The following is a 141,456-nucleotide window of genomic DNA, read 5'->3' on the forward strand; positions in this document are numbered from 1 at the left end:
CGCAGTATACAGACCCCCAGACCAAAATTCATTCTATGATTTATTGGAGAAGCATGTGATCGGCTTGGGGAGCTCGGAGGTCATTCTGATAGGAGATTGTAACACCAATGTCCTTCGGAAAGACACCCCGACTTTCAAATCCTTCAGCAGCTTCTGTAATCTGCATAACTTTACCCAGCTGATCCAGCAATTTACAAGGGTAAGCACCACTTCTAGAACCATCATAGACCTAATCCTGACATCGGACAAATCTAGAATCAAAAACAGTGGTGTCATCGAGTGCAGTCTAAGTGATCACAACATGATCTTCTGCACTCGAAAAATTCATAGACCTGCAGCCCATTGCCATACCACAATAAACTGCAGAACCATGAAGCATTACTCCCCAGAAGCTCTAACAACAGCGCTGGAGGAAACGGATTGGTCTGAAACTTTAAACTCCGCCTCTGTCGAGGGGACCTGGTCTTCCTTTAAATCTGCATTTCTGTCCGTAATCGATAAGATAGCACCCATAACTGCTGTTCGGGTCAGAGCCCGTACAGAACCTTGGATGAAGGGGGAAATATTGAATGCCATCAAGCTCAGAAACAAATGTTACTCTGAGTACAGAAAAACCAACAACGAGGAACTACTTGAAAAAAGCAGAAAACTACGCAATGAGGTTAACAAAATGATAAAAAATGCCAAAAAGAATTTCTTAAATGAGAACATTGAGGCAAACAAAAGCAACCCACAAAAACTGTGGGAGGCCCTAAAACAATTAGGCTGCAGCAACAGACTCCAAACAAAAACCAGTAATATCTGCATTAACTCAAGTGGTTCGCTCCAGACCGACAGGTTGGTGGTAGCAAATTGTTTTAACAGCTTTTTCACCACTATTGCCACCCTGTTGGTCAGCAAACTCCCCCCGCATTCAGGTCTGTACGGTTCTGACCACATCCAAACTCACTATGAGAAGCTCGGTGCCAAAAAGGACACTTTCTCTTTCACACCTGTAAATACCGTTGATGTGCTAAAACAACTAATTGCCCTTCAACCTAACAAGGCCACAGGCCTTGACAACATACCCACCCGGTTCCTCAGAGACGCAGCTGTCTCTATCGCCCCCGTGGTAACCCATCTGATAAATTTATCCATCAATCAGTGCCACGTCCCACAGGAATTCAAGACGGCGCGGGTTATCCCTCTGTATAAAAAAGGAAACAAATTAGAACCTGGCAACTACCGCCCTGTTTCCATCCTTTGTTCCATCTCAAAGGTTATGGAGAGAATAATCCAGGAGCAAATCAACCGCTACCTCGCCGAGCATAGCCTGCTCTTTGAATTCCAATCAGGCTTCAGAACATCCCACTCCACTGACACGTGCCTCATATATCTGACCGACTACATTAAGCGTGAAGTAGACTCGGGCAAGTATTGCGGCATGGTCATGCTGGACCTCCAGAAGGCCTTTGACACGGTCAACCATTCAATCCTATTGAACAAACTAGGGGCGATTGGTTTTGATAGCACATCAACAAACTGGATGAAATCGTACCTTGAGGGACGAGAACAAATGGTAGACATAAACGGAACCTTGTCCTCGTCCCTCCCGGTAAGCTGCGGGGTTCCTCAAGGCAGCATTCTGGGGCCGTTACTGTTCCTCCTATACATTAACGACATGAATGCTGCCTGTAACTGCAAATTGTTCCTGTTTGCTGATGACTCAGCACTCCTGATTTCGGGAGAGGACAAAGTGCAGGTTGAGGAGGCTCTCAGCTCTGAGCTCACCAGAATCCGTACTTGGCTTACCGATAACAAACTGTCACTACATCTTGGTAAAACCGAATCGATTCTTTTTGGGTCTAAACACTCTCTGCGTGAGATAAATGTTAATGATTTCAAGGTCACAGTCGATAATACAGTCATCTCCAGCAAAGAAGAGATTACCTATTTGGGCTGTGTTCTTGACAAATACCTGTCTGGCGATAGTATGGCAACTAAGGTGATCAAAAAAGTCAATCAGAGAACAAGATTTTTGGGCAGAATGTCTGCTTTTGTCAACAAAAGTGCTCTCCGGACGCTTGCTCAAGCCCTCGTTCAGCCCCTCTTTGACTATGCTAGCACGTCCTGGTATTCAAACATCAAAATGTCCCTGAAAACCAGGCTCCAAACCTCCCAAAATAAACTGATTCGGCTACTCCTCAATCTGGGGCCCATGACCCACCTTCTTCCTGGACATTTTGCTAGCCTAAAATGGCTCAGGGTAGAAGATAGGGTTAAACAACTCAAAATGGGATTGGCATTTAAAATAGTCAATGCAGCTCTGCCCTCAGTCCCCTCAATCCCTGCATACCTGACGGAACACCTCCACAGATTTAGTGACACCCACAGCCACAACACTAGAGGGAGCTCAAACAACAACCTGATTACCCCCTCCTATAGGACTAACATGGGTAAATCATCTTTCTACAATACGGCCACCCAAGGGTGGAACGGATTGACTCCCGCCCTCAAAACATGCACCTCTTTGGCCTCCTTCAAAAAGGCCCTAAAAATACACCTTTCAGGGGGACACAAACGGAGATAGCCATCACGACTCTCTCCGGGTCAAACCCCCCCTCCTTTTTTTTTGTCCACCTATGTTGCACGTATTAATTGCTTTAGTAATTTATTGTAATTTATGTAAGTTATTTATTGTCATCTCGCATCAGTGGTGTAATTTATTTTAGATTAATTGTTAGTTTGCACTGGCGGTGTAATAACATTTTATTTTTGTCTTTCTAATGTTACGTTGCATCAATTGCGTAATTTAATATTGGATTTATTTTTATTTGTATTGTTATTTGTATTGTTTTTTGTGGATGATTTATGTACGAAGGACTTTCAACGGAAACAAGCCCGCAAGGGCTTTTTTGAAATGCTCCTCTTAGACAGGATGTTTGACGTTATTTGTACTGTAATACATGCTACTGTTTGACTGTACTTGTACTGTAATACATGCTACTGTGTGACTGTACTTGTACTGTAATACATGCTACTGTGTGACTGTACTTGTACTCTAACATTCTATCTAATAAATATATTCATCATCATCAGACGGCAGAGATGAAGATGAAGATGACTTTATTTTGCGTCCAAATCCAATTTTGGGTGCCGTGCGACAGATGTGACAGCTGTGTGAGGAGGTTCGCGATTCGTCTGAGGAACATATATTCATTTGTGAATATTTTCTTAATCTGCACCAGCAGAAAAAGCTTGATAAATATTTTTAATGAGACCCTCTAGAGCGGTTCCACTGATGTCGATGCTGCTGAGAGAGACGCCGAGGACAGAGGAAGGGAATGTTGTCTCATTTCATCATTATGTGTCTTATTTTCTTCTGACCTCCAGTCTGTTAGGCTTAGAAATGGCTTTCCAGAATTTGACTATCACAGAGAATCTTACGCTTCTTGTTTTTCTAAGGAGCGTATATGCTGAGCAAAGATAATTACGTCTGTGTGAGTAGTACACACACTTGTCTCGGCACACTCCAGCATTCCTGTGAGGATTCTTGCTGCTCGTGTGTCTTTGTGTGACGGGCGAGAGGACTGAAGGATGGAGATAAGAGCTTTGGCCTCAGCTGGCTTTTGTTCCTAATCCTGGAAGGCGTGGCCGCCAATTCTGTGTAATTCTCTGATTTCCCAGCCTGTTCTGAGTCCACGCCATCCCAGCGCTGCCCCCGTGAGGACACCAGTCTCTGCACTGCATGATAATGAAGGGGAGACATGCTTCAATGAGGGGGCTGCAGGAGCCTTTGGAGACTATTTTGGGCTAGTGTGTGTGTGTGTGTGTGTGTGTGTGTGTGTGTGCGTGTTTGCTTTTGCATCTTTGGGAAATTGGGAGGCTTGTTCTGCTAAACTTGTGGGAATAGCTTTAATCTGTTACATAACAGATGGGAAAGTGTCAGACATTAGTCGCAAATTTGCTAGAAGTTGAGTGTATTTTAGCCGCATACCAGCTGTGGTTTGAAACTCTCTGGTAATCTGAATCAGTTTGAGAAAACTCCCCACTGAGACAGAAGCTTACAACATCTAAATGAGAGACTCGAGCAACGGGACGCTTTATTTTGCCTCCGTTTGTCACTGTAAAAATATAGTTTGGCATCCCTCATTTTTGAGAAATTGTAAAAAAAAAAAAAAAAAAGTATTTCTCAAAGATGTGATCTTTGTAAAAGATTTGGAACATCAGATATCAGCTGTGCTGGATACACTTAATGTATCATGGCAATGTCTTGTCAATCAAAATGGGTTGCAGCAGCTGAAGTAGAGAAAAACACTGAGGCATAACAGTGACACACACACACACACACACACACACAGAGCAGTGTGACAGACCGCACACCAGAATAAGAATGAGAGGAATAAGAAAATACATTGACACTGTTTAAAATGACAAAAAACAAAAGAACAACACACCATGTGTCTCGAGTAGGACAAAGACAACACAATCCGTGAAGCGGTGGACGGGACCCTTCTGAAGCCTCTGCTCTGCTGAAACCTGCACCGCCACAACCATGTACTTTAAATTCATGAGCGAGGGGGGGGGGGGGGGGGGGAGGACGATGGACGTCCTCAAAGTCAGATTCATTTGAATGTATGAATAATTTAATGCACCAAAAGATTTGGAGTCCCTTAAATTGAAAAGAAAAGAAGAAGCCTTGCTCTTCAGACATTTATTATTCATATGTAGCGGGCTTGGAACAAGGGCGAGACATTGATGTCCATTCAGGGTAAAGGAACACGGACAAATACTTGTAAATGCCATATCTGCTGCTTCCTCTACTCCTGACAACTGCTGTCTGTGTTGTATTGTGACCGTTCACTGATCCAACACTGAATGCACGTTATTACGTCAGCCCGGCGTGCGTCCTGGAGCTGCTCGCTTCAGCGTCGGCACTATGATCCAGCTCCTGTGGAAGCAGCATGAGCGATGCGGTGGGTGTTCTCTGGAGTGAAAAGCCAATAGCAGGTTGAAGAGACGAGCTGAAGACCGATTGGCTCAGCCCTTTGTCCAAACGCTGCTTCCACTTGACTGGAAGGCCATGAAGGGTGTCCCTCCAATGAGGCATCTGCTGACGCTCCCACAAGGAGGGAGCAAAAGTCATTCCCTTCGCATAATGAATTATTAAATTGTGTGTGTGTGTTGTTTCCTGGTTTGTTCCACCATAAATAGGCAAAAGGAGCTCCATCCTCCTCCAACCACAGAGCTCATCCTCCCTCTCTGCCTCAGGCCCAAAAGAATGATTGACACCAAATTTCCACCTCATTATTCTCAACAAAATGTCATTAAATCATTAAATCAAGCATTATCAGTGTACAAAGACTGGATGACATATTTTAACCATCAACAAGGCTTTTAATACTTTCGTGGTTCTTTCATTATTCAAATTATTTTAGGATATTTTCCTTTTTTTTTTTTCTCGGTGCTCCTGAGCTCTTGAACCTTTTTGGAGTCCGGTTCCGTGTCACTTTGAAAACGTATCGTAGCGCTAACTGTCCCGCGTAGAGATACTGAATGCTTCTCCTAATCCAACCCGATGACACCTAAAACGAAAGTGTTGAGATGAATTCCATGGTGGTTGAGCTATTTTGTCTAGAAACATCAACCAATCAACAGCAAACAAACTTCTCAAGAGAAAAGACAATAGTTAACATTTAATGGGTACCGAGAACTGGTGATGCATTAGAATCCACAAGGCCTCATCTGCAGCCACATCTAAAGAGAGACAATTGGTTCATTTCACTGTGATTCCTAAATTTAAAGGGACTCGAGATCAGTAAATGAGCTTTTTCTGCTGCATAAGAAGAAGTGAAAAAAAATCCCTGTTAAACCTTAGCAGATTAGACTGTATTTTCATCTAACACATCTAACACGGAGGCTTTTTTTGTGCTGTCTCAGTTGTGATGTCTCCCGGCGGAGGTAACACCACTGGATGAGGGTGCAGCATGTGAGATGGAATTTGTCCATCGTCGCCTGGAAGGATTCTCCCAGATGGAGCTGTATTTTAGAGGTGATGCTCAAACCACCAGCCCATCTGGCCAAAGTCTGTCAAATCACACTAAGGAAATGGCAGCAGTGCAGTGCGATCTGTCATATGCAAGCGCCGTCTGCTTAAACACTGAATGGAAATGAGAAGAATGTTGTGTTTTGTGTTTAAGCTTGCATGTGTGTTTATGCAGGTGTGTGTCCATTATTGTGAGAAAATATCCACAGGAGACTTGCCTTGTCTGCCAGCTGCAGAATATTGTACCGTTTCTGGGGTAAAGTTCCAATATCCTGTGTCAGAGAGGTAATCGCTCACTGTACCATCGGCCTTCTTTGTGTGTGTTGCAACTGACGCTGCTATATAACCCAGCACCAAGTCTGTATCCATGCAGTGCAATGGACTAAAATACATTTTAATTTATTTTCTCCTTTCAACATGTGCACTCTTGTTAAAATAAAAATTGAGTTCAAACAAAAAAATTGCAATGAGTCACAAGATGCAACAGCACTAATAACAACAACAATAGTAATTCCAGGCATGTCTACATCAAAAGCATTTTTCTATTTTTAATCAGGTTGATATTTCAGCGCTTTGCACCACCTCCATCCCGAAGGTGTTTGGGTGAGTGAAGGCTCCCAACTGAGATATTGAAAGTATGATAATGTCACTGAATTGGTTATAATTTTCTCTCTCCATATTCCCTTCTTGTGGCTGTGTTCGCGTCTTCGCCGCCAACTTGTTTATTAGAAATGACATCATGCTGTTAATCTCCTGAATAGTACCGTAGAAGAACGTCTTAATCTATGAGGAAAGTGTGCCACCTTATGGACAATGTAGGAATAACAGGGGCCATAAAAAGAGCCAATACAGAATAAAATACAATAGAATAGAATAGAATAAAATAGTTTTTTATTGCCATTACAACAAGTTAACGAAATTGCAAAGCCCTCAGTGCAAAGTACCAGAATAAAGACTATTATTAAAATATTAGTAATACACACTTTCGTTTTTAAAATACACATAATGCTAACATGCTTGCATTGTAATATGTTTTATCTAATGTTTTGTTCTGTTTTTTTTTTTGTACCTTGAGTCAGTAATAAAGTTTGAATTGAATTAAATTGAATTGAATGCTATTTATTGCATCTACTCCTCAAGGCCCATCAGATAGATCATGAAAACATGGTTTCCTGCTGAATTTGTAAAAGTAGACAAGCAGCGTTATCGTTATTTACATGCGTAGTAATTACGTTGTAAGATTATGCATTTATTTTGATAACAGCCGTATAACCGGAAGTACGGCAACGAATGCGAGCTTGACAGACAGAAAAACAAGAAACTCGATAACGATAAAGAGTGAAAAAGAGACAAATAAACAAAGATTATAGCATCAGTCAGTCGGGGAACAAGGTTTGTATCTGCATGTTTATGTATTTGAGCAAATTGAAATCTTTATGACAAAGATTTTAATCAGATGCAAACGAAAAGGTTCGTCATGTTTGCGCTATTTACGGTACCGGTTGAAAGACGGTAATCGTAACTTTCGTTCTCGTAGCTCTTACATTGGTTGATAGCACGGACGGCTTCGGTAAAACTATTTAACCATTAGTTGTGTTATTTCTAATTCGACTGGATTCTACAGAATTATTAAAATGTCTCTGTCCATTGTGGATTTTTATCTTTCACAATGACTGTATTACAATTCTCTTTTTTTTATTTAATCATTTTTTTTGTGCGAGCCAAGCAGGTACCAAATTGTACCTGTTTACACTTTTCCACAGCTAAATGTGAATACTTCTAATATATGCAATTACGAAGACGCGCAATTAAAATCAGCAACTTTAATGTTGTAAATGTTATGTGTGCTTTTTAATTGGACCATTGTGTTTGCAATAAAGATTTTGATTGATTGATTGATTGATTGATAGCACTTATTTTTAGCCGTCTAATTTCAAAAAATATATATAGGAGGGATCCCAATTATTGTATTAAGGTGACAGATGAGGCGATAGTGGGACAGGTGAGACGTGACGTCACCGACTGTTAATTGCTCCGTTGGGTGTGTTTTTACACCCCGAAGTAAAAACCAACAGCCTGACTTTCCAGAAAGCAGTTCTGACTCGCGTTTGTACACCAGATGTCGCTGTTTCACTCCAAATAATCAGAAAGGACTCTGCTGATCATTCCCATTAGGGGCCGTCAGAGGAGCGGCTCGCCCCACCTTCCTAATATTAAACTGTTAACCACGTGGATCGTGTTTCTGCTTGTGGTACCACCTTATTAATTTTTCTCTCTTCCCATCTCCTTTTTTTTTTTTTTAAGATGGACCGAAGCACAAATTCCCCTAGCAACAGTCTGATTGACATAGAAAACGTTCCGCATCCCGGTAGAGCGGATGCGGCGCCTGTCCAGCGGGCCAGACAGCGGGTGGTTCTTGGCACGCTGTCAGAAAATGAACAGCACAGTCAGTCTGCCAGCCAGGTGAGTAAGTCGGGTGCAGCAGGGAGAGTCCGAGGGTCCGATCGCCTCTCACCGAACGGGAACTTCTCAATCATGTCTCATTTCTCTTCACAGGGAAGCCAGTTTTCCAAACACAGCTCGATCTCAGATAGATCCCAGCCCACCTTCTTTGGCTGTCCCTCCAATTCCAGCTATAATGTGTCCGCCGGAGAGTCTTGCGAGGTCGTTCTCGCCGCCTCTGGTCAAGAACTGAGCTCGGGCAGCTCTTGCTTAGATTCTGAAAAGGATGCCTTTGATAACAAGAATTTTAAACTCTTGTTGGAACTCGATTCAGGTGCGATCGGCAGGAACAAAATCCTTTATCGCTATAAAGGACTTGCTCTTTTTTTTTTTTTTTTGCTCTTTACTAAGACGGTATTCCCTCTTGCAGTTTCATTCCAGGACACTTCTATGCAGTCTGACGATGATTCTATGGCATCAGAAGACGTCCTGCGTGCTTCTGAGTACACAGAGGAAATCTACCAGCACCTGAGGGAGCGAGAGGTGTGAAATTATCTGAGCTATGAGAGATCAAATATGAACATATTTAGAGCGTGTGATGTTTTTGGTTTTTAATGCCCAGATGAGGTTCCGGCCAAGGCCAGCCTTCCTGAGACACCACCCAGAGATCACAGACGACATGCGGGCCGTCCTGGTGGACTGGCTGGCGGAGGTTGGCCAGGAATACAAGCTTCACTCTGAAACGCTGCACCTTGCTGTCAACTATTTGGACCGCTTTCTCTCCCGCACGAAATGTGTGGAGCGGAACAAGCTCCAGCTGGTCGGCACAGCAGCGTTACTGACTGCTGCGTAAGTAGGTTTTGTGTTTTCAAAGATTTCATATCACCGACCCCCCCCACCCCCACCCCCCCTCTCTGAAATCCTGATGTCAGCTGATCCGTCAACTTGCAGAAAACACGGGGAAATCTCCCCTCCCGAGCTGAGTGACTTTGTGTACGTCACAGACGGCACCTACACTAAAGAGCAGCTGTTGCGCATGGAACACATCTTCCTGAAGGTGCTGGCCTTCGAGCTGCTGGCCCCCACCTCGGACCAGTTCCTTCACCTTTTCACGTCCATCCACAAGGTCTGCGCCATCACCAAGAACCTCGCCCTGGTGAGCAAAACCAACAACTCCAGTGTGCGGCTTTATAGCCACGTTTTCCTTGTTCCTCGGTCTTTGTTGATGTAGCGATGTGTTTTTGTCCGCTCTTAGTATATTGCAGAGTTAAGCCTGCTGGAAATTGATCCCTTACTAAAATACGCCCCATCTATAATAGCAGCTGGAGCTTACTGTCTCGCAAACTGCATTCTAAACCAAGCTCTCTGGGTAAGTTTATTCAGATCATTGCATTGAGTGCTTAGAATCTCTTTGACATAAAAAGAAAAGAAACTAATATTTGTATTTTTATTTTCATGTTTTAGCCTGATCCTTTACATGCCTTTACTGGTTATACTATGGATGATATTATGTCCTGCTACACTGACCTCCATCACCTATACGTCAGCGCAGAGACTTGGCCACAACAGACCATCAGGGAGAAGTATAAGAGCTCAAAGTAAACACTAGTTAGTAGTTTATTAAATATATTCCTTTGAATTGATTGAAACGGCATGGCTGACAGCTTATGCAAACATCAGGCCTCTTTTATTTGTAGGCTGGTTGGCTTGTCAATAATTGTACTAGGGTACAATTGTACTTGTCCAATTTGATATCTTTGACTGTATTTGTCTGTTGCAGGTACTGTCATGTGTCATTGATCACGCCACCTGCTGTTCTGACGTCCTTATGAATCATAGCGCCACCCATCTTTTCGTGTTTCTGTTCAAAGATAATTAAATTATATTAATCGAGGACAACAGAACAAATGAACTGAGTTGTCCAACAAATTTTAAAATACACCGATACCCTCTAGAATACTTTATTCGATTTAGCTTCCTTCTAGTTTGTGTTAATGCTATCTACCAATAAATTGTTTTAAACATACGTCATGCCTGAAAACTTTCTACACTTAGTAATGTTTAATTGAATGTTTTAATAACTGTTAAATAAATTATTATTTGTAATCTTGAATTCAGTTATCTTAAATCTCAAATTATGATTATAAACATCAGCATTTAATACTTTAAATATATTTTTAGAGTAATTATAAAATTGGTTCAAGCTTTATTTTTTTCATATTTTATGTGTGTAATGAACAAGTAACGCCGCATTTAAGTTAAAAGGAATTTGAAATAAAATAAATTCAGTTTCATGTCCTATTCCTTCTAAATAAAGTTACGCTTTCTTTGAATGAATCATTTTTAACTGAAGCCCTTTTGATTTTATTTTGAAAATATTTGCCGGAAGTCTATTTTATTTTTTTTAACTCAGGTGGTTTGACGCTCGCGCTCGCTGCTGCCGGTCCGCCAGGTGACCTTAAATCAAAGAAGTGAACAGTATTTACAGGAAAGCGCGACAGAGCCGCCCTGACGGAATTTACGACTCCCTGAAAACAATAATACACTTTTATGTCGTCAGTGTTTTTGCCTTTTTACTGGATATTGAAGTATTTCTGTTGAGGTAAGTCAGAAGTGGAGTTTTTATAAGTATTGGTGACCGATAAGGTAACAGGTTGTTGCTGATCGTTACATTTTACACAAGAATGAGTCAACTGCTGTTTGACAATAAAAGCTTTCCATTCCATTCCTGTTCTGAAGTTAATAAAGAGCGTCTGTGAAATTCACACGCAGGCTTGTTGTTCAGGTAAAACCTGATGTGTTTACTCATGCTAATGGAATCCAGTGCGTGACTGAGATTATTCTCACTCCCATACCTGAGATTAAGTGGATTAATGAAACGTCAGCAGGTACAGACGAGTAATAGAGTTCGATGCGCCACAGAATTGACAAATTAGATTTTTGTTAATTATACAGTTAGAAATCAAAACCATTCAGTATTTAAATAATAATGAGGGCTCTAATCCCAAAATCCAAAACATACACCACTGCTGACCCAAAAGCCCCCAAAACCATCTAGATCAGACCTGGGCATTGTACGGCCCCAGGGCCACATACGGCCCTTTGGTTGACTGACTGATGTGACTGAAAATGTTCACTAATATGAGTCACAAATGGTAAAACGTTCACATTTATTTTACCATTGTTTTGAGAAATTTAATTGAATAAATGACATTTTTCCGGCCCTCCAGAATATTTTCTGTTTCTCCTGTGGCCCCATGGAAAACATAACTGCCCACCCCGGTTAGGGTAAAAAGCACTTGAGACGCGAACCATTAATGTAAATGGCAGTTTATGTGTGTGTTTAATGATGGAGAATAAGGATTTAAGATACAACATTGAAGATTAAATAAGTAAGAGACTGCATTTTGAGGTATATTTGGGAAAAGCATAATGATACTTTTTGTATTTAAAGCTCTACTGCTGAAGTAAGACGATGAAGGCCGGTCCTTCGTTTTAACACGACGTCTCAGCGACCGTTGTTTTGGTGGAGATACTCGCTGTCGTCTTGGTGATGTAGTCCAATCTGTCTCTTTGTTCCTGACATCCTATAATTATGGTGTTGATTTTAAATTAAACAGTCTAACTAACACACATGTAGTTCGCTATTAACGCAACGTGCGTGTGTGTGTGTGTTGTCCTCACTAGTGTCTCCGTCCCTGCTGGTCATTATGGCTGGTCCAGCAGAATTGCTGCTCATCAAGGACCAATACGAGTTGGCGTTTCACTCTCTGAGCCGTGGGCTGGCTGCTGAGGAGGCTGGGGAACGAGCCGAGGCGCTAGAGTGCTACAAGAAAGGTCGACAGCACCTAACCCAAGGAATAGAAGTCCCCACTGGGGGGGAGAGGCACGAGGGAGCGGCCTGGGACACGGCCAGGCAGCTTCAGCACAGGATGATGGACACTTTGACCACTGTCAGCTCCCACCTCGCTGATCTGCGGACCTCTCGGGTCACGACAAGATCCCAGAGGAGCTCCGTGTTGAAGAATCTCCCTCGGAATCTTTACCCAGACCTAGCACCCAACCAGCAGCCCCCCCAGAGCTCCCTCCACCACCTGTACCCCACCGTACCCGCCGCCACCCCACACACAGCTCCAACACTGCACAAAACCCCCCCTCCCAGGCCCCCTTCCCCTGCTGGAGTGCACACTAACAGGCTGGCAGCAGCAGGAACCGGAGCCATGGCTCGGCCAGGCAGCAAGCCTCCTCCGTACACCCCACTGGCAACAGCCGACCACCACAGTCTGGCTTACGGTCCCGCCGGAAGCGGCTTCGGGTCAGGAAAGCAGGCCGAAGCAGACGGCAAGGAGCTGATTTTCATTCCTGCCGGGGTGCAAATGTTCTTCGTGGCACCGAATGGGCAGGTCAGCTCGCTGTCCTCTACGGGATTCCTACGCGTCATGACAATCGATGGTCAGAGCTCAGGTTCCGGTGCATTTCTGCATGTAAGTAAACAATAAGTGTCTTATTGCATTTGGATATGACGCACTGTTAGATGTGTTATTCAAGGTGATTCCCTCAAGCGGTGACCCAAACTCAAAAGTGTGAAGTTATGAGAATATTGGACTATTTTAAATGTGAAATCTAAATTTTAAATGATGCATGTAGAACTAAACACATTTAAATGATAAAACATTCCTCTCTAATTCACTTTCTTACTCTTCATATACTCAGAAATATATTTCAATAACTTTATCTGTGTCTCCGTGATAATAGAAGAGATAAGATAAAGATCATTTATTGATCCTTTGCAGACAATTATGTTATTAACTTTTATCACAGCTCTATTACTATTAACTCCCTTCCAAAAACAAACAAACAACAACACTCTGACCTTCTGTGTGCTGATTTTTGCATCGAGTCGATAAACATTGAACATGAATAATATGTTCTGTCATCTCTACAAAGCATCCTTTATGCCCGGCTGCAGATTGCAGTGCAAAGCGTGCCTCTTTGTGTTGCAGCCAGACAATGGTCCCTTTACCAGATGACTCGGTGCTTCTGTTGTGCTGCTGCTCTGCATCCTGCACCCTCGCAGGGTCGCTCTGCCGGGCGTAATGTTGTGTAGATCGGTGAGATGAGTCCTGATGGGGGAAAACTGGGGACACTGTACATGCTGTATGATGCTGTCCCTTATAAATAAAGATCCTTTAGAAAATAGTATTGGATGTGGGATGATTTTCAGGTCACAAAACGAACAAAACCAGGGCAATTAACTGAATATTATATCCTAACCGGTTCTTAAAACTTCACACTGACTTCATCTTTATTGTATTGTTTCTTTAGCATATGTGCAAAAATATCCTCAGCCCCTGTTCAAATAATGTTAAACTGTATTCATCCAGAACAAATGCATGGGAACACAATGAGACAGTTAATAGGTCTCAATCAGGTCAGCTTCTAGCAGAAGGAATGCGGCCTGTCGTTTGGGAAGATCTTGAAGCTGAAGGAAGATTTAATGAGGCATATTTGTGCTGCAAACCTTGTCAGGCAGTGTACAAAAAAAAGGAAATATCAAATCACTTTGCATTCATCTTAATTTGGGTAATTGTTTGGAATAATCATGCCATTGACTTGAAGACCTAACGCCCAGCTCAACAAATAATGTGATGTTTTTGTTGGTTTTTGTCAAAGATCTAAGGTTAAATCTAAGAATGTCAGACATGAAAGTGTTCCTTTGTAATATATTTAAACTGTTATGCTTTGAAGGTGTGTGACTGGCTATACCCGCTGACCAGAGACACTCCAGTGCTACTAGCGAACTCCGGGATCTATATGTTCCCTGACTCTTTGGCAGAAACTCCGGGGTCGTACGTGGGCATAGTTCTGTCCTCTGAACTGCCTGCTGCTGATCAGGAGTTGTTTCAGGACCTCTTAATGCAGCTCGTTGAACTCAGGATCCAGGCGAGTATTTGCTGTTTGGATATGTTTTACAGAGAATTTGTATGTTTTTTGAGAAAAATAGTGTTTGGGGTGTGGATCAAAAGATAGTTTTCATGTTTTCTCGCCTTCTTGTAGCACCCAGTGTGTCGTTCCTGTCTCTCACACATACTCATTCAGGTCTTTGCTGCCTTACGTTTCGTCTAAACAACAATCCCCTTGGTGTTGTGAATGCACCAGTATGTGTCACTTTGCTCTCTTGACACTTCACTAGGAACAGCTTCAAGGAATGAACGCTACTTGTTCAGATGTTAAGATATTTCAACAATCTTGCTGTGTTTCTGAATAAGTAAATACATAGTTTCCCTGACAGGGTCCAGAAGAGACTGGTTCAGAGGTCGTCAACCTGAGCGAGAAAATCCCCCTAGTGGCCCCAAAAGATCAGACAGGGGTGCCGGGAAAACCACCAGTTCCTGGATGGAGTGAGAGAATGTCACAAGGGATTTTGTCAGGTATGTTTGTGAGCGTGATTTATAACAAAGAAAATCTAGAAAAGCACTCCGAGAGCGCAGACCTCAGCCAAGCAGCTCATTCCCCCCCAACTGGATTTACACCATCCACATGTTAATCTGGATCATCATCAAAAGGTTCTAAATTGTTCTTGGTATCTTTATACATCAACCATGGAAAGTAAAAGTGAATCAGAGTTTATGTGTATTTTTAACAGATTTTTGAATCCATAAATGGAGTATTCAATGTTAAAATTAATCTTTTTTTCTTGACCTTATTCTGGATCCGATCCAGATGAAGTTCGGTGGTGAGGTAGAGACCCCCACCCTACATGATTGTGTCAAATTCCATAAACATCGGTTAATAATCAACTGAGATATTGAGGAACACATTTTGAACTCCATTGACTGCAAAGTTAATGAACATTTCAAACTGACCCAGAATCTGGGAATTCTTCTGGATCATCACCAAAATGTATCCACCTGTTCCTGGTAAAATTCCCAACATTTCCTGAACATTTCATCAAGGTCTGTCTGTAACATTTTGAGTTATCTTGCTAACAGACAGACAAACAACGCCAGCAAAAACATGGCGGCGGATGTAATAAAATACTGCTCCTTGGTGTTGTGTGTGTGTAGATCTATTTAAAATCGCCACTAGATGACGATGTTTACATTATATATACAGTATCAGTCTAACCTCCACTCCATTCGCGAAAGTGGATATTTTGGTCGGCCAAATGTGTGTTCATCACCCAGCATTCGTTTGTCTTTAGGAGCATCAAAGCTTGGTGTCAAGCTTGTGAAAGGAGCAGAGGCCACTAGTAGGGCCATCCATAGAGGAGGAGCCAAGATTCGAGACAACGTGACGCCTGAAGACACCCCAACGGAGGTCAGCCCACATGTCCACAGAAGTCTGTATGTGGTCCAGAAGGCCACTGGAGGTGCAGTGCGGGTCAGCAAATTCTTAGGTAAGGAACTATAAGAAGGATAAAAAAATCGTATTATAATAATTCTCACAAAAGAATACAAAGGCCAGAATTATTTCATTATGCTTTAGCAACAATTATAATAAAATGTGTCAATCTTCTATTATATTGGTAAATAATAACAAATGACACAGGAAGAAACATAATTTTCTTTTAGCAGATTCTAATAATCTCTGTAAATGAGTGAGTGTGCATGTTTTGACATGTTAATCTGTGGTGTATATTTTGCAGTTGATGGCGTGAGTATGGTGATGGGACACGTGGCAGAGAAAGCAGCACCTCATGTGAAGAAGCACGGCGCGAAGCTGGTCCCAGAGTCTTTGAAGAAGGGCAACGATGGACAACCATCCAACCTGGAAGGAGCCAAGCTTGTGGCTGCCAGCAGCTTCCAAGGTTTTTACCTGTGTGGTTTATATTTAGATCAAACATTAAGGTATAATACTTCAGTTCTAAAAAAAACAACTAATTCACCGACATCCCAACCAGGTTTCTCTACGGTTTGGACTAGTTTGGAGACCGGAGCGAAGCTGGTTGGTAAAAGTGTTTCTGCAGAGACTGTCACAAATGTGAAGTACAAGTAAGTTTTGACATTTCTGCTCCTTTATATCTGTTAATAAATGTTTTTAGATCTTATTCCCAGCATGATCTTCTTTTCTATCTCTCAATCTCTGGTTGCTGGAATTGTCCTGCATCAGAAACCAGGCTGACAGTCGCTCTACTTGTTGCTTCCTTCTTGGTACGTTGGGAAACTGATCTGATTTTCACCTATTTCATTTCAGATTTAGGCGATTAGAGAATCTAATAAAAATGTCAAGAAACATATGACTGCATGCTGGAATAAAGGCAAAGACCTGGGCTGACCCAGCTCAACCCTTTCACATGCGCTCATTCATTAACCCAGATCAAGTCAGAAAATAACCCTCAATAAGATCCTGTAAAAAAATGTATCACTACAGCTAACACATCTGGACAGGTTAAGTAAAAGCTTTGGGTATTTCTTTTGACTTGGTGTCTTTAAAACTTCTGTTTTATGTGTGTCTTTCTGGCCTTTGGTACAGGTATGCTAACATCAGCGCAGTCATTAATTTGCATTGGGTGGTGATGCTCTTGCCTGTTTTCCTGGTTTGTTACTAATAAAACTGCTGCAAATATAAATAAAATATGACTTCTTTTTTTAAACCTGCCATATTGAAAGGAATTTAAAGAACGTCAATATTACATGTCACATTACTCCAGTGCCTCATTTATTCTCTCTCATTAAACCACTCTTCCCTAACTCCTCCACGTTATTCGTGGTGAAGGTATGGCGATGATGCCGGTGAAGCTACAGGCACTGCGCTCAATTCAGCGGTCAATATCGGTGTGACTGCATACAACATTGACAATCTGGGTCTCAAAGCGCTCATGAAGACTGCGGGTAAAGAGACAGCGAAAGCCATGGTCCAAACCCCTAAAGGAGAGCCAGGAGGAACTGAGGGGAAGGAGGCACAGAAACAGTCACAGCAACAGGAAGATCAGCAAAACAAAAATGGGAAGAACATACATGCAGAAGAGAAGAAAGAAAAGAAAAAATAGGAAATTAATTCTGTTCTTGTGTCTGGAGGATGCCTCAAATAAAAAAAATCTTGGAATTATCCTATAAAGCAGTAGAAAAAGTGCAATTTTGCGTTCATTATCTCTTGAAATATATTTTTTTAGGTCAGAGTTGGTTACTTTGTTTTCAGTTGTATGATTCACTTATTTGTGTGGTTGTTGTTATGGGTTATATTTATAGATTTGTTTGGCAACATTCCTGTTATTACTGTATAAAAAGATAATTCATCACCTACCTGCTGAAATCTCTTTGAAAGTGGCAAAATAGAAGTTATGAGTGATGACTAGAGATTGATTGTTATTTCCTACTTTATTGTGAAAGGTATTCTTAAAGAGGGATCACAAACACGCACAACGTTTAGCTCTGCTTCATTGATTGCATGTTTTGTATTTTCAATTATAATTGAATAATGAGAATAATATAAAATAAATCAAACAGACACTCATTGGGCATTTATGTTGGAAGTAAAATTAAGAGGTTGATATACAAAATGGGTTTAAAATATATATATAATATATATATATAAATATATTTTACAAGTCATTCATTATTTTTCTGTGTACCACAGCCTTGTTGATCTTTATCGCTTTGACATCACTTCACCAAAAAATAAAGTTAATTTATTACGTTTTCCTTTCGTAGTTTAGTTTAAAAGGAGCACACAGTTTATTGTAGTTCTTAATCTACATTTCTGTTGTTTCCATTAGTTTCAGAAAAATGTTCCCTTGTGTTTTAGTTTCACTGATTTTCATTGTTTATTTTAGTCTCATTTAATTTAAATAAAGTTCTTATTATACTTTCCAAAAGCCATAATTATTTTTTCATTAATTTCCAAGAATACAGAACTTTTATTTTCCTAAAACCAAAAGTTGCGTTTCGCTTCGTCGAGGGAAAACCCGGAAGCAGCGATCTCCATGACAACCGGGGGACAAACATTTCTCTGTACGTGACGTCCGCGCGTCAGAAACATGACGGGAGAAAACGACCACAACAACCTGGACGGACTGCAGGCGGAACTCGAGCAGGAGAGAGAGACGAAGTAAGTTATCTTAAAATGACCGGAGCTCTGTTACGAGGATGACGTCACGTTAGAAATGTTACTCTTCATCACAGAGAAACGCTTGAAGAGTCTGTGTCTGATCTGCGGAGGACGACGCGCGAACTGCAGGACAGACTGCACAGTGTTGATGGCGAAGGTGAGCTGCCACTGATTCAGCTAGTGTTTGTGATGCTAACGCAGCTAGCATGTCATGTAGCGCTGTCAGTCGAACGCGTTTCCTGTTTGTTCCGGCGCGCCAGGAAATGAATGGAAGACGAGGTTCGAAGCGCAGACAGAGCTGAACAAACAGCTGGACAGACAGATGTCGCTCATTCGCGAGAGACTGGACGGCCTGCGGGGAAAGCCGATGGGTACGTTTTGAAATGAGTTCCTATTTGATTGATGGTGTCCTCTATTTTAATTACTTTTCATTTAACATTGTTTTATTATTTTATGGTTCTTGCTTTTAAACTGGGTACCTCGTCTCATCAATGTCCCTTGTTGCTTTTAAAAATCTGTTTTGCACTGTTTTGCTTATTGATTATGTATTTTTTTGTTTGTATGGTTCTTGTTTATTTATTTTTTTTGTCTGTAGAAGGGCTTTGTGAATTTTATTTCTAGAAAAGTGCTATATAAATAAAGCATATTATTATTATTATTATTTAATTTTATTATATTTAAACCGATGATGTCAGCTGTCAGCCACCACTATGTTGCAATTACTTAAAAAAATAAAAAAATATCATGAGTCTGAATGGAAACTCCTGCTGATGGGACAAACATGCTAACCCAGTATAGCTCTCAGATTTTCAACCCGGTGATCAGTGAACGTGGTTTGAAAAGCAACGTATGTCTGCGTCCCAGCAAAAGTAGGAATAAAAAATACTTTAATTATATTTCAGGAGAGACTTAATGCTCTCTGTTATTAAGCAGAAGATATTTCCATTTATGAGTATCATCAGCTGCCCAAAATAAGTTGGAAAATAAGGGCAAAATGGATGTAGGAAAAAAAAATAAAAAAAATAAGAGAGAGAATAACTTACTGGGCTGGAACCTAGCGTTCGATGGCACTATTCCATATAGGCTCTGTATAAGAGGCACTTTATCATGTTCTTTCTGATTGTAATGTGCATTTGAATGACTGATGTTTGGCAGGCAAGTTTCTGATGTGAGAGTGAAATGAGTTGAATATAAGAAGCAGCCACTCTGATATATTCCTATCAAGTCTTAACGTGGCCACACAATCTTTTGTTTTTTTGGCAGATCGACTGGCCTCCATACGTTCATATGATGACATGGCAGTGGTGAGTGGAATCATTCCGTTCCTGTTGATCTTGAACCTTTTATTATTATCTGGTCAGTTCTTTTTAATTTTTTATTTTGACCAGCAGAGGGAGCCAGAGACACAGACTTCACAGAGAGGGCAGGCAGGACAGAGAGGGTAATAATACCAGCTGCTCCCCATGGTCCAGTTCATGCAGGCTGAACAAAGCAGAATTTAATCACTGAGCTGTAATCACAGGATTACAAACCTCGGAGGAGTAATGCACACTGATTACAATGTTTTAACGCGTGTTTCTGTCTGTGGGCCTCGAGGCAGAGCTAACAGATGCTCATTAGAGCGTTGAAGGAGTGACAGAAAGATCGAGGAATTGTTATTTCTAGATAAACTATAAAGTTGACTCTGTGATAGATTCTGAGAAGAATAGGAATTATTATATTATATATTATATTATAATAATATAATAATATAATATTATAATTATTATATTATAAAAGTAGTGCAGCGAGTAAATATTTTGACAACAATATTCTGAGCCTTTCTTCAGATATATTCTGTAGCATCAATGCTAGCAACAGCCTAATAATTCACTTGAGAATTTATTTTTTCTATCAAATGCTTAGATTTTAAAGACCAGCAAATATTATTTGGGGTGAAGGAAAACATCTGTGTTTTACAGTTACAAGTTACAACAACTGAAACACAGAAGGATCGATGCACAAATTCTTGCAAATCATTCTGAAAAATTTGTATGACGCATGTATGATGCTTTTGGTGTGAAAGCAACCGCTCTGCTTTTGCGGCAGGAAACACTGAGACAACGCCTGAAGCTCCTGACTGAGGAGAAGACCAACCTCCAGAGTCAGCTGATGGACTGTCATCTCAGAATCGAGCAGGAGGGAAAGGTTTGGATTTACAGAGGGCCGAAAAAACTATATTTATTACGCAGTAGTTTGTACACAGGGTCACAATATATGCACGCCTACATTATTCATTTCTCAGACATGCAGCTTTCAGTTTAGTGGAAAACACTTCAGATACAAATCACCTCTTTCCATAGGGTTGAATAACCCTAACCCTAACCCATAAAAAAACACTGATGTAAAACCTTTGTCTTGTGTTTCTGTCACTAGGCTATACTGAAATATTATTTAAATGGCCGTTTAACATGCAGGGTATATGCTGCGAGTAATCCATGATGTAATCTGTTGCTCTTTAACACTGATGACCTCCTGAAATACATTTTTAATACGAACAAGCGGCAGATGAGCAGATTGGTGCAGACAGCTAAATAAGTGATACTATTGGTTTGTTTCGTGTGTTAGGCATTTCTTAAAACCAATGACGAGAGGCGGGCCTACCTTTCGGAAATTGCAAAGGTAAGTGTTCCACTCAAAATGACCTGTTAAGCTGAACTGCAGACGGCAGACCAAATGTGATCTGTAGCTCATCTCTCGGGTATAGTTATGATTTCTCTTTCATTTTCTTCTGCTCCTTTTGTCATAAAATAGGTGAGTATCTGATCTGCCCAAAAAACTTAGTCAAGTACATTCTGCCTTGTGCTACAAATGAAATAAATAAATAGAAAATAATAATAATAATAAATAAAAAAAATAGTTGGAGGGAAAGTCGAGCAGATCTCCCACATTTTAGAAGCAAATCATGCAAAGTTGCATGTGAGGTGGAATCAGACTTGTTAATGCTTACAGTGAACATAAAATCTCATATTTGAGTACAAGTCTTGAGATGAAGGCATTGTCTCTTTTTATCTCTTTAATTTCTCACCGCCGCAGGTTTCCTCAACCCTTGAAAGCCACAGGCGACAGCACTCCATCCAACCACAGAGGGCGCCAGAGAGCAAACAGAGACGGTGAGAGACAGATGGTGGACATATCAATACCTATATGTTAATTCACAAATGTCAGTAAAGTTTAATCAAATTTTCACGAGTAAATAGCATGTTGGAATTTCCGTGTAAATTCATTTGTCGCTAATGTAGCTATAGTTGAGTAATCACACTGGATAAATTAATTAATTTAATGAATAGGGGGGGAAATTATCTTAGTTAATTATTGGTGCTGGGTTAGAAAATCCAAATCGAGTGCAATTTCTGCTTTGTGAAGCACTTTACCAAAAAACACTGTGTGACGGCTAAACTAAGAGAATTGTTATTTTGACTGCGCACAGAGGGAAGCAGGCCAGCAGGAAGGCAGAGGCTGACACTCAGAAAGGCAAAGAGAGAGGAGACGATGAAGGAGGAGTGCATGTGAAGGGAGCAGACGGGGGTGTAGGAGCAGCAGAAGGACGGCATGAGAAGAGATCTGAAAAGGGGAAAGTACTGCCTGAAACACAGCCTCTAACCTTCTCCAAGAAACCAAGAAAACAAAGATGCTGATGACATTATTTTCATTACAATCTTCAGTATTAAAAAGATTTGTACTTCACCTTTTTTTGGATGAATATTGGATTTTCTCACTGTTGCAAGGCCGTCCACAAAAACGTGTCAGAAGCCTGCTGACTTTGACATTTCTGGTGTCAAAGCAGTTTCTTTTTGTGGTACCTCCTACGGCGTTCTGGTTCATTACGTAAGCAGCGCCACATCCACCCCCTGTCCTTATGTGGATCGGCTGCCGCCCTCGTTCCACCCACTGACCGCCTTCACAAATGTATAGGCAAAAGAAATCTGCATCACGTTACGTTCTGTAATGAACGGGGACATTGCCAGAAGTGTAGAATGAAATCCACTGTTGTCAGGCAAGGAATTATTAAATCAAAAAACAATACTCAGAACACAGGGCATGTGCTTCTAGAAAGAAAGCATCACTGTCTCGTCCCTCCAGCTTCTCTTCTTAATTGTTTCTTTGACTTCATTTTAATTTTAGACAGTACAAGCAAATAATAATTCATGAAGGGTTACTACTACCTGTCTAGAAGCTCTTACACCTTGTGCTGTCTCGGCGCAGCATTCTATTGATGAAGGACCTGTGGCCAGCTCAATATTAGATCATGATTCTGAGGAAACCTCCTTGAGTTTGATGTAAAATTATTAACACTTTCAGACACAAATCTTGGTCTCTGTCGGCTCTGACAGCAACGCTTGACCCAAAAACTGGGATTACTTCAGTATGATGATGATGATGAAGAACCCTTAACGGTGAATAATAAATGTGAGGACATTTATGATTTTGATTATACAATTATATCTTGAATATTCTCATTAAGTTGCTAAATGTTCATTCAGCAAATCCAAGAGAGTTTACTTGATGAATGTATTCAAGTTTATTTTCCTTTTACATTAGACAGACCTCTGACATGTCTGATAGGCTTACCAAAACAATCTTAAATGTATGTCATTTTCCTCTTTCTCCTCTTTCATTCTTCCTGTTTCATGCACAAGCTCGTTTCAGGCTGGCTCGCTGGGCGCCGCCTGTATTTAGACACCTAGACATATTCTGCTGACAAGTGAACCAAACACGGTGACAGATCAATTCCCGATCTGTCAAAACACCACAGACCGCTCTGATCTCACACAGCTCACAACGCTGTACACAATGCAGAGTATATATAAAGTGTGATTGTGTTACAGGGTTGCTTCCACTTCTGCACTTAGATCCATGGAAATTAGCTAAATATTCATACATTAAATTGACATAGTTGAGATTTGACATTGTGACAGATGCCAGCGCTTACAGCCGCACGCCATGTGTGCTGTAAATAGTAAAGACGTTACTGTAGCATGAAGATACAGCAAATACCGACAGATCGGAGCGGGCAGCCTCAAAACAGTGCTGCTGCTGCTGTAAAATATAAAATATAGAGATATTAATCTTGATGAAAACATTATTGAACAATATTATAATAATTATTTTTCCTAGAATTAAGGTCACATTCTGTATTTGGAAATAATAAAACTTTATTCAAGCTATTAAACTATTGTGAATTTTAATTATTCTGCTATTCAACAAAAATAGTTAAATAAAATAATATATTAACAACAAAACACGAGACAATGAATAATAATATAATATATAATTTATATAATATAATATAATAACCAACTCTCATAATTTGTCAGCTTTGTTCAATTTCTTCACCTGCAAATTCATTAGCTTTACGAGCCAGCCTGTTTGATCTCCAAAATAAAAGAAAAGAAAAAAATCTTTTTCCTACCTAAACCAATTTCCTACAAAATATTTAAGAATATTTTGGATGCATATTTGCCCCCAGTTAAATCTAACTGCACCCCCTGAAGCCTATAGCGTGCATTTAGATTTTAGATCATGACAGAAAATTCTCCAGAGATTCTTTGAGATATTATTTTATTACGAATCACAAATAAGCATCGATGTGACGTTGATTTAAAGAAAACGCTCTTAAATCTCCACTAAAGAGAGGAAGCGCATCTCGGCACACACTTATTCTGCGGGGGGGGGGGGGAGAATCACGACATGGAGTGGCGTGGAGGAGGTGGAGTGTGAAAGAGTGGGAGGGGAAGCAGCTGCTACCTACAGTCCATTTTCAGTGCAACCTCTGCTTCTTGTGCACGACACGCGCGCAAACGACCACTGGTGTTCGCGGAGCGCATCGGCCGGACAACAAAAGGGGGCAGGCGGGGGGCAGGCGGGGGGGCTCACCATCCCGCCAGCAGCTCCATGAACGCATCTTTGTTTTATTTAACTTACTGCATAATAAATGATCATCAGCCAGTCTGGAGGTGAACGTCACAGAAGCGCTGATTGCTCGCGTGGGTAAGTCTGTCAATCACCTGATTGATTGATTGATCGAGTTCTGCAGCGTCTTTAAACACTTGTTGTGTTTAATGCTTGACCAGAAGAAGACGAATGTATTTTCCTCTGTGTCGACCATTGTTTGGGCGGAATTCTGTTTATTTTTTTGGGGGTTGGGGGGGGGGGGGGGGGGGCAGTGGATTTGTAACAGCCGCGCTCTTTCAAACCATTTGCGCGTCCAGATCAGGCGCGCTCTGGCGGACCGCGTCACGCTGCCCCCTCCCCGGATTAACACCACTTAATCTGTCATTAAGGGGTTATTTTGAGACGGACGCGGTGCTCCGTCCGTCCGCCCGCTGCGTCTCTTCTCTGAACCCGCTCCGGTGTAAACTTCTGCCCGAACCTCCTCCCTGTTGCGCCTCTCCCAGAAAGCACCGCCGTGCTCGTGAGCTTCGCCAGCGACACGGAGATGGAGCATTTCGACGAGCGGGACAAAGGTCAGCGACAGAGCCGCTCCGGCGCGAGGATGAACGGCGTGCCGAGCCCCACGCACAGCGCGCACTGCAGCCTGTACCGGACCCGGACCCTGAAGACGCTGGCCTCCGAGAAGAGAGCCAAGAAGGTCCGCTTCTACCGCAACGGGGACCGCTACTTCAACGGGATCGTGTACGCCGTGTCCGCGGACAGGTTCCGGACCTTCGACGCCCTGCTGGCGGACCTGACGCGCTCGCTGTCCGATAACGTCAAGCTGCCGCAGGGCGTCCGGACGATCTACAGCCTGGACGGCTCCAGGAAGGTCACGTCCATCGAGCAGCTGACGGAGGGCAAGTCTCATGAAGCACTCTCTGCACTGGATGAGGTGGTTGAGTTTAAATGTTGGCATGCAGGGCTGTTCCTCTCATCCACCTGAGCTGCAGGTGCAAAACTCAGTTTGCGAAAAAAACCCATTTATATTTATACTTGTTTGATCTTCAAACGCTCAACAGCTCTGTGGGTTTCTGTGACAAGTTAAAACTTTCTGCCGTTTAGTTGTGAAAACTGAGAGTCGCAAACTATCTGAGTAAGTTTTAATGGTTTTTATGCTATTTATCAGTCCCCCCCAAACTGGTTTTGTCTATTTTGAGTCATTTCTAAACCTCCTCTCTTTAACCCCGAACAGACGACAGCTACGTCTGCAGCTCCACTGAAGCGTACAAAAAGTTGGATTACGCAAAAAACGTGAACCCAAACTGGTCGGTGAACGTCAAGGCCTCGGTGACCTCCCCCCGCGGCCCTCTCTCCCTGGCCAGCGCCAAGGCCGGGGCCCCCGAGAGCCGCGAAATCAAGGAGTTCATCCGCCCGAAGCTTGTGACGGTGGTGAGGAGCGGAGTGAAGCCTCGCAAAGCTGTGAGGATCCTGCTCAACAAAAAGACGGCCCATTCCTACGAGCAAGTCCTGACCGACATCACCGATGCCATTAAGCTTGACTCCGGAGTGGTGAAGAAGATCTACACACTGGGAGGAAAACTGGTGAGAACGTGTGTGTGTGTGTGTGCAACCGATTTGTGGCTCAATGGCTTGGCAAGAAAAAACAGTTGGCCTGCATTTAAGGTAAGACTGCGCTCTCTTTTTATACCATGTGCTTTCGGTGAATGAAGCGTCCCCCCCCCCATTCACGTCGGGGGCCGTGACGCGTGCGCTGAGCGGGGCTGGGAGAAGGTGAGGGTGAATGGAGGCTCATGGGTTCTCACCCACGCGCTGCCGCGATGGATGCCAAAGCCTGGACTCTGAACACGGAAATAGACCTGAGTCACGCCCCCCCCCCCCCTTCTTGATCATCTTCCCACCCATTTGAGTTTCTCTCTCAATGGCGGAGGGAGACGCGATAAAAAAGGATCACGTTTCGTACCCAAACGCGTATGAAGATATTGTCCATGGTGGCGTGCCATAGAATAACTGCATCTGTTCCAGCTCATCACAGCTTCATATTGTTTGATATGCTTTCCCTTTCCGGGTTGCTGCTTAACTCCAAGTTCCTGCGTGGCAGAGCTACCTTTCGCCTGTATTTTGAAGGGGATTCCATTTGACATCGAGGTTGTCCTGCCCTTTTATAGTGGACAGAAATAACGTCTCCTGAAGGACCAATTCATGACTCATTCCCACGAATGTGCTCTTTTCCCTACGAGCTTCTCGGGTCTAATTGCCGTGTAGTATCGCTGTTCTCCAGATGAAATATCTCATGTTCATACTAACATGTTTCGTCATCCACCATGAATGAACCTGACTTGCTGTTAGAACGGAGCATCGGACGACAAAATCCTCACGATCAGGTTCCCTCTGAAAAACCTCCTGTTGGGGATTAAACTGACGACCGTCGGTTTTGCTTACCTTTGAAGAGTGCAAGTAAATGATGTAAGACTAGTATGATTATGCTATTTTTAGACACGGTATTGATTGGGCCCGTAGGCATGGTAACGCATTCACATCCAAATTGGCCTCGTGTGGGAGAGCTTGCAATAGTTTGTATTACGAGACCACAAAATATTTTTAAAAAAAGCACAATTCTGCAGCAAGATTAATGATGAAGAAATGGATTGTACAAATAATTAGTGAAATGGATCAGTGCTCCTTTTGGATTTCCTCATTTGCGTGGGAGGAAATCCTGCTAACGACCTTTGAATGGGTGAAAGGTCTCAGCAACGAGCTTGTAGCAGATTTAAACCCCAATGAAATGTGGTTAATCCATTTAACGTCATCCACACCGACAGACATGCACACGCAGACGCACAGACTCCCATGCAAGCTTCTGTAAAAGAAGTAATAATAATAAAGTAGTAGTAGTGAACACACAGTGTGTTAATGGTACATTATTGTGTAGTCAGGTATGCTGAAGTCGATTACCCGAGTGTGATGTGGGATAAAGTTACTTCATCAAGCCGTGTTTGTGTGTGTGCGTGCGTGTGTGCGTGTGCGTGCGCGTGCAGTCACATGTTTCTGGAGCTGCTGCCGTCAGCCGAGTCGTGACTGCCAGTGAGTCCACAGCTGAAGTAGGTTTCTGGGCCTGCCAGCCGGTAACGGCGAGCCCCTACGGACCCGGAGAATCCTGAGAGAGGGAGGGAGAGAGAGAGAGAGAGCATCTGACGAGTGCGGCTCAGTTTCCTTGCCTTCATTAACCTCCATAATGAAGCCGCAGACCTCGTGGCAGGATGTGAGAACGTTCTCTCCTCCTCCTCCTCCTCTTCCTAATGTCATTGTTTTCAAAACAAAAAGTTTGTATACATTATAAAAGTGGTGCGGCTTAAATGTGCCAAGATCAATCATTGATTGTGTTACTGGCATGTGAAGTTAGAAGAGGAGTTCTGCTCTTTTCAGCTGCAGTCTGCAGCCAGTTGTTGTGTGTGTGTTGATCTCAATATGATTCGATTTGTGTGTGGACTTTGACTCCAACATAGTGCTGTTATTTTTCAAAGACACTTAAACAACTATTACATGTTGTCTGAACACAAGCAGTCAGATGGGAACTTTGCAGAGAAGTTTGAAGATGTTTGCATTTAAAGTAAGGCTCGGCGTTTCATCAAGGCAGAGCAGATCATAATGAAATGGGGATACGCAAAGTTGATAAGCATCTGTTCTGTGCCACGTACTCGCTTTGAACTCTGGGACATCGCTCTGTGTGATCGCTCTGGATATTGTGTTTCAGTCTGTAACATAAGTGAGAAAGACTAGCCGGAGTTCCTCTCCCGCTGCGATCTTCATTCACTCTGTCTCAGGTCTCGCTGCATCCGATAGCTGGTCCTGTTCATTTAACACCCGGAGATGCCTCAACCTCATATTTCACAGCAAAGTCTGCACTCTCATCAGTTTTCTGGGAGTTATCTGACCTGCCGTGATGTCATACAGTCGGAGCGGCCCGATCCAAGAAGATGGACGAGCCGTAAGTGGCTTAGGACGTTGACATGGCTGGACTATTAATACATCTAGGCTCTCACACACACACACACACACACACACACAGAGACAATAGGTGGGACCCCAGCTGCCAGCCTTGAGAATTACATTACTCAGACACAGACGTTTCTTTAAACGGAGTCATCTTCGTTTCTTAATGCAGCCATTAAGAGCAGGGAGTGATGCTGTGTCATCAACTCTTCGGTTGGTTGCGTTGTGTTCCATTAATATTGATGAGTTTTGTGTATTCAGTGTGGTTCTAGGTTTGGTTCCCACAGTGACCGTGCACTTTAACAATCCAGCCCTGTAACGTATGGTGTCACGGAGCTTTCTTTCATGCCCGTTCAGCGGTGGGTGTTTAATCCCATCCAGAGACTGTGGATGTCGCTTGTTCTCCGTCTGCAGTGCAGCTCTCAGCGCTCGAACCGCAGTGTTGGCCTGTTCTTCTCCTCCCTGGCAAAGCTGAATCGCTTTGAGTAACTATTTATCTCCCTCCTGCGTTCCTCCCTCGTCTCCTTCTTCTCTCTGTGTCTCCCATCCCTTTTCATGTCTTCATGTCTGTGCTCTGTCTATCAGCATATATTCCCTCCTCTTACATAATATGTTATTATAATTTCTTTAAACAGACTTGAACAATCGCGTCACTCAGCTGTCGACACTCCCTCTGATTCTTTTTCCCTTGCTGTCAACATGCCATTGTTTCATGGCTGCTAATTAGCGTGCTCTGCATGCACCCCCACATCCAAGAGCTGTAACATATGGTGTGCCCCCCCCCCCCCCCCACCCTCCCTTCTCTCTGTGTGTTGATTCCACCTGCACTATTACTTATTTCTCTATTGTTTGTCTTTCACTGGTTAATTTCTTATTTCTCATCATTGATCTGCATAATTCTGTCCTACGGCCGTGCTACGCTTCACATCGTTTTTATTGGTTTTATATTCTACATATTGGTTACTGGAAAATGCAGGGATTGTGCTCTGAGCATTTAGCCGCTTACATTTGGAAGACTGCGTGGATGATGTCATTTTTTGTTCTGCATAGGAGGATTGTAGGTTAAGTCCATCTGCTCCTACTGATCTGCTGAGTCACAACTACTCAACACACACACACACACAAACAGCATTGTGTGTGTGTGTGTGTAGACCAGTTCTCAACAGAAATCTTTTCATTAATTGGTTTTTTTGGTTTAGTTTGAGTTATTTAGGATGTTTTGTTTTAGACTGGTGGTCTGTCTGTCTGACAGAGGATGAGTGATTTTCCATCTGCAGACAGGATGTGTTGCTGTATCTGAATCAATGACAGTTTCCAGCAGTGACGGTGCAGAACTTCATCACACACATGCACAACGCTGACTGACTCATGCACTTCTTCATTCAATCGCTCTCTATTCTGTCTCGACTAAATCTGCCTTCCCAAGACTTTTGTACTTGGTGCTTTTAGTTGGGGAAACCTTTGGGCCGTCAGATGAGTAATCATCACTTATTGAGAGATTCGCAAGTTGACTAAAGAAAGTAACATCGGATTTGGAGTGTGGTTAGGGAGGTCAGGTTACCCACAGAATGACCTGGGGGAGAGGGTTGAAGCTGAAGTCGTAGTCGTTTTGGGAGCAGTGCTGCATATAATCTTGTTTCTAATAGTTTCATGACTAGAAAATGAAAAAAATGACTCTCTGTGGGAACGTGATTGACGCTCAGTGAGAAGCGCAGCTCCAGCAGAAATGCTGCCACCCCGTGTGGCGAGCTGAAGCTGTTATGTAAGTTGTTATGCAACGGAGCAGCCAAGCCAGTCTGCTGCACTGGTTTGAGGGGAATGCGGTGCTTAACAGAGGTGCCGACTCAGCACCATGTGCACTTTCTTAGCCTCCCGTATTAACTGCCCTCTTTACCGGCCCGTCAGTCATTTCCCACCCCCCGTCAGTCCTCCGATGAGCGGGCAGGGTTTACAGGGGGGGGGGGTGTGTGACTTCCCTTGGGAGGCATATGGTCTAATCCTCAGCTCGTGCCTCTTTCAGATCGACTCCCGTCTCTCTCCTCTGCCCAGCCGGCGTGGCTCATTGCCCGTCTCCTCGCTCTCCTGCTACTCAGAGGATATTATTAAAATTTCCACAATGAAGGAGGGAATTTGAGACTGAATGTTTTCATAAGGATATTTTATCTGCTATATATTCCTGACAGGGCTTGTGACTCTAAAGGACCCCGGTACCAGCTGTTAGCATAACTTATTTAAATAATGTGATTGGGTCAGATGGGTCAGTGGGACGTTAAGCAGCATTTGTGCATGGTTTTCTTTTTCATTAAATGCTCATATAATTATCACAATAGTGAAAACGTTATAATCACATGCCGGGCATACGGCGCCTCACTCAGCTGCAAACATAGGTGTCCTGTCTTGCTATCGTTTTTAATTTATTATAAGAACAGTAAATAATAGATTTCCCAACAGCATTAAATGCCCTGGTTTTTGCCTGGTTGAATGTCAAACCTATATTGATCATAGTTCATCATGCATCAGTGAATTCATGCCTGTGGCAGGTCAAACACAGGCTATCTGTTTCGAGTCCTCCGTTCCCTTTCGGCCCCTCGGATCAGAGGATCTGCATGTTTGCAACAGATGCTTTGTCATTTCCTGCCGCCGTGCCTTTATTTTTTTGTTCCTCTGTTTCTGTCAGTCCTCCTGCCTTTCAGCATCCACCCGTCTGTCTCTTCGTTGTCTCTGAACACGCAGACGGCTGCGGTCGGTTCAGCACCAGGGACAGCGCCGTCGGCCTAATCCCTGGCAGACTGGAGCTACATTTAGTCACTCCGAAATGTGGCTCGTCTGTGGGCAGCATAATGCTGACCTGCAAACACCCTCTGTGTAGCCAATTAGAGTAGTGCTTATTCTCCAATCCTAGGTTTTTTTATAGTATTGTATCTGGACCTTTTTATTATTGGTGTTTTTTTTAAATTTCTAACTCATCAGTTGTTTGATCTAAAAGTGTGAGAAAAGAAAGACATATGCCATTCCTCAATCCTCACGAGTTCTTAAAGCCAGGAGTGTTCTCCTCAAAACCTCTGTTCTACATAGCATGATGTAAACAGAGATGAGCAAAAACATCCGTACTTCTAAGAGGTTGGAACCTGTTCTTCCTGATAAATGATCCAAATAAATTGTCCAAATTGTTTATCAATTATCTGCAGAGCTCCTCATCATTCAACCAGCTGTTAGCTTGACTAATAATCTCTTGTTTATTTTCGAGGTAGGCGCGCATACGCTTGTTCTCAAACACTTACAGCTCGGAAACACCCTCTTTAAAAGTGAGGAGTTGGCAGATGAGTTCTCGAGTAGACCTGAAATCTGACAGGGAGACAGGAATAGCTGATCTAAATGAGCAGAGTGAGCAGAGTTGTCAGCAATCATTTGTTCCCAGCGGCTGATTTCGCAGGAGGAGTTGGTGAGAATCAGGCAGAAAGAAACGAAGATTTGAGAGCACTGGGATGCTCGGGAAGCATTTGCAGCTTATTTGTGTTCGTGTTTGTTTGTATTAAAAAAAAAAAGTAGGATTATATATGTGTCTGATAAAAATGGCGATGTGCCAGAGCACCCAGACTAAGCCTCTTTACTGCAGCTCCAAGCCTCTATTTTGAAAACCGGCAGATACAAATGCACGTTTCTTATGGTTGTCTTCCTCAAACCAATTCTTCTTGTGATTCGAGCTTTCTGTGTTTCACAGGTCAATTATTTGAGCTCTTATGTTGACAAAATGTTCAGGTTATGTTTTTTTTTCTTCATACCCAACATTAGCAAATCTGACATCCATCTTTTGTCTCTCTTTGCTGCTGTTGAATTGTTGCCATGTGGATTGGATTGTGGTTGTTAAACAGCGCCACCATGTGGCGCCAGTGATACAGGATTGCAGCAGTGTGTCTCACCCATCCCAGCTCATTTCTCCATGCGACCTGTAATTTACTTTTTAACAGAAAATAAACAGGCAGGAAATGGTGGTTTGGTGGTTGTACACTAGGGGGCGTAGTGGGAGCATAAATGAGTTTTCGGACCATGTTCACAGTGAGTTATTTGTTGTTAGACATTTTCAGAATGAAATGATGATCTAATTTATACAAGGTCAAACGTCATTGTTGATGGAGTACCTGTGTATCTATGTAATAAATGCCCCTCTCCCCCTTTTACAGCAAGGCTAGGTTAGGATTTGTGATGCACAGTAAGTAAATCTGTCAAAGTGCAGTCTGTATTTCATAATACTTGAATATATAATCAGTTATGGAAATTTAAAGATGATTCATCAGAACCAGGTCTTAAAGGCCAACCCCTTAGTTCATAAGAGAGGCTGGTTTCTCTGTCCTGGTTTTAACCCGCTTGTCTGACGGTGCCGCTTCAGGGCGCCAGAGACACTGGATGAGCTGGGGTTGTTGAGTTCAGAGGAGCTCAGAGCAGTCAGGAATAGATTTCCGGTTTCTGATTCTTACAGACAGAAGCTTAAACTCTTGCTCGAAGAATTCTACAATCATCTGAACATTCCTGTCTTTTTTTTTTTTTTTTATTATTTTCTTTCTTTTTTTTACCTCTTCCAGCTTCTTCCCCTCATCGCCATTCCGTCGGCCATGAGGCGTGTCTGTTTTTTTTTTTTGTCATCATCTTTTCTTAAAAGGGTTATTTTGGTTTTAACTGGGCCGTGAGCCACTTCCTGTTTGCATATGGATTCAATTGAATGGCTCAGTTGCCCTGCGATGGACTGGCGGCTTGTCCAGGGTGTGCCCCGCCTCTTGCCCATTGACTGCTGAGATAGCCTCCAGCTTGGCCCGCGACCCGATAACGGACAAAGCGGTTGGAAAATGTATGAATGAATGAATGAATGAATGGCTCCGTTCTGCAGAACCCACAGTAGATTAAATATGAATGATAGACGTCATATATGAATCATTTCACTCGGGGCGCACCGTGCAGTTAGTAGCACACACCAGCCATGCACCAATGCCTAAAGGGCATTATCACCATGGCAACCATACTTTTTAACACACCTCTCCGTAATACCATGCGCGTTTGCTCCACATTAGGATAACCTCCTCTTGAAGACGCCTTCAGAGGCTGCCTGGCTTCTCATCATCATCATTGCCGATCTCATTACAATTCTGCGAGTGTTCTCTTCTCCCCATTTACTCAACGTTTCTGCTGCGCTACAGCGTCGATCTCAGGATGAGCAGCTTCAAAGAGGCTCCAGCGGCATCAGACATGATCAGACTGGGAACGCACGTCCAGCTGCTCCCGGCCCACAGAAATCCCTGCATAAAACGGGTTATTTCTAGATCTCAAATAATTGCGCTCCTTTTAATTATTTGCTGAATCGATTAGTCTCGTACAAAAAAAAGCAGTGGCAATTTTACTCTGATTAATCTATTAACCACTTCAGTGAGAAAGTGAATATTATTACTAAATCTGTCAAAGTCTTTGGTACTTGGACAGTAGCAGCTGATAGGTATTTATCTGCAAAGCTAAGATGTTAAATTTAGTAAAAAAAAGGTCTTGATCCACCATTGGGATTCATCATTATATAAATACATGATGCATCATTGAGGTGACATAATGGAAGTGTTTTCTGAAAGCAAAAGATCTTTGTTTTTTGCTCCATGAGGAATTTGTTTTGACATATTCTAGCATGGAAACTATTTTGTGATTGCTTGGGTGTTGTGTGAGCATCATTGGTGGAGGCACGTTACGCTCTGAGCATCTTCAAGTCTAATTAATGTGTGAAAAGCTTCATCTTTAAAATGACTGGACATAATGAGAAATGCCCATCACTGTTCCCAGAGGAGAGAACCTCAGCAGGTAGCTATGAGATACAGTCTTAAATGCGTTGTTGTACTCAGTGGACACGCATACCATGAGTGTGCGGCAGAAAGTTGAAGTCATGTGATGATGCGTTGAATTTAAAATACAATTAAATATGTACCGTGATGGCCAAAGACACCGACTGCACTGACACACCGGAGTGGCACAAAGTGTTTACAGCACCTAGTAAACCTAACCTAGTTCTAGTTAGGAAGTGGAAGCGCTTGTCACTGAAATAATCACCAACACACTATCAGGGGAGCTCAGGGAACAAAGCAATATGCGGTGCTGTGAAGCGAGAATATCAATTGCTCAAACACAGGCCCACAAACACACAAACACACACACACACACACAAAGATAAGGCAGGCCTTGATTTGAAATGTTAAATGAAAGCTATCGCTGCTCCACAGAGAATCTGTGTCTGAGATTAAACGTGTTTTTTTCGTCTCCCCGTCGGCTCATTTTGAGTCTGTAGGGGGCAAAGTAGAAAACTCCCTTCTCCACACACACACACACACACACACACACACACACACACACACAGTGACTTTCATTAGCTGTGATCAACTGTGACTTTCTTTTCGGGTGGCTAATAGGAATCTAAATGAGTTCTTGGATGTTAATTACCAGGACAATGGAATAATAGCATCTCTGTGTTTGTATGTTAGCTCCAGGCGGTGCGAGACATGCGTGCAGTCTAAATGATAATCGCCCTTAAATGGGTTTTTGGGGGCGATTCGTCATAGTGGATGAATGAACTATTACTTTCTGTATATCCCTTTCTGAATATGCCACTCATTGTATAGGAGAATCTGTTATACTGATTGCGGGGGGGATTGAAATGCGACGGTTGGCTTGTAGTGTGTGATTAAAGTTGCTTGAATGAATCCTGCAGAGTTTATATTACATATGGAATTAAATCATGTAGACAATAATGAGTGGCTGCTTTAGAGCCATTTGTCAATAAAAACCTAATTTTTCTCCTAGGAGAGTAAGAAACAACAACATATGTCCTGTGAAGTAATGCTGAACATGGAATTGAGATACCACAGAACCTTCTTACATTAAACGAGAGTTATCTCTTCCTCTTTGATCAGACTGGGGGGGGGGGGGAATCCATTAAACTCTACTTTCAACTTGCCGTTTCCTCACAGCCTCGCTCTCTCCCCCAAGTTTTTCCTTGTCCCTCTGTCCCCTCATAAATGCACCATCTTAGTTTGCTGCTTTGCTTAGTTTAATATTTACTCATTACCATTCATAAGATGCAAGTGTTCAGAAAGGAGACCCCCTGCCTGCTGCCCTGGATGTTTGGTCCACGTGCTTGAATACATCAGCAAATTAGTGAGTCAGCAAGGCCTCTTTTATAGTAGCGGGTGGACTGATTAACTGGAGAAACAACACAGCGCTGCAGCTCAGGGACGTGTCAGCCAGATTCCGCCTCGTTCACAGACGAGCAGGAAGCAGGCCCTCCTTGTGCCCCCCCATTCCTCTCCTGGGACTCATTGCATGTGCTTTTTCACCGGAGCACGTGCGTTGTGTAGAGGAACATGTGGGTGTCTCATATTATGTTGTGTAATAATAAGCAGAAATAGCCTAGAAGTATAAGGAATGTTATATGTTTCCATGTACAGTTGTTTAAGAATTGAGAATATCTCCTTTCCCTTGATCAATAGTTGAGTTGGCCTTGAACAAAGCGTTCACCCGGTGGCTCTCGGCAGCTCCCATTTGTGTCTATTGACTTGGATTCTGTAAAGAATGAAGGACGCGTAAACCTAATTACTGAACTCATCTATTTGTCTTTGCTTCCAGGTGTCATGTCTGCAGGACTTCTTTGGCGATGAGGACATTTTCGTGGCATGTGGACCGGAGAAATTCCGCTACCAAGATGACTTGATGCTGGATGAGAGTGGTGAGACATCTCTTTTGTGTCTTTTTTGTTGTTGACTGTTTTCAAAGGTTGAGCCATCCTGTACAGCCACACTGTGACACGGAGCAGGGCTGAACTCAGATTCTGTATTTCTAAAAGGCAAAGATCTTACATTGCCATACAGTTTAGCGTAGTGACTAGCAAATCTGACTATTCAGAGGTTGCCTAAGCACACTGAAAAGAGAAAAAAATGTCATTATGCTCCTCTTTACTTTGTAATTTACATCGTGAGAAAATAGAAACATCATTATTGCGACAAATGAGGTAATTTAACTGTCATCTAACTTTTTTTTTGTGGAGCTGCAACTTGATTCCCCAGAAATTCATAAATTGAGCTCAGATGAATGCTCATTTTGTTCAATCTGCATTTAAATAGAAGCAGAAGATGGTATTCCTGAAATTGTCTTGGACTGAGAAAATAGAAAACAAAATGAATTACTTACAAATGAAAGAAATGAATCATGAAATAACCAGAGAGCACAAACCTCTGCAGCTCATTTTATCTGTTGTCTTTGCACCAAAAACCAACAGTTCCATCATCATGCGACTCTCATATTATGACTCGCTGGCCGCAGAGATATGCTGCTAGAATTCGTAATCAACTTGGCATCAACATTAACTTTATAGTCATTCAGGAAAAACAATATTCCACTAATGTGAGGCATGTCTGTAACATTTACAGTTCAGCCGAATCTGGACCCAAACTGAATCGGCACACGCTAACCCGAACCACTTAGCCTGCACTTTTATTTTGTATAATCTCACAGTTAGGATGACAGATCTAGAATTGACTTGGATCCAGATTACACACTGATGTGTGGTCGACCTTACCTTGTACCAACAAAGTCCCCTTCTTAGCATCCTCGTCCGGATACGGTTCTCTCTCTTTAATGTCTAAATGAAATCAAACTTAATTACCGGTAAACTAAATAATGAAATGACCAGCTCTTCTCCAGTGGACCGTTATTTAGCTGCCTGCGACTGTGTTCTTCTGTTTATTTTAATTTAGGCATTATCCATACTCTCCTCCTTGACTTGTAAGGAATCCATTCCCGTTCTCTTCTTCTTCCCTCTGTGTGACACATTGCCCTGGATCACTTGACAGGAGACTGCGTGGGCTGTCCAGTTCATTACAATTCATCCCCTCTCCTCTCTTCTTTTTCCTCATGGGAGGAGAAGTCTGCTGCACTCCAGCCATCATCTGACTTATTGTGCTGCTCTTCTTCCTTTTCTTCTGGGCCTGTCTCTCCATCACGGCCTGCTGGGGATTGGCTCTCTCCTCACTTCACCCATCTGTCTTTCTCTGCCTGTCTCTCCTTTCAGCTTCACTGTTCGGCTGCTGCTGCCATTTAGTGCTCGTCTGTATTCTCACCCTCTCGTTTCTCCTTCTGTCTCCCTATTTGGATGAGTGTGCCACGGCTTTTGTTCAGATCCACTTCATTTGTTTCATCCTTTCAACCATTAAATAATATGATTCCACCTGAGTCGCCAGCCTCCCCCTCTCATCCCTGCCTTCTCTTTTGCCCAGTTCTCTCCTCTCGTTTGTAAAACATAATGGACAGATGCCTCTTTTTTTTTGGCAGCCTTCTCGTATAAAAAAAACCAAACTGTTTTTCGAAGGTATTGGCTCCTGATGAGAATCTCCATGACACTTAATAAATCTCTTATGCTCTGTAAGTTAAATTCATAATTCCTGTCAACCAGCACTTGTTTATGCATAACTATAAGAACAGATCAGGTTACATGCTGGTAAAGAGCTGCAGCTCAGGCTTGCTTTGAATGTAGTCTTTTTTACCCTCGCCGAAAGGGAGGTGAGGGAATTGCAACTGGGTCTGTTTGTTTGTCTGTCCGCACGCATAACTCAAAAACTAGTAACCCAATCGACTTGAAATTTTTACACAAGCAAGGTTCTGTCCGTGGCTCAGTCCTCCCCGAGAATGGTGTTGATCCGGATCTGGAGCCAGATTCTGCAATGTTTTAAAGGATTCTTTAACATTGCGAGATAGGGCACTTTTTGACATTTTTCTTAATTTCTTCAAAACATATGGCGGTATGGATCTGAAAAAAATCACACAAGTACTCCTTAAAGGTCTATGACCATGACTAATTTCAGCGAGATCCGGATCTGAGAGCTAATTTTCGTTCTAAAATCGGCATTTTTCAGGAGTCCATCCTGACCTCAATTTTGGAGCTAGAGACTTCAAATTTGGTGTGCACACTCATAGTTCATTCTAGTTTCATATATGTTACAGTTGTAGTTGTATCTTGTCCCATTCCGGAGAAGCAAGCTAGAGCAGGTTTGGCTCCTCTGATCCGGAAGCCCTGTTTACTCTCTCACAAGAGGCGAGGGTCTGCAATCTCTGATTATTCATTCTAGTTTCATATGTGCATTGGCAAACCTTGTACCCAGTTGCTATTTTTTATTTTTTTTTTACATCCGTGAAGATTCTAATCAGCCAAGGCAATTTCATGTGTGATCTTGGAGGCGCTGTTGACTGCAGATTGGTCAGAGATCATTTCCATTACTACTCTTCATCACTGAGAGACAGGACAAATGTAAAGACAAACCAGATCTGTCATTTTTAAACAGTCTTGCAGCTGAAAGCACTGAATGCAGTTCTTCTTGCTGTTAATATAATCATTGGAGTTTATTATGGCGGCACGAAAAACCATGCTGTGGTCGAAGGGGGAGGTGAGGAGCTTTCTTCAGTGCCTGTGTCGCGTTGAAAATGAGTAAGAGCAGTGTTCCTATACTGAGGACTAACGACACACAACTGAGCGGAGACGCAGACGAGGGACAAGACGAGGCGTCCACTCGGGTTGTAATCCCACAAAATCCAGGGGGTTGTGTAGAGGTGTGGGTGTTACTGAGGCTGTTGAACAGAAAATAACTTTTTATTTCTCAATTTTCCTCTCCAGCTGAGCCGGTCACTGCTGTCTTCATTACGTAGATCATAAGGGACTAACCTCGGTAAATGTATCTTTACTTTGAGATCGAATAAACTTTCCTAATCTGCGAGGCTGCAGGGGTGACTGATATATAAAACACACACACAAAAACACGCAATGACGCCACAAGCACTCTTTCCTCTGCCGTTATTATTCAAAGCTCATGTCTGAATCGTTGAGGACCCTCGAAGTGGAGCTAAGGAATGCCCCCCCCCACCCCATAATCCTTTGTAATATATTGCATGCTATCTGCTTTAAATTAAGCATCCAGGAGCTCCTTACTAACTCACAAATTGAGAAAACATTGCATTATTTCATCTCTGTTGCTCTGTATTTTTGCTTCAAGCCATGCATTTCTCATTAAACCTCCGACCCAAATACAAAATGAGCCCTGCAGCTGAAATCCTTCATAGAGAGAGAGAGGAAGAGGGAGAGATGCAGACAACTCCGCCTCCTGTCTGCATCGCTATAATTATCTCTTCTGCTTTAGCGCTGGCACACTGTCATGATGTTAACACTCTGCATTGAACATTAATCACCAGGCCACGATGATTGACACAGACACAAAGGGATAGATGTTCACCCATACTGTCGTATAGACACACACACACACGCAGATGAGGACACACACCAGCCTGACTGGGTGTAATTTCTACTTCTCCCCCCTGGTCTAAATATGTAACGAGCTATAATGGGGCTGAGGTAATGAACAGGAGAGGAGCAAAGTTTTGGAGGCGAAGGAGGCAGGCCGGATGTGCGAGTATCATCACATGGCTCATTTAACAAGACTGTGTGTCTATAAAATATCCGACCTCCGTGAGTCATCGCTGTCACTCCCTTAACACTGCAGTAATTGCATGTGGAAAGCAAAGCCCAGTGAAATTAAGAACTCATTTTTGTGGGCGACCTAAAGGCAAAACCAATCACCGCTGCGTTAATGCGTTAGTGATTTGGTGTAAAGGTCATAATCAATCTAAAATCTCTTACAGTAGCGCAATGGAACGCTGTGTACTTTGAACGTCAGTGCGACAAGCTTTATGGATTTAAATGCTCATTGTTGTAATGTTAAAGGTGTATTATATGTACAGTAAACGTCACAGAACACAATGCTGTCACAGGATCTCACTGAAGTCCTACATGTAGACTAACATGTCCAGGATTGTGAATGAATACATTTATGTAAAGGAATTTGTGTTGTCCAAATCGTACCTGAACGTCTCTGACCATCATTTTGCTTGCAGAGTGTCGCTTGGTGAAGTCTGTAAACTACGGGAGGATGTGTGGCTCTCTGAGCCAAGGCTCCGCCAGGACAGTCGTCCAATCGGGATGCAGCAAGTCCCCTGCTTCTGGTAAGAAAGATAAATAAGTCTATTTTTATTTTTCCCCTTGGTGTAAATTTTGCTAAGCAAAACAATGCTGGAAAAACAAAGACTGATATGATTAGATGGCAGTGACTTGATTTAACACTAACTGTGTAATAAATATTAAATTAACATTCAATTATTTGGAGGAAAAAAAGATGAGAGTATGATGTAGCTTAAAAATGTTTAAACATTAATCAAATCTCTTTATTCCTGTTCACTAAAAGATGAGGTGGAGCTCTCTGCCTGGTGGAGGTGCAAATCAGTCACCCAACCTCGGTACGGAAGTGAAAAGCTAAAACCATTTCGTAGCTGAAGTTTCCCTCAAAATAGTTGCTGCTTATTTGGTCTTGAAGTTTTGTCTGATAAAATGATTTGAGTTTGTCGGGTGAAAGGATGCAAACTTAATTTTCTTTGACAGAAATATTTCAATGCTGAGACTTTTAAACAAAAACACAGCTGATTCAATATGATTTAAACTAAAAGACTAAATTAAAAATAGCTTACAGCTTAAATTACATTCTTTCTTGTGTGTCGGGTGGCTTTCTCACGCCTGATGGATGCAGTCGGGTGATGGGTGCTTCCTAAGACTTGCTTTTTTCTTGTTTTTGTTTCTTGCAGCTGATTACTTAAGCAGCATTTCGACAAAAAAAAATGATATGAATCAACACTTCAATGGCAGCCACTGCAGTGTGTGTGTGTGTGTTTTCAGGGAGGAAGGGGGAGAGCTGTGTCTTTCCGCATGCAGAATATGAATTGAAATGAGAATGATTTCACAAGGGGGTGGAGAAAAAAGCAAACGGGGATGAAAGTGGTAAAAAAAAATTAGACGCTGTAAAAGAGGAAGGTTGGTGACTCAATCTTGCAGCCATTATTCACCTGACAAATTAACGAAAGATGGCGTGTACTTCACTGTCTGTGCCCTGGAATGACCTTTTTATGACGGTCTCACTACAACACTCCCCTTGCATCAACAGCAAACATACAAAGCACAAAATAGAAAAACTGGCTCCCAATAGCTCTAACAACTGGATGGGGGTGGGGTGACGGGTATGTGTGAAACATCTCATTTCACAATCACACTCTTGACCTTTCATCAGTAAATTACATTAGGGATATTGGTTTATTATCTCCTTTATCTGAGAGACCAGACACAACGGGCTGCCGGATGGGACTGTGGGTGATGCAACCCACAGAAAGAAGCTGTTCCACTGTGCTGTTTCACTCGCTCACACACACACATAGTGGTGCAAAATGAAAACCAGCAGTTGTTAATGCGATGTGTGTTATGATGTGACATGGAGGGAGAGAACAGCACAACTGATATGAACAGAGACAGACATGGATGCTGAGGGATGAAAACTCTGGGAAAAGGTTGAGAGTGAGTCATACTCCATCTGATCTGAGCATTGGCTGAAGCATGTCTGGAATGAAGGTGCGTGTGTGTACACGTGCATGTGTGTACACGTGTGTGTGTGTGTGTGTGTGTGTGAGGGAGAACTGAGACGGGGTGGGCGTCGAGGGGACTCGTCTTGGTTTCCATAGAAACGTAGCACAGTAAGAGCAGCTACATACACAACAGACTGTGACGACCATATATGGCAGTGGCTTCCTGTGAATTGGGCTGTGGTAGTGGGGAAACGTACGCTTGGTCCTAGAATCCTGATTCAGTCCCATTGCTTTCCACTTCTTCTTCGGAACGCTGTCCTTCAGCACCAGCATCAGCGTGTTGCTGACATTCTGTCGGCTGTTTTATCCCAATTTGAATAAAACATTCGCTCGTAGCGGAAAAGTTCAGAGCGATTCAAAAATAATTGATTGACCTGCTGATTGACCTTGACTGAGAGTCTGCTGCTTTGTTAGTCGGATGCTCAAAGTCGAGGTGGCTTTTTTAAGTTGACTGGGAAAAGAACTGCATGTCCTTCGTCCCTTGAGGACAGTTTGCTCATGCATTATGCTAACAGTCAACAACAGCTGAGGCTCTGTGCTGTGCTGTGCTTTCACTGATGATAATACATTAAAGGATAGTGATCAGATATATTATGATAAAGAAACAATAGATTAGTGTGAGGAAAATGCATGATACAGCAATGCAAGAAGGATGAGTGCACCTTCACACTTAGGTGACTTACAGAACAATACATCTGCAATATACACAGTGTAATCTGAAAAGCTGTCTCTAATAGTTTTATACAAGATAATGATGTCAGGATTTAAGACCATTAACTCTGCCGAATAATGCATTCAAATGAACATTGATGTATTATTTAAAACGGTGTGATCATTTATTTAATTACAGCTGCACTCAAAAACCTTTTTATCCGAGACCCTGTCAATGAAATTAAAAGTATGAATGCTAGACAGACATTTTCTAGATGTCTAGAAACTGCAGCTACAGTGATTTCATTGCTTCTCATCCGTACTTGGCAAGATGAACCAAGGAGCAACCTTTAAGTCCCGTATTTATTTTCCATGCAGTAAATGCAGACATTATGCAAATGCAGACTTTGTCACCCCTGATGAGCTGAAGTGTGTGTTGCGGACAGATGAACAGCCGTACACAAACGCACCATGAAGACCAACAGAGGGTCTGCAAGTAAATCAACTATTGTGGGCTGTATTCAGTGTTTCTAAATCAACCCGTGACAATTACGGTAGAACAATTGAACAACTGCTTATCCAAGTATATTTTCGTTTTTGCAGATTCAAGGTAATCTTACTTTGAGAGAAATCCAAACCCACTCTGGCAGTTGTTCCTCTCTGTGTGTGTAGCTACGGTCGTTGTGAGTCAGCCATTTCTTACACAAACCCAAATGAGTGCCCGTTCACAAACGGACCGAAATAAAGTGAGAAAGTGCCCTCGGACGTAGTTTCTCTCCCTTGCTCACCATCTGTCTCTCTGCTCGCCTCTTGATTCCGCATGTCAGCCATATTTAACAAAGAACTGCAGATGGCGTCGGCGAGCGTCACTCCTCATGTTCTCACCTTTCTCTCGCTGTCGTGAGCTTGGAGACGTGACACTTATGAACTGTGACGAAGTCTGCAAACTTCATCAATTAAAAAAAGAAAAAATCTATTCATGAAGGGAACAATTGTTCTTGAAGAGTGAAGAGTAGGGATGTAAGAAATTACAGAGGCTGTAGGAAAAGCATTTTCAACAAGATAATGACAGTCCTGCAGGCAGCATTGTGTTTCTGAAACAGCATCTGGATTGCCACAAGGAAGCGAACGAGATTGACCCCACACACACACACACACACACACACACACGCACGCATTTAAATGGAAAATAGCTGTTGTGTAATTGTCTCTACAAACAGATTCAACATGAAATCCCAGCTAGCTCTTTGGAGACTGCTGAAAGCGAGAGAAATGCAACCCTGGGGCTGATGTCAAAAACCGCAACAGTTTTTTCAACGCTATGATTATTTTATAAATGAAAGTATGTATAAAAGATGAAAAACACCACTTTTAATTTGCAAGATATACAATCAAATCTGTTTAAAAAGACCACTCAAGGGACTTTATGGATTAAAATGAATGTTAATGTGGAGTAAAATAGGGCTGTCAGTGGGTGGATCTCTTATAGCTGTGACCACTTAACCAGCTTTGACTAAATAATATTGATTATATATCAGAGATGAAATTAAAAACATACTAATCTCCATTAGTTTCTGTTCTGACTGCTGATTGGTCCCCCACACTGCCCTGAAGTTCGGTCCTGAATATTTCTTATAGATGCTTTTTTTTTACTTTGACATTGAGAAAGCTTTAATTGACTCATATTAGGCCTCTTGTTGTCTAATGTTAGCAGCACGTGTCCGTGTTACATTCCCCACTGTTATATTCTGCATGCCAGCATGCAGCCTATACTGGTATCATCTGGCTCATCTTACAGAGGCAGACACATGAGGAGCTCGCCCATGTTCATTTCTGGCACAGCTTCCTCATGGAGTTTTATGCAACCATAAAACAGTATAGTCGTTAAAAAAAAAAAAAAACCTAAACCACCATCTTTCCTTCAATGGAGCTCGACGTGCGTCAAAGCGAGATGAATGCGTGCAGGAAGATTTGGGCGTCTGACCATAAACTCTGTGATTATCAGACACAAGTCTCTATCCCTTTACGCCGCTTCATTCTTCCATCCATCCATCATGCTTGCAGGGTTGGAGATTACCCATGCAGTATATTTCACGTATTTCAGTGTGAATCTGCAGTAACAAGAGAAACCTACAGCCTAATGCTCACCAGTGTGTAACCTGGAAGAGTGATTACCCCCCCCCCCCCACTGCTCACCCAGCCCTCTCGCTCTCTCTTTCTCTCCCCTCTTCCCTTTGTGCGCGTCAGAGTGTGCGCACACAGCCTCTCCGTGCAGTTTAACGCCTTTCGTCTCCCATTCATTTCACTTTACTATCACACCGGAGCGCGTGCAGAGGTGTCGTCTTCACCCCCCTTTGGATTATCACTGTGTTTGCCATAATGCTGGAAGTGGAAGGTAGGATTTAAAAATGACATCTTTATTCTAAGCAGTATTTTGTTATTATTAATTTCTTTATTTCCGACCCCTTCATCTTTATTCCCATTGATTCGTACGAAACATTTCCCCTTCGGTCTCCTCCGCTGCGACGGCTCCGAAGCGAGCTGTTGGATTTTTAGAACGTGAAATCATCGATGGATGTTTTCAAACGTTCACGTTCACACCTCGTCGTTGTGTAACCGGGAAGGAGCGTCTGTCCCCGTGCGTAACGCTGATGCTGAATTTCATCAATGGAAAAATGTCCAGGAATCGCATCAAATGAAACAATCGCTCATCCCTGCGCGTCGTCTTGTCGAGGCGCGCTGACAGTCGGTAATATTTCACTCTCCTTTGTGGTGAATGATCCAGAAAAGGGTTTGAGCTCAGCAGGGGGATTAAATACCGCCCCTGTCTCTGAGTGTAAACTGGATCGTTTAAATATAGATATCTAAAAACTCCAGAAGGGTAACTCATTCATTCATTTATTTTACCCTTATCGCATTTACATTAAATACAGACATGTATTTTCAAAGTACCCTCCCTGACCATCGAGGCTGTTTCATAGCGAGACCAGAAGGTCAGGAGTCGATTTGAGTTGAGGAGGTGTTCACTTGCCGTTGGACAATAGCTCATGTTTTCAACTAAATCGAGGACAGACTCGTATTTCATGCAGGGCTACTGATGTCTTTTTATTTATTTTTTTATCTGACATTTTCTTGACCACACGCAGGATTCAGCCACGGCGTTAATTAATCCAGCGTCCTTGTTTAATGAGGCAACGCAGAGAGTGTCTGTGCTGTGTAGCAGCTGGAAAAGTAGACCAAGCTGGAGGTCACGAGTGCATGAAGAGCTGCAACGGGGACAGGATGGTATTCCATGTTGACTTCTGGCCATGCAGCCGGGAACGCGCCGTGTTTATGTGATGCTCACTATGTTTAGATGCTCAGATGTGTCCAGCTTCATTCAGGGACATTAGGAGAAACACGATTCTTATTGTAACTGATAAAATGCCAGAGAGTGGAATTCAGTTCCTTCAGCGTGTGTCTTTCTCGCCCTCTTCTCCTCCTGCTCAGCCTCGTTCTTGTAGAGGCTGAGGGCGGAAGTGTGGGTTGTTGTTACACACAGAAATGTGACTCTTTTAGAAAACACGCCGAGATTTACGGCATCATCTAATTCAATATTTATATTTATAGCCTCTCCTTTTTCCATTTACACTTTTTTTTTTTCATCTTTCCTTCCTCCAGTGAACGGAATGCCGGCCAGTCAGCTCTCCACTCCTCATTCGGGAAAGTCTCCCAGCCCCTCTCCGCCCAGCCCGGACAGCCTCAGCCGACGCCGAGTAAGACAACAAACACGCACACACACACACACAAGCACTCAGCTGTACTGACACTAAATCCTTAACACATTCTCTATGTTCTCAGGAAAAGGACAAAGCTGTGACTGAGCATAGGTCAACTACATCTTAGAGTTGCTAAAATGTGACGAGTCTCCCGCATCCCAACATCTTTAGTGTCTCAGAATTGACGGCGCTCTGACCTATGACCTCACGCAATGCTACTCAGAGATTCCAAGAATCGCAAGCTCATGTTAGATCTCAGATCCAGTGTTGATCGTTTTATTTGGCAATTCCTCCTTTCCTGTCATCCCCCCCCCGCCCCCATTAGGCGACCCTTAGTCCTTGCTTTATCTGTCATTGGTGGGTCAACGCTGAATGATGCCCTCACTGCCTGCTTTAGTCAGTATTCTGTGTTATATCTGATCTAAAGAAGATTTTAAGAATGAGCGGCCTGCTACAATTTCAGGTCTGTACTCGGAAACAAATATTTTTAATCCTTTGCTAGCTACAACTAATCCAAATATATATATATATAATTAAGAAATCCGTCCTTATGGCTCAACTAGTCATTTTGTACTTCATGTACTCTTGTGAAAAGAATTTAGAGGCATATTTTATACTAGCAAATCAGATTTTTTTCAGACAGTTTTTTTCTTTTAATTATTTTTGTCATTGGTGTGGGTTCTTTAAAAGTAAAACTATGAAAACTTGTAAAGTAAGTATGATAATCTGATTTATTTAGCTGATGGCTTTAAGAGCATCTGAGATGTGAGCAAACTATGTGCAAGGCTGGTTATTGCTTGGCAGAAAATGCTGCTGTGCAAAAGAGGGAGCATGCAACTCAATCAGAAACCCTTCAAGTCCACATGAAGAAGTTCATCCTTAGGGCAAATGGGCGTGCACGTGTGTTTGCATCAAGATTAAAGTGCTCGTTAATCCAGCTCTTGACATTAATTATGTTGAGTTTATAATATTAGCCGCAATCCTCATCAGGACCCGCTTTCTCACAGGAGCTCTGAGCCTGCTGCTGATTTAGCTCCTGTTCCCCCATAAGCAAAGGCTGACAGCTGCTCAGTTTACATCACCCACATCCACAGTCAGTAGGTTATGCAACCCTGTCATACATTCACACTGGCGTGTGTTTGTGTCAAAGAGGCAGCGCGTGTGTACCTATCTTCTACCTGACAGCAGGATTGTAGCGATGATTCATTTGTGGTTATTTCACTATTTAACGTGCAGGTGTGATGCTTTTGTTGTAAGAAAAAGACAAGAATTTTGATTGGAATCAATAATGGAACACAATGAAAGCAGTTTGGGCAGAATTTCAGTGTATGCTTGTCTGTATGGGCAACTCTATATGGTAATATTAGCACAGCATAAAGGGTTAATTTCCTGCGCTCGGTAGCTTCAGTCTCCTGCTACATTTGTTGTGCCGGGTGGAATCGATGGATGGCGGAGGGTCTTGCCCATGGGCTCAGCGCTCATCAGTGATGAGGTTGTATTGATGTGATATAAAGGACAGCGGGTGCAACGGAGCAGATCAGGTTGTAGCTGCTGAGACGAGAACAAGGTGCGCGTCCGTTTTTACAATCCTCTGTGAAATAGAAGTGGGTTCACCGTCACCGTGGGTTAATCCCACTTCTACAGGAATTTATAAGTTAAGTATGCATTTCCGAACGACGCTGATTATCTTGGTCTTTCTACTGGCTGACTGTATACGCTGAGCCTGCGGTGGATTGGTTGGAATGAATAAAGGACACCTTGCAGTCCTTCTATCTCTCTTCTCCACTCTGCAGCTTTCTGTATCAGCTGTTAGTAATTCCCTCTCTGTCATTTCCCCTTTCTCTCATCTCCCTCCTCATTTTTGTATTCATTCACCCTGCCAACTCCACTTCTACATCTCACTTCCCCATATGAAAGAGTATTAAGTACAGAGTAAATTATATTCCATAATTTCCCTCTTTGATGATTCTAGGATCCTTGGAGACGTTACTGACTATATTTGAACACTATTATTTGGAAGGTTGCTGGATTCATTCCTGAGCCCCCCGCTAAATGTGCAATTGTCCTTGGACAAGATACCGAACCCCTCGATTCTCATCTATCCACCTCAAAAGCATAACTAATTTCAACCATAACATCATAAAGAAATTGCTCTTCTCCTTAACATGAAACCTGAATTTTAATATCTGCGTCCTCAAACGGACCCTTGCAGCTAAAAAATAAAAAATAAATAAAAGCAAAATCCCTTTCCATGGCAGCCGCAGAGCCTCGCTTGACCCACTACGAGAGCTGCATTTAAAAAGTTCACCTCTTTGGACCTTGTATTTAAGCACTTACAAGCACTTTGCTGCCTGATGTAGGTTGCTCTCGCGGCCGAGCAGGATATTTAGACAGGAGAGCGCCGCAGCTTTTTCCTTTCCCTTTCACGCATGCACCCGCTGCAAGGACACGGAATCAATTACACAGTCATGCACGCCTCAGAAAAAACACTTTCATACATGAAATTTGTGCACTAGCAGCAGACGAGTTGGCTTGATGCTTGTATGCATGCATATATGCATTCGGTGCGCACTAGCGTGACCCATTTTTACATGTTAGCTTTAAAAAACCGGTCCCTATTCTCGAGGTCATCCATCCTTCTTTCATTCTTTGTGCTTCTGTGAGCTGGTGAGGTCGCAGCTTTTTGTATCGGTGTCTGAAAATCACAGACGGATAAATAAAACCTTCTAAAAAGACGATATGCAGGGAGCAGTTACTGACAGATTTAAGGCAAGCAGCTTCCATACAGTCAAAGGAAAGGGCTGACTGCCAGCGGTAGTATCATCTCCATCCTCTCACACTGAGTCACCCGTGCCCATAATCAATTGAATTGCATGCTCCACCTCTTATGATGAAGTCCATGTCTTGTGTTGGGTGATTCATAATTAAATTGCATGTGTGTGTGTGGGAGAGAAAGAGAGAGAGAGGATGCAGTCCGAAAGAGATGCATGTTTTTTTTTTTTATATGTTCTCATTTAATTACCTGGGCGTCGTGTTATTTAAGATTGTATTGTGTTATTTGTCTATTTGATCATTTTTCTGATTTCATGTTGTGTGTTTTTTTAGCAGCTTTTGTTCTAATGCCTGCTAAAAAGGCCGAGGAAAGTGTTGCATGATTAAAGCTTAAATCTTATCCCTCCAAATTCAAAAATGTAAAACCCCGGCTCATTCACATTTACCTAATCTATCCAAAGTCTGTAATGTCACATTTTGCAGTGGACTTCTGGGTATTTTTTTATTTTTTTTAACTGCCATTTACAAACATGTAAGACGTGTACAATAATAGCAATAGACAAAATTGTCTGAGTTCTCTGATAGCAGGCAAATTCTCCGTCGGCATTCATTGTGATTTTGTCATGTGAGTCTCCCATCGCTTCTGGGTTTTTGTTTCGATTTTTCTTTCCTTAATGTATTCATTTCCGTTTGTTAATGTCATCATTAAAGTCATTGTCATTTCAATTTGTGTCTTCTCGTGCTCATTTGTGTCTCGCTCACATCGTGTTCGCTGCATCCAAAAACAAACATTTGCATTAGACGATGGCTGATTGTGATGATGATTGTCTTCATTTGCATGAGGACATTACAGCGTTTCCCTCTGCCTGTTAAACTTCTGCATCCTGAAGAGCAGCGAGGAGATTGTACTACGAAAGCGGTCCCAGAGGGACGTTTGTTTCCCACTGCTTCCATTCGGGATGGCCGTTCTTTTTTTATGGGCGAGACATTCCAACTCTTCCTCCCACTGCTGTTTTGAGATTTTCCCTGAGGCATTTAATCATGTTTCAATGATTTCACTCTGATTTGCAGTCCGAACACAACGTGATGAATAAACAGCCCAGTGTGCGAAGGCACTGAAGCCCCAGATTGTGTTGATATCCTCACAATAGATGATGTTTTCTGTCTGTCTAGACGCCGTAACAGACGCAACATATCATCTCCTGTACTTTGTGTTCTTCTGAGAGGCTGAGTCGGGGACGCGGCACAAAATAAAGTGCTTTGTTTCTATTGAATCTTATTGGATTTTTCCGCCGAAGCACACTCCAATTAATCTTCTGCTTCCGCTTGATATTTCATGGTAGTCAAAGTGACAAGAAATACCGCTTGAGTGGCAGAGAGCAAAAAAAAAAAAAAGGTTTTGGGATGTGTTTCGTGATGAAATTCAAGCGGATGCGTCGAGGACATGGCGGGCATTGCACCTGTGCTGCTTCTGTGTTTATCATGCTGAATAGTGACAGACTTCATATCCACCTCTCGGCATTAGACATGACGCATCATGTTTCTGGTCAATCAGACGTCCTGTTTATTCACTGAGTGCAGCGTCCAGCCACTGAGAGATGCCCTTGGCAGCTTTGAAGCGCAGCGGCTGCCGTCATGATGTAAAAGGTTTGCTGTGTGTGTGTGTTTATTTTAGTGGCGTGAGTCATAGCCAGAGCGAGATAGTAGAGAGGCTAGAGATGTCAAGCCAGGAATAATGTATGTTGTACGTGTTGTGCAGCAGAGACAAAGCTGGATGTTCTTGAACTAATAATACAGTTCCTGCCAAATCTAACGGCAGACCCGTCTCCATGCATCTTTTCCTCGCTCTCATCATTTCTCCTTTTCCGTTCCCCAGCCAGTTTCTCGCCCTCGTCTGCCACTCCATCTGCCCAGTAGGTTTTCACGCAGGAAAAGAGACCCAATGTTCACAGAGGGTTGAACCACTACTCAGCACTGAGACAGGAAACGGCCATATATATATAGGCGTCTATGTCCACAGTGGAAGCCTCGTGAACCGTCTCCTCTATGAGCAGTTTCCACAGCAACAGCATTTTGTTTCCCTCTGTGGCGGCGAGATAGGAGTTCAGTGTGGGAAAGCGGGGCTGGATGGGAGATAAGGGCACAAAGGAGGTAAATGGGATGAGCGAATGAAAGGGCAGGGGGAGGATGTGTTTGTTGATAAAGAGCAGGAGGGTCATCAGCTTTCCGGGCATGAAGTGGGTTCTCTTGTTCCGGGATGAGCTCCAGCGTTGCATAATTACATAAATCAGAACGGGGGTGACTCGCAGCCGCAGTTACTCAGGTGGCTTCCAGGTCAGGAGAGATGAGTGAAAGAGCTGCCAGCCATTTGAGGAAAGCTATAATACAGATCCACTTGTGTGTAAAGCTGTCAGATCGCTGTCATCATCATTCCTCCTCCTCAGGGTGCATCTCATCTGGACACCAAAGAAACATTCAGGCCAAGATGAAATGAATCGCAAGAGAAAGAAAATGCTTTTATTTCTGTAGAGCATAGCGCCCGCCCCTCTCTGTTCGAACACGCAGGATGATTGTGCACACACGTTTGGCCAACATCTGTTCCAAGCAAAAAAAAAAATATGTTGAGCAAATATGAAACTGCACTGTTTAAATCCCAACTCGGCAAAATCTGAAACACGTTGACATGATTTCAGAGGCTTTAGCAAGTTTTGTGAGCCTTTAAAAGGATTGAATGACATGATGTGAAATCTCGCTCAGCTCTTCGCCCTGATGCAGAAGCTCACTGGGGTGTTGTTCAAATAGCCGTACCCCCCCTCCCCCCCCCCCTAGTCTTGAAACCTTATCTCATCTCCTGATGTGTGAGTTCTGCTGTGCTGTGTGACTTTAACATGTCGTTAAAAATATCCCACCTGCACTGAAATGAGGGATGAAAGAGAAGTGCATCAGAGGTCAGACTAACCTTCTCCTCTGCTCTTCGGGTGCTACATCACAAAACAAGTTGTCGATCAAGATCACGTCATGATTCCCACAGCGGTTCAGACCCAGTTAACCCTCAGACTGCACCGGTTTAAGCGGTTACTCATTCGCACGGGCCATTGTGCTTTTCTTCAGCGACATTGTGATCGCATCAAGAAGTGTTTCACTGCTGTGTCCTCAGGCCCGACTGTGAGAAGAGATGATGATGATGATGATGAAGGGAGACTAAGGAGAGGGAGAAAAGGCAGATATTGAACACTTAATAAATGCTTGTCCTGCAAATAAAGAGCCCAAACAGCCCGGCTGGTTCTGTTGATGATAAATTAAGCGAAATGAAATTGCCCAGTGCAGTAAAAGGATTTATAACTCGGAAGATAAGAGCGGTGAGATTGAGTGGAGTGGAGGGCACAATCTCATTTACAGTCCTGACTAGACCCTTGCTCCCCATCCTCATTGCTCCCATGACAACCAGACAGGAGGCTGTAGGAGGTGGAGGGCATAATGAGTTTTGTTTTCTTCAGATGAATGCAAATGCCACGCTCCTCTGCCATTATTCTCTCCTAATTCCCAACCAGATGAAAGGCACCGTTCATCGTCATTGTTGTCGCCGAAGCCTGCTTTTCTTTTGCTCAATTACAAGCAGTGATGAGGAGTAAGAGGAAAGTGCAATTAAATGGAAATTACTATAAATTCTGTGACTCAGATGGACGGATTCAGCTGAGTAAGTGCAGATGTATAATCTGCCCACACACTAAATGAGTCAAATTTGAGAATATCCTTTTTTATTTTTGGACATTCTGGTTTGTCTGGGCCGGAGATTGTCACAGACGTTTTATCCTGCTCTACTGGATACAGGGTGGATCGCTAATTGTCTTCCCTTCCTGCTCTCGCTGCCCTCTCCGCCCCTCTTTGCAGGGGTCGCAGGGTTCTTCCACCTGTCTGTCTTCCGACAGAGTTTCCAGCTCATCCGAAGATGGGAACGGACTTGTTAATGAAGGTGAGGAGAATTCGCATTACGTGGACATCCCATCTGCTCGCCGGTGGGCAACGGCGATGTGTCTGCAAGTAGCCTGCCTGTCTGAATCATGCTCCTGACATTTGGTGCATCGCTGTCTCACATCTCTGTCCGCGTCCTGGTTTGGATCTGTACGTCCTCTCCTTCTCATCACTTTTTTCCTCACTCTGCCTCTCTCTGGTCTTTCCTCACCCCAAGCCTCACTCCAAACAATGACGCACGAATGTGCTGCATTTTCTTTTACTACAAGAACCTTCTTAAATGTCATGAAATTAACTCAGATTTACATGATTGCATACAAATCTCCCAGCATCATGTGCTTTATGAAGGCTCATAAGGCTCACTGTTCTCACCTGTGTGTTTACAGCGAACGCTTTTAGCCAGCAGAATGTAGAAAAGAACCTAACGGAATTTTAACATGGTTTCCGTTGTTAAGCCAGTGGTTCTAAAACCTTTGCGTTCTCCACTGCAGCCGAGGTTCTTGTGGATGAGGTTCCGGCTGTGCCATCCTACATATCGGATCGCTACAAGGTGGGGCGCATGTTAGGCGACGGGAACTTTGCGGTGGTCCGAGAATGTGTTGAACACTCCACGGGACGGGAGTACGCGCTGAAGATCATCAACAAAGGCAAATGCAGAGGCAAGGTGAGTGACGAACTGCAAAGTTTGAAGGACGGGTCAGAACCAGACAGAGAACTACTCAAATGTATGAAACACGCGGTTCTTTTGAAGATAATTCTGAAAAGCCTGTATCAAGTGTAATCTGTTAGATCATTCTCTGTCTAAAAGTGACCTTTAGGTAACGTGTTCATGTAGAATGCAGATGGAAACATTCGGTTTGTGTATCATAATTCATTCACTCCAGGATTTATGAAAGAGGAGACAGAGTGATTTATTGTGAGGCTGTTTCTCTAAATGCATGTCAGTTAACGCCTCACCTTTTGCTGCCGCAGCTATTTCACCCAAAAGGCTTTTCAGTCTGGTGAGGATCAACGCTTTATTCATCGAAGTTAATTGGTCTCACTTGACTAAAATCCATTTCACTTGTTACTTCAGGAGCACATGATCCAGAATGAGGTGGCCATCCTCCGCAGGGTCAAACATCCAAACGTCGTCCTGCTCATTGAGGAAGTGGACACTTACAATGAGCTCTATTTGGTGATGGAGCTGGTGAAGGTGTGTAGCATTCAGCCGCAGAAACGCATGGCGGCTTCCAACCATTCATGCAGTGTGGAATTGAGAAAATTGGTCTGTGGCCTCGAGCGCTCGTGTGTTCACATTCTTTGTTCCTCCCTGCTTTCTGAGTGGAGAAATATTTGTGCATAATTCAGGAGCCAGTAATGTGATCCATCTGTTCCTGTTGCAGGGTAGCGTACTACAGAATATAGATGAGAGGCAATCTGTTGATGGAACGTGTGTACGTGCGACTGTGTCCAAATGAGGAGGAACGAGTGGAGTCTGTGCATGAATGAGGTGGAAATAGACACTTCGAGAGTGACGCCGCTGAGAGGAGGAGAGAGAGACAGATGGTCCCATTAAAATGGGAGGCAAAATCCAGCATCCACGACCCCATGTCCTCTTTGGCAGGTGCTGTTTCTGTAAGGCTTTCAATTAAGGCAAAACTGGCAACACTCGGGCCATTCACCCAATATCAGTGGCCCTTTAACTGAATGGGAGACGTCTCCCAGCAGCCAGTTTCCAAAATCAAAGTCCATGCTTTTGGATTGAGCTGTTAAAAGGCTGTGTTCCATGTTCTACAGAGAGAGAGAGAGAAGGAAAGGGGCAGAAGTAGGAGGACAAAATAAATAGGAAATATTTAAGACGGGGATTTGGTTTTCCAGCCAAGGTGAGGAAAGAGGACACAGTTTACACCTCCAGCTGCTGAGCAAACAAAAATCAACAGCTAAATCAACTTTCTTGCCAAAATGTCTTCTCCACAGAAAAGATGAGTGTCTGTGAAAGCTTGAATGTCAATCTGTCAAAGGTCTCTGGTGTGTGTGTGTGTGTGTGTGTGTGTGTGTGTGTGTGTTTGTATGTGTAAAATGCCAAGCACACTTCCGCTGCTCAACCCGCCCGTCCATCTGGATTTGTCTGCAGGGGGGAGATCTGTTTGATGCCATCACCTCTGCCAACCGATACACAGAGCGAGACGCCAGCGGCATGCTCTACAATTTGGCCAACGCCATCAAATACCTGCACAGCCTCAACATCGTGCACAGAGACATCAAGCCTGAAAACCTGCTGGTGAGTTTTAGGGAGTGGAGCCATGCCAGATAACTCGCCTCTCTCTTTTTCAATGAACGGTGACCTCCTATCCATCGCTCTGGGGCCGGGCTCTCGCTAACAGGAGAGATGACGCATCCCTTCTGCCCTCACACCTCCATCACACTCTTTCTCCAGCCTGCTTCATTTCTTCATTCTCCCTTGTGTCGATTTCCCTTTTTGTCTTCCCCTCCTCGTCCCTCAGTGGCTACACATTCATCTCCTCCGGTTGCCCCATTTCTGCCACCCTGAGTTGCTCATTATAAGTGATGGCTGAGCCAGACTCAGACTCTCCGCTAGCTCTCGCCACATTCACCCTAGTTATAGCTCCTCCTCTCCCGTGTCCTCGTTGCTCCGTCCCTGTTACAGAAGCTCTGCTGAGTTTGAGTGGGCTGCTAAAAGAGACTGACCTTGGTTTTGGTTTTTAATTTTTGATGGTTCTTGTTATTTGACCATATTTGATCTTTCTTTGTAGCAGACTCTACAAACTGATGGGCTGTTTTTCTTCACGCAAAAGGTTGTGTGCTTTCAGTAATGTGTCTAATGAACCTGAAATGTGAAAATTGAACACTCTAATTAACCACGGAGAGGTTTTGGCATGACAAAATAAAAAAACGACTAGAAGGCAGAGCACTCTGCTGCCCATTGTTCCCCGGATGAATGTCTCTTTACACAGGAACGCTGAGAATGAAATAAACCAAATCCAGATAATTAAAAAGATGCTTAACAAACAGAGGGGCTATTATGAGACACAGTCTAGAATCTAGATCACACTAGTGTTTACATGCTATTACCTGTGTTTAGGTGTACGAGCATGCAGACGGCAGCAAGAGCCTGAAACTTGGAGATTTTGGTTTGGCGACTGTGGTGGACGGACCCCTCTACACCGTCTGCGGGACCCCGACATATGTGGCACCTGAAATAATCGCAGAAACGGGGTAAGAGCTTTAGCAGGGACGGTGCGTGGCGTTCGCGGAGGAGCGCCAGACACCGTCATAATGGTGTTAGTCTGGATTAAAAAAAAATTATATTCTTCACAGCATTCACACGATTCCATTTCTTTGTATTTGTGCAGGTACGGTCTGAAGGTGGACATCTGGGCAGCCGGGGTCATCACTTACATACTGCTGTGTGGTTTCCCTCCCTTCAGAGGGTAGGACAACGGCAACAAAATCTCCCCCATCACTGGTTCCTTGCAGAGTGAACCTTTTAAATGAATGAAGTTTAAATATAGTTAAAATGAGTTATTTGTAGTCACTTATAATAACACATCTTTCTCCTGTGTACACTGTTAATCAGAGTTATGTTTTTGTTTTCGCAGGAGCAGCGATGATCAAGAAGTACTTTTTGACCAGATACTAATGGGACAGCTGGAATTCCCTTTGCCGTACTGGGACAATGTGTCGGAGACGGCCAAGGTGCCTTTATCATCGGTTTATACGAAGAAAAGCCTCGAGAATTAAAAACTGACCAGTGCCTGCTTGCTTCTGCAGGAGCTGATTCAATCCATGCTGGAGGTGGAGGTGGATCAGAGATACACTGCCCTCCAGGTGCTGGAGCACCAGTGGGTCACTGTAAGGATTGCATTGAGTGAACTGAACCCTCACACCTCATGGATGGAGCCCCCCCTATAGGCTCTGATTATTTATCCATCTCCGCCCCTATGTTTCAGGATGAAGGTCTATCTGAGAACGATCATCAGCTGTCAGTAGCAGGGAAGATAAAGAAGCACTTCAACACGAATCCAAAGGTCAACGACACCACAGCCGGCGTGTCGGTCATTGCTGTAAGTCATGACCTCTTCGTTTGCATCAGACCGATTGTGCTCTTGTCTCTGTTTCAAATGAACCGGTGTTTAGTTTGTTGTGCTGGTTTCTCTTTGTGCTCAGCTGGATGACAGCTTTTCTATGCAGCGATCTGGGTCGTTGGATATCTACCAGCACCCGGCCATGTACTGGATAAGGTACGCCTGGTTTCCATAGAGACGCAACCGGGTAGATGGTTGTGAACCTGTGAGAAACCATAACAATAAAGTATCTCTGAAATGGACATCCCCCCCTCCTCCGTGTGTGCAGCCCAGATTTGTGGTCTCACCGTTTGCCTTCCTGTGTTTTCTTTTCATCTCTTGCTTGCAGTAAAAACATTTTCCACGCTTGTATGTGCATTGTTGTTGTCTGTCTTTTGCAAAAGCTGTGTTTTTATATTGATGTCTCAGTGGACCTCTGAGTATGTAAATAAGGAAGTGTAAATTCCATTTAAAATGACCCATTAGGCCCTGGTGACTTATCCAGGGTGTACCCGCCCTCTGCCCATAGCCAGCTGGGATAGCCTCCAGTGTAAACTTTGTTTTTCTTGCATTATTCCCTTTTGCGATTGTCCAATTAAAGATTATATAATAAGTTAATGAACAAGGCTCTCCTGGTCCTCCACACTGGATCATCCACTATGCTGCTGGATCCATAATCACAATGTTCTCCTCTTCCTCTCATGCCCAGGCCACCCCTCTTGATAAAGAGAGGCAGGTTCTCAGACGAGGATGCCACTCGGATGTGAAGCCACTGCTTTTTCAGATGATGCCGACATTGACAACAAAAACTCTACGGGCGGAGCCTACCAGTTGCCTCCCTGGCTTGTCCATAGCCCCTCCCCCTCTGACCCCCGACCCTTCCCTGAACCCTGGCCTCCCGTCTGATCCTGATGACATCTCTATCAGGTCAGCGAGCACTTCCTTCTCCCCCAACACTCTTCTAGACAGAAGGTAGAGGAGGAAGAGGAAGCAAAGAAGGAAAATCCTTGTCCGGCTCTTCCCCCTATTCGGGGGAAGGAGGAGGAAAAGGGGAAATCACCACAGTCTCGTATCAAAGGCCGGGATTGAACTGACAAAAACTGTGGTGTGGGGAACTTTTTTTTAGATTTTCTGGTTCCATCCTTCTAAATTTTGGAGGAAAGACTGAGGAAACAAAGGGCAGGGAGGTTGGGAGAAAGCCCATCAAGAAACGGATCAGGAGGACGAGAGAGAAACCGTTCCCAGGTGAAGGACTTTAAATGTATTTATTGTTTGACGTTCTCTCACCTGAGCACGTTTCATAGCTCAAGGAGCCGGAACGGGCAACAGCACTGTTTTCCTTTCAGCGATGATCTGAGCTCAGTGTGGACGGTTGAGCAACTCTGAAAGGCAATATTAGAATATGGACCAAACGTTCATGTTTTATTGAACCTTATTCATTGATTCTTTATTCAATGCATTTTTGATATGTATCTCCCTTTTTCATAAACGATATCCGTTTGTTGACTTGTACAAAAGAGCTTGTCGGGATGGAAAAGTAGCTACAAGTGAAGTTCAAAGATTGTGAATTAGTTTTCTGTGGACTTGACAAATGGCATAATTGTGTCAAAAGGAGGAAGGAACTACATCATGTAGAGAATTTTTTTTTTTTTTATATTTACAAATGTGTTTGAAATGGTGTTTATCGATCAAAGATTGCTTTCGTGCTCTGATTCTGTGCGCCACACAGCACTGGCGTTGCCTTCCTGTCACGACGGATTGCTGTGCCACAGTTTTGATTTTACACAGACTGAAAATGGTGCATTCGATTCCAATTTTTCCAAATGTTTATTTTTATTCTTTATTCATGAAATGTCAACACACACAATTCAACAGCAATTGTGTAGCAAACTGAACATCTGAACGGTTTTCCTCAATGCACACATTTCCATCGTCGCTCTAGATATGTTGATATTCTGTGATACTCGTGTACACATCGGAAGCCTCGACTCCATTTCCCCCAAATCAAATCGGTGAGTTCCAGCACTAAAGGCAGGCATAATGGCTGCGGGTCCGGACTACCACTTATTTGCTTTTGGGGAATGTTTATGAGGGAAGCTTATTTGCACACACTACTGCAGATTAGGTGCAGTCAAACAGGCCTGAGAGGATGAACAGTATTGATACTAGAGAACCAGCAGTACTCTTGGATACCAGTACAGCTAAAAGGGTTGAAGAGGATTTATTTCAGCTCTGTGCAACCTCATTCATGGCTTCATTTTTTTCACATGGAAGCACGGCAGACATACAGTAGCCTATTCTTCGAATAAAAGCGGTTTCGTGTCGAATTATCGTTTTTATGTTATGTAAATAACATAACTATTTATTTTGATAATTCACAATACAGTATATTTCTTTACTTGTAGTAAGTCTAGTACAGCTGTATGAAAACTGTCATATATGTGTATCAGTCAGTCAGCAGAGACAAAAAAAAAAAGAAATAATCTTGACCATGTCAGGCTGGAATGAGCCAATTTGAAGAAGATTATTTTGACCTGATGAAACCTGGATGAATCTACAGGGACAAACCTCGTGAAGATGAGACCTTGGTCTTTGTCTCTTTTCAGAGACTGGGAGTGATGTAATTTATTTGCAAAAGCAACTGGCAAAGACATTTCCAGTAAGTGATGTGAGTGTAAAGAGAAGAGATGCAGGGGAGTGAAAGAAATGCAGCGATTTCACTTCGTTTTTGATTTTTTATTGATCTCCCTGCAGTTATTACTCTTGTCTATAAAAGGTTCCTGTATTTAATCTCGTTGTCACACATGGACAGTAATGTGCTGCCATATTGACCAGATCAGTATGAATTTGTTGTGCTGTAGGAATCCAAACTCTGCAACACATGGACACACGTGGTTTACCAAAGTGCTCTCACAGCTGCACTACAGGATTACAATCTGTTGCAATACCAATACTTGTACCTCCGTTCGACAATGGTCTATTAATGATAATAGTAATAATTAAAATGTTTGAAAACAAGTGGCCTATGTCTTTTGTTGTCATATAACTTTATTATTTAAAGGATTATTTCATATTTTGAAGACTTCCCTCTATAGAATTCAGTACTATTCCGCTGAGTAGCTACTTATTTACCACATGTTGTTTCATCTTTAATTTTTCTGATCAAATATGTGGACTTCATCCTACTAAGGCAAGTGTGAAATGAAATGGATTTTTGGCTTTACCTCAGTTACATAAAACAATGCAAGGTGCAAGGAACCCCAGATGATTGCGATTCCATCGCCTTAAACCTCTCAACCACGAAAACTAGCTCTAGCGCCACCCTGTGGCGGTTTGTATTTTGTAGTTGATGTGATCGACAGCTATTTTCATTCGTTGTACAAGTAAAATCACATCTCGATGTTGGTTCTTTTAACCAAATAGATGCAGCTTCTCTTTTTGTTTGTTGATTTCCCTCATGCTTATTATGGATCTGTACAAAAAGTACAGCTTCCGGAGGTTATTTTTATTTTATTTATGAACGAGAAGTTTTAACTGTAAAGGTCACTGCCCTTTTGACGTTTATTCAGCCATAATATATATACTGTATATATATATATATAGTATTAACATGCTATATATACGGTAGTATGTGTGAAACCGGTCCGTGGCAGGAACATAAATGGCAAAAAAGTGACAGACTGTGAAAAAGACAGAATAATTGTATCTGAAATTCTCTTTTTGTCTTTCCAATTGTTTTAATTTCTACTTGTTGATCATGAACACAATATACATTTGCAGGGAACTGTTTTCTTTAGTTCAGGGTCCCTGCCTGCCAAACACATACAGAAACCACCTGTTATTATCATGACATTTACAGTTTATCCAGTCGGATAAGAAGCACTTCACCATTACACCACTAGAGGCCGCTGAAACATACTGAAATAAGGCGGCGAAGAAGAAACCCCTCGGTAATCGCCGGTGCTGAAATGCGGCGAGAGCACCGACAGGCTTCGGGGGGTGAATGGCTGGTATGTTGGCAAGAAATCCGAGTCTTTGTTATCAAATTATGACGCGTTTACGATTTAACGTAATCGCGAAGTATATTAATTAATAAATAAACGTGTACTAATGTGCAAGGTAATAGCCGCTTTAGCTAAGCAATCCAGCTAGCATGAGCTGACCGTAACAGGAGAGTAGCCGCCTAGCTAGCAGCACCGACTCTTGCGTTAGCGCCGCAATCATGAGCCAAGATGACAATTCAGCGTCAAACAAGGACAGAGAATCAACCCTCCTGCTCACGAAAGACGGACAAAGGTACTACGTGAGTAAGAGCGGCGTCGTCGACAGTAGAAACGTGACGACGCCGCATGACTCCGAGAACAACGTCCCCTCCTACGACATGGACGATCCGGACGAGGAGAGCGATGTTCTGGACACTTCGGATCCCAGGGACAGCGCCGCCAGTCCGGAGGAGCTCAACGACGAGGAGACCTCGGAGGGCGACAACGCTCCCAAACAGTGCACGTACGAGGGGTGCATGGAGACCTCGGCGCAGGTGGCCAAGCAGAGGAAACCGTGGATGTGCAAGAAACACCGCAACAAGATGTACAAAGACAAGTATAAGAAGAAGAAGAGCGACCAGGCCATGTCGAGTGGAAAAATAGAAGTAAGCTCTCCGCTTCATTGTGCGAGTTTTATTTCACAATAATCTCAGAAGTATTGTTTGTGTGGCTATTCCAGTCTCAAAATTAAGGAAAAACTGCTGGATGGATCTTGATCTAATTTATTTAGATCCCATTACATTTTGAGAGCCAAAATTTCTAATTTACTTGTAATTGAGGCTTTTCTTGTAAAGTATATATTCAATTCACTCACCAAAAAGTACAGTCATTAAGGGGGTCTGATATGAACTACAATGCAAAATGTCTTCTGGATCTGATCCAGAATGAGGTCAAGAAAAAATATGAAATGTTAACATTATAAACTCCATTTCTGGATTAAAAAATGAAAAAATACACATCAACTCTTATTCAATTTTCATGGTTGGTGTATAAAGATACCAAGAACAATCTAGAACCTTTTGGTGCTGATCCAGATCACCATGTGGACGGTGTAAATCTAATTTGGAGGGGAATGAGCTGCTTGGCGGAAGTCTGCGCTCTGAGTGCTTTTCGAGTTAGTAAATGTTTTACATCAGAAAAGTGTAGCAGATAAGAACTCTTTCATTTTGAACTAGGTTACATAAAAAAATGTTGTTTTACAAATATGGAAAGTGATAGAATATAGTATTGAATTGCAGATGTGACAAGATTTCAAATGTATGAAATTGTGGAAAAAAAAAAAGATATATAATTTTACTGCACCACAATTTAGGATAAAACGCAATCTACATTTTGACACACAGGTGTACACAAGGGTGCTAAAAAAGAGAGACAGGGGACAGGACTGTGGCACTTCATTGGCCAATCAGAACTCAGCTCAGGCCCTTGCCCCTCAGGTCAGTGCTAAAAGGAGGAAGCTAATGCTAAAGAGAACATTCCGTCTACAGTGAAATGTTGTGCTCTGGGGCTGCTTTGCTTTGCCCACCATGATGATGATGAGGATGAATATATTTATTAGATAGAATGTCAAGAGTACAGGTACAGTCAAACGGTAGCATGTATTACAGTACAAGTACAGTCAAACCTGCTGTCTAAGAGGAGCAGTTCAAAAAAGCCCTTGCAGTCTCGTTTCCATTGAAAGTCATTAGTACATAAATCACTGACATGTAACAATACCAATAAAACTAAAAACCATTGGAATCCTGCAGCCTTTAGAGGCTGAGAGGGATTCGATCAAGTATCAGGAAATCCTGAAAGAAAAACTTGCTGTCAGGAAGCTGAAGCTGAAGCTCGGGCAAAAGAAAAATGATTCCAAGCAGACCTTAAAGTCCACTTCAAGGGAAGCCCTGGAATATTGTAGACTAGCTCGCTGCCCATAGAAAATCCACGGTGGGATTAAAGAAGGCAGGGACATGTCCCACTGGGAGGAGGCCTTGGGGAAGACCTAGCACACGCTGGAAGAGCTGGAGGAGGTGTGTGGTGATGGGGAAATCTGGAAATCCTTGTTGGACCGCCCCCCCCAAATTTCCCCCCCCCCCAAATTTCCCCCCATTAGTTGCAGGTATTCATGTCTTTGTGTTCTCCTCAGGAAAACACAGAGGAGCGGCCTGTGTCTGTGAACAAACAGCGTCTGGGTACCGTCGGGGATCGACCAGCCAGACCTTCCCTGATCGAGCAGGTCCTCAATCAGAAACGACTGGTGAGTCGCCGCTGGTCAGACGGAGCGATTGTGCTGATAGACGACAAGATCAACCAACCAGAACACTTTATGTCCCCTGCCATTTTAATATTCTCCAAAATAGTCTGTGACTTTTGCTCCTCTTATTAATGCAGAATAAGAGGAGCGGTCGCTCCATATTTGTTGATGAATCTGAACGTGTGTCTTCCAGTCGCTGCTCAGGAGTCCGGAGGTGATGAGCTTCCTGCAGCAGCAGCAGCAGCTCCTGGCCACGCAGGGCCACAGCCAATCACAGCAGCGCTTCCAGGGCTGCTGACGCCGCCATCAGGAAACGCTTGGCGCCTCGGTGATGAATGGATTTGGACCGTACTCTGGAGACAGAAATACTCCGACATGCTAATCGAGAGTCTTGGTGGAATCAAAAGTAATTGCTGTTAGATGTTTCTGTTCGTGTTAACCGTTTGTGATTTTAATTTATGCGGTGGAGCAATAACTAGAATCAGTCAGATGCAAACCTCAACAGTCCCCATCAACTATATGAAAGCCTAGATCTGATCCAAAATGTAACGCGGCCTAAAACGACCTATTATTGGAAGTGTGTTCCTTAGTTTCTGCGTAAACCAACACGTCTGCTACTGGTTCTGCAGGAGCCGGACCAGAATAATCCTGAGCTCACCTTGATCCTCCGTTTTCCCATTTCTGCAAGCAAGAACGTTCTTTGTGATTCTTTCCATCCGTTGCTCCTTATGACAATCGCGTCTGTGATTCGCGTTGCAGTCTCTTCTCAGTCGGCACGGAGCCTTCAGACCTCGTTCAACGGGTTTTATAGCTTTTCTTTTATTAATCTGACGCAAACAGTCAAATCTAATTGGCCCTTAGGTTTGTGTCAAAGTGTTAGGACATCATTTAGTGTGTTTTTGTTGAATTGTACAGTATATATATCCCCTGCTGTGAATTAAAAATGCTAATAATATTTCTCAGTGTTTACAGTTTTGTACTAAGTTCAATGTAACGAGAAAGAGACTAGCGCCTAAAGAAAAAACGACTTTAATAGAAAAAATAAGCAACCAGTACACAGTCAAACAGACGTACAGTAAAGTACTTTCTACCATAGTAACATTTACAGCACGTGTCTGAGTACCTATAAATATGTCCCATTATTCTTGTCTTGAGTGCAGTTACTGACCCGAGGATAAATACTTCATTATGGTCTCGTTGAAATGAAGAGACACATTTACTATACTAGCTGCAAATGATCCATAAAAGGCAGATGTGTGTTCCACGATGTGAAACGTTCGGGCAGGCACCAAAGGGCAGTGAATCCGGACGGAGCAGAACATACGGAATTTATGGATGTCGAGAAATGATGGCGCAACCCGAAAAGTGTGCGTGTCTGTGCTAAGACACTGAGGAAATGGGGTTGTGTGGGGAGCCCATCTGTGTGAGGACCTTGTCCAGCCACTGCAGGGGCCCATGCAGGTGTACCTCGATCCAGCAGGGGGTGCTGGTCACATCTTGCCGGTGGTATTCAGCTCCCCATCCCTGAGGAGAAGACAAGCAACGCTCACATTTGCTATGCTAAATATTTAAATGAGTGGCTGGCAAGTGTGATTGCACCAGGTGTGCAGAAGGATCTGACAACAGGATATCGTCTTCAAAATAAAAGCATGTTAAGTTACATTGAGAAGCTTTGAGCACACAATCCAGCCTTTTACATTCCATCACAACACGGTGCATTTGCCCACAATGTGCTAGTACCTTAACGAAGCTCATGCGGATGGTGCACATCTTAGTGAGCTCATAGACGACCTCGAAGCCGTGGTTAACCGACTGGGCGAGGAGCTGGGCGAACATCTGGTTGTTGAAGATCTTGAGGCTGCAGCCGCTGGGGATCTTGCACACGGTGGTGGCGTGGAAGCCGTGCTGGAAGTTACAGTTCCGACTCTGGACGAAGATGCTGCTGTCACTCAGGCACTCGGCGTACACCTCACCGCCGACGTAGTACAGGTGCAGACCTGAGAAGCAAGGAGAAGAAGTCGATTGGATTTAATCGATTAAGAGCAAGAAAGGGGCATTCTGTTTTCTGATGGGGGAGTGGGAGGATGTTTTCTTCTCAAGTTCTACCAGAGGAAGCCCACAGAAGAGTGCCGTTGGTGCCCGTGGAGCTGGGGATCAACTTCACTAAAATCACCCAAATCATTTGAACGGAATATTTCTAAATGACCTTCACAGGACGTTGAGCCGACCTTTGCCGATGTGCCTGCGCGTGTGTTCGATGGTGGAGTTGCGGTTGACGTTGGACAGCAGGCCCAGGCAGAAGCGGTTCTTGTTGTTGGACGGATCTGTGAAGCCATCCACCAAAACGCTGCGAGACGACGCGTGGAACGTCTCCCCGACCCGGTTGTTGAGCTCGTAGTAAGCTACGGAACACCAGTACTCCGGTTCCTCGTAACACACGGGCCGTAAATCTAAACGGGCGGCCATCGTGGATTAAATCATTTTAGGGACAGATGACGCTGCATGTTAATTGATCATTCATTTGCTTTCTTTTTAATCCCCATTTGCACAGACTGACCTCTGTGTGACGATGAAAATGTGAGTTTGATGGTTTCCGCGGAGTTGCCAGGCTTAACGTCCTCTGGCAGGTTGCTCTCCATCATACTGTATGGGGGAGGGGGGGTCTCGGCTGGAAGCGTGCGTCACAGACCACAGGATGAGTATTTACACTGAGAATGGCGTTTGAGATGCCATCACACAATATTTAAAAGTGCAAAATATGCTCGGCCCCCTACCTGTGATGAGAAATGGACTTCCGGGCTCGGCTGAACTGTTGGGGGAGTCGGGGTAACTCTGCGAGGCGGGCGACTGGCCGAGAGAGGAAGCAGAAGAGAAGGAGGAGGAACAGGGCAGCGGAGGGAACGAGTCTGGGTAGGTGGCGTTCTGGGGCATCAGAGGCTCATTGTGCAGGGAAGCATTCCTGAACTTTGCCAACAAGCTGTGCTGAGGGTTGAACTCGCTGTGGCGTGGGACCAGAACCGGCGGCAGCACTGAGGAGAGAAAGGAAGGAGGCCGAGAGGGCGCAGACGCAGACACAAGGCCAGACGCCGTTACACGAGATCGTGTCTTGGAAACACTGCATTAGATTACTGTCAAACAACTGGGAAAAAGAATCACGGTTATGATATTCAAATGAAAAACGAGCTCATTTTAGACACGGTTCTCTGATCGTGTGTACCTGGAGTCTCCACACGTCGGTAATGGTAAGGGTTGACGCAGATGTCCTTCTGCTTGGAGCCAAAGGCAAACTCGCAGCACTCCAGGGCCTTCAGCTCATGGTGGGACTGCAGGTCGGGCCAGCGCCACACCCTGCAGTAGATGACGTGGGGGAGGCCCTTCCTGTGGGACACCTGCAACCTTCCGTCGAGCGAGCGAGGAATCGTCACACACTTACCTGAAGCATTCAAAACAGAGGACGTTAAAGTACAGCTTGCTTTGTGTTATTGGAAGATTTAAGTGCAACACATTTCTTTATGTGGTGACTAAACAAAAAAAAAAAAAAAAAAAGAAGAAATCCTGTGCAGCACAATGAGAAATATTCTCCCTGCCAGTGATGCACTTTTAAAATGCAAATGGGAAGGATGCAAACTGGACAGAGAACTGCTACTTGAGTGTTGTTATTTTCCACTGGATCGATAAACAATAAATAATGTCAAATGTCAAAAATATATATATTTTAACATAAATTACAAGCACCACCTTTTTTACAATTCCCAAATGTTTGTAACCGTGATACTCACTGGGCTGCCCGGGGCAGCTGAGGGCCCTCTCCAGCTCCTCCATCGCTCCTTTCTTCTTCTTCAGCTTCTTCACTAACGAGTCCACAGCCTTCTCCGCCCACTTCTCCTCCTCGTCGCCTTGCTTCCAGCCGAGCAGGCGCTTCACCGCCGGACTAGTGAAGGAGAACAGTGACGTAATGGAGGCAGAGGAGTTCATTGTGAGATGGGGAAACGGATGGCGAGATGAGCCGACAGCTGCTGTAAAAAGGGGATTTAAAGTTCCCTCGAGGACAAGACTGCGGAGGCAAATAATGAGATTCCAGGGCAGAGGTAAGGATAATAGCGGTAGAGCAACGGGTCTGTGCAAACAGAGGCTGTATTTTGGTTTCCAATGAGTTGAGCTCTCTTCCGTCTCTGTGCTGGCACAAAAAGTCTCCAGCAGGGAAGGTTATTCCTCACACAGTCAGAAATCCAGGGTCAAGTTTCAATCATCTGGCAAGAGAAGTGACAGAGAGATATCAACTGTTAGTTGGAGAAAACGGTAAGTTACACAAGGAAAAAAAAAAAAAAAGACCTCATGATTTCAGAGTGGAAGTAAATGCATCCACAGTTATCAGCCTGATCCGGAACAAATTCAAAGACTCACAACCAAATGACGTTCTGGGAATCAGAAGTGAAATGCCAATGAGTGGGACAAGCGAGTCAAAGTTAATCTGCCCTCACATAAACCGGACACGGTTATTATTCTCCCGAAAGAAAAGAACCGCGTATTAAACTGTTTTCAGAGAGAGCAGCCCAAGATGACCAGTCTCATTTCTAGATTCCCCAACAATGCGGAATGTCCTTTCTGGCCTCCGTCTCTACGAACATGCCACCGACGCCCAGGAGCCATTCTGTCTGGCCAGAACACATCACAGGACAGGAGGGGGGAGAGGGAGGGAGACAGACAAAGAGAGAGGGAGAGCGGTCGCCCTCTTTCTATCCATTTTAAATATGAATACAACTACTCTACCCCAATATTTAGGCATACAGTATATATATATATTTAAACTGATGTGATTATAGGTATGATCTTGGAACTCGTCAGCATCTTTAGGATAAATCACTCAAGCTTTCCTCAAATATGCATCCAGTGAAGTATGTCTGAGTCACGGTATTACAGTCATCCACTCGTTTTTATCTCTTGTTGCGCAACGCCTGCGCTCCGTGACCCACATTGAAAATAAGACATGGACCAGTGTTGGTAAATACACAGAGATAAAAGACATTTTAGATTTCTGATGTTTTACTATTGTTTGAATGTACTTGTGCTGCTCTAATAGATATATTCATCATCATCTACCCGAGCTTGTAGCATATAAATAAGGTGTCGCAAAAAAAACAAAACAGGTAAGGATGGGCAGAGTGCGCCACAGACAGACAGACGGACAGACGGTGGCGCGCACAATGACAGCAGCAGCAACGCAGCAGCGCAGCGCGCTATCAGTCTGCTGCGGCTACTTTATGGAGCCTGGCTGGCGTCGGCCAGTCTGCAGGCGCAGATAGGCTAATTACCTAATGCTTTATCGCCAGGGCAGCCATTCCCAAGAACGTAAACACGCCCGCTTCCTTTTACTATACGAGGCGCGTTACCGCGCAGAAGAATCCAGGCTCTGCCCTAATCCCGGAAAAGCGCACCTGGACAGCAGCCCATAATAGTCCATGCCATCATCTCGATTAGAGTCAGCCTTGATAAGTTTGGTTCAACCAACTCAACAAAGAGAACTGTACACTAATCTTTTGATATTATGTTATGCTTTAAAAAAAAAAAGAGATCGATACCCATATTGATGACTGATTTTTATTATTGTACTAAAATCCTCTCCAATCAATTGATGATGATAAAAGCACAGTTATTCCACAGACAGAACTTTGTGAGAACAAGCCAAGCCGAATATTTAATTATAACAAACTAAAACAAAATAAGAAATTCAAAATCTCAATAAAAAAAAATTCTGGAAATGCACAGTATTTATTTCCAATCATAAATATTTCTCCTCACCTCTGTTGTGACAACTAGCGCATCACAGCCGACTTCCTTGTCTCCAGCCGCGAAGGCCGACTCACCGTGGCAGCGAAGGTGCGCGTCTGTTTGTGGGTGGACTGAGTTTTAATTTGTGTTGACATTGAAAGGTTAAGGCAACCGCAACATTAATTACATCCAGCACCATATTTCAAAATAAAAGCATCGTTGAGCGCAGAGCTGGTTAATGTGGCAAAGGGAAAGGGAAGTTTGGGGTCCTTTGAGTGAGAGCATTGGTGGATCATGCAGGCTTTATCAGCAGGTGTCCAGAAAAGACAACTAATTGGATTCATATGCTCATGTCTTAAAATATGTCATCTAGAAAAAATATTAAATATTGCATATGAGTTTAAATGTGAGATGGTACCGAAAAAAACATCATTAAACAAACTAAGTAAAGTTATAACGTTATGCTTATTCTACCACCAATTAGTTACATCCTGTATATTTATATTTATTTTAAAATTTACATTTTCTATGTCAATAATTGCTTATTTACATACATTATATATTCTAATACCTATAACCGAATAACAATTCACAAACAATCGTATCTAAATGTTATTTTACAGAAGGATATTGTTTTATTATCTAAACTACGCGCAGCTGAATATAATTCGTAAGTCTCGTGTCTTAGAACAGCTTTTGCAGTTCGTTACCATAAAGTTAATAACGATGTATTTCAGCGCAGCTTTTATTGTGACGGTGCCGTTGCGCCGTGTTCCGGTATCTTCCCGGCAGTCTGCGGTTCCATTGATGCAGGTTTGAGGAGCCGGAGTCTCCGCTCCTGCTGCCGCGCCGCAGCCTCGCCGGCGTCAGCCTGGCTGGAACCGCAGCGCCTGCGTCGGAGATCCCTCCGCCTTCCTCTGCCTGGAACTTTCCCAGGATTTCAGATTCGGGTTTTGCATCCATGCGGGCGCGCGCGCGCGCGTCAATGTGCGCGCATCTCACCTGAGCGCAGTCCGGCCTTCCGAACGGAGACACACACCTGTCCCTTATTTCCACAGATCGTTTTTTTTGTTTTATTTTTGACGACTTTTTACGCGTGTATAATTTATGGTGTTTATGAAAATGGCAGGTTCCGGTGCGATTCTTATGGAAATGAGGTTTTTCCCATCTCTGATCTGTTTGTGTTCCAGCTTGTGTTTGCCGATGAGGCGTAAACTGGATTGTAGGCGTCAGTCAACCGACGGTAAATATTTAAATCTATTTAGGGTCAGTGATTAATTATCTTTAATAGACGTGCAAAGCCACGTAACTATAGCAACATACTTCAAAAGTGTATGTTATTAAAAATCAAAAACCCACAACTATTAACTACACACACCTGTAAGCAGGATAAAGTCACATGGAAGGATTCAGTGATGTAAAAATCTAACTTGGAGCTTTGCCCTTCATCGCCAGTTGTCGGGTCTGCCTCACCGCGGATGGACACGATCCTTTATTGGGAGTGCGGTGACTGGTCCGGTTAATGACGCAAGCCCAGCTGGCGACAGTGAGTCTACAAGTTTGACATTTTCAGTTTACAGCAACTGCTGTGGAAAGTAACAATACACCCACCACGAGAAGAAGCCACTCGAGGGACTCCTCTTAACCCTCATGCCCCCCCCCCCCCCCCACACACACACAACAACAACCAGGTGGATGATTAAATAGACCACGAATAGTTGCATGGGATCCATATGAGCGTTGTCAGGTAAAACAGAAGCACCAGCCAAATAAAGACTTTTTTTCCCTCTTATTATCTACCTGAACAAAATACACGTAGTAAAAAAAGTAAAATACTTCCTTGGAGGGAAAGCGCTCATCCTCCCTTTCACTGCAGAGTGGGCTCCTTCCACATAGTGTGGACTGACTCACGACCAGGAACAAACAGGATGCGCTCCCGGGGGCCCCGGCATCAGCCCAGACCTTCGGACTTCAGCTTGATAAAACCAAGGAGCACCAAATTCCTGAGAGCAAGTCCCTACCTTCAATAATCAGTTCACACTGCTGAACTCAGTTTGTGGAGGATTTTAGCAAGTAGAAATGAACTAAACAAAATGCAGCAGATCCTCCTAACGTCTAGAGATCAGCTTCCTGAGGTAGAGCCTTTGCCTCGATAAGAGAGCGTAAAACAAGATGGCATTAGATGAATCCCCCACCCGCTGTGGGATGTTTGTTCTATTCCGCATTAAAAAAATATCCACCACTATACAAAAGATGACATAACAGTGTCCAGGCTTTAAATGTGGAATGCGCGAAAACTGAATAAGAGGAGCATCCTACTGAGATGAAGAACTCCCGTTCCCATCCCACAGTCAAACATTAGTTCTTCTCCATGTCGGCACCGTTTAGGTTTTTGTGAGTCGAGAGAGATGTCCACAATACTTTCATTTTAATAATCCCAAATCACCTCTATAAACAGACACAGAGGGTGTGTGTGGGATATGACACACAAGAACATTATACGGCCATCAAGCCGGGAGTATGTCCGGAGTTCTGGACCAGTCAGCGATCAGCCAATGAAAACCTGTGGCTGGATGAGTGAGCAGATGTCAGCATGAAACCCAGACAGCTCTGAATGACGAGTGGACCCCCCCCCCCCACAGGATGTCATCCAGACGAAATCAACATATAAGGGGGCGTGTTTCCTACTCCACAGTAATTACATCAAGATAGTCATTAAAACGTTACAAGTAAAAAATAAAATGCAGGAAATGTTCATGACACAAATTAGACAATCTAATTGTTGAACACAGTGGTGTGTTTTTAAAATCAAGTGAATCAGTCGATTCACACAGAGCAGGTCCGACTCTTCTGTCGAGCTTTTTGTAACATTACGATGTTTGTGAATGCAAGTTGGTGAAAATGGGAAAATATATTTAAATAAAATATATAAAATCCATCAGACACTTGTTTTCTTTGTCTTGAGATTCTAATGCATGTTTTCCAGGTTTGAGCCCTTCAAGTGATTAACGCCGTCTTTGTTTTCCGTTTTATTCCTAGTCCTGTTTAGTACTTTATATTTATAGAATGCGTGTTTTTTTTCTATTTTCAATAGTAAATATTTGGAATTTTAGCTTGAAAAATGGAAATCGATCAATTATATTTACCCAACTGAACTTCTGATAAATGACCCACTTTAATTACCGGTGCCAAACTGTTGTCGCTTTATTTAGCAGTTCAATAGTGATGATAAAATCATAAATCAGACATTTAATAATTCATTTTCTGTTCTTTTTTTCATTTGTCCAATCAGGTCAAGGCCATTTTCTCTGAAAAATACAATCCCTCCATTCTGAAAATGTCATCCAGTAACATTCCATCCATCCAATAACAACAAACACATCCTCAGATCCTCTGCGTGTCACTTGAACTTCCTCTCTTACAGTTGTTTGGCCACAAAACAAGCAACGGATCAGTCATACAGATGCTCTGTAAGCCTCGATGTAACGGCAGCAGTCCAAAGCCAAAAATCACAATCATAAAAAGAAGGCGGGGCCACAGCGCGGTCACGATGGTGTCATCGCTTCACGTCCAGAGCGTCTGGAGGGAAAGGATGCGACAGACTTGACTCTTTGTTGTTGTTTACAGCGAATGGTGGACATGTTTCGAATCCCACCTCATCCAAATATATGGGAGCCCTAGAACAGGGCTTCTCTGATTGGCTAGTCAGTCTTAATTGGTGACTGCAGCTTCCAGGCGCCAGTGATGTAACGCAGGCGGATGAAAACCAGGTCTCTTCCCATCTGTAACCAGCTCCAGAACGGGACCAGCTTGGATCCTGGCGGAGGAAACAGAGTCTCGATTCATTCATTCTCAAATGATTGCCTTTCTAGAAATAATAATGGACACGCGCCTTCGCTGACATTAACTCGACACATGCCGTGATCAGGAAGGACATCTCAAGGCAGTATTAAATAAGGTTGACAACAGGTTTATGTTTTCTAGATGAAAACAGCAGCCATGCGGCCAATTTGTGACAAACTGAACGAGAAAAAGATAAAAATTGGAATACAAACCACAAGAAAGAGAAAGGATCGTTACATCCCAGTCAGGCACAGACGGATATTTATAGAGCAGCAGACCGGTGGTACAATGGGACAACACATGCCCACATATTCCATGAAAAACCTACCTTCTATTTCAGTCCAGTTCACAGCCACCTCTGCTATGGGGATGTTAAAGCACTGAGCGATATACAGGAGCTCCACATCGAACGCCCTGAGAGAGGAACGATTGAAATGCACAACAGATGTTAAAATTCATGTGGATAAAACAAACAAAAAACCCAGCGGTCTAGTCGCTCTGGCTGCTCATGTCACATCAGTGCCGACCGAAATAGGCTCATTGATCCGGGGATTTGAATTAGACAAGCTCTGAGCGTTTGCTTTAGGCTTCCGGTCAGACCTTATTGACCGATTTAAACAAGAGTCTGTCGATGAGAAAATCCTCCCGACCCCGACAAAACCCTGCCCAACAAACGAATCGGTATAACATAACTGTCATTTTGATCTCGGGGGGGGGGGGCTGCTATGTATAGAAAAGTTTGTGAAAAAATATTAAACGGTTTTCCCCTCTGAAGATGAAACATGATGGACAGACGGGCTTCAATGTCTCCTACTCGGTAGGTTGAGATATTAAGAGGATCCAAAACTGCATGCTTCACCTCGTATGATTAAAGTAAAACAAGAGGAGTTCAAACTCACAAGGTCGTCTGTGGAAAGGAACTAAGCCCGACGCCGCACTGACCGGCTACGGTAGCCTCAAAGGATCAATGCAGATCGGCACGTCCACGTCATGTAGTCCAAAATATATCAAGATAAAAATGGAAATCTTTGTTTTTGAACGCCAATTTATGCTTTTAAAATAAATAACAGGGATCACTGCAAAAAAAAAAAAAAAAAGAAAAAAGAAATGAACAGGGATCACTGCAAAAAAAAAAAAAAAAAAAAAAGAATCCTGCCAGAAAAGGGTGCACTATTCCCAAAGTGATCATTGACCACAGTCTCAGGTAATATACAGCAAAGCACTATTTCCATAGATCCAGCAGGAACAAACAAACTCGCTAACGGTGCGAGGCCTTACCATCGCTCCACATGGAGAGAGGAGAACGTCTTCAGCGCAGCCTCACGGGTGAAGAGCTTGAAGCCGCACTGGGTGTCGCTGATCCCTCTCACACAGAAGAACCACACCAGGAAGTGAAAGCCATACATCAGGAATGAGCGGAACACAGATCGCTGCAGCAGATGTAACACCAGTCATTTAATGGCAGGAGGACTTAGTCTGCTATAATATGGTCCCTCACGGATACAACAATAACACAAATACCTTGGCGACTGATTGTTTCTCCAGGTGAGCTCGGGAACCACAGGCAATGGCCATGTTCTCCTAAATGTACGGAGAAGCATCTTCAGGATCGGACTACCCGTTAAGAGCAGGAATATGTGAGGTAAGGGAACGGAAGAGGAACTCCACCACACCGGCTTAGGGTTGAGGTCATCAAGCGCCACCTCCAATTTCTCAATGTCAGGAAACTTTGTGGCTCCGTCAGCATCTGCCATTAGAATGAGTTTCCCTCTGGAGCTCATAGTTCCCTTTTCACAAGAAGGAAATCACAAAATCAAGTCCCGGCTGCTGTTCCTCTGCTCAGCAGAGACTCCCTGTAGATTGACATCTGCAGCATCACCATTCGCACAGCTCCTCCTTTCCCTCGGTTCTTCACCAGCGTCAGGACCCGGAGTTTGTCTGCACCATACCGCCCGGTGTGGCGCATAGCAACCTGGTAGGACACCACAATACAGACGTTACTATCGCTCTGAAGAGCTAAGCGCGCTGAGGAGGACATTTCCTGGAATGATTTAAAAACATCACCTCTGTGGTTTCGTCCGTGCTGCCGTCATCAACCACAATGACCTCATAGGTGAAGAAGGGGTGTCGCCTCTGCAGTGAACAATTTGCACACTCACTTGTTAAAGTTTGGTGCTTCCACCTAGTGGCCGTTCTGAGAATAACCGATCCCTTCTCATTGAAAGATAAGAGGTCAAATTGTGTCCATTTAAACAAACAACTAAGTTAATTGAATTTTTTTTTTAACGATATTTCCCATTTGGGGAAGAACACTCACTTGTCTGTTTTCTAAGTATTCCATAGCTTCATCCAACATCACAGGCACTGTAACGACACAGCCAGAACATAGCAGCATCTAGAAACCACCGCAGGTACGTAGATGCAACCAGAGACAACAATATTATCACATTTAAAGTGCATTATCCTCGATGTAAGTGAATGGTTTACTAACTAGACAATGGATAATGCACATTTCATTGTTCAACACAAGACTCATCTGTACCTTTATTAAATTGCATTGGAAATAAGCATATATTCGATCATTAAAAACAAACTTCTGCAGCTGCATTCAAACAAAGCTGAACGGGAAAAAAAAGCATCAATAAATGCTCAAGTTCTTGACAGAAATAGGAGTGTCAGACCCCCCCCCCCCCCCCCAACTCACTCCGGAGCTCCTCGTTGTAGGCCGGGATCACCACAGAGAGCTGCCTGGAATGAGGATCATGCAGGCTTGGGAACGGCTCCTTCTCTCCCGAGGCGGTGATGAAGTATTTCTCCTTCTCGTGGCGCATCAGGCTCAGCTTTCCGGCGGTGAGATGTGCCATCAGGAGGACCTAAAAGGGAAACAATAGAACTCATTATTATTGGTGTAATAAGAAGAGTTCTTATTACAGAGCCCCCCCCCCCCCCCCCATTGAAGTCATTCCTCAGGATTAACCAAACCACAAATAGCATAGCACCACCAGAAGGAACCAGATAAATGTAAATGTTAGGTACTTTATTGAAGTTATTTATTACATGGAAAACATAAACACACCCTGGCCAGATGTTCATATTAACGCTGCAGATTTAAAATGTGAAAACAAGCAATAACATAATCTCTCAACACAACACCAATTATTGTAAATACTTGCCACAATGAGAACTAGAGCTGCCAATGCGACCAAAGCTGGAACTGTATCGCAGAGATGCTCCATCGCCTCCAAGTCGCAATGCAGCCACTGACAAACTACTAGCCAAAGTGGCTAGCGAAAGATAGCTCCTCTTTGCTTTGACTATGTCTTCTCACCGGTTCTCAGGCTTACCAGGATGTACAACGTGTGCAAGATTTTACGACTGTCAAAGAGATTGAAACACCAAAATGGAATTATTTCCATAAACTTCCAATCACAAATGAACACAATGGCAACGCGGAAGCGACAGCTTTTAAACGACACATCATCAGTTTGAGACAAGAGAACACCAAAGATCTCTCGCGCGCCCTCTTGTAACTCAGACCGCCATCTATCGGACAGGAGGGGGGACAACAACAACAACAACTCCTCAATAAATAACACTATTTACAAAAGTGGGTTCACTGTTTGTTATCAGCTTTAATTGTAGACAATTAACTAAACTTGTAGAGATAACATATAATAATGATAATAATAATAATAATAATAATAATAATAATTGTCACATGATTGTCGAATTGCTCTATTAAGCTTTTTTCACAGTAACTTGACATGCAGATCTCTGTGTTGACCAAGGTCAACGGGACTTGTAGAAAAAGCATGAAATGTTTCACCTCTCATCAAAGTGTTTTCTTATGTTCTGAATGGCTGAAGGGAAGTTCAAGATATTTATTTAGTGTTTAAATCATACTTTCCGAGGCTGTAGGAAGGTAAATTTTACGCGGACTGCGTGCGAATTCTTGCTATTTCAGGCGGTTAAAGAAAGTCGCAGCGATTGGCCCTATCGGCTACCCGTAGCACATCAAATTCACGTGGTTTACCAAAACAACATGGCGGCTGGTTTCAAGTAAGACGAGCGATTCTTAGCTGTTGCACTAAAAATGTTAAAGAATGTGTATTTTAATTTTAATTTTAGCGACGAGTCAGTTTTATTAAACAAGTTGAATTAGCGCTAATAATTTACTGATTTAAAAGAAAACGACTCCCATCTGGAAACACTGACATTTAGCATTCATTGAGAATGTGCGCCCTTGTTGTATGTCGATATACGTACAATATTTACAGCACCGCATGAATAATCAACCATCACAAGCGAATGGGTTACACGCATCGCCCCCTGCTAGCCTTTGTGCAGAAATGCATTTATATTTCTCATTCTCATTAAGCTGAAAACCGCATTTCTCTTCTCCTCCAGGATTGCTGAGCCTCTGGAATACCACAGGAGATTCCTGGTAACAAAAAGCGTGCCCGCATTCAACCCGTAGATGAGTGAAGCTTTGTTCTGCTGAGTGACTTATGAATGGTTTTCTTATTTATCGTGTTTTCAGAAAGAAAACTGTCGACCTGATGGACGGGAGCTGTTAGAATTCAGAACCACAACACTGAACATCGGTGAGACACACAGCGCTGTTTCTTCTTCTTCACGTTGTCTGTGATGCATCACTGGTCTCAGGGCTGATCTATAATACATCCCCTGCTCAGGGTCCATATCGACGGCGTGCGGTTCAGCCGTGGTGAAGCTCGGAAACACGACGGTCATCTGTGGAATCAAAGGGGTAAAATAACGACGGGCCCATGAAACACGTCCTGAACGCCACGCAGAGATCTACAGATGCTTGTTTTCTTCATCGCAGGAGCTCGCAAACCCTACAGTGGAGGCGCCAGGGAAGGGTTACATCGGTACGTACAGAAGCAAAGGAAAGCAGGTGGCACTAATGTCCCCCCTCATTTCATTATTGCATATTATTCTGATCTGTCCCTCTTGTTTGTTCTGTTATTCTAATTTACTCAGATAATACCCATTTAAGTGCTGGTGATGCTTTGCCATTCAGTAACTATTGTGTGTGTGTTGTATGCTTTTTATATGGCGATACCACACAGCTGCTAAATAACCGCTGACTTTACGTCCTCGTGTAGTGCCGAATGTGGACCTGCCGCCTCTGTGCTCCTCTCGGTTTCGGCCGGGTCCACCAGGAGAACAGGCCCAGGCTGCCAGCCAGTTCATCGCTGATGTTATTGAAAGGTGCAAGATTTTAAACTGCATTTAGTTTTCACTTCACTGCGCATACAGGCGTGTTAAACCTTCTGAATGCCTCGCCTAAGTTTGTTTGGGGGTGTTGCAGCGCTGAAATAATCCGGACGGAGGACCTGTGCGTCGAGAGAGGAAAGGTAAATGCTAGATTAGGAAGGTACACGGGTGTTCTGGGATTGTGTTGCGTTGTTGTCGTCATTGGTTCTGATTCTGCTTCCTGTTGTTGCAGCTCTGCTGGGTGCTCTACTGTGACTTGATGTGTCTGGACTATGATGGGAATGTGTTGGATGCCTGTGTCCTTGCCCTGCTGGCTGCTCTGAAGGACAGTATGTACAGGAAAAGACACAATTAAAAAGCAAGCGTTTCTATCGATTAAAAAAACTATGTTTTTAACATTTTTTAACAACCAGCCGTGTTTTATTGAATTAATATATATATATATATTGACTTTGTATTTTATGAAGTGCTTCTTTAGGCGCTCAATGCAGCTCTTTTCCCTGCAGCACAGCTTCCAGAGGTCACCATCAGCACAGAGACGTGCGCACCAGTGGTGAACGCAGAGAAGAGACACAGGGTGCATATTCGCAAACATCCAGTCGCCGTTTCTTTTTGTGTCTTTGATGAGTAAGTGAAGGATTTTCCGTTTGTGTGGCCATGACATCGGCACCCTGCACTTTCAAGGATGACGGGAATCCTTTGGTCTCTGTGCAGCTCCATAATGGTGGTCGACCCCACAGTGGAGGAGGAGAGTCTGTCAACCGCTCGGCTAACGGTGGTGACGGATGAGGAAGAGCGGCTCTGCGCTGTCCACAAACCAGGTCAGACAGACCGTCAGTATTCTGTGCAATTTAAACTGTGTGGCTCTTTAATGGATACAATAGAAATTATATTTAGAAACCCCCCAATGTCAAAACTGCAGGGCGGATCTACCACTTGTCACCTTCTTCTGCATTGCAGGGATATTTTATCACTTGAATAAAAATAACAAATTATCATTTTGTTTAAGTTTAAATGATTTAGGAACCTGAGTACTCATTAAAAACCTTTACAGCCTTTTTTCTCCTGATGGGTTCACTTCATTCTGGGTTATTGACAGTTCTAGAAAAATCACAACTTATACCTTTAAACAGCTTAATGAAAATGATCTTTGAGTGTTTGTGGCCCTTTTGTTTTTTTGTAGAATAAAAACGTTTTGCCACGGCTGAAACTTGACTGAAATTCTACTTGCATTGCTCTGAAGTTTAACGAGAAGTTTTAGAGTTCAGTTCAACTCACCGCTAAGCAAAGGAGCTCACGCAGGATGAGGAAATCCAAACAAATGGTAGAGTTATGAAAAAAAGCAGAATGAAAACATTGATGCCTGCGATATTTCCTCTCCGATCCAGGAGGGACGCCGCTATCCGGAGAGAAGCTGCAGGAGTGCATCAGCAAAGCAACGGTGAGACAGCGAGAGATCCAGGCCCTCATCGACCGTGTCATGTCGAGTGTAAAACCCTCACAATAAAGAGCCTCACACATGCATTTTTATCTAAAAGCTGTATTTTCCAATGTCAATATATATTCTTTTTTTTTAATAACAATAAAACTGCTGACAGACTGCTTAAAAAAATTCTCTGTGTCCAGAAATGTCTCACAAGAATACACTCGATGCCTTTTTCAAAATGTGCTGTACAAAAGCAGATACGCCATCTTGCATTTAGATTTTGAGTCCCTCGGTTGAGCCCTGTGCTGAGACGGCAGACAGACGAAGCACTTCCAACAGACGGAGAGGTAGAGAGCTGCCCCCCAGGCACTGTGCCGAGATCAAATTTGCATCTTCACAATGTGGAGGTTATGGTGTCGATCAACATAGCTGGGATCCGTGCTTAAAGGGCAGATACTAACTACCAGGGTCAACCAAAGCAGAGGCAGGCTCTTTTGGAATTCTCTGAGAATGTGCATTCACGATCCTCTTGATTCACGGGGGGGGGGGGGGGGGGGGCACACCCATAGCGAAAAGTTTTCCTGAAGACGAGTCTTTTCTTATTTCATATTTGAAAAAATATGATTTAGATTCTTTGAGTGCAGGGCTCCCTGTTCTAAAAACCCCTTCCTCTATGAACACAGTTTTGGTTCTCCAAAACCTCTGACAACCATTATATACAAATCAGCCGAAGACAGACACGCAGAAAATACAAAAGTTTTTTCCTATGTCTGCAGTGTCCACAGTGAGGCAGACAAAGAACACAGTATGGATCATTCATAGTTTTTTTTTTTGTGTGGTGGGGGGGAAGAGTTCTTGGGCTGATTTTCCTCTCATGACTTAGGGAGGGGCTGTGGCAGGCTCCTCTTCCTCTTACTTCTTGGTTGGCTGGCGGTATGTTGCTGTGGCGCCCCCCCCTGAGGAGCTGCCGCTCCCATAGCCATTTGCTGCTGCTGCTGCATTTGGCGCTGCAAGAATTGCAACTGTCCAGCAGGGGAGGAAGGTGGAAAAATGAAATGCGTCAGAGTAGAGTTGAGCGTGTTAAAACAAGCAACAAAATGTGTGTGTGTGTGTGTGTGTGTGTGTGTGTGTGCGTGTGTGTGTGTGTCAGTTGAGTTATTGTGTGGAAGCACCTTTACCATAGTTAGAAACTGGCACAAGTGTTAAGCGGGCTCTCCCACTGAAACTGGCATCAAATCATACGGCGTGGTAAACGTCTATGGTATGTGTTAATGAAGCTGAACGGAAGAATGGTATGACAAACAAGAGGTGGGGGGGGGGGGGGGGTGTCAGAAGGGTGGTTAATGGGGTTGCAGAGGGAGGGGAAGAGGAGATACAGATCTGGGGCAGGGCGGCGTGACACAGGATGCAGCCAAGCAGCACCAGTGGAGACCCCGATAAGACATGCAGCTCAGCAACCCTGCGTTCTGCCTTTCTACTGAGAATGAGTCAGCAACTTCAACTTGGGGGGGGGGGGGGGGGGTAAAAAATCTTCCAACACCTCAGGATTCGTGCTTACGGTGTAGCAGCCTGCGATTTCTACCCTGTCAGGACACAACCAGCAACATTTAAGCAGGAAGCAGCCGTTATGAGAGCATGCCTCCCGGTTCAACCCGCTGTTAGTCGCTCCGGTGTGTTGGGTCGCTGGGAGTACTGGTACTGCTGCGGTGTTCGTCAGACAACAGATTAACCAAACATACAGCACATGATGGTGTGAATGGTGCGGCTGTATAACAGATCAAATCAGAGCAGCCGGTTACACAGTCGAACTACGGCTATTTATTCTCATTTTAACAGATCTACTATAAATAAAATATTAATTTAAAGAAACAGTAAAAAATGTGCTATAAAACGTATTTCTTTCATGGTTTGCATGCTAAATGCTTTTAAATGATGAGCGGTTCACGGTCCTTCGAGCCATAAAATGTTTTTTGTGACATAAAGTAAACAATTGTTTACAACGGGCTTTATTTGACCAATTAAACTCTACTCAGGAATGATGCGTGTGTGTGTGTCATTTAAATTATGTCTTAAATAATTCCCTGACAGCCTGAAGTTTAGCACAACACACACCTGCCTACCAATGCGAACATGTGTATACAGATGTTAAAGTTGCAGCATTACTTGGATCTGAGGCTGGTGCTGCTGCTGAAACCTTGGAGAAGGCAGCGGGGGCCCAGACCCGTCCAGCCCACAGCCCAACTGGGACAGCACTAAGGGGGTGGGGGGAGGGAGAGATGGAGCCCCAGAAGATGTAACGGCAAGTGGGAGAGAAGCAGAACAGCGATGGAGTGAAGTGTGAAGAGAGAAAATGCGCAAAGGTGGAGGAGAGGATGGAGGAAGTTGTGATTTCAGCGATGCAAAATCCCGCACAAAGAAAGAGAAAGACGAGATGAGAAAAAGAGGAAATAACGGAGAAAGCGCCAAAAGGTTCAGGGAAATATGCACGGGCATTTTAAAGTGGATTATGAGAGAATGAATGGAGTGGAAAGGTTTGAGGGATAAAAGGACATGTTTAGAAACAGGATAGCGAGACAGCACAGAAGGGAAAAGGGATGGGGGCAAAAAACAGAAACACAAGAGGAACAATAAAAAAAAAAGAATGTCGCAGAGAAGAAGGGGAAGTTGAGTCTCTGCTGTCAGTTGTTAATGCTCCACTGAGAGAAACAAAGGCTCACTGCAGTAAAAGCATCACATTAAATACAGACAGTGTGCCTAATGTTCAGAAATTACAACAATGACTACGACAGCAAATCTTAGTGCTAGTTAGTGACATGTGTTTGTTTCTCAGAGGCTAATGGACAGACTGAAAGAAAAGATTCAGAGGAACTTTTATGGGCTTTGTGTGTATTTGTGTATCTGTGTGTGTGTGTGTGTGTGTGTGTGTGTGTGTGGGGGGGGGGGGTTCACACCTGCTGCCTGCGGAGACATGAAGCCCCCGACTCCCAGGTTGATGACGGCGGTTTGCTGGTTTCCTAAACTGTGATCCGACCCCTGGTCTCCCTGCAAAGAGGGCCGAAGGTCACACAAGACACTGTGGTCACATGACATGCCAGACACACCTGGCCAATGAGATTTCACCGTTCATTAGTGACAGGTTTGAGCAGCAACATGTGCAGTGTCAAAAGCACTTATCAAAAGAAAACAGAACATCTAAAAAAAGCAATCTTCAGGCTCTTGCAAACATGATTAAAACAAAAAATCTAATTAAAAACAAGCTTTAAATTTCCCCCCACTTTACTCCTGCCTCTATATGAAGAAGCATAGAACATCTTTACTGGATTTGATTTGTATGTCAGGATTTTACAAAGATGGTTTTATCCAGGCCTCAGAAGCCCCCTACTGGGGAAAACTAAAACTGCAGATGTGGATAAAGCAGCAAACACCACACAGTTACAACGAGCACAATAATAGGAGAATGGAAAATAAATTCCATAAGTTTAAATCAGTCTGAAAATGGGGTGAAAACCCGACTCCGATGCTGTCGGTTCTCTGGGTTCAGTCGTTAAGAGGTGGTTTGGAGCGGTTGCAGCGTTGTCTTGAAAATGTCAGAATCACCTCAGCACAGCTGCAGTCTGGGATTTCCTCTCATTGCACCTCACAAACTAGCTCACACATGCAGCAATTCCTCAGGTGAAAGTCATATTTGTCCAGTTGGATCAAACGTTCTTGGCCGCAAACTGTACGGCTGACTGGCTTCGGTTCTCTTACTGTGGTTCTTATCGCATCAATCATCCTCCCGAACCAAACTGAGTCGCTCGCATTGTTGACAAATACCCAGTAGTTGCGATTGCATTGATTTGATTCATTGATTTTTGACTGTGTGTCTCACCGTCTCCCCCTGCTGTTGAGGGCTGGAAGTGGCTGACTGACTCTGCTGTGGGGAGAACTGAGACAGCTGCTGCTGCTGCAGAGAGTTAAAGATGAGAGGACCGGTGGGGATCTGGAGATGTAGAACACCAAACAACGGGATGGGGGTGGTAACAGATCGGGAAACGAGGATTACGTTAATGGATAGAGGAAAGGCATAGGGAAAGGAATGATGCACAAAAGGGAAACGGGAGAGTTAACAGCATGATCCAACAACAAGACCACTACACTATCTGGATGTCAGCTGGAGAACAGCCTGTTACTGTGTCAGTGCATGCTACTGTCAGTATAACAGGTAGAGTCATACCTGCAGGAGGTTCAGTGGTCTCAGCCCAGCGCTGTTGTTCAGCCCAAAAGGACTCCCTGCAACACAAACCAGAGACATGCACAGATTGTTCCTCACTATATTATAGAATACATCATTATCACGCTGCTGCTGCTCACTGTAAATGTCCCATGTTTCCCTTTACCGGTACTTTTAGAACATTCTGTTCATTTAATTGGAATTAATTTGACTCAACCAGCCAGTCATGGAAGGCGGAGCTTGCTGAACAGCTTCTTCCAAAGCCTCGTCCAGCTTTTCCCTTTATGTAGTAGCAATTTATGCTCCTTATTATCTGCATTTAAACTCACCAGTCGGTGCTGCTGACTGCACGGTGGGCATCAGCCCTCCAGACGGAAGGATTCCACTCAGGTTAAGGCCTGGACCCAGCATTGGATTGGAGCCGCTCATCAGGGTCTGAGGGCTACTACACAAGCAGCACAGTATCGTCTATGAATAGGGACATTGATCGGTGACGGCACAGCATCGGATACGATCCATTCTCTTACCAGCCAGAGCTGACCACGTTGATGAAATTGAACCCTGCAGGGTTAGCCATGACCTGCGACGAGGTGGTACCGGTGCTGATGGACGTACCCATGGTGGGCAAGGGAATGGTCATGACAGGCAGGGGCTGGCTTAGCGCCAGCTGCTGCTGGGCAAAGGCCGTGTGGAGGGCGGGTTGCGACTGGCTCTGAGCCACCGGAGGGTCCGTCGGGGTCGGGGTCACTGAGAGGGGAGCAGAGAGGGCGTCGGCGGGGTGTGGGGTCAAGCATGGCGTGTTGGTAGGGGTGGATGGCTTGGGAGTCCCCGATCCTGAAATAGGAAATCATAAAAAAAATAATAAAAAAAAAGTGAAGATGATGTTTTGTAAGGCAGAAATTAAAGTGACAAACTTATACACGTGTTATATTTATTCAATGTTGTATTTGTGAAGTATTTATTGTCTAATCTTAAATAACAGCGTTAAATACGAGGCTCTATTCAGGTAAAAACTTCACCCCCCATTTCTGATCTGCATAGCAGCTGGATTTAGTCATAATACTACTGGGAGATGCGTGTTCTGATTTCATATTCCACGGGCTCCACAGCGTTCAGATAAGTCCCTGTAGTTATTTTTTCTGTGTGTTCGTCCGTATTAGTATTTAAGAACTGGAACATTTCACATTGCTTGGGAAATGGAACATTTTACATCAGCTCTCCTCGGCTTGAGAGGAGCTGATGTAAACTGTTCCATTGCATCTCACTCTCAAGTGCGTCTGACAAAAGCTCCGCCGTTTCTCAGAGCCAGCTGCACTCACTCTGTGTGCAGCCCAGGGGGGAGAGAGAGGCAGGCGACAGCAGGCCCAACTGACCCAGCTCCACGGAGTGCTTCCTGTTCAGAGACTGGCTTTTGGCTGGCGGGGGTGTGGGGCACTTAAGTAGACCACTGGTGGTTTGTGAACTATATGGATTACCTGATGAGAAAAAGACATGTGGAGATATTTACTGCGCCTCAGCCAGGACAACTGGATATGCGTGGCTCCACTCTGGCTAGTGGGTGAAGGCTGTATAACAGAAGCCCCACGACTCCGGTCTGAAAAGTGATGTCAATGCTGTAACTCACATCTGCAGTATTTATAACGGTCAGCAGGGGGCCATTTTAATGGTTTCAAAATGAAGCAGATTGAGTTCAGGGTCTCGGCTACTAAAATATCGTTACAAAAGTAAGGTATATTACGTGGGTACTTTAGTAATGACATGTTGCTATCAAGCCGTCTCCTCAGGTTCTCAGTCAGAGCCAGTAAACCCGCCCACCCCCCATGCTCCCCCCACCCCCCCCTCTTCAGATCCATCCATCCATCCAGTAGACGGGACGACCTCATCTACAGCCACTTTATCTGACTTTCAGGTCACGGGTGTTGCTGGAGCCTATCCCAGCTGACTACGGGCGAGAGGCGGGGTACACCCCGGACATGTCGCCAGTGCATCACGGGGGCCACCGAGAGACAGACAACCACTCACACACACACTCACAGATGATTTGGGGTGACCCATTCACCTAAATGGCATGCATGTGGAGGTTGGAGAAAACCCACGCGGACACGGGGCGAACATACAAACTCTGCATCAGACGGGCGACAGCGCTACCCACTGTGCCACCTTTCTCCAGGGCGCTTCTTATATTTCACATAACAATACCAAGGACGACTAAAATGGAAATAAGGCTTCAAATCCATAGACCACAATCCTTATCGGTGACATCAGGCTGCGTCCATTTCTGTTACATTGTTCATGTTGGAGGCATTTCACTTAAAATAGAACTTTATAACTCTAGACTAAAGACGTTTATGGGCGTGACCTCTTACTTCAGTCCTTCTCTTGTCCCTGATGTTAGTATCACGCAGTCGTTTTATTGCTAACCATGAAAGGAAAAGCAAACCTCCGACACTTCAGCGCCGTTAGACTTAACCAAACTACGACGTTTGATGCAGCCCAGAAGTTTTTGCTCGTTGCCATTTAAGGTTTGATCACAATCTTTCTCCACCAACCTGTCTTGCCTACTTTGGGTCATGATTGCCTTACAATTTCCAGAATTCCTTTCAAAGAGTAAAAATTTTATAATTTCATGTTCAAAATATTTGGTGGTGTAAAAATGCACCATAAATGGCAACCTGGGGAGTAAAATAAAAAAATCAACTATTCTCTTTTCTCTCTGTGTAAGTGTTCTGCCCTGAATGCTTCTCATGATCTTCATCGGGTGTACCTGAGGAGCTGCTTGTTCCTGAAGGCAGTTTGATGGGAGGGGGTCGGTGCTTCACCCCTTTTCCCAAAACAGACGTCTGGACTTGTGGAGAAATACCGTCACCCTGCAGATGACATTTCAAAGACGTTTTTTAGCCAAGCAATTGTCTGACAGAGGCGATCCTAAACTTGGAATGTTCTTCAATACTCAACACTTAAAATGGCATATCAGATAAGAATCTAAAAATACACCGAAGTCAGGTGAATTCGTTCTAACAAAGTTTAGACGTCGATGAAAACATTTTCTTGACATGATTCTACAGCCTCGTGAGGCAGGATTGACCTCTTCTTTGCCTGGCGAGGGAGGGCCCTGTCCCACGCTGCCTGAGTTATGGGACATCTTGACCTGACACTTCACATCTCTCTCATACACTCCTCTGAACTGAGTGAGAAACCTATGAAACACATATAAAACAAATCTTAATCCGGGCTCCACACCCTACAAGCTTCTTATCGTAAGTAGACGGCAGCAACCCACCGGCCTGCATCGATCTTTGAGCCTATGAGGAAGCTGTGAACGAGACGAGAGAGACGAAGATCAGCGACTCTCGGGTCGGCGCATCAGACTGGGATGCTGAGCTGGTAAAACAAAAAGGTCTTACGGGGGATGAATGAGCTTTAGGTCTGTGCTGTCCTCCTCTGCTTTTTGTTCTTTGGCACGGTAGATCTTTCCATACACCAGCGGGTCTCCAAGCGACTGGAAGATGGACACCTTGGTCTTCTGGGCCTGGCCCCCCACCTCACACTCAAACGTGTAGTCATCTACAACTTCCTGGGTAAACAAAGTGGACAACGATGACATGAAAGAGGTTGAGTCGACTGGGTTTAGGTCAGCAAAAAAAAATCAACAGATTACCATTTAATGTTTTGTCTTTGCCCTATGTTATTTATTTTTTTCATCCTAGAGTAATTGAACTGAAGCCCACTCGGAAGTACGTGTTTGAGGAGTGGGTTTGTGTCCCTCCAGCCAATAAGGGTGCAGAGGGTGTGAGGCTACAAAACATAGCAACCATTGCATCATCTGATGTCTGCCCTCCGCTAGGCCTGTCGTGGATGTAAGAAGAGCTGCAGGCTTGTGCACTTTGTAGGAATTTATCAAAAATCCATTGAAGCTGCACCTTCCTGCAGTGCTGTGTGGGATTAGTTATTTGTGCTTTGGCATGCATCTGCTGTGAAATCATAAAATAACTTGTTTCTAACGCCGCTCCCACTCTACATTCATTCTTTGGCTCACTCCTCCATCAGCTCTAAGAAACAGCAGGCTGATCCAAAACTAAATAATTAGTGTGTCTGTGCTGTGCTCCTTGACCCCTGGCTTCACCCTTCAATCCAGTGTCATGACAATCTGGCCGGTTTTACTGAAATCCTACTGTTAAACAGGAAAACCGACATGAAACAAAACCTCCTTGGCAAAAATAAGGATTCCATGCATTTATGTATTTTTGATGAGGCAGGGAGGGGATAACTTTAATTTGTGGATAAATTGCCTTGAACACTAAATCATTATTTCTCATGTTTTATTGATTTAAATTGAGTGTCTGATGACTTCAGTGTTTTAAAATCCTGCGTTCAGAATAAGGCAACAAAACTGTGGCAGTAAAGTATAAATAGAATGATGTTTATTGAGTACATTATAGACAAAGAAACACTGACCTAAGATTCTTTGAACAGTTTTGACTTAGTCAAAAAAAAAAAAAAAAAAAACTTTTCGAGGAGGGAGAGAAAAGAGAGGACGAGAAACTGTAACCACACAGCGAACAGTCATCCGAACTGTAGTCACAAATGTTGACACTCGGATTAGCCTGGTCTTTTGACCTCGCCTGTGCATAGCATCAACTGTTTTATGGCCCGGCAAGCAGAAAATCTTACTTTCCATCTCAGTGAGTTTCATAAGGGATGAAGAATGTTGGAAATGTGTGAAAAAGAACCCAGCGGCATTAACAGATGGAGAATCTGTGATGTGGTAAATGTGCAGTCAAGGATGTTCTTTTTTGCAGAATTGGAAAGACGTGTAAGATTAAAAAATGTTTCACATTTAATGCAGCTCCATGCCTCATCAAAAATGAATCTGTTTAAGGTTCTCTCTCCACTTGGGAGATCCGTTTTCCATGTTCCAAAGCCAAGAGGCTGCAATGGTGATTTTGCACAATGCAGAAGTCGCACTTTACATCATAATGGACACGTATGTCCCTTGGGCTATTACCAACAGCAAACGGCCATTGTTGGACATGTATCCAGAAAGCGTACGTAGACCTGCAACACTTACCTCAGGAGGCCAGATTACAGTAGTGGGCTGAGAATCCTCCAACTGCAGTGATCGCTCAACCACAGCATACCTTTCCACCTAGAGTAACAAGCAAACAAATCCATCTGGTGTGCTGAACCCTTTATTAGCACATCCAGACTATGAATTGAGTGGGTTTGGAGTGCTGTTGGCTCAAATGTGCAAATGATGTGTTGCAGAGAGGCCTTGTGCTACTTACATCAATTTCCTTTGGTACAGTTAGTTGGCAGTTGTTTTGCCGCCACATGTCAACGCACTGTAAGCGATGGCAGCGGAGAAAACAGGACAGAAGCAGAAAAAAGAAAGAAAGAGAAGGAGTGGATTATGACCATGATAACGATGACGTTTTTTTCTCAACAGTAAATAAACAAATCTCAGAGAAATTAAAACAGATTTGAATACAACTCCACATGATGTTGGGAAGCAATATTTCCTCAAGACTATGATTTGATTTGTGATTTGAGTTCTGATGGAGAGACAGATGGGAGAATGAATGTAAAAAGTGTATGCACACCTTAATATTGTGTACATATCGACTACCGGTACTCACGTTTCCAATTTTTGAGATCTTTAGATCTATGACAGGAGCAGGTTTCCTCTCCTTCCTCCTCTGCAGGTAGTCGTAGAGTCGTAGTTGCGGCGGCATGGGCAGGTGTGTCAGCTCCTGCTGCCTGTTCATGGCAGCCCGGGAGTGCCGCTTGAAACACCTATAGGGCAAACAAACAAAAGTGTTCCACTTGATTATGAAAAGCGTTTCTTTTAACAGAACTTCAAACTCTGTATCCTCCATTCACAAATGAGGATATTTTTTTTCACGTACCGTTTCATGGCGCGAGTGTTCATTTTCTGTTTGTTGTATAGAAGACGGTTGGCTGTGCAGGTGACAGAAATGGAGGGGTCCAGGCACAGTGGTTCAGCTGTGGCCATAATTAACTGACTCTCCAGCTGCAGTTTGTCATCCTAGAGCAGAAAAACAGATGCGCATGAAAACACCTGTGAAATGTGCCAAAAGCTGAAAGGACTCAGAGAGGATAACCTGATGTTATGGTGAAATAAACTATCATGAGCTAATTAGCCAAATGTCTTTCTGTAATGTGAATTAACACAAAACAATATAATTAGAATTTTCAAGCTGTATTTAATAAGAATATGTGTAACTCATTGGGACATAAAAGGCAAATCAAGCCAGTGATGAACTGTAGGAGGCAGGATCTCTTCTCTTTGGAACTGAGAGAGAACATATGATGCCTCACCTGTGTCCACTTATGGTGGTCACTGGTCATGGCATGTACATCACAGGTCAGAGTCTGCAGGGAATAAAGATTACAGCTTCAGGTCAAAAATCACGTTTTGTCAAAGAGTATTTAACAGCTTGTTTTAGCCAGTATGAACGAGGTTTCCACAAATTCTACTGGTTTACCTGCATGGTTGGCCGCAACAGGATGTGTCGGCTCTGATAGGTGGGCATCTTGGTATTACAAGACTGCCTGTAGTCTCTCACCTCGACTATTACACAGCCACAGTGGAAGATGTTCACCTGAGACAGATTACACACGTCAACCAACATGAGACAGAAAGGGAGACGACAAAGCAAAAAGTGCTTTTTAAAGAGATTTATAATGATTTACTGAACTGAATGTATAATCTCACATTCAGACTGTTTGGTTTTAAAGGAAACATCTTATACCCTTTTTCCACAAGTTAACACAGTTCCCAGACACTTAGATGAAATATCTGTGAGAGTCTGGTCAAAATAGGAAACAGATGCTGCAGGACAGCGTCCCTCGTTTCTGTCTCAAACAGCCCTGTCAGAAACGCCTCTGAAACTGAAACTAAGTTCATAGCGGAAGACGCACGTTACCATGGTAACCGGTGAGGCGACTTTTTTTTAGCACATGCAAAGTACATGCAAAGTATATGCACACACCTGCGATTTCTCCAACAGATCCACCAGAACAGGAGGCAACTCCTCTGCATCCAGGTACTCCAGCAGCTCCCCTTCTTCATATGGCAGTCGGATGGTTTCCGAATCTAGAAAGTAATGCCAGTTTGAATGTTACTATTGAGAAAACTGTGGTACAGAGGCCAGAAAAACATACTTGGATGGTACTTGCTTCGTTGTCTTCTCTTACCAGATCCATTCTTGCCCCTGAGCATTAACGAGTAGCCTTCATTCCCAGGGTACAAATTGACCACAAGACATGATATGGACTCCTGAGACAGCAGCTTCTCCAGCAGATTCACATTTCTCCTCAAATTCTTCAAAAGGTCAACAAACATAAACAGACATCATAGACAAATCCGCCATACTATCAATATAAAATACAAAATAACCACACCAATTCTATGTGAGAAAAGAATGCTATCATTTTCTGAAAACACTTACCGGTACTATGAGTTATAAATGCAACATAGAGGTCTAATAAACTCATATCAACTGATTAGAAAGATTGAACATATTTAATGCAGTATCATAATTACAGTGATAACTGAGAGCCAAGTTTCAAACACAAACCTTTGACTCCGGCTCTTTCTCACATTCCTCCATGTAAAGCTCATAGAGCTTCTGATACAAACTCTTCCTGCCACCGGATGAAACTCTTCTTTTGGCTGGTCGTTGTCGAGCACTTTCAACAATGTACTGAAAAACAGATCATACACTGTATAAATGAAGGATGGCGACGATAGTGTCCGGATTAAGTGGATGCATGTAATAGATGCATGTGAATAGTGGAGAGTACATGCTATTACTCTATTCCTACAAACACACACATAAAACACAAGTAATACATAATCATAATAATAATAATAAAACAATGAATAATTGTTTCTACCTCAGCTCGATCCAATGCATATTCCAAAACGTGTTGCTTTGGGGTTTAAAAGTAAAGCAAACCAGATCAGACACAAAGAATACTCAGAAAAACAACAACAACAAGCTGCACAAGTCCTGAAGGCGTATTCTGCTTGGATGCTTTATCTATTGTACAACTTAGACAAAAGCACACAACACTTTCCATGTCCGCTGATTGTGCAGATAAATGACCCTAAAGAGATGAAGCTTACCATTGTGGTCCACCGCCAGCAGCGAGGAGAGGGGCTGTAGAGACGATGCTGTCCTTTCTGCCAGACAGTCACCTCCCTAGCGACCATTCACACCCTGCGCACCAGCCCAGTGGACGAGTTGCACGCAGCAGGAAAGACAGAGAGACACTCGATGTTGACAGGATAATAAGGCAGTTATACAGACCGATCAATCAGCTGCCACACACAGACACCGAGCGACAGTTGCATTTGAGTTGCTGCACAATCGACTCATATTCCAAAGCCCCGTAAAAGTAAATACATATATAATGTGTCACAGAGCCGATAAAAGCGGTCGCTCATGTTCGTAAACTCTGGTTCACTGTGAGACCAGTCAAGACAGTGGCTGAATAGCAACAAGCTTGTTGATGCCTGGCCGCTGAGGTTAGCACGGTTAGCATTAGCATGCTAGCCAGTTCCTGCTGGGCAAGCTTAAGTTACAAGCTACCCTGACGATATTACGTCGTTCGAAACGCAAAGCAACAATTGGACATTAATCTGAAAGAACAGGGCGGTCTTGCCTTTTATATTGCATAGCGGCCGACTGTAGCTCCAATTCAGCAATACGAAATGAAATTGAAATACCAGTGGCTTCATTGAAAAAAAGTCGGAGTAGCAGCCATTTTCTTCCAGTGTGTCAACAACAGCTGAACTTCCGGGTTCGGCGTCGGTGGGCGGAGCCATAAGTGTCTACTATTGATGCCGAAGACAACTTTCCTAATAGTCATTAAAATGTTAGCAAATAAAATAAAACTTCAAACAACAAAGTCACGATTCTAAAAATATTTTTTGGTGAATAAAAAAGTTTGTGCTTCTTTTATAAAAAATAGAATTCCATTTTTATCTTGAAAACAAAGTTTAACTTCAGTCGATCAAGTTGACCTCTCCGATGTCAAATTGATTCTTTAGTGAAATTTACCAGACAAGAATCTTGGTCTCAGGAAGACAAAATTCTGGGGCAGATCAAGATCGGTTTTCACTTAGCAAATCCATCTGGACTGGACTTGAGATTCATTTAAATGGATTTCATATGTCTGTGAAAGGTAAGAAGTTTCACCTTTTCCACAGTGGAAAATCAGCATTTTATCAATAACACTCGACGAACTGATGATAAACACGTGTCCAAATTCTATGAGCAAGTTTCCAAGGTCAGTGAATATCAAGGCATTGAGTAACTTTGTGTGAATCAGATGTATGATGTAAAGCAACATCATCATATGCCCAGAGTGCAACACAGTTGATTCACGATGATGGTTTTAGTGGACCTCTTGTTCCTCTGAATCCTTTCCAGTTTTCTTTAAAGTCAGTTAGAAGTTCAAAATAGTTTCATTATCTTTTTATTTTTTTGAAAAAGTTTGTATTTACTATATATTGTTATTAAGCATATTATTATAATAATCTCTCTGCCACAAAGCAGTTAATGCCCCAACTCAGGGAAAGTTGTAATGTTGTATTGTTTGCTTTCCGATGAATAAAATCAATGATTTCAGAAATTTTGGTAACCCAGAAGGATGATGCTAGGGTAGAAATGAAGAAACTTCAAAAATGCCATCTTCATTATAGGGCTTGTCCTGTATGTAATCTATTCTGTTGCATTGAATTCCCTTAATTGTACAGTAGGGGGAAGAGCAGGATAACAGATTCATTAGGCTCAATGCCACTGGTCAACACTCCTTCAAGCTTCTCTGGATTTATAAAGTAGAGGTGAGACCATTTCATGCATGCAACATGTAACGAGTATTTACAGCAGGGTTTGACATTATTGGAATCCTGACATCATCATTGTCACATTCATCCTGACCCACCAAGCCTTGAGATGTGTGACCACTGACAGATGGTGATTGATCATAAACAGCTTTTTGAAAGTAAAAAATAAAGTCATTTCATGCCTCGCTGACTTTGTGTTTAATGGAGAACAGAATGATGTTTATTTATTAGACCATCAGGTTTAAACATAATCAATGACAACAATTTTTTTAAAAACTTGTCAAAAAAAGAGCCAATCACGCTGCATTGTGTGCAGCTGATGTTGGAGTATGCTGACACGATATGTAACTCTACATTAATATGATGTGTGCCGATATAAGCAAATTTAATTATTTAATTAAGACCATTTAAATAATGTTACTGGCGCAGAAGCCCTGAACAGAAAGCAATCAAATAAAACAGGCTTTTACAAAGGCAATAAGATATGAATGGTGAAAAAATAGTTGCAGGCCGATTTACTGAAATATTTGACTTTTTCTTTTATCACATCAGGGCCCAGTGCGGTGCGAGATACTTCAGAAACAGCTACGGCTCAGCCTCCTCTACGCTGATGATGTCACGTATACCTGCAAATGGCCACCTGGTCCCAAAGATCAACGCCTTTTCTTTCTCGACAATGCACGATTGCATGTCGATTTAATGTGGCGAGCGAAGTGGTGTGAAAGTATTTGAACTCAGCTTTGCAGGTGCTCTGTTGTGCTTAACATACCGGTATTTTATAAATATTGGCACATCTAGAAATGCAGTGTATTTAAGCATGTGGGTTCTGCTGAAAAGTTCCATAAATGAACTGCAGCCGTTATTTGTTTAAGCATCAGTCTGGTTGTCCAGCTTGAGAACGGCTCTTTCAACGCCGACGTCTCAGCTGTATAAGCAGCTTCTTTATGAAGCACCAGGTGGGGCTCAGCAGTTTAGACCAGTTCTCACCTGCACACACACGCAGGCACGCACACACACACTGTGTAGGCAGTATTCTTGTTCTTTTTAACTAATTGTATAATAAAGACACATGATCATGTGGTTTGGTCTTAAATTGTTTTATCAAAGCTTTGGGCTTCAGACATCCAAGCAGAAGGGTTGGCTGAGTGAAGCCAAGAAGGGTGAATACATCGCGTTTATATAGGTACACAGTTCAGAACAGGAAACAGGTGTTTTACAAGTTATACAAGGGACAATGTGAGGGGGGTCATAAATTCCAAGTACCAATGCAGGGGAAGTCATAATTTCTAAGTATCAATACGAAGATGCAGTTCATGAACTCGTGAACTTATACCACAAAGACAACTGCATACGAGGGTTTTTCGTTAAAACATACATCCTGTCTAACACCTTTGTTTTTTCGTCTTATCACACCTCTGCAGACGGTTATTTAGCGAGTGGAAAGGAACATTGTTTTTCTCATCTTATCACACCTCTGCAGACATCTTTGCAGACAGTTATTTTCCTACTACCTTCTCTGTAGGTCAAAGTGACTTAGCATTGTTTAATCGCTACTTAATGATTATTTGATCGCTCTTACAATTAACGTTATGTAATTATCATTATACTTAGGAATTACTTTACTGCCAATACAACACACACACACACACACACACACACACACACACACACACACACACACACACACACAGAGTTCTGGACAAAAGCAACACAAGATTTCCCCATTCAGCCAAGCATTCAGTTTAAATCAACATATGCTGCCAATTAAATGTCCAGATTGTCTCACTACTGCAACCTCCTCCAAATCCCAGAGCATTCTTCATTAAGTGACTAATTAACAAGGAATGAGACGTCTCTGGTTTTAACTCAAGTTGGCCACAGTAGCGCCAGCGCCCAACTTTTGTTAATGCTCATGTTTGTATTGATCAACGAGTTCTCTGCAGCTTTTATCGGGCTGGTCTTCATCCATTGACAAAGACCCAGGCTGTGGTGATGAACTGAAATACATCCTCACACCAGTTCAGTCTTTATCACCGTTTGTGATTTGGTTGCAACTACGAATAATTTGGCTTATAAAACTGAACGGCAAAAATAAGATTGGAAATAGTGTCGACAGATTCATAAGTATGCAAAAATGCTAAATTATTTTTGTGATCAGTGTGTTTGCTTTCAGAAATATAGATAAATCGATGCTATGTGATGCTCTTTCAGCTTTAGAGTTTGTAAACTAAGTGCTCTAAGTCTACGTGTGCATGAAGATAATCCTATAGTTACTGAAGGAATGTTTAGGCTGTCCTCGGGAAATGTTCAGAAGCCTCTCTGGTGTGTAACAAGGTGCTGCGATGCATTCAGTATCTCCTTGGACATCTTGTGCCTCAGGTGCTTCAGCAGATCATCTACAAATCACAGGGTTGACAAGGTGTCCATTATGGCACTACAGGTGACCTGGTTGCTGAAGGGCAATTATGCATCAAGGAGCTTCTCTTTTGAAGAAAGGAATGTGTGGGAGCAGATTTCCTACAGAGGCTCCTGTCCCGATTAATCAAAACTGACATGCATTCTGATACTTTCAACATATTCCTGCTTTGCATCCATGTGGCGTAGCAGGTAGTATTTACGCGTTTTAAATGAAGCTTTCTCCAAATTATGACCTTCAATAAATTCTTCAACCCATCCAAGGTGTAGAGTTGGCAAGAGACTAGAGCTCTGATTTAGTGCCTGAGACATTTATGTAAACAGCATTTTGATTGCAATGTATTTTGATCTCTGTTTTAAGTTCATCCAGAGTCAAGGCCTCGGGGAAATGATTTTTGTGGTGTTATGTAGACAGAGCAGGCCTATGATAGGTGTTTATACATTGAGTTCATTAAAGATAAGGTAAATAAGATAAGTTTTCCATGTGTTTGATGTTTGCCCCTTCCTATTTTAATTTTTGAAAAAGCAGTCTCCTCTCTAGTCTACTGTGGATGTTGTGATTGTTAGTAAAGCAGAATAATGCAAAATAACTCATTTAAAGGGGACATATTATGAGAAACTCACTTTTCCCATGTTTCTACACAACTATTTTGGTGGGTTTGGGTCAATACCAACCCCGAAACAGCTAAATAAACCATCCGGTGAATCCTGCGTAGTTCTGTAATCAAGTACTGAAACGTGTCTGGCAGAAATCTTTGTTAATGTGACATCACATTGTTAGAACGTGCACAAGATGTGTGTGTGCCCTCCCTGTGTCTGCGCTCCGCAAGTCCACACATACACACACACATACACACATATGCTGTAACTGTTTTAGTGTGTGCTAGACACTTGGGGCCAAACACTTGACCAAAGACTGTCAGATATTTCATATAAGTGCCTGAGAACTGCGTTAACTTGTGGAAAAAGGGTATAATATGTGACCATTAACATTTCCCGTGTTTTTATGAGGGATTATATATTGAAAAAAATCCCTTTCACCCCATTATTTCTATTTGGAATACAGAAAAACAAATCTGTTACTCATTAGACACCCACTCTCACTAGTTATTCATTTAATTGCTTTGCTTGCAGTCATTTTATTCAACCCACAACTGGGTAAGTAGTCTCACAAATGTTTGCAGCATCTTTTAATACCAAATACTCGTAAATATACATTTTACACATGAAATAATTGTTTTTAATTTTATATAGGTTAATACTGAGAAACAACAATGCAGAAGAAAAAGGGCTGGATGAGTTTCAGAATTGAGAAATTTTAGCCCAAGGTCCTGGAGGCCTTTAAATCTAAAATGTGTGGAGGTTGGGCAGATTTGTACTGACAGAGCTCTCACCCTTTAATGTATGTAAAAATAAAATAAAACATGCAGATGCAATCAGTTTGCTTTGTTGGTTGCTTCGATCACATAGAAGATGAAAGATAACATGCCTCATGTGTTGATCACGTGTAGTGTGTTTGTGTATCCAACGGGCACGGCAGAAATGCCCTCAAACAGTCGCTATAATCAGGAATGCATTCCAGGTACATCTAATGCTGCTTTCCTTCCCTCCACACCTTAGTCTCCTCATGTATCTCTCATATTCACTGACGTGGAACCACAAAACTATGAGAGGAGACTTTTCCATCTCAGCCTGTTTTTTATTCCTGTTAAGAAATGAGGACTGCAGCTGTGTGAGAGTTTACAGCATCAACCTCTGTGATGAGTTTCCAAATTCAAAACTGTATTTTTTTTATGCCCTTCTACCGAAGGAGCCATGTTGAGTCATCTTCGTCTTAACATCTGTCTACGCTTTTTTGTTGGCAATAATCTTACTGTTACATTTACAGCGACAGTTGAACTCATATTTTCATTTCAGTTTGCTCACATTCATCTGTAGAACCACGGGGTTTGGTTTGGGGCTTGCTTAAAGCCAGATCTCCTAGTGTTGAGGCAACTTTTTCTTATAGGACAATTTTCTATAATTTTCTTTTAAACCTTTATTAACAATTTGGTTATTTACAAACAGACACAAACAAAAACAACAACGCTGAACAAGAAAATGTAAATAACTATAACAACAATAACATAAGCCCCTTATACTGTATATGATATGAGACTCTTGCACCATTATTGCGTGTGACTGTTCTGTATAAACCTGAAATGGAGTAGTGCTTGTTCTGCCTGAGCTGAAAGAGGAGGAAGTAACAGTGCTGATTTGACTTCTGCATAAATAAAGTGAGCTTGTGAGGCGGGACAGTGTGCGATTATTTGTCAAAGTATTCCACTACAGGGAATTTGAAATGCAGCAGTAGAATTTAGCAGCTAACACAATGAGGGAGAGAATCCACACAAAACATCTGCAGACAGCATGCGGTCTGGAAACATGCTTTGTTTTCTACCATGTTTAAAAGGTGTTGCTTAATAAGATACTTGAACACTTATCTTGCTGTACACTAAACCTACTTTTCCTGCAGAATGCTAGCATGTCATTTAATTAAAACCAAATGTTGTAGTGGACATGCTGCTCCATGTCTGGAATCTGTATACCATGAGCTTTTTTTTTTTTTCATTTTCTAACCGCTGCGATGAACTGGCGGCTTGTCCAGGGTGTCCCCCGCCTCTCGCCCATTGACTGCTGGGATTGGCTCCAGTTTGGCCCGCGACCCGATAGCGGTATAAGCGGTGAGAAAATGAAAAAAAAAAATGATGAATGATTTTCTAACCGCTTATTCCGTTATCGGGTTGCGGGCCAAGCTGGAGCCAATCCCAGCAGTCAATGGGCGAGAGGCAGGGGACACCCTGGACAAGCCGCCAGTTCATCGCAAGGCAACACAGAGACAGACAACCAGCCACACACACACTCACACCTACGGGCAATTTTAGCGTCACCAATCAGCCTAGGCTGCATGTCTTTGGTGGTGGGAGGAAGCCGGAGAACCCGGAGAGAACCCACGCAGACACGGGGAGAACATGCAAACTCCTCACAGAATGGCCACAAGCCAGAGACGAACCTGCGACCATCTCCATGAGCTTTTGACTCGTGCTATTATTCCAAACAATGAGCTAGCCTGTCACATTGCATAAAATTACAGTCGTGACGAAAATCCTCATGGATCCACATGAGTGAGGAGCAAAAGACCCACAGAGAGTTGGCTGGTCAATCCAGTAAGACTTTGTCCAGTTGAAACCTGTCCTATATTTTTTTTCCATATTTACAGCAGGAGTTTTGTCTTAGGTTTTAAATTGTGTATTTCAATTGCGCGATGCGTTCAGCAGCATTGCTTGATTGCTCTTGCTTGAACAGCTTTGTGTCAGTATGTTAATCATTAAACACCACATGGGAACAGGGAGGGAATCTTCATTCGTACGAATAAGATTCGGTTCAAAGGTCTCTGTTCCAATGTCCTTCTGCAAACACATATGCTGTTGAAAATGTTATTATGTTCATCTTTTTCTTCAGCAGCTGCAGCTTCTCTTTCTGTGAGGTCTAAGCTGAGCTCATCAGTCATAAAAAAAAAAAAAAAGGAAGCAAGGTCGAGAGGAGAGAGAAGGACACTATACTGTAGGTCAGATTTCTCTGGCAATTTCCTCATGTTCAGTCTCAGCCTTCCCCAAAGGCAAAGAGGAATTTCAAAACTTGTCATATTTACGTGTTTTGCTTGAGTGAAATGTGGAGATTTGGATGAGGAATCAAGTCAGAGGTTCGAACCCCTCTGAGGTCACAGCTGGATCGTCTCTGTTTTCGACCAGCGTCAAGGCAATGACAGACTTCAGCATATAAACACATGGCGTCATGGAAGTTTGGCTGGTTTCTTTGTGGCTTTGGCCATCATTCCCATAAATAATGAGAGGACTGTCGTTAATTGTTGAATGAGAACAGTCAAACAGCGACCAGAAACAGTCAGACAAAAGATTACCGGATATTATATAAATATATTTTTTAAGAGAAAACTCTGACAAATATATGTACAACGTGAACTGTGGCATCAACATCTATCACATTCAATGGACAACACTGGCCCACCATACTTATCAAACACAGCTGTCCAGCTCGGTTAGGAATGATAACTGACATTACAGCAGCAGGGAGATATTTTTAAGAATTTTCAACCGCAATATTGAAAACAATGCAAATGCAAAAAGGAAGAGAGAATAAATCAAATATGACACGGTTTGTGCAAGTAATCATTACACCACATAGTTTGATGTCTGACATGGAAATTACATTTCTTGGACAAATGAATTATTAAGATGTGTTCATCAGGCGGCCTTCCAAAAATAAGAATTCAAAAGAAATAAAGAAACATTAAAAGGCCACACCACTTGTTTAAGTAATAATGGTGATAGACAAAACACTCATTGTACCGATTGCTCAAATGGGAAGAATGAGTTTGTGAGTGACGACAGTTCAGGGAGCTTTCTTCTAATTGGGAACATTGGTAAAATATGATGGTGCCCAACAATTTCCATGAATTAAACCAGTCACCTGTCGAAACAAAAAGCAACCATATGATGTGAAAATATTCCCGTATAATAAATCTATGCTGAATTCCTTGACAAAACAAAAAATACCGCAACAAAGATGCTGTGATGAGCTGTAAATGCGAGTCAGTACTAGTTTGCTCACCTTAGGGGAGGAAAACCGAATTGTCTGTTTTGGCAACAGTTGGACCTTCAACTCCTCTGACAGGCTCAAGTGTTTGGAATGCATCCTAAAGGTCTAGGTATCTTATAATTTGAATTATTACGAACTGCCTCTGAACAGGTGTGGCGCTTGAGAGTGGCAGTGCTGACTGAAGAGCAGGTTTCCATTGGACAGGGCTGCTCTGGAGATGAGTTTGATGTCCTTTGTCATTTTCCCTTAGGTCTATGGTCATTTTTTACTTTTACACGCTGTATGTCTTCATAAGGTTTTAGTTTTAATTGGCACCCCTGTTTAAAATCTAGACTTTGCGTCAACACACTGTGGCATTTCGCAGTCAGACTGCATGTGATAGTGCAGAGGTGTGTGTCGGGGAATGAGCGAGAAACAGGGAGTCGGAGAGACGGGAATAGCCTGATGGGACAGCACTGCATGAGGTCTTGGCCAAGAGAAACTCCCTGTGAGCCAGCGAGTGAACACACGGCCCATTTTCCAATGTAGAATACTCCATTACACTTACACACTTTCCTGCTACAATTGTCTGAAGGTATTAAGTGGACATTTGGGACACATGCTTTAAAAATAATCGCCAGTAATGTAAACTAAAAAGACAACAATACTGGATTATCAAGCCTCACACAAAGCCCAGAAAGTTCAAATGATCCGGTTCAAATGAACGATCAAGTTCAAATGAATCACAAATTCATGGCTGAAGCTTCTACACCGCTGCACAGCAGAACTTGTGGTCAATTTTCCGGAACACGGACCTCAGATTCTCGCATGGCACATATCGTTGGCTCACATTTCTTTAACTGTCCCATTATTCATTTTTCTCTTGGCAAAAATATTTACGAGGTTGGCCAAAGCACACAGAGACTAAACGGCTCTATAGAGTTAAAACAGCTGACATTGGTTCCTGCTGGCTTCAGACGTTCACACTTATTTCAGTTTATGTTTCAACGTTTGGCAGGAGGGAATTAGTTTGACTCCTTTGATTTGGTTTGAAGAGTTAGTGAAAAGCATGCTTAATTCGCAGCAGATGAAGTCGCTTGAATTTTGACGCAATTCCAGCTTCTGGTGATTTTACAATGACCACTTTTTCTTAGATGGCTCTCCAGAATTATTTAGAAAAAAAATGCTACGGGAAGCTGTCTGGCTTGCGAAAGTTCTCAGAAAACAAATTTCAATTAAATCAAAGTAACACCGACACACCTTAACATCGCAGAGATTTATTATAGCTATTTCCATGAAGGTGTGTTTTTTGTGTTGTTCATATTGATATTTTGTGTTATTGTTTGCACAAACCTTTATGGATTGAGAATAGGGCACTTTTTTAAATTCTATTTATCGTGTCTATAAAAATAAAATGAAATAAAATATTTATTAAAATGTAATCCCCATGAATCAAATGTATCAACAACAACAAAATGCAAAATCTCTAGAAGCTCGCACACATACAAGACTGACTTAGAGCACTACATTTCTATTGGGTCTTTCTAAATCAATGAGCAGGCGACAGTTTTATCAGCACTCAGGAAACACACAGGAAATGCTCGAGGAACACGCAACTTCGACAGGTCCCATTGTATCGTGACGTCTAGGCTCAGCGTGCGTGAACTGGTCCAAGGCTGAAGGTTATAGAAGGAGAACTCCGCCACATTAAAGTTTATTGCTTGTCAAACATCCAAGCAGCCAGAGGTCCCAATGTTTCCGCTGACTGGCTGCCAGTGTTAGTCGCAACGGCACGATGGACTTGCTGCCTGTGGCGGCTGGAAGCGTTATCCCACCCCAGACCTCCTAACTCTAGGCTAACGGTTTTGCCCCTGTCACCAATACAGTAGGTTGCTGCTCTCGCGTCCCGTCTATGAATACTGACGACCTCATGACTTACTGCTCTGTGATGGCCGATCACAATGGGAATGGAAACGGAGGTTTAGGCAGGGAATTTCAATTCCTGGTAGATGCATGTTATTACGGTATGTCCAAATAAGACACATTTATCAGGCTTTAAACTACTGTGTGTAAATGGCCAACTATAATTTCTATAGTAAACATGCTGCATTTAATTCTACCATCTGCCTTTAACTGTTTTATTGTGTGTGTAAATAAGACCATAACCATAATATATTTAATTAATAGCCAACAAAAAACGGCAAAATCAGTCAGGAATGTACACCAGTCTTGCTCTCATTTTGTTCAGCTATTAAATGTTATTTTCAATGTCTTAGCCCACAAACCTCTGATAACCCTGGTTGGCCGGTGGTCTTCCCTCGAATGACCTTAATGCAAGCAGAATTGTGTGCGTGTGGGCATTACTCTCTGGCTTCAGATCGCGTTAGCTGGTACGTGAACCTTTCACGTACCCGCTGCTACATTTCCTAATACTTCTAATAAGATTGTCACATTTATGCACAAAAACAATTCTATTGAGCAACCCTAATCCATTTCAGACAGAATACATGCAGCATAAAGACAAGAAGAGTGCAGACTGGGCATGCCTAGAGCAAAGTCAGTCTCTCTGCAACCTCAGCGGTGGATATTAGTTGAGATGAGCTAACAGTGCTCATTTCCGAGGTTGATAAAATGTTTACTCTGGCTGACACTTCCCCTAAGTGGCATTTTGACCCAAAGCCTCACAGCTGGCCCGGATCGAATCCTTATTGTCTGCTCTGAACAGTCGTCACTGCAGTTCAATTCAAAGCAGAAGTCACAGTAATGATGTGAATTATCCTGATGCAAACCACGAAAAACCAACATTGATTCAGTTATAATGTCAGGATGTCGCCCTGATTCTTCCCAGTTTTACATGTAATTGTGCTTCATCTGGATTGCATTGGTTTAGTGGAGTCAGGAAGGCGACCCCAGTCGCTGCTCTGTGTTGATCTAGGAGGGTGTAAGGCTGATAGTGTTGTTGTTTGTGTGGTTGTTTGCCATTCAAAATAATAACATACATGATTTAAACGCTATACTTCCATCACAGGCTTTTCCTCTGACCGGGTCATGTGAACTCCGTGGCTCTCCACCAGCATTCCAACTCACTTTTACCCCACATAAAGAGGTTTGTGTTTGAGAAGGGCTGGCCCAGACATGAACGCTCTCTCTCTCTCGCTCCCTCTCTCTCTCCCTCTCTCAGGTTAGTGATCACAACCATGTTTTTAATGGCACACTTGGATAATCAGATGATAATCAACTCAAATTTGCCTATTAACTCCTATTAGTCTTCTGACTGTATATGTTTGTCTCGCAGTCCTATTGATCACCTCATATGAAAAAGTCAGTGTTATTTTTGATTTATTTTCAACATTTGACACGCTGATAAATTTGTTTCTCATAACCAGCTTTTTTTCAAACAAAAGATTAAGCCATAGTCAAACTGTCCTTTTTTTTAAAGACTTCAAAAGGTCACTCATGCTTATATCATTTCTTGGCCGGACGACTGCACTACCAATGTTAAAATCACAATATTTTATCTCTGGCTTTTCTGATTTATTCCTGATATTGAGATCCATTTATCATATATCTTCTTCTCCTTTTTTTTTTGCAGTGTTTTTTAATACCCTGGTGAGCGTGTTTTTGGTCATAATTTACAAATGGTGTCTATGATCTTTTTTTTTGCTCAGTTTTTATTCATGCTTACTACTTACTATTTGCTTGTTTTGTTGACCACTGAGGGATATTTTTATGAGTTGTTTGAAGGAATGGACTTGCCTTAGATAACTTTGGTTCACACTTGTAAAGGCTTAGGGTGCTACAAGTATTACAAATTAATTTAATAACAAAACATTGATGGCAAACAAACATTTACAATCAAATCACAAAGAGAAAGTATTTAATAAGCAATAAACTACTGGGTAGTCGATTATTTGAAATAGTTGCTATGTTGTGTGATTGTGAGTCTGTGTATGTCTCACACATATGTTTATATTCTGTATGGTGCAGTGCTGACTGTTAAACTGTGAGAACATTGCAGATGACGGAAAAGCTTTATTTGCACAGTAAATAGACTTAAACCCCGACATGCACACCTTTGTTTTCGCATAACCTCACCAGACAGAAATGTCCACAGCCACACTACCGACAACAAAACCCGTTGTGACCTGGATGGATCAGGACTCTTGACATATTTGCTTGTGCTTGACAAAAGGTGATGTTTGAGCTCAAACAGAGATTAAATAACTTTATATCATAATGGTTAAAGAGTCTAAGAGGATGAAGGCACTGAATGAACCATGGCTCACCAAATATGGCACAACAAAATGGGAACTTGTGTGGATAAATACATTTTACATGTATAATGTGTGATGTAATCTAAATATACGTGTACAATATAGAATTTTATTTTCCTGCTTAAAAGTCCCATATTATGAAAAAAAATCACTTTCCCCATGTTTCTACACTATTTTGGTGTCACAGATATTTCATGTAAGTGTCTGGGACTTGTGGAAAAAGAGTATACTATGGGATCTTTAATCTCCGATGGTGTTTAGAGATGTTTATTGTTTGAAAACTGTTTTTGAAATACTAGATTCAGTGTACTCATTATCATTTTGGACAATCCCCAGTACTCAGCATCTACAGCAGAGAAATGCTTCCAACGACAGTGTTCTTCAGCTCCTTTATCCTAACGAGAAACGTGTTTATGGTGCAACAAATACAAATCTATCAGTCTCGGCTAGACTGTGTAGCACTGTTAGGAGTGTAAAATCTAGACCCTTAGCAGATAAACAGAAATTGTCTGCATTGTCAGACACTGCCATGGTTAAGTGAGAAAATGATGTGTGATTATGCTGAACTGACCCATTAAACATCCCAGTTTAGTTTTACATGTTTGGAACAATATCATGTTTTCCTAGGGGTCTGTTAAGTTGCATTTCATGGCTTTTTTACAAACAATTTGTCAGCAGTGTTAAATCAGAAAAAAGTGTTCTGGTGCATATTGCACCTCAAGATATATTAATCTTCTCTAAATGGCAGAAACTGTAAAACTATCATTTAAGCCATTGATCATAGTTGCACACAGAGGGAATATTACCATTTTTTTTTGTAACTGCGCATTAAGGGCTAAAGCCAAGTGTGGAACATCAGACCGCATGCTTTGGTTTTCCTCCAGATTTAGACTAATGGTTGCCTGTTCTGCTTCATCATTTATACTGATCGAGGAAGAGGGCTCAGCAGCTGAAGTCCAGTCCAGGTCAGCCGTTTCTGGCTCCCTTGCCTTGGATAATCATCCACAACTACATTCAGTGGAAGTCAATCTTCATACAAACAGCAGGATATAGACTCGCTGCCATAGAATACAAGTAAAGACATGTGAACGGTATTGAGAGACTTGTCAAGAAAGAAAGGATAAAATACAGGTGAAAAGACAGTATTCTGTGATGTTAATGGGGAGACATTGGATTTGTTTTGTTTTTTAATGTCTGATTTAATGCTTCATTGAGTTATTGCTTACATTAGAATGGTTGTTCCGTCTCTCAAATGTTTGATCCTCCGGCAGCAGCAGCATTGGCATGCTGGGTTTGACTTTAGAAATGTATTTTCACGCTCATCTGCCATGGGGTAAACCTTTCACTGCGCTGAGGTTCCATCTGTACAAACAATATGAGCTTGCTGGAGCCGGCCGGGCTCCCGATTAAAGCCTATACAGTATCTGTGATGGTCAAACTCGAATATTCCAGACAAACTTAAAATTATATTTTCAGGGGAGTAAGTTACACTAAATGTCGAGCTGTTACAGGTTTATGAATTAACACATTGCCTTAGAGAGAATAGATGCAATTTTAAGAATTTAAAAACAATGAGACTTTATTTGTGGGGGAAAAAATTGTAGCCAGAAGAATTGTCCCAGGACTATTTTGTGTGTGTTAATAATATCTGTCATGGTTGATCTTATGAGTGTGTTTCATTTTCACTAAACACTTCTTAACACATGCTGACAGTGATTTTGCCACACATTCCATTTTCCTACAAAGGCACTTTACTTGTAACCACTGTTGATACTGGGGTATCCTGTAAAGCTCACGTTTTCAGGAAATGTATATCTAATTACATTTTTGACACTTTTAAGATTTTGGAATAAATGAACTCTTTAAATATTTATTTGTTTAAATTTCCTGAAACTATAAATGGTCGTGTCTCATTTACCAGAAAGCCTTTATCATTTGAGCTGGTCCTCTTCAATCGAGTCCAGTCCACCATGTTTCTACAGGTGCCCAGAGGAGACAAACAGGCTATAAAAAAAGACCTTTGTCATTTTTGTGTTTAAGTAGCCACTGTTGGGGAAGTGAGAAAAGGGGTTTCACATGGAGGCAATCTGCATCCCAGAGAGTATGACGGATCAAAGAATCCCCCCCCCCCCCACACACACACAAAACATTCACGTTTTAAATGTTCCACGTCCGCAGCAATTACTTTGATTCATGCTGCATCACAACATTCCATCATCCAAAAGAGAGAAAAATCTTGCACATTCTCTCAGCACCTCCCGAAACACAGTCCTGGAAATGTGAAGGTGTCTGTCATCGTGACAGGTGGGGAGCTTGGGCCTGGAGGTGGTCTTTACTGGCCAGGAGCCAATTGGCACCTCACCCAAAGCTAGATTCCCAGTTACAAACCTTTGACTTGGGATACATTGGGCTACAAAATGTAGTGCCCTTTAAGAAAGTGGTGCGGTTTAGGTCTAACATTAAAGCTAGTTTGAACAGTTTCACCGTACACGTCAGCCGCTGCACTCTATGGAAAATAGAGTGCTTTGGACGACATTTGCTTTAAACGGCAAAGAAGAAGATAATGGAAGAACAGGACACGTGCAGTCGTTGCTTTAGTATCATTCATTTTTTTTAGTATTTTAGTATCATCACCTGTGATAATACTAAAGCAACAACCGCACACACGCCCTCTTCACATTGGTGCTGCGGGGTTAGGGTTGTTCATCATGCGTCAGGCACATCAGGAGCTGCCATCCACACTCCCTTCCCTTAATCATGACCCCGTTGCCGATCAGAGGGATTAATTGTGAATTCCTTAACCTTAACCACTCAACAAACTGTCAAACAGATGGGATCCTGGAAAAACTGAGAGAGAGGATCAGTCAAAAAAGACAAAAGGAGGGTTGTACATTATCGCCCGCGTGCATCTTTTCAATGACTTCCCTGGCAATGTCTGTTCGAATGGAGTGCGGATGTCGAGCTGTAGTTACATGATATTCAATGAGCGGCGGATCAGATGGATTTGGTATTTTTCCACAGTCCTTTGTGGATAAGTTCGCCCTGATTAAAACTACAAACTCACAATGATCATTTAAAAAATGCCTGGAAACCCAGACAGAACACACTGAATTAAAATAATGAATCTGTCTCCCGTTTGGCTCCCACTCTGTCGAGAGAGTGTGGAATCATTTTTTGCAAGGTTTTCTAACTGTTCTTTTCCATTACGAGGTGTTACCAGGCATAACTGAAACTCCCTGTGAAAAGAAATAGTTTTACCTTCCGATTTCTGCTATAGAAGTATTATGTGATTGAAATATATCTATGAAATATGAATTATGACATAATTTAGAGGTAAAGCAGCATCTTGGTGGCCAACCCAGATTTTGGATAAAGCAGTCAGGAAAATGAAATGAATAAATGAATTATGCAAGCTCCAACTGACATATAGTTCATAAAGTACTCTATGTGTGGTATAGGAGTTGTGGTCTGTCTGGAAAATAATTTGTCAGTGAATATGTTGAGGTATTTTCTTTGCCTATTCATTAAGATTTCTTGGATCCTGTGATTACGGGGGTGTTGTGGTACTTTTAGGAAGGAGTTAAGGCTCATTCTGAGTGGGAGACAGATCCTTGGCTCGAGAGTAGGCCTGGAAAGTTAAATAGGACCAACCTTGGACTAGTGTTCAGATTCAGTGGAATGGGAGTAGCAGGTCTGAGTCTGGGGATGTAATTGCAGTTTAAACCAATTCTGAGTGGGTTTTTTTTTTGGTGGGCGAGTACAGAGTGTACAGCTTGATGTTGTTTGTTACTCAGACTGGTTCTATATGTTAAACTTCAAAACTGCATTTTCAGTTTGGACAGTTTGTCTACTGATTGGGGTTTCTACATAAAATATATATCATCTTAAATGACCACATTTCACCGCTTACAGGAAGGAACTCCATCTGGGGAATCCTCACATCAATGTCGGTGAAACAAGACCAAAAAATCAGCCAAAAAAAAAAAGCTAACTCCCACTGACATCTGTCTTTTGTGTTCAGTGTGAAAAGACATTTATTCCCGGATCAAATGACTCTGCAGTCACAAGTTCAAGGCTCCAGCTACAATCAGCAACGGTTGAAACGCAACACCCGAGTGAACACATTCATCAACGCTCAGTCCGCTGCCATGCTTCGATACATTAGTGCATAAATAGTCAGGAAAGAAAGATTGAAATGAAGATATGCAAAACTAAACACCAGAACTGCCCTCCAGACAATTTTGTATTATTCCCTGTCAAATTAGACTTGACACAAAGAAACACGCAAACAAATACTAATCAAGAAACAAAACAAAGAAATAAAAAGCCAAGAAAAGTAGTGTGTTCTCTCTTTCTTTTTTTTTTTTAGCTATATTGATTTCTAAAAAATCAGCTTTGCTACCAAGCCAGAAATAATGTATCCTTTTAAACAAACTTTCAAGAACAGAACGTGGTGTTCAGATGGGTTTTATATTACTTGTGATGAGGGCAAGATCCTCGGCTCTCACTACATATATGTAGGCGTGATGAAACGCTGACGCCTTTCTGTTGGATGACTGTCTCTTTCCAGCGACGGGCAGTGAGAAAAACAGCATAACATACTGTAACGTTGTCCAAACACTGATGTGGAATTACCAGAAGCCCACATAGAAGATTTAAGCAGACTAATCTTCAATCAGGAAGTAAGATCATTTTTGTCAAATGAGTGCAAAGGAGAGGAGAGTCACTTTGTCTTTAAAGGCATGAAATCAATGGCAAATTACTACCAAACAGTGCGTGGGAAATCTAAAGCAACCAATCAGAGAACAGCTTCACGTCAGCTGCTTGGCAAACGCTGAAGGACTTCCACATGTCTGGCCACTTCTCCTAAACATGGACTTATATGGATTCACTGAAAAATAAACCCTCTACAATCTGGAAGCGATTTCTAAAAGAATGCTGACCAACTGTTGGGTGCATTATGTAAATAAAAATGTATTATTTCACAATTATTTTACATCACCAAATTAATTAACATTTATATGTTTCAGTAGATTTTTGATCTTCATTCTAATCTTGAGAAGGATTTGATTTATTTTTACTGCTGCAATTTCTTCACGATTCACCAACATCGCCATTGATTATGAGATTTTTGAATGTTCCACTCACAAAATGACTCTTTGACTCTTTCAAATAAATATAACTTTTCAAACACTATCATTAAATATATGATTCTGCTGCATAATCTGAAGTAATAGTGGTGGCTTTGGCTTTTTATTTCTTCTTGTGGCGGCGGCGTTGACACAGAGGGATTTCTCCACAGCTTGCATCGCTGTGGCCGGAGCCTTTTCATTCTTTACATGCATTTACAAAAGTTTCTCAAATGTAAACTTTAAACGGTAGGAAGGACTGGAACTCTTTGAACTCACACTATTCTATGTTTAACACATGTCTTAGCTGGCTTCATGCAAAACACTTCTGACTATACAAACATATTTAATAAATGGGCCTGTGGGCCTCTGGTCCCTAAACACGCAATTATATATGTGTGTGTATTAGTGTGGACTCAGTTAATGTGTTTCCCATTATATGTTTGGCTTGTGTTGATCTGCTTTATGGCTGTTCCCAGTGCGATAAATCTCTATCCTTGTGTATCTTCAATGCAGTAAATACACCACAAGCAGTCTCCTCAGACCATAAGCATAGTAAGCGGGCGAGTTAACAGGTCGCCCTCTTTCATAAGAGTGCACACACTCTCACTCGCTCCGGACTGAACTCTGGACAGTCCAAACTCTGTCATGTCCATAAGAAACACATTCTGAGAGTTCATTCCAGCTCACTGAAAGCACACTATTGGCATGTTAGCGATGCGAGGACAACTGCACAAAGATTCGTATCCTCAAGGATTGGAAAGCAATCAGTGGAGGTATAACAAGCCACACAGTTTACTATCGTGTGCAATGCATGATGCAAAGTTTATGCCCCGATCAGGTTTGGCAGTTGGAGCACGGCAGAGCTTCAAATGTGGCTTTGAGTATCTTTTTAAAAAGGATACAGTTAAGTGCTTGAAGTTTGAACAAGGTGGAATTTTACCAGTAAATCAAAAAGGTTATTCCCATGTGGGATGACGTACTGCGGACATGCCCTTTCCTGTTCCTGTTTATGCTGGTACTGCACACAGTTCAGCATTGACTGTGAAGATTAGGGGGCAAAATAACAGTCTGTACAAGTCGCTCTCTTTGAATGGGTTTGTGCCTGTTTTCCTAACTAAGATGACATTTTCTCTTTCTTTATACAGAGTTGCTATTTTCTAAAAAGGACCGTTTGACCCCGACCACAGACAGTCAGATTCCGATCTAAAGTTATAGATTTGCCAAGTTTCAAAATCAAACACTGCCATACGATTTGTGCTTTTATTTTCTTTTAAAAATACCTTTTAGTTTCTGATTCATTTCAGTCTACAACGAATTATGACGAATACAGAAACAGGAAATCTATACATACTGATCGCAACACGAGGCATCCATCCATCCATCCATCCATCCATGAGGCAAAGCAGCCAGGACATTCTAACCCAAACCAGATCACCCAGTTTCTCATGGGGACTTCTGAAATCGTCTTTGGATAGATAAAGGCATTTCAACGTGCAAGTCCTCCAGTGAGATCAGGGCCTGTCCAGTTTTCTGGAGAGTCAGTTGAACATTGTCCTTTCACCGTTGCCTAATGCTCTCACTCGAGTAATCGATCACGACATTCCATCGCTCACAACCTCAGCCTGATTCAGAAACTACTATCCAACTTAACAAAAACAAAGAATCTGTCTGAATCAGGACCAGAGAACAGAAATAACAAAGCATTCTATGTCACTCACTAATCATCCCAGTCATTCAACCCCTCAAAGTTACCGTGGCGCTTTTGAATGCGTGTGTGTGTGTGTGCATGTATGCGTTTGAATGCTGATTCCAGGTATCTGTCAGTGCTACCGTGATGTTTTCCATATCAAGGGAGGCAGATTGAAGGTTACCGATGGGGAAAATAAAAAATACAGAGATCACACGCATGTGCAACGTGTATATGCACGTGTGCAAGGGTTGTTAAGGGCTCCAGTAATGAAGATGGCAAAATATAATTAAATTAGAACCCTTGAGGATAAAAATAAATAAATCATTTCCAGATTATTGAATGGTCTCCAGGGTGAACAAAGTAAAGCAGATTTTCACGCTGCACAGATGAAAGAAACAGAGAAATGCTTCACAGCACTTAACGATATGACAATTTCAATGGATTTTCTGAATTGTCTATTTGAATACATCATTATTCAAAGGATAGGACAGACGTTCCTTTTAGTTGGAGAGGAAATTGTCCAAACAGACTACAGTTGTACCAATGAAGTTAGTTTTCAAGGAGTAATTAAATCAACAATTTAAATAAAGGGAAGACAAATGAAAGGCTTTTGGCTTTGATAGAGCCTGTAATCCCGTTTATATTTGATCTTTGTGAACGTGTCCATCCTTTAATTCTGGCTTTGGAGAGGAAGATGGAGAAATGAAAGGCCAGTTTGCTTGTGTGCATATGTAGGAGCGGCACATTTAACGAACAAACTAAGGCCTCCCGCGTGAATAACTAGATGAAAAGCGAGCTGTTCTACAGAAAGCATGAAGAATTTGACCTTTTCCCAAAGAACTATCCATCATTTAAACAGTGAGACTTGTCTGTGCGTTACGTTTCTTCTCTGAGCAGGCTGGCACATGAAGGAGAAACTCCATCGGGGTGTATCACGCAGCCCTGTTTGTTTTTTACGGTTTTCATCTGTCAGCTGCAGGATCCTGCTTATATCGCACTGAGATCATCTCCACCCCGAGGAAACTTGAATGGCTATTTTCCAAATGCACACACACAATATGTCACCATAATGGAGGAGTCATTTGGCAAGCGCACACCTGCTCGCTCCCTTCTCCATCTGAGAAGGGAAAAGAGTAAACAGTGGAATGTTTGAGAACTTGTTCAACAGAGGCGACGTTGACCAAGCTCCCGCTCCCACTTGGGGCGGCTGTGGCTCAGTCGGTACTGTGGGTCGTCCAGTGATCAGAAGGTCTGTGGTTCGAATCCCAGCTCTGACTGTCTGCATGTTGTAGTGTCCTTGGGCAAGACGCTGAACCCCAAATTCCCAGTGGGTCCGGCAGCAGCCTGCATGGCAGCAGTCGCCCACTGGAGTTTGAATGTGTGTGTGTGTGAATGGTTGAATGTGAGGCCTCATGTAAAGCGCTTTGAGCACCACGAAGCGGTGGAAAAGCACTATATAAGTGCAGTCCATTTACCGTTTGTCTGGCCAGGTTGATTCGTCCGTATAGGACGCTTTAAAGGCTCACATAAAAGCCGCTCTCCCGAGTTCCCGTAAGCAGCAATGATGTCCAGATGCACAATTTATTTGGTTTGAAATTCTTCCAATAAAAAGGAGTGAATAATAAAAGTGTAAATTTGAAGGGGTTTATAATTCTTCGGGACAATTTATTTTAATTTCTACTGTTGTCTTCTTCCGCTCACCGTTTCACTGCGCCCAGTGTGGAAAATGATGGCTACTGATGTGACCCAGTCGCGTGCACTGGAGCAAACACCCTGCATCTGACATGAGAATGAGACAGTTCTATAAACTTTAGTTTAATGTTTTACTGACAGGAAGGACGAGGACAGGAAGGGGACCTGGGAGGAGTTTGCTCGGGACCTTTGCAGATTTGTGAAGAGGGTGTTATTTGTCAAGCGTGGGGCTGCAGAGACCTCTCCCAGATGCATGAGTCAGACATCCCCGGGTTTCCATGTGGTCATTATCCCATGGAGAACCCTTCTGACAAATGAAAATGGCTTGAACAGACTTTAAAAAAAAACCCCCACCAAAACCCAAATAAAAAGCCTTCTCATAAAGAAATGAAGACTTTTATTTATTCAGACTAAGCAGTTACATAAGATACATAGCATGACATACCACTGCGGCGTGGCGTAGTGGGTTTGTACTCCGAAACTTTAGATTGTGTATTTACATTTTCTTGTTAATCATCAGTTTTCTGGGTGACAGTTTGGTGTCAGGCTGTTTGTGTTCCTTGATACAAAATCAACAGCAAAAATAAAGGAACCACCTGTGAAAATAAGGAACGCAGATTATAGATGGCGATGGGAGAAGTTTCCTGCACGCAGAGCCCTGTCAAATAAGAAGAACACCGAGCACACAATGTAATTCTCTGCTATTTTTAAGTATCCAGTATTCAGTTTTTTGTAGTTTTGACTTGATGAATCTTTCAATCAGCTTTAGTTCAAGTAATTTAAGTTCTAATCCTCTTTTGCGCTCAATCAAAACATCTTTACCCGCTCAGGCTCTCGCTTTATGAGGGATCATGGACGACTCTCTGATACAATGTTAATCCAGACAGCCACGAAAGAAAGTTTCACAAGGTTTCATCATTTTCCAACTTGCTTAAAATGTGAAAGATGGGGGGGGGGGGGTTGATTTTCTGAATCACAATTCCAGGGTGGAACATTTTCATGTGACACACAACTAGTTACATGTATCTCATTTACCAGTTATTTACCTCTTAAAAGGTAATCATATCTGGAGTTTGAAGTCACGTGTGTGTGGATCATCAGTCAGTGGACAAGTTGCAGCTGTCACCTGGAACATGAGTACCGGTATGTGAATTTCAGGAATTGTATCACGGGATTGACCTCATATTATATTTCATTATCACAGTACAAAATGTCCCTTTGCTTAAAATAGAAATAAGATGCACACTTACATTTGTTTTCACCTCATGCAAACCCACAAAGGCCTTGACCAAATCGTTCCTAAGGCTAAGATGACATTGAAGCTGAGGTTATTTCACCTGCTGTCTTTTTGTAACATTTTAGAAACCACAACACTGAATTGCGCCTGTCAAATATCTGTGTTCCTCAGCGTGTGTCTGATTTCCTGCAGACCATCCCTGTACATGAGGAAACATTGCAGTGTTTCTGGTAGATGGGAATCACTGGATGAACATGAAGGTCCCGCTGGAAGAACCTGATACTTAGCATCACAACATTGCTGTCATGAGGTCTTCAACTAGCTGGTGCATCCCAGAATACTCCCCTCTATACATATCCATTTCCATTAAATTGGATGCAGAGTTCAAGAACCTTTTGAATGTGTTCCTCCTGGAGCATAGGACGGTATGTAATTTCGGAATGTGTGCTGAACCCAATGTGAGCCATTTAGTCACGTACATACTGAGATCCAAACACCCTTTTGACTATTTGTTTCTGATTTTCCAGGCACAGAGAGAGGGAGCATCAGCGCTTACTTACCTCAATGTCCAAAAGATATTCCATTCATTTGAGTGTGATGCCGTTTCTCAAATCCTAAATGATAAATCTTTGGTCAAAAGCTCAATAAATTCAAAATATGATCTTGTTTTTAATGACCCTGCCATGGCAGGAGGAGCTGTGATTGTTAAGTATCTTAAACATCCTGTCGTGCTAATTGCTCGCTGGATTGGAATGGTCATTCTGCTATTGCCCCCCTCACCACTCTCTTAGATCCCAGTGCCAGGTTCGGGCTTAACAGACCAGATCAGTTTCAGCCAGAGGTTCAAAAACATGCTTTTCTATGGCGTTATGGCATTCCATCAGGAACTCTTGATTAGACCAAGCTATAACGCCATTTGTGAGAAACATTTGGAGGGAGGATTTGACATCATCTCAGTACCGGTACTTCAGGAGGCAGGACATTTTGTCCCGGCCCTGGGTAAGCCACAGCTTTAACCCATGCACTAACTTTGCCTGTCTTCCAAGAACCTGCCGGCAATCAGCTGACCAGCTTCACCTGCTGCTCGTCTCGTCTCATTGTCAGCTGTCACACTATTTAGGCTCTTTTCAGTTTTGCTCCTTGCCCAGACCTTGGTAGTAGTTGTACTCAGTAGTTGTACTCAGTTCTTTTTATTAAATATTTTGCTGTATTTTTGTAAATGTTATATGTTGCTTGATTTTGTTCCTGATTTTGCCCATTGCTGGCACTCATTGAGTGCCAGCCATTTTCAACTCAGCTTTATCCTGAGTGCCCCAGTTTTTGTGCATTTTTCCAGATTTTCCAAGCCCCACAGAATATTCTTTACTATGACAGAACCTACCAAATTAAAGATGAACCCTTTATTGCCAAACATATCATATTTGATACACGTGGCCTTTCAAGGTTTTGAGACTTCTACTTCAGAAGTTTGATTTATTCCCTCCTGAAAAAGCTCATAGATACAAGCCAACACATGCATCTGCATTTTCCACAGGAAAAAAATCCAGATTTTGCAAAAGTTACATAAATTAGAGCACTTGTATAATAATTTATGTTTTTTTTGGGGTTGGACAAATTTGTCAGAAGGTTCCATATAGACCTTATTTATCATGGATGGCAGTAAATGTTTGGGTTAGAAAAAAACATATTTTGACGATAATGGCATGCAAAGAGTTAAATTGCAATGCTTTTCTGTGAAACTCTCCTTTTGTCTGTTGTGCAACCCTGATGTATTTGGCTGTTCGGGTGATTTTGCATTTGATTTCCCTCCGCCCATGGTGCCAAATGTCATCTCCATTGTTGGATTCCAGAACAAACCAGCTGAACCCCTGCCAGCAGACCTGCAGGAGTTTATTCAGAGCCCTGGGATCATGGATGTCATCAGGACTCTGGGATCTCTGGTCAAAGCTTGGTCCATAAAGGTTGCCAATGAAATTGGCAGCATCTTTGCCAAACTGCCTCAGGTCATACAGGCTTAGTGATTCACTTTTACAATCACAGAAATGTTGATTAAAAACATTTAATCTAAATAGTCTGATAGATAACCTTTGTACAACGGAATCCTTCAAGGCATGAGAGATGAATGATCAGTCTTTTCTAAAATCACACTGGCTGCCTGACCTGGCAAGCCCCTCTGCCAATCAAAACAGCCCATTATATTAAAAACAGACAAATAAACTTTATTCCATTTTCATTTTATTTTGAATTACAGATTGGAATGTTCATCAATCGCTGCTATAATCAAAATTTGGATGTTATATCTTATAAGAAATAATTATATATTTTTGTCTATGTATTTGCGTAGTAGAGGCAAATTCATGTGTTTTTAGACCAATTTGTCAAAACAGTCAGGGATCTCTTTAAGACCATCCAATGCGAGAAACCAAGAGGATGACCAATCATGTTTTTTTATTCTCTCCAATTCAGAGTCATCTAAGGAAGTTCTGCTCACACATTCTTATTTCCGTGACGTTTTTAAAAAACAGATTTCCCTAAATTTCTGATCATGACTGAACTAATATGTATATCATCCCTCCAGTCGATATTGTACAAAAAAAATAGAAGCTTTCCAAATAAAAAACTCCTCACTGTAACTTGCATTCTATAAGTTATCTTTTTGGGCTTGGCTTCACATGCAAACATTCCAACAGAAGCTTCCAACTCGAATACAGACGCCGTCATTTTAACCATAACAGCTGATTTATGTTTCCCTTTTGGTAAATTGGTTTCCATTGGACCAGAGGACACATCGTACTGTAGTCCTGCATCTGTTCAGGAAGATTTGACATCAAAATAGAAAACAAAACCCCATCAAAATAATATAAAGAATCATTGCTGTGTAAATCTCAGTGTCAAAAACACGGTACAATTTCTACGTTCTAATTTTTTGACGTTTCATTCATCTCTATAATCTTATGCTCTATAATAAAATCAGATAAAATGAGAAGACAGTCCTCTAAAATGCCTCCTATAATTTAAAACAGCTTTATTGAAACAATCAGAGGCTCTGAAGGAAAATGTGATAAAACAAAAGCTCATATGGCTTTGGTTTGTGAGATGAGCGACGTTGTCAGAGTAAATCCAGCTACAAGATGAATTATATATCGTTCGATGATATACTGCTTGAGACGTACAGATGAGGAAAACATATTTGGTGTGTGGAAGCATTCCGAGGTGGTTTTTGCGAGGTCTGGAACAACGAGACATAATATTTAGAAGAACCACAGACAGAAAGAATATGAGGCCGAATCATTGTGTGTGTTTGGTTCTGAATGGACCGAATAAATGTGTGTATGTGTTGTTTAATCCACACACAGTCACCGGTGATTTTAATGTCGTGTAATCCATAGGAGTAAAAAAAGAAATACATTTATGAATTAAATTCATTCAGGAAAGTAATACTAAAATGTAATTCTGTAAAAAACCAAAGTTCTATTTAGCTGATTGGACCATGTTTTGCTATGATTTACTCTTTCTCTAACAAATCAAATCATTATTTTCTTTTTGCCACAGTGAAACAATATAACCAACATTACCTTGAAGACACCACAGAGGCTACTCTCAATGTTCAATAATTGCCTTTCTGATCTGAGGGGGGTTTGATATTAGACAGATTCTGCGTAGCTAAATTTAAAGTAACTTGTAGGTGTCCAGTTAAAAAAAACTGATGCAGCTGTTTCTTGTGTGATTGTAAATCACCTTTTAATGACAAGCTGAAACGAGCCAAATGCAAATGGACCGGTAGGTAAATCAGTATGTTTAAATTTATATCGCTGCAAATCTAATTTAAACTGATCCTACAAGTAGACTTTATCGTGGCCGATACTCCTAAACGCTGTTTTGTTGCTTCCTGGCAGATTAACTTTATTATTCCAAAATGAATGCATGCTCAAAGTCAGGGGGGGGGTTACTGTCAGCTTTTACTGCGGTTAAAATTCCTGTATTTCTAAAGTTGCACAACTTTTGTGTTCGTCCTCCACGTTATTTATTTTGCCCTGAGCGATGTTTCAGCGATGCCCAGTACGGTCAGACACCCCAACATCTGCTTTAGAAACTGCAAGCATGCACGCCATGAAACATGTTGAACTCCTCTATCTCATCACCCAGATCAACAACGGTGACAGAGAGCACATGGCCGTACTCCCTTTGTGTCGTCATATCAATTCACTGATCTATTTCCAACTCTATCTTTTTTCCTACCCTGACTTAGCCCCCCCCCCCCCCACACACACACACACACTGATTCCTGGAACATCCTGTGTGTGATTCTTGCTGATATACGATGATGTCACTTTGTATGTTCTGTGTTAGAAACTCGTCAAGATTGTGTTGTGAATAAGCAGGAACGTAGATCCCTATGTATGATTATATGGTACACAGATGAGTATAATGAGTAAAAGCAAGATACACAATGACGGCCAAATGATAAAGAGATGACAGAAACATTGCAGTGACAGGTCAGTAAAGGCCTTTTGTCATTTGATGTTATCGTCTTAGTGAAGAAGCAGCTCATCTGCACCCTGTTACTTTGTACTGGCCATCGTCCACCCAGATATCATTGAAGTGGAAACACAGATCTGCTGTGGATATTTGTCTGAGGCCTGAGCGAGGCCACTTTCAATTTCCTGGATTCTAAACTTAATGGAAAATCGCACCAGGGCCAACGCTCACACCTTTATTTATTGACATCTCTGTTTATTTAATGAACACACTGATGAGGTGTATCTCAAATGACTTTGTCTAGAATGTTAAGGAGTCTTCGGATTTAACTTGACAACATGTGTTACTGCTAATCTAGACTAATCTAGATATCTCTGACACGGAAAAACTGATCTTATATAATGCAAACGTCAGGCTGCGAGTGATGACGTACGGCAAAAGGAAGCTTTTCAATACGATGTGAAGTGTTGATTATGATAATAAATGCACTTTCAGTTTCATATATTCACTCTCGCACCCACACACACACCTACACACACACACACACACACATTAAGCCTCTTGCTTCCCAAATGACATCTGCGAGGCATGACATTATTCTCTCCACCCAGGACACGTTAAGTGCTCCCTCCGTGGAGGAACTACTGGCCAGAAGCAAACACCGATCCGCTGAATCTGCACAGCGAACCCGCCACGGTTTTTGTTGGGCGTTTGCACGTGTTGTTGTGTGTTTCCTCTTGGAAATGACACTCATACTTCAGCAATGGGAATTTCTCATGTGTTTGCCAATGCTGTAGAATCATATAACGTAAAACATGGTTGTATCTCGGGCTGGAAGTTTTTTTTTAATTGAAATTAAATGTTTCTTACATTTTCTTTTATTATGGCTTCTTTTTTTAAAGAATCATATCTTGGTGTGCTGGTGTAATTGGTTAAGTTCATTGGTTGGCTGTTATGGTTTCACACAGTGAAATATTTTTCATGAGGAAAACACACAGTGAATTTAAAGTAAAGAAAGGTCTGAACAGAGCCTTCCAATTTTATTGTAGTAAATGTCAAACCCAATTAATTAGAAAAGAAGAAAGCAGAGACAATACCTGAATTCATTATAGTTTACCACTGCACAGATTTATGACTAATCAACACACAAAATCCAAAGACATTACCTAAGATTAGAGTGTGGGGGGGAATGGAGACGTTTGGAGATTCTTCCACGTCACAGTACATCGATCATGGAGTGAATCCTGGATGGCACTTAGCTATTTTCTCTGCAGAGCGTACCCTCCACCACCTCCATAAATATTTCAACCGTAGCCATGGTCTGTTGGCTTTAATTTGTCTGGTATGAGTTTGTGTTGGACTCTTTTGAGACTGCATATTGCACTGAAGCGGTGGTGGTGCTGGAACCAGTTGTCCCAATGACATTATTGAAATAAAATTTTAAGGATAACTTGATGCTATCATATATTATTCACAGTTGAAATGTGTGTTAGAAACAAAATAAAAATGGATGGAAAATATGAACTGACAAATGTCTTACCGACAAGCTGGAACAGAGAAGCCAGAGCAGCATCATTATCATACCAAGCCAATCAGAGGCATAATAAAGGCAGGTTATGACATTGCTAAAATATACTTACTAGATCAATGTCATTCTCCAGATGAACCTCAAATCGCCTGTCTCACCCCCAATTGTTCCCATGATATTTAATTGATAGGCATTTGAAGATTTTAAAAAGAAAACGATGGACCCAGAACATGTGAGCTCTTGTTGACAGACGTCAAATTACACATGCAAACAGCTTGAACAACCCTTTAACCCCCCCACGGCCGTCGGGTGAGCGCCAGCTGCGAAAGGAGACGTGAAAGGAGATGTCTTCAGACCAGGACTCTGATCCAACATGTGAAGACTGGAACATGGGCCGTGGAGCGATGAAAACTATCTGCAGCTAGTAGCAGAACAAATTGTGACATAAATTGTGGATGTTCTTGGGCCAGGACTCAGTATGTGAAATTTGGGGCCGATGGAACCACAGACACTGGAATTTATTTCATGGGGAAACATTGACTGTGACCAGACTGCTGCGATGACGCTGTTAAACAGCGAAGGTGTTTCTGTCTTGATCAAATTTAGCTTCAATACAGTCAATATATTACTGTAGTAGTTGTTATTTATGTTATGTTAAGCTGGAAATATTATATTTCCCTACTTGTTTTATAGTCTCATCCACCATGTGACATTATTACAATTTCCTTGACGAGTGAAAGGATTCTCTTTAATTCTTGATCTTTCAAAATGGAAGTTTTTATTGGGTGGTGAATAGTTGAATTTATTTTAACCATGACAACATTACACAGGAAATGAATCGTGGGTCAGCCAACATTGCTTTCATTTTCCACGAGTCTGTGCTAAATTGTGATGAAACATTAATGATGAAAAGGACTCATTCACACAGAGCCATATTACTGTTATAATTTACTTTACTGGCATCAGCAAACCTTCATGCACTGATTTCCATTGTATTTTTTTGGTTTATATTTGAGCTCTACAAATCTGTGGAGGACCGTGAGTTCATATTTGGCAGACTGTTTTTTCTGGAATATGATAACTAGGATCTAAATCATAGCCGCGTTCTGGATCTGATAGGATGCTGTGAGGGTCGTCCAACAGCTTTCTGTTTGCAATTGTTCATAACAGAGAGAAACCTCAGGGTCCTTATAATGCTCTGTATTATTGAAAACATGTCATTCTTTCTGTTAGTATTGAAGAGTGAAGCATTGGACATGGACCAACTTACTTACTGTATATTTATTTGTATTATAAATATTCAAATTTACAAGATGTGAATAGAAATAAAAAGTAAATTAATACTATCCATTCCACGTAAGGCTGGCAGTCATAAACCAGTGACTCCCGTGATTTGGTTTAAACTTGAATTACCAACAAAAACAGTAATTACTGATCGACTTTATTAGGCAGATGAAGTTTCCACTGGACAATGGCGGATTATTTTGCTACCCCTCCTTCCCCTCTGAGATTAAGGCACAGTTGTGTCCCTTCATAGCCTCCAAGTTACAGCACATGTTTTCCTGCTGTGTCAGTCAAATCAAATATATCGTCTTCCTTTTTTTTTCATGGAATATTTTTACTTGCTTTTCTTGGTTCCATTGTAAAGAAAATGAATCTCTTCAAGGAATAAACTTAAAGTTTAAGGTATAATGGGAAAGAATACTTAAATCCTGCAATCGAACTGTCCTGTGTTCTTTCTCTAAGAGGATGATTATCTTAATGTTTTAGATTTGACCTATAACATAGTTATTTCAGTATTATTAAGATTAGACATTAGACTAATGAAAAAAGGAAAAAGTCAATTTGCATATTAACATATTATTCACATGTATTATTGGTGCTTTTCTCAGCCCCTCAGAAATTGTGAAGCAGCAACTTAAGGCCATACACAATACAATCATCATAGTTTGGTGCAATAAAAGAAACACTGAAAACACCCGTTTAAAAATTCAGTATTTTTAATCATTATGTGATAATTTATAGAGGTACAGGCAGCAAACCACGACGCTCTTTCATTTGTCGTATTAATTGAAATGCATCCATCTTACAGAATGCAAGCACCATAAAAAGCATACAAAAGTCTTCCCAAGCCATCTGTTTACAATGTGACAGAATTAAGAAAAGCAAAAAAAAAAAACAAATCTCTGTCTGTTAGGATGCAGTCACCCTTGCAAACTAGCTACCCACGATAAAAGTCCATATTTCCTTGTCACATTACGTTACCTACATTCCAATTTCATTGCATCAATCACAAATAGATTAATTCAGGCGGTGTAGTAAACATTTTATACTGAGATTTAAAAGATAGCTAAATTGATCCAATGTCTCCATATTGGTCCACAGTTTTTAAGGTCCCCAATGCTCGACCAGGAGCACCGGTGATGCATTCAGTCCCTACGGTGAGCCCAAAGGCGTTTTCTCCTTCCTGGATTCACGCTGTTGGCTTACGGTGATGCCTGACAAGTCTTGCTCTCCTCCTCATTCCAGCTGTAGGGGAAGAGACGAGTTAATGGTGGGAGTGAGAGGTGTAACCAAATAATCCAAAGAAGAATATAGGACATTTGAAGGATAGGTGGAAGCACAGCTTGAGGGTAGAGAGAAGATGTCAACGGTTTAGTTTGAACCATGTGTCATGACTCTTTCAACAACAATCTTACCTGGAGCTTTCCTGGCAGCAGCGAATCGGCCTCCCTCTACAAAACGCAGAAATGGCAGCAATCACCGCATTTCTGCTCACGGGGATGCAACTGCTGCACAAATTGTGCAAATGCGCAATTATGAGCATTCACCTTTTATGATTTTGGAAATTCTCTCCGATTCCTGGTTGATCCGGTTTGGGTCGCCGTGGATGGTGGTTATCTTAGAGAAGTCCGGTCCTAAATGTTCAAAGCAGAAATGTTATAGCCAAAACGCGGAACAATGCCTCAGACACAAAAAATCAGCTTCAAAAACGCATTATATTCTCCTTCCCACTTTAAAGTAATCAATTACCTTGCATGAAAAGAAATACAAATTTGTGAATGACTTCAAGGTGGAAATGGCGTAAATATGCAAAAGCAAACCTTTTTGATACAGAGTGTGTGTGGACACCCTACCCTGAATGATAATCGGTTCGCTCACACCGATGTGTCTGCGTCCACCTTCAGACGGGCAGCGGAGAAGGAGGTTGAAAGCCATTTAACGACTTAACAACTGCACTGACTGACACATGGACAGATTGACAGGTACATATCCTGGCTAAAACACCTCCTCCGCCACCGCCATACACAGACGGGCCATGTTTATGAGCACACGCAGACACACTGACTTGCACACAAATGCACAGGGGAAGAACAGGTGTGCAAGGAGACGCTCATTCAGAAAATGACAGCAAAGTCTTTTTCTTAAGTTGCAAGGCACCAGTGAAGCTGATGTAGCGCACCGAAATGGCTCGTTGCGATGCACGCCGCTCACACAAGCACGTCATCACTGCGTTAGGCAAGTAATGGCCGCTATGTACCAGAGAGGTAAGAGCACTGGCAAAGGTATGTGGTGAGATGAACAGACATCTAAATCATGGTGCACCATGGGAATGATCAGCACATGTACATGAACTGATGTGGGAAAAAACAACCCCCAACCTCTTTACAGAGTTAATACAATATCAACTAGAATTTGCTCATGATGTTTTGTATGGTGGCGTGCCAAAGCTTGTCGCAATATGCTGCACACATATATTCCATATGTATGGATGCTTTACAAGAAACAGAGACGTCAACAGCTTCCTCTGTGTAACGTGCCTCTTCTGAGGCACAGATGGTTGTGATCACCCAGTAGACGAGCAACAAGGAAGAATCGTAGCAGCTTTTCAAGATTTGTTTGTTCTGTTTTTCTTCTACTGGCGTATTTCATGAGGCTGATGAGGTGATGAGAACGCCATTAGGTAGGACTCTTTTAAAACTGTAGCACTACATGTAATTACAGCGAGCAGCTTTTCATCACACAAGACACAGCGGTACTTGAGGCTATAGATTTGCAGGAATACAAGAATAGATAGGACGCCAATAGAAACTGTGCTGTCTGCCTTAAAGGTTCCCTGACTATATTTAGCAATTGCTATGTTTTATGAGTCAATAACAAATGCTGATCAGCAAGTTGAGAAGCTGAAAACACACGCTCAAGCAGCACCAGAAACCCGAGCTAACATTTAGGCAAACCCAGCAATGCAGGATTATGAACCATCGGGATTTTTGGTTTGTCTTTGGACCAACAGTGGAAAGACAAACTGCTTGCTTTAGAGGTCCACAGTAGCTGGAGGCCAGCAGCAATAGCCAAAACAAGCAAGTCATCATGCTGGTCAGTTAGATAGTTAACATTATATAGTCACAGTAGACAATTATGGTTAAGCAGGAGCAAATATTTGAGAAATGGTTTTGGTTTCCAAAAGATTTAACATTATCCATAAATGGCATGGAAAAGTTGCCTTTGAGGTGAAAATGGTGCACACCATGAAAATGATGTGTGATGTCTTACTTGATGATCGCCAAGGGAACGTGAAATGTAGCGTGAAATGAACTTCAATGGATGAATTTGTTAAAAGTCTTTAGAAGATCATGCTCTGAAAAAGGAAAGAGTGACTGACCTGTAAAGGTCTTTCCATCAGCGTCAATAGTTCCACCTGCAAAAACATGCAATACGTGTCATCAATTCTATCTTGCAGCATTTATGGAGTGCAAATTTCATATCGTCAAAATAAGAATGATTTAAACCTTCCGACGGCGAGAACTCACCTTCAATGACCCTGGTAACTTTGGTGTAGTATGGATCTCCCTGGATGACCCTGGTTAACGTTGTGACCGAAGGCTCCCCCTCGATGACCCTGGTTACCTTGGTGATCACGGGCTCCCCCTTGATGACCACCTCAGTGACCTTTGGCTCTGACTCAATGACTCTTGTTACCTTGCTGTAGGTGGGTTCCCCCTCAATGACTTTGGTAATCTTGGTTAAGGTGGGTTCGCCCTCAATGTATCTGGTCACTGTTGTCACATTAGGAACTGTCGAGAGAGAGAAAGATACACAAGTATACATTAAAGTTCCTACCAAGCGTTGAGTTTAATTGCAGCACCTTACCTTGCATAATTATTAGGATTGCTGCAATTCATCTACATACATTATGTCTGATGGAACAGAATTGTCACACTTTCATTACTATTCCCAAGTCATTTTCCACCTTTCCTGATGCTATTACTTCACCTAGTTTGCTTAATTTCTGTGATTGTACAATGGAATTATCTTTTAGCATCTTTGACTATATCTGTTCAGACATTTCCCTCGTTTTACTTCTGAGCATTGACATTTTATTGAAAAAGTATTTACAGGATAGTTAAACCAATGACAGCTGACATGCTTGTATCAGTGGGCTTGTCATCTTTGGCCTGGGGTCGCTTAGCACATGACCTAGTGCAATATTTAAAGCCAGATTCACCTACGGACAATTTAGTGTAACCAATCAGCCTAAGCTGCATGTTTTTGGTGGTGGGAGGAAGCTGGAGAACCCCCCGGAGAGAACCCACGCAGACACGGGGAGAACATGCAAACTCCTCACAGAACAGCCACAAGTCGGAGAAGAATCCGCGACCATCTTGCTGTGAGGGAACAGTGCTTACCACTGCGCCACCGAGCCGCCTCAGCATAAACATATTGTCCAATTTCTTTTTTATTTCCATGAATTTGTATCAATGGCTAACAAAGAAAGGACTGTATTATGTGCCTAATTACCTTTGAAGGTTCAGTCTTCATATTTCCTATGTTACCCAATACATCAGTGCATGCTCCCATCTGTCTGGACTCAGCTCAACTGAATGGACACCATCCAAGACTCCTCACTGGTCTCTAACGCTATTGTGCTTTGACAACCTAATTACCTCATCCCTTAAAGGAGCTGATTAAATATGTCAAGAGGTCCAAGAGGACTCAAGCAATAATGAGAGTGGATGATCAGAGCAACAGAGAACAGAATGCATAGGCCTGAGTGGAGTTGAACTTCACATGCTCAATTCTGGAAAACCTGCCTCTTATTGTTGGGTGAAAGTGTTCTTACCTGTTTCATAGTAATGCGTAGTTGTGATGATCCTCCCTGTGGAATGACACAATCGGTTTAATGTGACGTGGTTGATGGAGTTATATTGAAATACCGTATAGTGAGACGTGGAAAGAAGAATACTTACTGAGGAAGGTGATGGGAATCTCAGTGTAAGTAAATCCGGAAACGTACTAAGAAAAAGAAAGCCTCATCAAATTAGATGTATAAGACAAATACAGTAAATTAACAGACACCATTGATTTTAGTTTATTCGAGCAGGTTGGATGGATTGTTTTCTTTCTCCGTACCTTGATGTGGATGTACTTGATCAGTTTCTTCAGGAGCACCAGGAGGTCCTGGCGGCCCACGGGAAGGTCTGTAAATAATGTGTCAGCAGCTTAATATCATGTGTACCAGAATGGGGTGTGCATTACATAGATAAATATCTACCCAATTATATGATCTCATATAACAGTGCATGAAGGTATTTGATTCCCACCTGCGGGATAGAGAACATTCTTCACCACGTGGATCACACCATTTGTCGCCATCAAGTCACTGTTAGGCACGTCCACAGAGTTGACATGAATCGAGTTGTTCACCTGGGAAAACAGAGAAAAGCATGTATGCATGTCCATATTTTATGGCTATCACTATAATCATTCTCATTATGATTATTATAACCACTGTTTTATTTGGCTTTAGGTTCCGCTGAGAGCTTAATAGGAATCCCAGGCAGTGTTCTTCATTGTTTGACATGAGATCTGGGATTTCTATTCATGACTAATTTCCTGTATTTAACGGCCCACGTGAACTGAAGGCAGACTTGCTGACTAAGTGAAGGCTAAGGTTCCCTTCTTCCTGCTTCCTTCCACCCACTCACCCTCCAAACTGAGTCAGCTTCCCTATGACAATTACCTAAGTCCCATGGACCTGATGTCAGCTGCCTCTTTATAAACTCATAGGAAAGTTACAGTTAGCATTAAAAGTAAATTCCACATTGAGGTAATGTCTAATAATGAAGAGCAAGGCAGACAGAGAAAATGACAGGTAGTTAATGGGATGTGGTGGCTGAGCACAGACAGTGGGCTTTGATGGAAATGACGGGAAGCCAGGATTTATTACCTCTGGCCTTTCTCCAGAGATATCAGCTTTGAAGTTATAGATTGCCACTGGCTCTTAGATGCTATTGTTAAAATGAGAATGTGGGGAAAGATTGAGTTCACGTCTCGGAGTGGAGGCTCCAAAAAGGAAAGATGTGTGTCTTTGGGATCATTTAAAGGAGCTACAAATTGTTTAAATCTGGTTTCCTGATCAACTTACCTGCTAAAATAAATAACTTCTTATTTAGGTAAAAGAACACAAATTTCTTTCCCTTCTCTTGTCACAAAGCTCTTTCTTCGTGTTGGATTATGATTATAGAGACATTAAATTACTATGAAATATTAATAACATTCTACTATGCAGCATCTGTTAAATATTATTGTATGGTTAACTAGATCTGTGAAGTTTGTGTCACCATGTAACACTTATTAATCGTCATATAGACAGAGAGCTGTGATCCTGCAACTGCTAAAACACTTCATAAGGTTACGTATGTCATGTTTTTATTCCAGGCAATATTTCCTTTTTTATTTTGTCACTTACAAATTCACCCATTTCAGACCCCCCCCCCCCCCGCCCGTGCTCTCACGCTACCACCTTTCATCCGCCCCTCCTCCCATTGTCTGCTGTCTGGGTTTTCCGATCCATCTGTGCCAGTTGTGATGTACTGTCATGTCTCGTGAGCCAGCCTTTCCCTTCCACGCTCTGGAAGTTTCATCCGGGTTTGACTCTGCTTGTTCCTGGACTTTTCCACTCACTCGGTTGTTTTTGGACTGTTTGCCTAAACTTTGGATTACCCACATGGCAAACCCTTTTCCAGTGAAAATGTTTTGTAAGACTGTTCCCACTGTTGCTGATGAGTTTGGGTCCTGATCTCTAAGTAAAAACAGTAACAATTTTGAAAGTTTTCCTCTGATAACAAATACATTGACCAGATAGCGATGGTGTGGGAAGCCCAGGCGTAGGCCAGATAACACAAATGTTTCTGTCTACTGAACCCACCAAAGAACAAATACACGAAATATATGAAGCGAGATTAAAGTATATTGATGTCTCCTCTGTGTCTCCTCCTATCAGCATTTCTCTACATTTCCCAGAATGCATATTACCAATCAAATCAAATAGTTTGTGGATGGCGTACAGCCAGACCAAATTTATTTTAGTTTATGTGTTCATGCATTTAATAGTGGAGAAATAGTGAAACGATCCTGAAGACACAAACACATCCGAATTAAGGCTTGATTGTACGTACAGACTTAACTTGCAGGTTGTTGCCCTGAACAGTTTTGAGCAGATTGGTGACGCCTCCCTCTAATCCTCCATTGATGAAGATTCCATTGCTGAAGTGATACAGCAGAATGATCCTCAAAGCATTCAGATCACCTGCCATTGATAACAAGCATTTAGTTAGTAATGTAGCTAAGCAGCCATATATTCTACGTATTTCTCTCTCCTCATTTCTATGTTGCGCATCCTTTAATCAGAACAACAGCAATCTACATCTGAAAGGATGTACATGTGTTAATGTTGCTACTTACTTTTAAGTAGCTCAAAATCTTCTTTAGTGAGCCCATCGAAGGCCTCGTCAGTGGGTGCAAAGATGGTGTAGGAGCCCTCCTGCTTCAACATGTCAGTCAGACCCGCTACCTCCATCAGTGAAAGGAAAATCCTGCATTTATTAAGATTAGAGAAGCAACAAAAGAACGTAATTTACCACAAAGTGTTGTTAGGGTTAGGGTTAGGGCAACAGCAGGAATAAAAAACAAAAATCATATGTAGACATTTTGGGTTTTTTACGTTTAGGCTCTTTGACATCACACCAGGGGTTCCTTCACCCGGAGGTGCATTACAATCAATTTCTATTTTCTATTAATACACTATTTCTCAGTCAGTTTCCTTCTTTCAGCACAGCCTAAGAAACCTGATCACGTCCTGGTTTCCCATTTCTGGCTCCAATGGTGCACTGGGATCTGGACTATGATGAAAACCGAATTCGGCTTTATATTGCATTTAATCCTAAACAGCAACCAGTGTTTTTGATCATGTTAATAGAGAATCGTGGTTTGGCTCTATGTGACACGGAGGAGTTCAGGTTTAGATTTATGTGGGACTTGTCCTCTTGTGTGGTCCCATTGAGACACACATCTGGTTCCTCAGTTAGTCATCATCCACATCTGGTGGTGCATGTCATAGTACTGGGAAATATGAACTGTGTAATGTCAGGCATTGCTACTTATATTTCACTTTACTGTGAGGACGGCAGTGTTGCTACGCCATAACTTAATGTCTCGCCCACTGTCCCCTGTTACAATTCCCCAGCCTACCTCATGTGATTAGTGCATGTAGAGGAGATACATGTGTTTGAAACGGGAAACAGTGGAAACTCCTAAATAATGACACAGATTCTCTTTCAACAAATGACTGAGGATCAAGAATGAAAAACCTGACGCACAAACAGAAAAAAAGCATCCTATTGAGATTTAATATGAATGCTAAAACAAGCAATGAAGCTCTTACTTGAAGCGCCTTTCTGAAACCAGATACTCATACATCGTTTTCTCTGCAGGTTTGATGAGCGACCTCAACACATGAAGGGCGCTGTGGCTTCCCTCCTTGCTGCCGCGCAGCATGCATGCGTTCTCTATGCACACAGCCTGCCAAAGGAGAAGCGGTCAGAGAACAGAGCAACGGGTCTGACAGTCAGTGTCGGGATGGGATCACTATTTAGCTCAGGGGGAGGAGGAGGAGGGGGGGGGGGGGGCTGCCACACTGTCCTGTTTTATTGCACAAAAGCAGTGATTAAATTAAAACAGCTGTCTTGGATATATCTCAACCACCGGAGCAGAAACACATTTTATTTGCTAAGAGCTGGACAAATTAACGGTTTCATTAGATTTGTTTACAGTTGAAAAGTAGCATATTAACATTTGGGAGGGGCCCCAGGCCCCAGTAACGGAGTTACATGAAGGGCGATGCTTTCCATTGTCTTTCTTTTGCTTATTAAATTTTTTTTTCTTACCCTCCTGAGACGGTTTGCCTCTGTGATTAAAAACCAAGCATGAACAAACACACTAATGCTACTCACTGTGCGGTAAATGAAGACTCGGAGCAGCTTGCCAGCCAGTGTCTCCAGCTCCTGCCCGCTGTAGAGCTCACTTAGCGTGACCTTCAGCTTCAAGATGTGGTTTTCCAAAATGTACCTCAGAAGGGTCTGGTCCGTTAACATCAACTCCTCTGACAATCACAGAGAAGCATTCTTTAATATTAAATGAAACTATTCCTCAAGCGAGTGCTTTCAAAGGTCCGGGTTGCAAACACAACACATCAATAAGGTCGTTTCTCGAGGTCAAAAGGAAGATGAGTTAGAGATCAACTCACTGGTGAAGGCAGTGTTGACAGGAGCAAGGAGGGTGTACTCTGTCTTTGGACCCATGGCAGCAGCTAAGCCCAGCTCAGACACCATCTCACTGAAGGTGCTCTGGGAGTCTCCCATCAGCGCCATTCCATCCTTAGCTAATGCCAATTGCATAAATATAACATGACGGTGATCACAGAGACCATCTTGATTTAAATTAAGACTCAAGATGTTGTCTTTTTCTTTTACCTAAGTCAGGGATGAGCACCTGGTCGATGAGATGGATGACGCCATTGGTGGTGACGATGTCCTTCTTCAGCACCATTTTGATTCCATTGACTGTCAAGCTGTCCCCATCGCAGCCAATCTCGATGCTGCTGCCCTCTGCCGTCTCATATACCGACCCTGCCATGATTGCTTCTGAACACTGGACGCTGTTCAGCAGGTGATATTTCACCAGGGCTACGGAAGAAGGTCGGCATGAAAGAGAAATAGGAGTCAGATTCCACTCTTATACTATATATGTATGTATATACGGCATTCTTACAGTTCCTTTAGATGTATTTATGCACATTAAGATAGGATTACGCCTCCAATGCCTAGCTGTCAAACTAATTGAGCAAATCTAGCCTGCAAAAACAATGTAATGACAACATGAATAATCCTTTTCAATATGCCAAAAACAGAGATTAAATCAGCGTTGGATTACAGTCCAAGTTATTCCGTGGTCCAAGCCTTCATTTGCAGAAATAAGGATCTATATAATCTTTACTCATGAGGCTATTCTGACATGGTTGGTCAGCAAAGCCTGTTTGCCAAGTGTCTCGGAATTTTCTGTGAGGTTATGCTTTGTTCCCACAGGGAGTCTCTCACTACAGGCACTGCGAGATTACTTCATGCCAGGAGGTTCCTGGCAGGCCAGTGACTCGGCTCACAAGCAGATACGTTATCTTATTGGAGACGCGAGGTTCCGTCTTTCATGTGGCGTGCTGGCATGCTTGTATGTAACATACAGTATATGTTAGTTGACACTATCGTGTGAGCAGAAGAGAAATTCACTTGAGGTTAAAAGAACTACTAGCTGTCAGATGATTCAAAGAACAACCACAATGAGTCTCCAGCAACTTTTGACGCTCACAAAGACATTTCTGATCAAGCTAAGCGGATATAATGTTCACTATGATCGCCAATCCCAGTTCACTCCTATTGATAACCCAGCACTGAATAACAGCGAAGTTGAAGTTGACAAATAGCTAGTCAAAATTCAAAATATCAAATTAGAAATTAAAATAATAACTTTATGTCAAGATTTGACATGGCAATCCATCCCATAATCGCAAACCACTATATGTGTGATCATCCAGTAACCGTGGGTGTCTGTACAAACTCACATCAGTCCATCTGGTTGATGCACAGAAATCTTACTTGCCAGGTTTCATGTTAAATTGAACTAATATTATATTCTAATGGTGAACAAAACAGCTTTTGAGATATTTTAGCATTAACTCATTAATTGCCATTTATCGTGTGTACACACCAATCAATGAAAGGATGGTGTGTTCATACTGTGTGTCGTTACTGTGTATCACATCCACAATATACCTGCAATAACGTCCTTGTCCTCCATGATACGCTTGAGGTAGCCTGGGCTCAACTTGTTGAAAGCTTCATTAGTTGGAGCAAACAGAGTATAGTGGCCAGGCTGGTCGAGCTTGTCCATCATACCAGACGCCAGCATTGCACCCTGGGTAATATCCACATTTCATCATGAACAGAGGTACAACAGTGGCACACATTTTCAGTGGTGAGCTCAGAGAGTGTCGCGCATTTTACATACGTTGAGGGTGGACAGCTCATCGTTGAGATCCAGGACTTCCTTAATGGTGCTTCCCACCGCGCTGATGACCCGATCGATTACGTGCACCACACCGTTTGTGGCCACCTGGTTACCGTGGAGGATCCTTGCACAGTTCACTGTCACAATCTTACCAGATAGGAGATTTAACATTAAGCTTTAAGATGTTCACGGCTCGACCGCGGCTTCGTGCACTCTTGCTCTTCGGTGCACTGACCCCGTTTGAGTAGTGGTTGATGTAGAGCCCCAGGTCGTTGTACATGGATGTGATAGTCATGTCGTTCTTCATGTCTTTGGTCAGGAGACGTCGGTTCACCATGTGGAAGTGAAGAGCGTTGTACAGCTCGATGTTTACGTTGCTCACCAGTGCCGATAGCACACTCTGCGAAATCACAACAGCGTGTGTGAGTGTGTGTGTGTGTGTGTGTGTGTGTGTGAGAGATTATTAAAATAATTTGTTTTCTTCCAGAATAATTCTCAACACGCAGTCTCCTTACGGATTCCAGCCGCTGCCAGGCTTCATTGCTTGGGGCAAACATGGTGAAGGAGCCTTTGCCTTCAATCTCTTCTCTGAGCTTTGAGACGTCAGCATATCGCTGAGTGGCCGTAGCCTTCACAAGCCCCAGAGTGGCGTACACATTATCAATGGGAGCCACTGGAGGGGGGAAGCAGAGGAATCGGGCTCAGGAACAGACTACTCTAACAGCTTGACTCTGAATTCCAATATACTGCTCATGAAGTAATATTAATAATAGCAATATTATAAGACAGTGGCTGTAGTAAGAGCTGCTGACCTGCTGGGCATCCTCGCATGCCCTCGAGCTTCATGTACCCAGGGCAGCATTCGTAAAGGACCATACTCAAAGAAAAAAAGAATAAAAAAAACATGTCAGACATAATCTGTGACGACAGTACAGGAAATGGAATTATATTATTCATTATGATCAGCAGTTTTTGCAACAGAAAATATATATATTTTAAACACACCGCAAAATACTAAGCTGCAATTTTACAAACAAACGAATGTTGCAAGAAATGGATAGTTGAACGCAAGGACTAGCAGCTCAACTTCCAGTTGGCCAGTAGCAGGGAAATCAGAACGATTGGCCTGTCAATTGCAAAAAGTCACTGCACCATCATTTTAACCGCTGAAGCTGCAGTATCAGATCCGCCCAATATAAATTACGTCAGCTATCACAGCTGGGTCTCATCTTTTCTGAACCTTTGATTGTTAATTGTGAAGCAGGTTTTCTACAGGGTGTCACTTTCATAAAATGTAACACTAAAGCCGTACAAAGATGTGCGCCATGACGGCAATTTAGCCATCAGCCATTCATCTTGGTCTGCCAGATGTTTCTAGTGAAGTACATAATCATATGCTAAACACAGTCTAATATATTCTGATGAAGTGCTAACATACAGTCAATCAGATTATAATATATATATATATACATGTTCATAACATTAGCAAAGTAAGCCTACTGATGCTATTTTGCATCTCGACACAACAGAAAACAAGAAAGCAATTTGCAACACAGATCCGTACAGGAGGTGTTTGCTGCTGTTAAACAGAACTCGTTTGGCACCTCATCTACATACTAGAAGTGTGTTAACATGAAAACCAGACAATGGGTGTTTGCAGCATTCCCTGCACTATTTGGCCGTTAGATGAAGGAAGTCTCCAAAAAAAGGAAAACCTTGACACACAGTCAGCTTCTTGTTGGATTTGGGTTGAAAGAGCCGGGTTGTGAAAACAGAGCTTAAATACATAGAAACAACCTGGCAGGAAGGCGAACGAACCTTCTGACTCTAAGGACTGATGCAGCTGCACGTTGTTCGGTTGTGCAGCACGGCTCTCATGGCATCAAAGGCACGTCACTATAAATGAGTCAATGAAGTGTCAGCGGACTGACGGTGTGAGCCTCAGGCCAGGATTCTATTAAACTGAGGCGTAATGGACCAGAATTCTGCTCGTTATGTTGAAAAATTAAGCATGGATGCAATCAAAGCAGAACTTTGTCTGGGACTCATCCCAAGTCTGCCGAGACAGCAGCAAACGAACAGCGAGTCAACGCTGGACATGCAACAATGATCCTCCACACAGTCCAAGTTACTGAGCGCTGGGATGTGTTGAACCGGGGCGTGACCAAAGCAAACACCCTTCATTTCCTAAAATGGCTCCTGATGTTTGGGCAAACCCTCGCTAGCCCACTGAAACTGGCATTTGTATAACTTTAATTCAATTGGATTATTTATAATTGAATTCGCTCTAATTGATGACACATAAATCCCGTGGATTAGAGCGCAACCAGCCTGCGATTTGACCGTAAATGTCCTAATGCAAAATGCACACATGGCTGTGCACTGCTGGCTGTCAGAGAGGCATGAAGTCATTGTTCCCTGGCTGCGCTTTGACAGGATAATGAATGCAGTGCAGACCACAGACAGAAGGAGCCATGGCACTGCAGCCAGGCCTCTGGCAGCGTCGCTGTGAGCCGGTTCACTCAGCTGTGTCTTCCAGAGGAGCAGATGTGCGCACACACACACACACACACACACATACGCAAACAGATGGCACTAGGTGGGGTTGTCTGGCATTAGATAAACATATCCTGTGTTATGTAATCACCAATCAACAGCCTCTCTTGCATCCACATTAAGTGATTCATACGGCACGCTGGCGTTTTTATACTTTATAAATTCTAATGTTTCACCGCTCTTCTGGCATGTCTATGATTTAAATATTATTAAACCTGATTTTAAATACTTGTTGTGAGCTTTCTGCATTTCAAGCCCACGGTTCACTTTAAAGGAAATTGCTTCCACATGAACTTCCAGCAAGGTTGCCCCAGGACACCTTAGAGACTGAGGCTTTAAGAAATCCCAGCGGTATCCTTGATCTTCAGAGTAGAAGAAGAACTCAGCATGATTCAGATTCAGTCAACTTGAACGCGGCCCCCTCAGTGCCTGTTCAGACACTAGTCTGACACCTTTTCCTAATCTTTCATCAACATCTAATCCCGCTCAGATGTAACCACAGCTGGATGGATTTCCTTCACTGGCGTTGAACAATGTTCGTACTGTGACCATAAATGGGAGAGATAAAATGGCAGGACTTTCACCGGCGTCTCCTATTTAGTTTTTTGTTGAAGCTTCATCGTATTTTATTTGACTAATTTTAATTTAACTTATATCAATACTTTTGTGAGTAACTGATCACATAATTCTATAAATGATGATTGACATAGATGACGTCTCTCAATGAGTTAAAAAAAATGTAGCTGAATTTATTACTTTCTTGCACTTAAACTTTATTTGTTGGTTGTGCTGTGGTTTTTCCTTGAAATGATTTTTACAATTTTAATTTTTAATTGTATTTTACTGCTTACGCTTGTCACAGACTTTGGCTTTGGCTTTAAGATGTTATTATTCCCTAACAGAGTCTCATCATTTTATTTGAACACAATAATCATCTTCAAAACTATTTAAAGCCTTGAATGAAATAATAAAATTATATCACGTAGTAAAATTTAATGGGATTTCCCTCTCATCTTTTCTGCCATGCTTTAGCCAAGGCTGTAAACAACTAGAGCCAAGCTGTCAATAAATCAGCAGTTCTGAACAACATTTTTATCTGCTGTAATATCCACTCATTCTGCACAGGAAGTCATAGGGACATAAACCCATCAACATCATGTTCTCATTCATGTTTTCTACTGGTTCTGGCAACTCAACATTTTGGCTTCAACTGAGATGTTTTTCGACCAGCAAAAACACATTTTGAACCAAACAGGAAATGTGACTCTTGTATTATTAAAGTTGTCTTAGTGGCACAATTAAAAAAAACTGCCAAAAGCCTGCTCGACTAAATCCTCTGTGTCACCTGGACACAAAACATCAAAAGCAGATATTCATTCTCTTTCCTCTCTTTTTTTTTTGGACCACCTAAATGATCCAGAGAGAAAGCAGGACATCTATCAATGAAATTGAAAAGAGTTCATTAAAACGCATCAGGCCCACAGCAGAATGAAGCCCCGGCTCACACATGACACAACAAGTCCAGGCCTGAGAGGAGGACGTGGTTGGATGGAGTTGGAGAGACAGTTAAACTGCACAATACGCATCTCAATGTCTGGAAAACGGCGAGTGCCAAATCTAGCGGTAGAGGGAAAACATGTTTTTATGATGAGCTAAAGGTTAAGGGAAAGCAAGAATGCTGCCAGTCGGTCTTCTGTCTTTCCATGTTGGGAAAAATTCCCCTATTTAATATAACATCTTTAGGGACAAAAGAAACGTCTTTGGATTCAGGTATCTCCAGACAGAAAGACTGAGGGTTCAGAAAACCGGGGCAATAAGAAGCTGATATTTGTGGTCAGTTCAGAGTTGAATATGTGCAGTTCATTTCATGCTGCTGGACATGGCTGTTGTGTGAACGAAAGTTCTGAAACATGCATGTGGATTGGTTGAGGGTGGTTTGCCAATCAATCTTTTGCTAAACACTTACGCCTTCTTTCCACAGATGGTGCCTTTATACCAGTTCCTACATGTGCTGAAGTACTTCTTTTTAGTCCCCAGAACCTGCTGCAGAGCGCACACATTGGGCCTGTAGGGGGAAGGTAGGGAGGGGGGGGGAGGGTGGTCGGTGAGAGATTGACAAAGAAAGTGAGACGCAGTGGTTGAAGGGAGACCAGGTAAGCCACGACGTGGGAGTGGTCGAGTGGAAGAGGGGAAACAGATGAACAAAGACGGAACAAAGATGCCATGAGAAGAGATCAGGGATAGCCTGTTTGGCCTACAGGCAAAGACAAACCTGATTTCTATTCAGCGTGTTAAGTATTAAGCATTTAGCTGGAGTGGATGGGACCAGTTGATACTGAGCTGAGGAGCTGCCAGGTCAACTCCGGGGCGCAGCTGAGATTCTTTTTGAATAAAGCGGCTCTATAAGCCGTAACCACAGACAAGCTGAATTATGAGGCAGATCCTTCACCTTGACGTTGCGCCACATCAACCCTGTGTAGGTTCATGTGTGTGCAAAATGACTAGCAGAATGGAAACAGTATAAAGATCAGCTGAAAAACTTTGGGCACGTTTTTAACAGTTAAGGAGTGAATGAATGAGAAAGACACAATTTAATTATCCTCAATATCTTCATCCATGACTCTGATCTCATGATCTTGTAAACTAAATTCAACTCTGAGTAGTACTATGTAAAGCCCATCACTATTTCACTGTTTTTAGATTTTGCCTTTGCCACTTGTCTCCCCCAACCCTTCTACACACACCCACCCCGCCCTGTGCCCAGTCTCCTTACCCTTCTTTCCTGGCTCGTATGCGACTGTGGGTGACTATCTTGTCGTAAGCTGAACAATCCACTCCCCGCAGAGAGCAGAATGTCACCAGGACGAAGGTCGCCACTAGCAGCTGATGCATCCTGGGTAGTAATTTGTCCTCTGTGCTGCACGGGCACCGGCCGTCTTTTATACCACACGCGCCCACTCTCCCAAAAAAACACACTGGAGTTATGGGACGGCGAGCAAGAGAGGGAGCTTTTATAGCAATAAGTCTCTCTCTCTCTCCAGAACTCACCCACACCCACCCACTCTAATTTTACTCCCTCACTCTATATTTCCATTATGCTCTCCTGTCACTGTATATCCTGCTTTCTCCCCCACACGTCCTTCAATTTAGTCTTAATCTCCCCCTCCAGCTCAGACTGGGCAGGCCGAGATGGTCTTTCTCCTTCTCCTGCATTGCATGTGTGCTTCTCTTTGACTGACTGATATCTTTAACACCATCACATCCCAGAGCGCCGAGGACACCCGTAACTCACGCTTTACATTCTTCCCAGAGTAAACCTGAGTCAGCCTTGTCCTCCATCTGCGGAATGTCCTTTAAATGTATTTTAGACTGTGAGAGTTTTGATATTTTGTGGGGGGACACATTTCCATCTTCCATTCAGTATTTTATCTTTTTTATTTTATTTTATAAATAGACACGCTGCATAAACAGCAGAAACAACATGTACAGAAAACAGGCCAAAAAAAGGGAGCTAGCTTTAAATTGTTAGAGCGGTTATTTTTCAAATCGATGAGGACTTTTGATAGCGTATAGAGTTGTGAAGTGTTAAAAAGATGATCTCACTCAATCCCACCGTCCCTCCAGGCCATCTTTAAAGAGTAGTTGCAGCTCTTTCCATCTCTGTCGGGTCTATAGATTCTTCCAGTCAAATTCTCAGACTAAACAATGTCTTGGAGTTCTTATCTTCCATTTGGTAGCAATTTTCAATTTAGCTGCAAGAACATGATAGAGAACCCATCTATACAAATATACACGATATAAGACATTCAGGAACGTCTACTTGGAGGATCAGTGAGGGCATTGCTCACCGCTGACCAGAGAGAGTTCCCTTCCGGGCATTCCCACAGACAACATGTTTGTTGGCCTATTTTATTGCAGCCATGCAGCATTCGTAAAGAAATGCATCATTTAATTCTGTCTATTGAACACATATATGTTTTTAAACTATTCCTGCAAAGTTGAATGGGTAGGTTATTCTTAGCTCCAGTACAGTATTTTAGAAAATATAATTCTAGAAGACCCCTGTTCTCTAATAATAGTACTCCTTGCATATTGTCACTGGCGTTTTCCACTTAAATGTAATTATGGCGAAGAAAGAGGAGGTAGAGTCATTTAGGTTTTATTGTTGCTTGTGATTATATCTTGCAGACTCATAATACTTTAACTGTTCCACTGAAACAGCTTTTTTTCCTCCGATACTTAAAATAAAGAACTTGAAATATGCACAAAAGAGTTCGCATATGCATGAAAATAAATTAATATAAATGCGTGAAGAATTAGTAAAGTGAACAAATAATATTCCATTCTCAGCACAGCCAGCAAACTCTTATCTGAAATAGGTTGGGGGAAAAAGGCTGTAAATCAAACTAACAAATGATGAATAAAACACAGGTTTACACATTGATTGACAGAAGACAGACTTTATTTTCATCTCTTGGGATAACCCGATACTCATTACTTTCACTACACAGATTCATTATTTCCACCAGCCTGTCCTCCCATGATTTCCAGCTCCCTTTTCCCTTCATCCTCCCTCCTGTCATGTTCATCAGTTCAGTTCTTCCTGCATCCCAGCTGTCTCTTGTGTTGCAGCCAAAGCTGATAATGCTTCAAAGGGAATCTCTCACAAAACCTCGCCAAATGCTCTCTTGACTTGTGAACAGGCACTTTTAAACCGGAGACATATGATTCAGTGCTTCATTGTTGATGATTCATTGAAATATAAGCCTCAAATAAAAAACACCAACAGTGTACACATGGGTTGAGATGAAAGTTGTATTTCTTATACAACAATTCATGCAATAAATCTCATTATAGAAATACTTTCTGTGTGCAGGAGTAATGAATATTATGTGATCAGCTGATTGATGAAAGTAAAATTTCATTGAAAATGCATTTATTAACCACCAGCACGTCACTTCCCAGATTTACTATAAATGAACTCCCATGACCTCCCTGCTTACGGGGCCTCCTCTATCTGGAGGCAGCTTCCTGTTCATGATGCTATCTAATGTGTTTAAGTGGTGAAAAGCCAAACATTCAGCCCAACCACCAATTTACAGCAATTTATACGAGACTTAACCCTTGATTTCCTTGAAGTCCCCTCCACTGCTTGAGGCTTTCTGGAAATCCTTGTGTGCACCTTTTCTTTTTCTCTCTGTTTCCCATCCATTAATAAAAATATCTAAATAAACATTTGAAAGTGATTAAAATAATATTGATCCTTAAATTAACAACACACTGTTAATCTTTATGTAGACAGGCAATCATTTTGAGGAGCTGAGATCCTTCAGGGATAAGTGGGTGCAGACAATTCCATTCTGTAGTGACATCGCCCCCTGGTGGAAAAGCCATGTAAGCACAGTCGTGTATGTGGCCTCTGTGCTTCAACTACTTCATGAAAAGTCAGAAATATGGAGTTGCACATGTATTTGGTAAATGTGAATCTATTGACCTTCTGACACATGACATCAACATCAAGTCACTTACTTGCCCTCTCATGAACTTCCTACTGGGGTTGAATGGATGTCCTTCTAAATAAAA

The 141,456-nt window shown here is 42.5% G+C and overlaps 10 protein-coding genes and 1 pseudogene across 14 annotated transcripts; 7 read left to right on the forward strand and 4 right to left on the reverse strand.

The window, feature by feature from the left end:
* The first annotated feature begins 8,329 nt into the window (after nt 1–8,329).
* Nucleotides 8,330–10,299, forward strand: ccna1 (cyclin A1). Its single transcript, XM_068744292.1, has 8 exons — nt 8,330–8,488; nt 8,582–8,801; nt 8,898–9,010; nt 9,090–9,316; nt 9,419–9,623; nt 9,723–9,836; nt 9,932–10,065; nt 10,248–10,299. Exons 1-8 carry the CDS (start codon nt 8,330–8,332, stop codon nt 10,297–10,299), a joined length of 1,224 nt encoding a protein of 407 aa, XP_068600393.1.
* Nucleotides 10,300–12,177: 1,878 nt separating this feature from the next.
* sparta (spartin a) lies at nt 12,178–18,076 on the forward strand. The gene is made up of 7 exons (XM_068744821.1): nt 12,178–12,951; nt 14,216–14,410; nt 14,760–14,898; nt 15,672–15,866; nt 16,116–16,277; nt 16,371–16,461; nt 17,186–18,076. Exons 1-7 carry the CDS (start codon nt 12,178–12,180, stop codon nt 17,457–17,459), a joined length of 1,830 nt encoding a protein of 609 aa, XP_068600922.1. The 3' UTR covers nt 17,460–18,076.
* A 353-nt stretch (nt 18,077–18,429) lies between these two features.
* ccdc169 (coiled-coil domain containing 169) lies at nt 18,430–24,828 on the forward strand. The gene is made up of 9 exons (XM_068744293.1): nt 18,430–18,517; nt 18,592–18,674; nt 18,778–18,888; nt 19,781–19,821; nt 20,606–20,704; nt 21,125–21,178; nt 21,593–21,669; nt 21,987–22,134; nt 24,769–24,828. Exons 1-9 carry the CDS (start codon nt 18,447–18,449, stop codon nt 24,826–24,828), a joined length of 744 nt encoding a protein of 247 aa, XP_068600394.1. The 5' UTR covers nt 18,430–18,446.
* A 167-nt stretch (nt 24,829–24,995) lies between these two features.
* Nucleotides 24,996–57,955, forward strand: dclk1a (doublecortin-like kinase 1a). Its single transcript, XM_068744127.1, has 16 exons — nt 24,996–25,350; nt 25,686–26,035; nt 36,092–36,191; nt 40,400–40,507; nt 46,280–46,374; nt 53,041–53,122; nt 53,613–53,785; nt 54,197–54,316; nt 55,238–55,384; nt 56,207–56,340; nt 56,478–56,555; nt 56,724–56,820; nt 56,896–56,976; nt 57,075–57,188; nt 57,292–57,365; nt 57,898–57,955. The coding sequence occupies exons 1-16, from the start codon at nt 24,996–24,998 to the stop codon at nt 57,953–57,955; spliced, it is 2,166 nt and encodes a 721-aa protein (XP_068600228.1).
* Nucleotides 57,956–61,159: 3,204 nt separating this feature from the next.
* rfxap (regulatory factor X-associated protein) lies at nt 61,160–64,334 on the forward strand. Its single transcript, XM_068744825.1, has 3 exons — nt 61,160–61,836; nt 63,360–63,470; nt 63,661–64,334. Exons 1-3 carry the CDS (start codon nt 61,411–61,413, stop codon nt 63,763–63,765), a joined length of 642 nt encoding a protein of 213 aa, XP_068600926.1. The 5' UTR covers nt 61,160–61,410; the 3' UTR covers nt 63,766–64,334.
* A 131-nt stretch (nt 64,335–64,465) lies between these two features.
* smad9 (SMAD family member 9) lies at nt 64,466–67,442 on the reverse strand. 2 transcript variants are annotated; one of them, XM_068744823.1, is made up of 7 exons: nt 67,247–67,442; nt 66,685–66,900; nt 66,242–66,496; nt 66,025–66,135; nt 65,696–65,917; nt 65,208–65,464; nt 64,466–64,991 (listed from the first exon to the last, which is right to left on the reverse strand). In XM_068744823.1, exons 1-7 carry the CDS (start codon nt 67,440–67,442, stop codon nt 64,848–64,850), a joined length of 1,401 nt encoding a protein of 466 aa, XP_068600924.1. In that variant the 3' UTR covers nt 64,466–64,847. The 2 variants fall into 2 exon arrangements, with proteins under 2 accessions (XP_068600924.1, XP_068600925.1); XM_068744824.1 differs by lacking the exon at nt 66,025–66,135.
* Nucleotides 67,443–72,411: 4,969 nt separating this feature from the next.
* On the reverse strand, nt 72,412–76,315 carry alg5 (ALG5 dolichyl-phosphate beta-glucosyltransferase). The gene is made up of 10 exons (XM_068744786.1): nt 76,253–76,315; nt 75,784–75,952; nt 75,397–75,443; nt 75,144–75,212; nt 74,959–75,051; nt 74,753–74,866; nt 74,601–74,660; nt 74,358–74,509; nt 73,408–73,493; nt 72,412–73,053 (listed from the first exon to the last, which is right to left on the reverse strand). Exons 1-10 carry the CDS (start codon nt 76,313–76,315, stop codon nt 72,938–72,940), a joined length of 969 nt encoding a protein of 322 aa, XP_068600887.1. The 3' UTR covers nt 72,412–72,937.
* An 801-nt stretch (nt 76,316–77,116) lies between these two features.
* Nucleotides 77,117–80,581, forward strand: exosc8 (exosome component 8). The gene is made up of 11 exons (XM_068744259.1): nt 77,117–77,138; nt 77,487–77,523; nt 77,620–77,683; nt 77,774–77,847; nt 77,926–77,971; nt 78,209–78,314; nt 78,415–78,460; nt 78,553–78,649; nt 78,827–78,947; nt 79,035–79,141; nt 79,709–80,581. Exons 1-11 carry the CDS (start codon nt 77,122–77,124, stop codon nt 79,825–79,827), a joined length of 834 nt encoding a protein of 277 aa, XP_068600360.1. The 5' UTR covers nt 77,117–77,121; the 3' UTR covers nt 79,828–80,581.
* A 13-nt stretch (nt 80,582–80,594) lies between these two features.
* On the reverse strand, nt 80,595–92,198 carry supt20 (SPT20 homolog, SAGA complex component). The gene is made up of 23 exons (XM_068744295.1): nt 92,112–92,198; nt 91,880–91,915; nt 91,561–91,686; nt 91,178–91,304; nt 90,973–91,076; nt 90,466–90,582; nt 90,299–90,352; nt 89,866–90,005; nt 89,596–89,752; nt 89,245–89,301; nt 89,028–89,105; nt 87,364–87,533; nt 87,240–87,272; nt 87,045–87,156; nt 86,724–86,826; nt 85,279–85,434; nt 84,487–84,793; nt 84,289–84,404; nt 83,963–84,018; nt 83,618–83,728; nt 82,698–82,788; nt 81,910–81,998; nt 80,595–80,768 (listed from the first exon to the last, which is right to left on the reverse strand). The coding sequence occupies exons 1-23, from the start codon at nt 92,196–92,198 to the stop codon at nt 80,619–80,621; spliced, it is 2,577 nt and encodes an 858-aa protein (XP_068600396.1). The 3' UTR covers nt 80,595–80,618.
* A 22,609-nt stretch (nt 92,199–114,807) lies between these two features.
* Nucleotides 114,808–120,187, forward strand: LOC137900234 (UDP-glucuronosyltransferase 2B4-like; annotated as a pseudogene).
* A 2,713-nt stretch (nt 120,188–122,900) lies between these two features.
* Nucleotides 122,901–138,817, reverse strand: LOC137900670 (periostin-like). Of its 4 annotated transcripts, XM_068744794.1 has the most exons (23): nt 138,647–138,817; nt 137,840–137,938; nt 134,130–134,194; nt 133,833–133,990; nt 133,553–133,717; nt 133,318–133,464; nt 133,083–133,224; nt 131,730–131,942; nt 131,504–131,638; nt 131,211–131,359; nt 130,643–130,779; nt 129,664–129,794; nt 129,378–129,508; nt 127,521–127,623; nt 127,330–127,397; nt 127,167–127,212; nt 127,040–127,075; nt 125,730–125,993; nt 125,582–125,617; nt 124,056–124,100; nt 123,750–123,836; nt 123,618–123,653; nt 122,901–123,447 (listed from the first exon to the last, which is right to left on the reverse strand). In XM_068744794.1, exons 1-23 carry the CDS (start codon nt 138,763–138,765, stop codon nt 123,392–123,394), a joined length of 2,568 nt encoding a protein of 855 aa, XP_068600895.1. In that variant the 5' UTR covers nt 138,766–138,817; the 3' UTR covers nt 122,901–123,391. The 4 variants fall into 4 exon arrangements, with proteins under 4 accessions (XP_068600895.1, XP_068600897.1, XP_068600896.1 ...); XM_068744796.1 differs by lacking the exon at nt 124,056–124,100; XM_068744795.1 differs by lacking the exon at nt 123,618–123,653.
* Between the last annotated feature and the right edge of the window lie 2,639 nt (nt 138,818–141,456).

Source organism: Brachionichthys hirsutus, chromosome 10 (genome assembly GCF_040956055.1).
Source record: "Brachionichthys hirsutus isolate HB-005 chromosome 10, CSIRO-AGI_Bhir_v1, whole genome shotgun sequence".
NCBI classification, from domain to species: domain Eukaryota; kingdom Metazoa; phylum Chordata; class Actinopteri; order Lophiiformes; family Brachionichthyidae; genus Brachionichthys; species Brachionichthys hirsutus.

Coding starts and splice junctions, on each gene's coding strand:
- dclk1a (XM_068744127.1), top strand. CDS start 24,996: ATGGAGCATTTCGACGAGCGGGACAAAGGTCAGCGACAGAGCCGCTCC. Junction 56,821..56,895: donor ATGTGTCGGAGACGGCCAAG/GTGCCTTTATCA, acceptor TTGCTTCTGCAG/GAGCTGATTCAATCCATGCT. Junction 57,366..57,897: donor CCGGCCATGTACTGGATAAG/GTACGCCTGGTT, acceptor TCTCATGCCCAG/GCCACCCCTCTTGATAAAGA.
- supt20 (XM_068744295.1), bottom strand. CDS start 92,198: ATGGTCGCTAGGGAGGTGACTGTCTGGCAGAAAGGACAGCATCGTCTC. Junction 91,077..91,177: donor CAGGGGCAAGAATGGATCTG/GTAAGAGAAGAC, acceptor ATTACTTTCTAG/ATTCGGAAACCATCCGACTG. Junction 87,534..89,027: donor CTGTAATCTGGCCTCCTGAG/GTAAGTGTTGCA, acceptor TTGTTTACCCAG/GAAGTTGTAGATGACTACAC.
- alg5 (XM_068744786.1), bottom strand. CDS start 76,315: ATGGAGCATCTCTGCGATACAGTTCCAGCTTTGGTCGCATTGGCAGCT. Junction 75,444..75,783: donor CTACAACGAGGAGCTCCGGA/GTGAGTTGGGGG, acceptor GTGTCGTTACAG/TGCCTGTGATGTTGGATGAA. Junction 74,661..74,752: donor ATGACCTCAACCCTAAGCCG/GTGTGGTGGAGT, acceptor CCGTACATTTAG/GAGAACATGGCCATTGCCTG.
- ccna1 (XM_068744292.1), top strand. CDS start 8,330: ATGGACCGAAGCACAAATTCCCCTAGCAACAGTCTGATTGACATAGAA. Junction 9,011..9,089: donor AGCACCTGAGGGAGCGAGAG/GTGTGAAATTAT, acceptor TTTAATGCCCAG/ATGAGGTTCCGGCCAAGGCC. Junction 9,317..9,418: donor GCAGCGTTACTGACTGCTGC/GTAAGTAGGTTT, acceptor GTCAACTTGCAG/AAAACACGGGGAAATCTCCC.
- sparta (XM_068744821.1), top strand. CDS start 12,178: ATGGCTGGTCCAGCAGAATTGCTGCTCATCAAGGACCAATACGAGTTG. Junction 12,952..14,215: donor GTTCCGGTGCATTTCTGCAT/GTAAGTAAACAA, acceptor TATGCTTTGAAG/GTGTGTGACTGGCTATACCC. Junction 14,899..15,671: donor GTCACAAGGGATTTTGTCAG/GTATGTTTGTGA, acceptor GTTTGTCTTTAG/GAGCATCAAAGCTTGGTGTC.
- exosc8 (XM_068744259.1), top strand. Junction 77,972..78,208: donor GCCAGGGAAGGGTTACATCG/GTACGTACAGAA, acceptor GTCCTCGTGTAG/TGCCGAATGTGGACCTGCCG. Junction 78,650..78,826: donor GCTGGCTGCTCTGAAGGACA/GTATGTACAGGA, acceptor TTTTCCCTGCAG/CACAGCTTCCAGAGGTCACC.
- LOC137900670 (XM_068744794.1), bottom strand. CDS start 138,765: ATGCATCAGCTGCTAGTGGCGACCTTCGTCCTGGTGACATTCTGCTCT. Junction 131,360..131,503: donor TGTCAACACTGCCTTCACCA/GTGAGTTGATCT, acceptor TGTGATTGTCAG/AGGAGTTGATGTTAACGGAC. Junction 125,618..125,729: donor AGTTACCAGGGTCATTGAAG/GTGAGTTCTCGC, acceptor ATGTTTTTGCAG/GTGGAACTATTGACGCTGAT.
- smad9 (XM_068744823.1), bottom strand. CDS start 67,442: ATGAACTCCTCTGCCTCCATTACGTCACTGTTCTCCTTCACTAGTCCG. Junction 66,497..66,684: donor CCGACGTGTGGAGACTCCAG/GTACACACGATC, acceptor TTCTCTCCTCAG/TGCTGCCGCCGGTTCTGGTC. Junction 66,136..66,241: donor AAGTCCATTTCTCATCACAG/GTAGGGGGCCGA, acceptor GCACGCTTCCAG/CCGAGACCCCCCCTCCCCCA.
- rfxap (XM_068744825.1), top strand. CDS start 61,411: ATGAGCCAAGATGACAATTCAGCGTCAAACAAGGACAGAGAATCAACC. Junction 61,837..63,359: donor TGTCGAGTGGAAAAATAGAA/GTAAGCTCTCCG, acceptor TGTTCTCCTCAG/GAAAACACAGAGGAGCGGCC. Junction 63,471..63,660: donor TCCTCAATCAGAAACGACTG/GTGAGTCGCCGC, acceptor TGTGTCTTCCAG/TCGCTGCTCAGGAGTCCGGA.
- ccdc169 (XM_068744293.1), top strand. CDS start 18,447: ATGACGGGAGAAAACGACCACAACAACCTGGACGGACTGCAGGCGGAA. Junction 18,518..18,591: donor GAGCAGGAGAGAGAGACGAA/GTAAGTTATCTT, acceptor TCTTCATCACAG/AGAAACGCTTGAAGAGTCTG. Junction 21,179..21,592: donor ACCTTTCGGAAATTGCAAAG/GTAAGTGTTCCA, acceptor TCACCGCCGCAG/GTTTCCTCAACCCTTGAAAG.